This window comes from Hevea brasiliensis, chromosome 8 (genome assembly GCF_030052815.1).
Source record: "Hevea brasiliensis isolate MT/VB/25A 57/8 chromosome 8, ASM3005281v1, whole genome shotgun sequence".
Taxonomy (NCBI): Eukaryota; Viridiplantae; Streptophyta; class Magnoliopsida; order Malpighiales; family Euphorbiaceae; genus Hevea; species Hevea brasiliensis.
In genome coordinates, this window is record NC_079500.1 from 15,731,327 (window position 1) to 15,875,505 (window position 144,179).

Below are 144,179 nucleotides of genomic sequence, written 5' to 3' on the forward strand. Positions count from 1 at the left end.
TAAAGGATAAGAATAGAGATCATACAATAAAAGTATGATCAGTAATTTCTTTGAGTTCCTTTCTAATTTCAAATTATTCAAAACAATAGTATAATCTAATTATAATAGTGTTAAGAGTAATAAATTAGCGAAGATAAATCACAGAAGGCCAATGGATAAAGAAAGTGCAGAATGAAAGTTTGGGCAATTGATTGCAGATGCAATATAATCTAAATGCTAGTGGAAGTACTAGCTAGAGTGGTCAAAGGACCAAATCTGAGTAGCACAGACATATGATAACGCGATAGAGACTCTGAAAGATATAGTTAGCAAGTACAGCTATTATGTTAGGAAGAAGAATGGAACCAGGGATAGAATAGTCAAGTTCTATTTTGGGTAAGACAAAGGAAATAAATGAAAGGACAACCTAAAGAGCGCATAATAAAAGGAACAAAGTTAAGATATAGGATAGGCTAAGTGTTATTCTTGGCAAGGAGAATGACAAGGATTGGAAAACCCAAAATGGGACCACATTAGTGAGAAAAGTGATGGAGGTATGGAATACAATAATAATGAGTAAATGTTAGAAGGTGTGCGATGGTATTGCGGACTACCTAAATAGGTAGAGAAAGAGAAGTTAGTAAGCAGTAAGTTGAATAAAAGTCAGTCTAAGGGATCAAATAGGTATGATGAGAGGAAAAGAATGATAGATAATGACACATAGGTTTTAGGTTAGACTTTTGAGATAGTGAGAAGGTAGTTAGAGGTTCGTTATGAATGTCAGGCAAACATTTTTAGTGTGATCAACAGAATCACTTTGTAGTGAAGCAATAACGACAGGACAATAGTAGGGGTAGAACGAAAAGTGACAAGTCTGGATGGTTATAAATCACTAGAAAGTTCAAGGATCAAATTAATGACCCTAGATAAGGGTGGAATTAGTGTTGGAAGAATTTATTAGTGAGAGAAATCTTTCAGGAATCAACAAAAGTTAAGGGCACAATAAAAACGATGATAGATATGAATCATAGGTCGAGTATAAGTAAAGTTAATAAATTATAAAATATTATGTCAGGAAGGACAATGGTTCGGTAAAGGGTTCATGCAGATGATACCTTATAGGTAGAGCATAATTGTGCTAGGAGATGATGAAATTTGGAGAGAAAGACCAAGAAACTTAGGTGAAACGTTATAATATGACAATCGGGTGTAGTTGAATATAAGAGGATATTTTCTTTCTTTTCAAGTTTAGCTTGTGCTTTTGGTTCTAGAAGGTTATATAAGGAACAGAAACTGAGTCAAGGAGACCTAGTTATTGAGAGTTTAGTAGGCACAAATTCATACATAATTTCCTGATATGAGAATGACAGTAAGTGCATACCTAGTATTAAGTATGAAAGGACGAACAGAGTAATGACAGAAGTTAAATTGAGTTAGCTACTAAGGCTTGCAACTGTTTTAAACTATGAGCTGGAGGAAGTACTATTTATGGTTGAGATTCAATAGATGAAATTGTTGCTGATGGGTAATTTGAGGTTGAAGTTTAGAAAGCTATGGGCAGTATATATGATTATATTAAGGAGAATGAACACGTGAAGTATCTTGTTTGGAATTAAGGCATGACACATATTTCCTAAAGCCGTGTTAGTTCAGATGGAACTTATAGTTTATGGGGCTCATATTCATCCAGGATAAGCAATTTCCTACTAAGGCTGATAGGGAATGATAATGTTCTGATAGTTAAGTTAGAAAAAAGGAGATACAAGAAAAAAAAATTTTTCTATGGGTAATTATAAGTGTTACATAAGGTGAAGAATGTGCTGGTAGGAGTAAATCATAGGGTTAGAATTCTTGAAGTAATGAAACTAGTATTCAAGATAAGACTAAGAAATAAAAAGAAAGTTAAAGTTGATGATGGGATAGACATCTTTGAAGGAAAAGGTGTAAGGATGAGATAGGACTAAAATTAAGGAATAAGTACAGCAGGTTGAAATGATACCAACAATACCAAAAATAGGAAAAGGGAAGTGGATAAGATGCAAAGGACAGGAAGAGAGCTCGATAGAGTTAGTTATAATGATGAGGATAAGGAGTGTCTAACCACTGCCCCTGTGTTAACACTACCTATGAGGGGTGATGGTTACACTGGTGTCTTGTGACGCCCAGAGTTGGCCTAGGGTGTGTTTTGATGCGGAATGGAAAAGTAGTGGCTTATGCTTCAAGGCAGCTGAAGAGGCATGAGCAGAACTATCCCACCCATGATTTGGAAATGGCGGCTGTAGTCTTTGCACTAAAAATCTGGAGACACTACCTGTATGGTGAAGTGTGCGAGATATACACCGACCATAAGAGTTTGAAGTACATCTTCCAACAGAGGGATTTAAACTTGAGACAGAGGAGATGGATGGAGCTTCTGGAAGACTATGATTGCCCCATCCAGTACCACCCTGGGAAGGCCAATGTAGTAGCAGATGCTTTAAGCAGAAAATCTTCTGGCAGTTTGGCGCACATTTCAGCAGAGAAGAGACTGTTGATTCAGGAGGTACATGAGTTGATGGATCAAGGTTTAATCCTAGATCTTTCAGATGAGGGGGTATTGTTGGCTCACTTTTCAGTGAGGCCAGACTTGAGGGACAGAGTTAGAGTTTCCCAGCACAGAGACCAACAATTGATGAAGATTATAGAAAGAGTACAACAAGGTGAAGGTGGTGAGTTCGGATTTGTCAATGATGGCGCCCTAGTGCAAGGCTCTAGGATATGTGTGTCCGATGTGGACAACCTCAGGAATGAAATCATGCGAGAGGCACACTACACACTGTACAGTGTCTACCCAAGTTCCACCAAGATGTACCATGATGTGAAAGATAGCTATTGGTGGAATGGCATGAAGAGAGACATAGCAGACTTTGTGTCCAAGTGCTTGACTTGTCAGAAGGTGAAGTTTGAACACTAGAGACCGTCAGGGAAGCTGCAAGAGCTCCCTATCCCAGAATGGAAGTGGGAAATGATCACTATGGATTTTGTGACTGGGTTGCCTCGTACCATGCGAGGATATGATTCGATATGGGTAATTGTAGACCGCTTGACCAAATCAGCTCACTTCTTACCTGTAAAGACTACATACTCTGTGGCACAGTATGCCCGGCTCTACATTCGAGAAATAGTCAGATTGCATGGAGTTTCGGCTTCCATAATATCTGACAGAGGGCCGATTCACTTCTCGGTTTTGGAGAAAGTTGCAGAGGCACTTGGCACACAGATTGAACTTTAGTACGGCTTTCCACCCTCGCAGACGGACAAATTGAAGGACAATCCAAACATCGGAAGACATGCTTCGCATGAGTGTTTTGGATTTTGGAGGTCAATGGGATGATCACTAGCTTTGGTGGAGTTTGCCTACAATAGATTATCACTCCAAAGATAGGAATGGCACCCTATGAGGCACTATATGGAAAAAAGTGTAGGTCTCCTCTGTGGTGGACAGAAATGGGGGAAGCGAAGGTGCAGGAGGTACACCTAGTGCAGTACACTTCAGAGATAGTTCCTTTAATCGAGGAAAACGACTTTCAAGATGGCGAGAAGAGTTATGCGGACCCAGACGGAGGATGTGGAGTTTGCGATGGCGACTATGTATTCTGAAGGTTTCTCCAATGAAGGGAGTCATGAGATTTGAAAAGAAGGGCAAGTTGGCACCTCGGTATATTGGACCTTTTGAGGTTACTGATAGAGTTGGAGCAGTTGCCTACCGGTTGGAGCTATCACCCAACCTCTCTCACGTTCATCCCGTGTTTCACATCTCCATGCTCAGGAAATACATTCCCGATCCTTCTCATGTATCGCAAAGGATGTGATAGAGCTAAAAGAGAACTTGACATTTGAGGAGCAGCCTGTAGCCATAGTGGACTACTAAGTGAGACAGCTGAGATCAAAACAGATCCCTATGGTTAAGGTTTTGTGGAGGAGTTAGTCAGTGGAAGAGTGCACCTGGGAGTTAGAACGGGACATGCGTAGCAAGTACCCTTATCTGTTCAATGTATAATCATGTGCTTTTATTCTGCCTTGTGTAAAATTCGAGGACGAATTTTCTGTAAGGGGGGAAGAATGTAACACCCCTGATTTTTTATATATTATTATTGGGCTTCGTGTAGGTATCTTCAATTCGCGAAAATTCGACAGTTGTCCGGATCTGTGAATTTCCGGCCAGATAGACCAGCTACCGGAAAAGTCTCCGAATTGGATCGAGGTTTTGGCTACCCCACCATTGTCAGGCATCCCGAGCGCGTTCCCGAAGTCGAAATCGGCAAAGGTATACCCGAACCTTGCTTTTTCGTAATTTTCTAGTGCTTAAATAGGATTAAAAATTCATAAAATATTCGTGGTAGCTTAGAAAATTACGATTCTTTTTGCAATAGCTTAGTAATATTTCTAAGGACCATGCAAGGTAGTTTTATAATTTTTAGAGCTTATTTGAGCAGTTTTTGCAAAAATGATCAATTATAAGGACTAAATTGAAATTTTACATATTGTGATGAATGATTGATTTGATGGGCCCAGGAGGGGCTGTGTGATGTGATTGAGTTGTGGATATATGGATTGTGGATATAGAAGTGTGTTTTGAGCCCTTTTGCAGGTTGGGTAGGTCCTAGGTATAGGGGAGACTCTGCCGGATTTTCGGTACGACTTAGGACGTATTGGGTCTTTTCTTGATTTGTATTGAGTCATTTGTATTAAATAATTGTAATATAATTGTCAGGTGAACCGATGCCTTTCTTCCTCCGCCCAGCCGCCACAGTGATTGCCGTCAAATCTGTGAGTAAAATATTAATTTTAATTGTAATTTCGATATTATTATATGTCAGCATGCCCATGCATCACTTATATGCATATAATTATGTAGTTAAACTCTAGGCACGATTTATGTTGCATTGATAACTGTTAAAGTGCCATGAATGTTGTTGCGGTAATTTGGAGCAGTGTGCGTGCGTTGGCGTGAGTATGATGTGGTGTGGACTATGGATAGGGCGTAGTCACGCTTGAGTTCTTCATTGGGACCCGATCCTTCGAGGGGTAGTCACGCTTGAGTTCTTATGGACCCTCGATTTGGTTATTAAGTGGAAGTCCGAATTTGAGTTCTTCGCTGGCACCAGATTGGATTTAAGAGAGCTGTATAGGGGATCAGCTCCCATATATTATGATTGATGTTACAGGGTGCGTGAGTGCTCCAAATTTACCTTTTTGATGTTATGATGTGAAAATGTTGTTGATGTAGCATTTCACTCTACAGGTTGCATTAGTTTTATATAGTTATAGAGATTATGGTTAAAATTGATATTTTACTCTCTGAGTCGAACGCTCACTCCTGTTCAAAAATTTTTACAGGCCACAGGAGGATATTTTATTCTGGGTTAACCTGCTTTTCTACTTCGCAGGTTGTTTATTAATATTTGTGTAATTTTATTTACTCCTAGAATTTCCGCATGTGTTAGAAGTATTTATTGATTATGGTCTGTAATATTATTATCATGTTGGACCTGTAAACGTATAATGATATGCATGTTTGATGGATTGGATGAGGGAGCTGAGCTCCCATTTATTATTATGAGGATATGAGTATGTGGAGGGTGAGCTGAGCTCCCCAATTGAGTATTTATTGTGTTTACAGGTCGGGTGAGTCAAAAACTCCCCGTTGGAAAGTCCATTTTATGGTTGGACTCTGTCCGTTTGTTTTCTTGAAATTGGGCCCAAACGGGCCTTAGAGTTGGGTTAATGAACAGTTAGGCTTACTACGGGCCTCGGGGGCTTTAGGCTGGCCCAGGTCCTAATGCCGGTCCGGCCCATAGGTTGGGTCGTGACATTAAATCTCCATGAGCTTGAACCCTTCAGATCTTTAACTTTTCAATCTTCATCTTGGATATAACTTGCTTATTTTTTAAAAAAATCTCATGCCATCAACTTTCTTGATTTTGCATGATCAAGAGCTCCACCTTAATTTATCTTTCCGGTACCTTGAGCTTGCATCACCATTGTTGCATGTGCGACTTCTACATGTCACAGCAGCTCCACCTTCAACCAAGTCTCCAAGTTCATCCTTAAGCTCTGATACCAAATATTATGCACCGAAAGTGTGTAAACTATAAAGAAATAAAGTAAACACGCAAAATAATAATATTTATGTGGTTTACCCTTTCAACATAGGGCTACTCTGTGGGCATGCCATCTTCCACTATCATTAATAAAATAATCATCAATTGCAAGCTCAAAACTAACTACCTATTATCCCAATTACACCCATCTGAACCCCTTCAATAACTGCTCATAATAAATATATTAATTAGTTCCTCTTAGTCTCCTATAGATATAACCCAAAAGAACCCTCACAAAACTAACAATTCAAATAATCATGATAAGGTTCACATAAACTATTTTTTATGTGCCATAAGGAATGGCAAGGTTAAAAAAAACTTAATTCAAAATAGCAATGTCATAGTGCCCAATGGAATTCCATCCTCCTCCAATTTGATTGTTGCCCAAATTTCATCAAGAATTACAAGAATTTTCTCTTTCTCTTTAACAAACCTAGCCAAATCCCCAATCATCAACCCATAATCAAAGGCCAAAATCTAGATCCCTTAATTGCTCTGGTATGAGTCCCAGAAAAGATAGTAACCTTAGTTTTACTCGCAAGAGCGTCTACATCATCCTCCGTATCCTTTACTACAAGCGACTTAGGAAGAACCACAAGTTTCAGCTCTTTGGTTTAATCCAACAATATCTTGCACAAGAAGACCAATAACCCTACTGTCAAAGCAAATGATATCGTTGCAATCAAAAGCACATAGTCAAACATAGAGCCCCTGATTGAGACACTGAACACCAAACTCAACAAACCTAACCAAATATGAACTCATCTTGATCTATAAAGCCCAAATAATTCAATAATATATATATATAATTCAAGCCTTGAAAATAATTGCTTCACTTATATATATATATATAATTCAAGCCTTGAAAATAATTGCTTCACTTATGGTTTGGTTAGGTATTGTTTCGTTTCTATCAATTTTCCGACCTTTCTCTCTCCCTGTGTCTTTTGAGAATGGGCCCTAACAGATAGGGGTGGGTAAGCAAGGATAGGGAGAAAAAGAGAAAGAGCATAGGGTGGGGGATGGAAATGGTGGAGACAAGGAGAAACATGTGTTGCTTATAATAAATTCATGTTTGGAATTTCTGCTTGGTAGTTGCCTAGTTGGTACCATTCTCAAGCTCTCCTCCACTTAATCCTTGAAGTTATAGAAATCTTCAAAAGAAGAATGAGAAAATAGGAGAAATAAGACACATACAGAGTGAGAGGGAGAGAAATGTTGGTGAGAGAGATAAAATTAAGGGAAAGAAGGGGAGGGTGACAAAGTGTACGGGCAATTTAGGGAAAAAAAAATTATCTTTCAATATACCAACTTTTTTTTTAACATTGACCAACAGTAATAGGCCTTAAAAATGGTTGTAGACTTTTTAATAGACAGAATTAAAATCTAGGAACCTTTTAATGTAAATGTCAAAATATAGGGATGAAATGGCAAATAATGGCAAACCTTAGGGACCTCAGGTTAATTCACCCTAAGGGAAATTACAAAAAATTGCCATGTGTTTTTGCGTCTTTTTCAACTCAAGGCCTAAGATTAACTTTGTAACAAAAAGAACGGAGTGTTTTTGCAAAATGCAACTTTTCTGTTAATACTGTTAAATTTTGAAAATATGATATTAAATATTTAATTTAAAATAATTTTAATTACAAATATGGGTCCCACTTGAAATAATTTTTTTTTCTTAAAAAAAAAAAAGAAAAACTAATTCAGTTCAAGTCACCCTCAAATCACCACCGATGCACAAGCTGCTAATGCCAATGAACTCATCTAAAGTTGAAGAGGCTATGTGCGGTGAGTCTTAGGGCTTCCGGTAATTGGCGGCGATTAAAAGAAAAGTATGTAAGGTTCACAAGTCTAGTTTGGGTCACCTTCAAATCGACACCAATTCACAAGCTGCTGAAGTTGGTGAACTCGTCTGAAGGTTAGGATGCGATGTGTAATGGGTCCTAGGGCTTCCGGTGGCTACTAGTGGTAGTTCTTAATTTCACCTTGCTGATGGTCAATGGTCATTGCCTAGAGGGCTTGGAAGTCATCAGTGCTAGCGAAGGAAGGGTTACTGGCCAACGGCTGATTTCAATTCTAAATTCGTCATTCATCTCAAAATCGACTTAGATTTTCTCGATTCGAAACGGTTTCAATCTGATTCTTATTTGAAACCTTAGTATTATCAAACAATAATAGAATTTTAAACATTATTTACTTAATTTCTAACGTAAAAAATATTGGAAGGAACTAAATATAAACCCAATATATTTTTTTTAGAAAAAAAAAAGAAAACAAATTTTGAATAGGGCTGATTTTGGTTCAGAATTTCTAGTTTGAACTGACCGATTCTAGTTATGAATCAAGGATGGGGCCCCATAACTGGCCCCCTATATTGTTGTTATGGACCAATTCAAGGTCTCGAACCGTTGACTCGGTCCCAAGTCCTGATCAGGATCAAGCTTGATCCAGTTCACAGATCGAACCAGTTTGTGGCTAGATCTGTACGTTCAAGTCACATTCGCGAGTTCACCGATGGAAGGGCACATTATCTCTTTTTTCATTGAGTTTTGACACCTTTCAAAAAAAAATTGTATTAATTTAATTTATACCCGATCTGTTATCATTTAAGTAATATTTTAGCCAAATGAATATATCATAATAATTTTAAATACATTTAAATATATCATTCAATCTACAAAATTGCATATATGTTTGAAAAAACACATTTTAAAACAAATTATATATGGTGCTTATAAACATCATTCAGGTAATCCAAAACATGCTGAATTTGATCACAGGAGTGATCAACAGAGAAATTTTTATTACAAAAGAAGACAAAGTACAAGCCTTGATTAAGATCACTAATTAAAAACATGCTTAGGTTGATCACAGAAGAGTGATCAACATTCAAATCTTTATTGAAGAACTAAGATAGTGCAAGCCTTCGAACTAAGAACAAGAATTAAGACACATAAAGATGTTTTATGGGGCTCGAGAAGATAATCCAGAACCAATCAACTTCTGCTCAGTTATTTGGTCAAGTTGAGCTCCCATTTCAGCTGTCAAATATTTCTTCCAGTCACCAACTTTACCTTTCCTAAAAAATGCATTGTTTTCAACTTTGAAAGGTCCTGTTCCAGAGTTCAACACTTTACCCTTATTCACCTCTAAATTGCGGAGAGTCTCAAAGCTGCACATGTCGACAACTTTCTTCACAAATCCTTGCCTCTCTTCTTCTGCGGAGAAAGGGCAACCCATGAATTCAGCTATTCTCTTGACATAGAGGAAGGTGTCATTCATTAGATCTTCATATTTGATAAATAGCATTCTCTCTGGAAATTCAAGGCTTGCTTTCCAGTACCCTAAAGCATGTTCCCAACAAGGTCCGTAAAGATTTATTCCTTCGCAAAATTTCTGATATGCCAACTCCAGTGGAATGGCCTCCCCACGTAACTTGCCAATAAAGTGCCAATATGAAATAAACAAATCCTTGGGATCCCTGCAGAGGTAAATAATTTGACACTTGGACTCTGCAATGGACTCGGGCAAGGAAGTGTAGGGAATGTGTGTGGCCCAAAGTGGAAGTTCAGGGTCTCTAGTACCGCCGAAACAATAAAACATTTCAAGCCAAGGCACAATATCATGTGGCGACTTAGTAAATAATGGATTTGTGGAGGAATCGTTGAATCGTGCCCTTGTCAGAATGGCAAAACACAGGGCTTTAAGCCAAGTAGTGCCGCTTTTTGGATGGGTGCAAATGATAATATCAGTAGGTTGAGCTGTGAAGTGTTCCTGCACTGACATGATGCCTTCTAGCAAAGTTGGAGTGCACCAAAAACCTTGGTATTCATGGATGTATGAATCGCGCTGTGCTCCAAGGACATTTTCTTTGCGAGGAAGGGTTGCAATGATCTCCTTATATTTTGTATGGTTTCTTGGAGACTGGTTGGGTCCTGGAATAGAAACATCACTCTTCATGAAGAAAATTGAAGATGGTTCCATTTCCATGAAGGAAAAAAATAGCCTTCAGAACCAATTATTTGAAGAACTCAAATGGGTTATAATCTATTATATAAAAAAACAACTTTTTTTTAATTCAAGACACAAGATATATAAGCGACAAAAATCATATATTTGTATAATTATATTAAGTTAGGACAAAAATTTCTCGAAAAGGATAAGGTTTAGCACAAAATGAAAAAGGCTTGAGTGATCCAGATGGATAACAAATTTAAGCCACAAACTTGGTAGCTGGTAAGGAAAAAAAAATATGAGGGAGCAGAGACAAGCCCTTATTGTCATTTCACTCCCCACTTTTAAATGCCGCAAATTTAAAAGATTTAAATGAAATATTTCTTGTCCCAATATAAATAACAAATTTCTTTATCATTTTAAAATGTAAAATAAAATTTGTATTTCAAAATTTTCTCTCATTATAATTTTTTTTTCAACTAGCAATATTACCATAAAACTTGATTTTTTAACGTATTATATCTGACATTTTGTTGCAGTTTTTGTTGGATTGATGATGTTGTATTAATTGAGTTTTATTTTGTTCATTTCTTTCTTATTAGTAAGAGAAATATTTGCATGAACCTCACCACTGGGCTTCTGCTCCATTACTTGAGTAAAGTTGAGCTGCCATTTCTGTTGTCAAATATTTCTTTCTCTTCAGGCTCAATTATTAAAAATAAAATAAAATAAAATTTGTAACACATTTTATAATTAGTATTTTTTTTTAATGTACATTGCACATTTTCTGTATTCGTTGTATGTACTTATAATTTAATATTTTTACATATTATTTTTTATATGATATAATATTATTATAATATATTAATTATTATTATTATTATGATAATATAATAATTTTCATCTTTCATGATATTTATGTTGTATATGCACTTATCATTTTCAGATTAAGTTAATGAAAATGAAAGTATATTAATGTGTCATGACCCGATTCTATAGATCAGATCAGTACTAGGACCTGGGTTGGCATAAATTCCCGAGGCCCATAGTAAGCCTTACTATTTACAAACCCATAACTAGCTCAAATTCAAGGCCCACTATACAACCCAAAATAATAAAAAAATAAAAAAAACCTATAACTTGCGAAGAAAAATATAAGTCAAACTCAAAAATAAACTTATTTCTCCTGCAACCTAGAAAAATATTTGAACAGGAATGAGCATTAAATTCAAAAAGTTTAGATATTGATTATAGATGTAATTTTTATAACTACCTAAACCTAATACAATTCTACTATGAAATGTACATCCATCACATATAACAAATAAGTCATCCAATATTCGCACGAGAAAATAATTTGGAGCCATGTATACACCATGTGTATCATATCAATACATAAATATGGGAGCTGATTCCCTATAGAGCTTCCTTAGTCCAAATCCTGTCAACGAGCTCAACTCAAGCCAGACTTTCACTTAAATCTATGCGCGGGGGCCAGCGAAATCAAAGTCGTGCCTCACTCTGACTTTTCATAATCATAAGAATTGGGTTTCAGTGAGACTAACTTAAGCTGTGAATACCCGTCCAATCCACACACACACATATATATAATACACACAGCTCCAAACACAAATAATTAAAAATAATTAAATACGCAACAATAAGAATACTCCTAATTTATTTAATTAAGAATGTAAGTATATTTATAAAATGCATGAGCATGTCAAAATATAAATAATATTGAAATTACAAAAAAAAATCAATATCCAAGTCACAGACTGGTTGACTCGACTACAGCTGATCTGACTAGAAGGAGAAGATGGTCGGCCTGATCACATATACAGACACACTGATCTCTATTAAAATATTGACAAAATTAACCAATCAATTTAATTTACAAAAGTAAGAATAAATCTTAAGTTCTTGCTGAAATTTTAGCAGAGTCTTCTCTATAATTGGACTTAACCCCTTACAAGAAAACTCAGCAAAAAGTAACGCACAGGACCTCAAGCCTACAACAATAACATCACATACCCATATGGGGCCTACAAGAACCTAATCTAAGTCCAATCATTCAAACTTCAGCTCGGGTCCCTAACTCCTCTACAGTCCAAACAATTATTTTCAGCACTTCAAAAAAATTATAAAAATATTCTTGGAGGCCTTTTACCTCATCCTTGTATTAATTAAATTTAGTTTACTTAATTTTATTCAACCAAGAATATTCAACCCAGAATACTTAACAAATTTAAGTAGCTAGCTTAATCAAGGCAAAAATTACATAACTTGAGGACTATATTTGCAAATTCTGCTACCTGAAATGCGTTCGGAATGTCTAAAAATGCTAGAAATGATTGTAAACACAACCACCTTCTGGACAGCCTGCCGGGCATTTGGATTGGCCTGAAAACTCAGTCTAGAGTATCAGTGAGCTATCGCCGATCCGATCACACCTAAATGAATCTCATAAGTTATTAATAATTATCATATAATTATTTTTAATTTATAGGAATCGCAAAGGTTGGAAAACTCACCAAGCGATTTAGACCGTCCGATGATCACCTTTTTCAAATGGTGTCCGATCGGAGCAAGGTTAGTCCCATCTCGAAGGTTTCATCGTGCTGAGTTCAACAGTAATCCCGAATCGTCGATCTGACAATCAGATTGTCTAAGATCTGATAGAAAAGCTTAAAAAACCTAAAACTTCTCTCCTTTATAACTTTTTCCTCCGACCACCATTTTATGCAAAATTGGTTTCAAAAGAAAGCTCGTGAAACGAGGATTCCAACACCACAAGAATCGCATCCATCCGACGTCAGACGGAACTAGAATCACGCCGAAAATATCTTACCTTCGTGCACACATCTTTCTCTCTCATCCCTCATTTGCCGCCACTTCTAGTGGTCTTGGCCACCATTCACAGCCTCATGGTGGTCACCGAAAGAAGTGCCATTACTGGAGGGTGTCGCAGGTGATAGGTGGTGGCTCATCGGAGAAGTAAGAAAGAGAGAGGGAGAAGTGAGAGATAGGAGAGAGAAAGAAGGTTTAGGGGGGGGGGGGTGAAGGAACATGTCACCTTTTTTTTTCATTTTCAATTTTTTTTTAATTCTGAAACAAGTCCCATCTCCCATCATGTTTCTTGTTTTACATCACTTTTCTTGTCTTTTCTTTTCTTATTAACTACTATTATAATTAAAATCATATCTATTAAACTAACATCACAATATAGTTAAATTAGTGATAATAATATAAATATATATTAATAAAATGATAAAGCTAATAATAATAATAATAATAATAATAATAATAATAACAACTTAATTTGGAGAACACTATGGTTAAATAAACATTTAAAATAATATACAAATAAAAATATTATTAAATTATAAATTAATTAGACAATATTAAAATATTATTAAAATTTATACTTAAAAAAAAATCAAGTTATTACTATCTTCCCTCCTTAAGAAAATTCGCCCCCGAATTTTTAACATATAGATGCCAACTTTGGTCCCTTTCCTCACTTTCACTATGCACTAATGTGATATGTCATAATTCTTATTCCATTTCTTCTATTTCATAAATATGTGCTTCCCAAAGACGTGATTTATGTCCTTTGCCACATAGTGTTCTATGAGATGTTTCCAACCTAGTTTGTGTCACAATTTGGGTCCTTGTACCAACTCCTATCCATATTAGGCAATCCTCTGTGCAAAGCCCATCCAAGTGCAGAACATTTCACACACCATTTATCTGTATTTGAAAGTGAATTAGGTCTCTTCTCTAACATGACAATCTCCAATAGCCTAGTCAAAGCGACCACTCCTTCTTTGGAATGGGAGTTTCTTAACATAACTTTTGACACATTGACACTTAGATCGAGGCCCCACTTCCACGGCTCTCTTGACCTATCATTTCACTATGACATGCCCTAAACATCTCTTAGTGTATCCCTTGCACATCTCCTTTCAAGATATCCATCCCTTCATTATCAACCTTAACCTTTTTTTTTTCTTAGTCCTTGCTTGATTGCTAGTTCCATTCTAATTCTATGATTTGCTTCCAGTAGCTCATTCTTTGTATAACATCACATTATGGTACTAACCTGTTATTGACATCATGCAACACCTACATTCCACCATGAAATATTCTTCCTGTATCTCATTTTCCCAACTTGACCATTAAAACATTATTATTCTTTACTACCATTTTTACAAAATTGCTCATCATGGTTAGATAGGGGCTCTCAAATCTACAAGTTCAACCTGAACCAACATGGTAGTGGGAAATGTGTGTTGTGCCACAATCCTAAACACGATACTTTTCGTGTTCATTCTCCTTGATATGGCCACATCTACTACTCACAGCATGCCAAACTTCAGCCTCAAATTTACCCATTAGCAAATGTTCCATCCGTTAAAACTCATCTATAGATAGCACTTCCTCCAGCTTATAGTTCTGAAGGGCTGCAACCATGGTAGTTAACTTAGTCTAACTCCTATCGCTACTATGATCGTATTTTCATCCTTGACCTTAGGCACGAATTGGTGCTTAGCAAATTCTTAGATAACTAGGTCACTTTACCTAATCTCCCTTCCTTATATATCCTTTTAGAGTCAAAAGCACAAGTTAGACTTAAAGAGAAGGAGAAATCTGCTCTTATAGGTTGCTGATGAATAATGTTTAACCCATATCTCTTGGTCTTCCTATAGGATATTAGTTGTACCTACCCTTGTTGTACCATTGTCTTGCCTAACATAACATCTTATACTTTACAATCTCTTATTATTCTCTAATTATTCTCCACGCCTATCATCATTTGTCTAGTGCCCCTGTACTATGCTGTATTCTGGAAGACACCTCTTACCAATAAATTCTACCAAAACCAACTCCAAACATACCTATTGTCATCACTCTGATCCTTGTACTCCCTAATGACTTATAAACATCTATACCTATCTCTTCTTGTTCTGACCCCTGTCGTTATGTTGTCATTAATTCTTTATTTTAAAGTGACTGTAACGCCCTCACCGTAGGTAGTCCGTATATTTTACTGTTCCGACGACTAATGTCTGTTCGGACAGTCAGGATGTCTGGAACTACACTTAAACTATAGTGAGGAGACATAAATTAATGAAATAAATATTAAAAAAATATAGGAAAAATTTTGAGAAAAATAAATTAAAGTTTAGAGAATTTATAAATTGGTATAAAATAATAAAAATAACCCAATGAGCACCATGAAAGGCATTTTGGTCATTTTACCCCTAGAGGTGAATTTTGACTTAAATGTCAAATTAAAATTAGGAAATAAAATAATTAACATAAATTAAATTTATGAATTTGAATTTGGAAAATGAGAAGAGAAAGAAGAAGAACAGAAAAGAAAAGAAAAGGAAAGAAAAGAAAAGAAAGGAAATAGACTTATGGCATTTAAAAAAAAATAAATAAATAAAGTACAATAATTATAGAATATATATATATATAAGACACAAGAGACAAAAATTCACCAACCACAAGTCTTCTTCATTTCCTCTTCTCTCTCTCCTTGCCGTCTCCATGTTCTCTCCCCTTCACCATTTTTGCTCAAGCTTTGAGCTTGAGTTTCTCTTCATTTATCCACCAAAACCCATGGTCCCCTTCATTAAAAATTTAGCCCACATCATAAGGAAGCTCTAGGTACCCATAGGGAGAAGGAAAGTTGAAGTTTTGGGAAAATTTTCAAGTTGGGTCACAAGAGGTTAGTGCTTTTCTCCCTTCCTTCTTCTTTTAATACTTGAAAGTGACTTAAGATAAGTGGAAATTTCAAGAAATTAACAAGAAATTCATGAACCCATGATGTCCCCAAATTTTGGCAGCCATGAAATGTGTTGGGCTTTATTGTGTTCAAATAATGTAAATGAGTTTAGAGATGATGATTGATATGATTATATGTATGAGAAGTGAAAAGGGATTGAATTGATAGAGTTTGAAACTTGGAAATTAGGGTTTGTGTACATGACTTGGAGATTTTGTGTAAATGCTTGAAATTTGACCTAATTGGGATGAGATTGTTGCTTATAGAAGTGTATTGCATGCAAATTGAAGTAAGGAAGTTGGAGGAGATTGAGTTTTGGAAGTGTCAATTTTCTGCAGGTTTGGACTCAATGAGTCCAGTGGGTTTATTGACCCATAACTGAAAATGTGTGACTCCAATTGGTATGAGGTCAATTGGAGGTGAAATTAGACTCAACATAGCCCATTTTCCATGAAGAAACCATGCCCAAATTCTGTCCAAAACTTGACCTAAATACTGCCCAAATCTGGATTACCCTGCACCAAACCCAGAAAATTACCAAATGAACAGTACGTGTTCATTTGGTCATAACTCTCTCTATACTGGTCCAAATGACCTAAAATTTCACCCATGGAAAGTTTAGACATAGGGCTACACTTTTCATGAAGACTACTTAACCCAGTTTTGCCTTTAACCAATTCAAATTGTTAGCACAAGTTGAGTCACTAAAACTGCCAACCCAGAAATTGTCCAAAAATACTGTTCCTTTGGTATGCTTGACCAGTTTTGGCAAAAATGCCATAACTTGGTCTCCAAAGCTGCAAATTGAGTGAAACTAGTGCCAAAAGTTTTATAAGACATAGCACAACAATTTCTATGTTTTGACCAAGCTCTAGAAACCATTGCATCCTAGGGAAATTATTAGCCAAAGTTAGGAATTGAAATCTAGAAAATGTTAAGTTGAACCCAGAATGCCATTTGATACCCGTGTGTTCATTTGGCCATAACTCCCACTAGGAAATTCCATTTGAGATGTGCTAATATGATCTAGAAACATGATACTTAGGGCTATAACATTGATTCAAACACCTTTGCCAAATTCTAAGTGTAAAGACCCTAAAAAGAGGGTCAAACATACTGCCCTGAAGTTGGTTATTGCTCTTATAGGACTGAGAGTCTAGGTTAATACACTGACTATAACTCACTATACCAAGCTTGAAAAATTATGAAATTGTACCTGGGAGTCCCTAAGACATAGAGGAACATATCTTGTGAAGGAACCTAAGTCTAAAAATGACAATAAAATGATCAAATGACTGGTCAAAGTTTATTGATCAGAAATTGTAAATTCTGGACAGCTTAGAGGCAAACGGACTAGTTATGGTATTTTGACCATAAGTTGAGTTCTATAACCCCAAATTCAGTGATTCAAAAACTGAAATTCAAGTTTAAACATAGAGGAGCAATTGTTATGAAGGAAGTGTGACTAAATACACATCCTAACCTAGTCAAATTCCTAGATAAAGATAACACATCAACATGAACCTAAAGAAAGGTTCATGGGAAAAATGCGATATATGATAATTAAAATACTCATAAGGATAATTAAATATTAAAAATGATATGAATATGTAAATTGGGACTAATGTTCCATTAATATGAAATTAATGGTACCAATGAACAGTACCAGAAAATAGTAACAGTAAATAGTGCTAAAATAATTAAAAATGTTTAATTGCCCATAGTATACCTAGACTTATTTATTTAGTTGGATAAATTGGTATACCAATTGGGGACTACAGATAGCAGTACTGCCTACCGAGAAAATCATGAACTGACAATATATGTCTGGTATGATTGTTCTACAGGCTATATGCCTACTTACTGGCCATTGTGCCTACTTTATTTCTGGCTTTACAAGCTCGACAATGGTCTCATGCCCGATACCGGCCTCGTGTCGATGATGTATCTGGGGTAGACATATGGCTGTCTAACCCGTATACTCCCGTGTATCCAGCTTTTATAATTTGTTATAGGTTTCTTGGGCATTGATAATAATTAATTAATACTGAATATACAATAAGTAAACAGGAAAGATCCCAATAATTTTAATTGTTTCCAAAGTGTAATAAAAAAATGTAAAAGACCCAGAATTTATGATTTGTAAATATTAATTCAATTGTTTAATTATTGTTATTATAAATTATGCACCACTAAGCGTTATGCTTAGCGCGTTGGTTTTCCATCACGTAGGTACTGAAGATCAGCAGTCGCCACAGTAGTATTTAGACAGAGTTTCGACCAGATCTGCCACCGATCAGAGTCACCTCACCAGTCTTTTGTATTTTGGTAGGGCCCATGTTTAGACTAATATTTTGGTTCATTATGTCTAGTCATGATGTAATTACTAGTTTATGATGTATTTTATTTTGGACTTGAAATGAAAACTTATAATTTATTATCTATGAATTTCCATATGAATGCAATAGATGACACTTCATTTTGAGATCTCATAAATAGTTGTGAATGATATGATAAAAGAGAATATGATATGGAAATATGTGAGATGACTATAAATATGTTAACTGGTGATAGTGGAACCCGCCAGATGCTAATAAAATAGAGGAGGATCTATTCGGGTCTCCACAAAAATAAGATATAAAAAAAAAAAATTTCTACACATAAATTACCTGATTTAAATGACATTAAAATTTACAATAGATATGACAAGACAAGATAGGGTGCTCGGGCACCGAATGTGGCACTTCTTGCTCGGCTATACAATAGACGGATAAGGGGCGTCACAGTGACACTATTGGTCACATTGTACACCTCAACCTAATACTCATGACAGACCTCTGGCCATCTTCTCACCATCTTTGCAGCCTAACCAGAAACCTCTGTGTCATTATCTGTCATTCTTTTCTCTCATCACGCTATATGAACCATTAAGTTAACCTTTATTTGACTTACTACTTATGAACTTCACTTTTTGGGCTGATAAGATAGTTTTGGATACAAGTATATACCCTTTAACTACTGCTTGGTACAGCTGCGTTCCTAGCCTAACCTTCCTCATACTGTCAATAGGTAAAAGGAATCATGTCCATTACTACCTATTCCACCTTGGAAATGGGAAAAAAATAAAGTATGATCTTAATCCTAATCCTATAACTCTAAACTCAAAGTGCAGGCTCCTAACATCGTGCCAACTATAACTCGCTCTGAGTTCTACACTTCTAGGTTCTCTACCCCGATTCCTATTTTAGGCTCTCTTACCTCACTTTTCAGCTCATCTCGTTTATCTTTCCTAGAATAACACTTTGCCTTCTATGTATCTTAACTCTTTTCTTCCTAATCTTATCTTATTTTGGGCCTTTTAGTTTACTCTCTAACTCAACTCCTTTTATCTTACCTAGAATCGAACTTTAACTACTCTATTCTTCTTCCTGACCTGATAGCCATGTCAGAAACTTGTACTTTTTTTTTCACTGTTCCTACCAAGTTATCTACACCTTTATGTTACTTAGAATTGGTCCTCAGACCATTATGACCAGCACTTCTATGGGTATCTGGGTTATCTCTCTTGTTGCATTTGAACCAACTGTCTTAATTTTCATTTGTGCACTTTTTATATATATTAGTATTCTGTGATTTGTCTATGCTAACTTACTGTCCTCATCCTTTTCTTTGCTTAGAATTTACTCTTGCTTGGGCAGCAAGAAACTAAGAAGAAACTCAAAAGACAGTAACCATGCATTCATTGCGTAATCTTTATTGCTCTTTGCTAGACTACAAACTACCCTTTACTACCTCAAGGAGGGGATCTGCATGAATCCTCTTTTCCATTTTCACTCAATTAGCCAAAACTTAAGGTACTGGTTACCCAATCCCATCACTAAACTTAAAAAACCCACACCTATAAGATTTAATCACTTATGACTCCTACAGTGGAACTCATACCCTCCCTAGGGTACCTAAGCCAAAACCTCTCTATCACATTACAGTCCCATCTAGAACATCATTTTGTAGGTCACCACACTAGTGGCAACCCTTTGTCCCAATTTAGAGAGCAGAGTCATACTTTACACTCCACTGTCATCCAAGGAGTACTATCTTTAACAGACTTTAGGTAAAACATCCACTATAATGTCAAAACTGCCACAAATTTTACATTAGGGACTAGATCGTCTTACTTGGTAGTGCCATCATTACACTGTAACCATACTAAAACTCTCATCCCATGGCAACTCATGTTATAACTCTATGCGCATGTTAGAATAACCCAATCACTCATTCTAATTATTAGCTAACTATGATCTTTAGCACTCTATGCTAAAGGCTTAAAACTCTAATTAGGAGTTTTGTAACTCCTTGTAAAAATAAAATTTTGTTATGGCACAAATGTACTAAAACAAAAGCCGTTTATAAACATCCTTGTCATAGAACACCATTGGGATGCACACAGCTCAATACAATAATCCCATGTTGATACTGTAATCTACAGCTTACAATACAATCAATGAGAGTATTGCATAGGTTACTATGATACGTCCCAACAGACTATGTTTCTTAACCTTTTTTCTCTCTTTCAACCACTGAAGCATGTCCTGATGAACAATCCACTAGCAATCTACCAATAATCCACTAGCAATCTACCAATAGTGGTACTCTTACCCTTACTAGGGTGGCTATGCTGTCAAAACTTACCTTGATTACACTAATTAGGGAAACCACATTACCCCACACTAGATGATCACATCATATCTTGGGATACATATGTCTAGGGCAGACCTCAACATGTCTACTAACTCCATATCACATCACTTGGTACTCCATGAGAACCGAGACACTGAACAAACACCATAACACGCCACCCAAAGAGTAATGCTAATACAAAAAGTAAGGAATTATAGAACAGAAGAAATAAGATCCTATACTCCACATGGGACAAACCCAAGACCACATTTCCTATGAATCTAGAGCCTAAGCTTTGAGACTAACTTTGTCATGACCCGATTCTATGGGTCAGACCGGCACAACGACCTAGGCCAACATAAAGCCCCCGAGGCCCATAGTAAGCCTCACTATTCCTAAACCCATAACCAACCTAAATTCAAAGCCCAATATACAGCCTAAACTAAAAAGAAGATAAAAAAAAAACCTACAACCTATGGAGAAAAATATAGGTCAGGCTCAAAAATATATTTGCTCCTTCTGCAACCTGAAAAAATATTTGAATAGAAATGAGCGTTCAACTCAGAGAATTTAGATATCGATTATAAATGTAATTTCTATAACTACCTAAAACTAATGCAATTCTACCATTAAATTCACAGCCATCACATATAACAAATAGTTCATCCAATATTTGCACAAGAAAATAATTTGGTGCCATGCACACACCATGCGTATCACATCAATACATAAATATGGGAACTAATCCCCTATACAGCTTTCTTAGTACAAATTCCACTAGCGAGCTCAACTCAACCTGAACTTTCGCATAAATTAATGTGCGGGGGCTAGTGAGATCAACTCAGAGCCGTGACTCACCCCGACTTTCCATAACTATAAGGATCGGGTTCCAGCGAAACTAGCTCAAGTATATATATATATATATCTCTACACATACACACACAGAAAGCACCAAATTATACTCAGGGCAGCAAACACAAATAATTAACAGTAATTAAATATGCAATAATAAGAATGCTCCTAATTCATTTAACTAAGTATGTAAGTATATTTATAAAATGCATGAGCATGCCAAAATATAAACAATATTGAAATTACAAAAAAAAAAAAAATCAATATCTAATTGACAGACTGGTTGACTCGACTATAGCTGGTCTAGCTAAAAGGAGAAGATGGCTGGCCCGATCACCTATACAGATACACTGACCTCTATCAAAATACTGACAGAATTAACTAATTAATTTAATTTATAGAAATAAGAATAAATCCTAAGGTCTCACCGAAATTTCGGCAGAGTCTCCTCTATAACTGGATCTAAGCCCCTGCAAGAAAACTCATAGAAAGCAACACACAAGGCCTCATGCTCACAACAACAACAACATCACATGCCCATCCAAAGCCTATAAGAATCTAATCTAAGTCCAATTATCCAAGCTCAAACTCGGGTCCCTAACTCCTCTATAGTATGAATAATTATTTCTAGCACTTTAAAAGAATTATAAAAATATTCTTGGAGGTCCACTACCTCATCCTTGTATTAATTAAATTTAGTTTACTTAATTTTATTCAACCAAGAATATTTAATAGATTTAACCAGTTAGCTTAATCAAGGCAAAAACTATGCAACTTAAGTTAGGGACTACATTTCCAAATTTTGCTACCTAAAACGCATTCAGAACGTCTAAAAACATTGGAAATAACTGTAAACATGACCACCTTCTGGGACAGCCCGTCGGGTGTTCAAACTGGCTAAAAAACTCAGTCTTGAGTGTCGGTGAGCTATTGTCGATTCAATCGCACCAAAACGAAACCCATAAGTTGTTAATAATTGTCATATAATTATTTTTTATTTACGGAAATCGAAAAGGTTCAAAAACTCACTGAGCGATCCAGACTGTTTGATAATCGCCTTTTTCAAATGATGTTTGATCGGAACAGGGTTGTCCTATATGATGTCCTATCGAAGCGAGGTTGGTGCTATCTCAAATGTTTCGCCACACTGAGTTCAACGATGGTCCTGAATCGTCGATCCAACAGTCAGATCGTCCGAGATCTGATCGAAAAGCTTAAAAAACCCAACTTTTTCCTTCGACCACCATTTAATACAAAATTGGTCCCAAAATAAAGCTCGTGGAGTGAGGATTCCAATGCCACCAAAATCAAGTCCATCCGATATCGTACGACATCGAAATCACGTCAAAAAGATCTTGCCTTCACACTTGTGTCTTTCTCTCTCATCCTTTGTTTGCTGCCGCCGCTTGTAGTGGTCCTAGCCGCTGTTCACGGCCTCATGGTGGTCACTGAAAGAGGTGTCATTGCTGAAGGGTATCGCCATTGGTTGGTGGTGGCTCACTAGAGAAGAAAGAAAGAGAGAGGGAGAAGTGAGAGATAGGAGAGGGAAAGAAGGTTGGGGGGCTGGGGGGTGGGAGAAGGAACCCGTGACCTTTTTTTTCATTTTCAATTTTTTTTTAAATTCTGAAACAAGTCCCATCTCCCATCATTTTTCTTGTCTTACATCACTTTTCTTGTCTTTTCTTTTCTTATTAACTACTATTATAATTATCATCATATTTATTAAACTAACATCACAATATAGTTAAATTAGTGATAATAATATAAATATATATTAATCAAATGATAAAGCTTATAATAATAATAATAATAATAATAATAATAATAACTTAATTAGGAGAACACTATGATTAAATAAAAATTTAAAATAATATATAAATAAAAATATTATAAAATTATAAATTAATTAGACAATTTTAAAATACTATTAAGATTTATATTTTAAAAAAATCAGGTTATTACACAACAGAAATAAGAAATTATAAAGGTGAAATTTGTAATGAAAATTTTATTATTATAATATAATTTTGTAATTGTAAGTGTTTTATAAATATATAAATTTAACTATTTGTTATTTTGTTAATTCATAAGTGTTAAGTTTATCAAGACTAATTTATTTTTACCATTTTATAATTTTTATAAGACATATACAATTAACGTGAAAAATTTAAATTTTTTCCAATATTATTTAAAAGTTTATACACATAATAGTAAAATAAATTCAATTTGGTATAATTTCATATAATATTAATTTTTTTATTTCTCGTTATTTTCAATTTATTTTTTAATTTTGTTTGGCAAAATTAATTGTGTACATCCATATCAATGAGTATCAATATTATTAATTTTTATTTGATATATAATATTTTTCATAGTTTTATATTTTTTTTATGATGGGAAAAACTTTAAAATAAGATTGAAAAATATATTAATACTAATAAATTATTTATAAATAATAAATTAATAAATAAAATGTTCTTTTGTGTAAAAATAAAAAAGAAAATAGATGCTAATAGAATAAAAAATGCAGATGTTAATATATTATTATTTTTAATTGAAATGATTATAGTAAAAACACATAGAAAATTATTTGATTTACAATAAAATATTTTGTCAAACTAATTTATAACGTATTTTTAAATTAAAATTTTTTTAATTATTTTTTTAGGAATAAACCTCAAACTTCGATAAAAGAAGTTGTTGAATCTAAATAAATAAAAATTCTATTAAATAATGTAATGCTTGTATTCATATGAAAATTATGACTTTTTTTAATCAAATTATCAATTTATGTTTATATTTAAATATAAATTTACTAAATTGAAATAACGATTTTATTTTCAAAGTATGATTTCTAATTCTTTTTATGTGTGTTTACTATTTACTAAGTTAAGATAACATTATAGTATTAAAAAATTAAAAAATATTATGGAAGCGATCTTTCTTATTAGAAGCTTGATGGAGAAATATAGAGATGTGAAGAAAGATCTACACATGGTTTTTATTGATTTGGAGAAGGCTTCTGATAGTGTTCCAAGAGATGTCTTATGGAATATGTTAGAACAAAAGAGGGTATCTATTAGGTAAATACAAGTATTGAAAGATATATATGAAGGAGCAACTACTATTGTGCGCATAGTGAGAGGGGACACAAGAGATTTTCCGATCTCAATTGAATTACACTAAGGATCAGCCATAAGCCCTTACCTTTTTACATTAGTTTTAGATGAATTGACGAAACATATATAAGAGAGTATTCCTTGGTGCATGTTATTTGCAGATGATATTGTTCTGATAGATGAGACACGAGAAGGAGTCAATAGAAAGCTAGAGCTTTGGAGAAGTACTCTAGAGTCAAAGGGTTTTAAGTTAAGTAGAACGAAGATAGAATACATGCATTGCAAGTTCAATGAAGGCCAAACTGGTGATAGGGAAGGAGTTAGTTTGAATGGAGTGGTACTGTCCCAAAGTAATTACTTTAAATATCTAGGCTCAGTCCTTCAAATAGATGGGGGATGTGAGGAGGATGTTAGTCATAGGATTAAAGCTGGATGGTTGAAGTGGAGATGTGCCACGGGAGTTTTATGTGATCGTAAAATTCCCAATAAGTTGAAAGGAAAATTTTACCGTACAGCCATACGACCGGCTATGTTATATGGTAGTGAGTGTTGGGCACTGAAAGAGGCGTATGCGTCTAAGATAAGAGTTGCAGAGATGAGAATGTTAAGGTGGATGAGTGACCATACTAGACTAGATAAAGTCCGTAATGAGAGTATTAGAAAAAAGGTAGGAGTAGTGTCAATTGAAAATAAGTTGAGAGAATGAAGATTGAGATGGTTTGGTCATATGAAGCGTAGACATACGAAGGCTCCAGTTAGACAAGTAGAGCATATTATGTTAGAGGATAAAAAGAAAAAAAGGGGTAGACCTAAATTGACTTGGAGGAGAGTAGTACAACATGACCTAGAAGCAATACACATTTCTGAGGATTTAACCCAAAATCGTTTAGAGTGGAGAAAGCGAATCCATATAGCCGACCCCAAATCTTTGGGATGAAGGCTTAATTGAGTTGAGTTGAGTTGAGTTGTATAGATATTAACTTTTTTAAACTTTTAATAATATATCATTTTAAAATAAAAAAATTAGTATTATAAATTATAATCATCCTATTAATTATATTGATTTTATAATTAAATTCAAACTTAACATATTTTGTTAATTATTAATTTTTTAAATAATATATATTTATTTATTTGAATGTTTTTTTCTCATATATATAATTTGTTTTTTCATTCTTTGTACATAATTATATATTATTAAAAACTTTCATATTCATATAATTTTAATATGTATTACATTTTAATTAAATATTTTTCTATAAATCCACGAATATGAATTTTTTTTATCCGTTGTTGAATATATATATATATATATATATCTTATCAATTAGTAATATTTATATTAGATTTATATATTCAATTTTAATAGGAACTAATTTATATTAATATAATAATTAAGAATTTTAAAAATATATCTATAATTAAGAAAAATATAAATTTATTTTATATGAAATATTTTTTTAATAAACTTATAAAAAATTAAATTAAATAAAAATTAAAATAATGATTTTATGTTCAAAGTATGATTTCTAATTTTTTTATGCGTATTTACTATTTACTAAGTTAGGATAACATTATAATACTAAAAAATTAAAAAATATTATTTTTTTTATATATATGACATTAACTTTTTTAAACTTTTAATAATATATCATTTTAAAGTAAAAAAATTAGTATTATAAATTATAATCATCTTATTAATTATATTAATTTTATAATTAAATTCAAACTTAATATATTTTATTAATTATTAATTTTTTAAATAATATATATTCATTTATTTAAATGTTTTTCTTATATATATAATTTGTTTTTTTTTATGCTTTGTACGTAATTATATATTATTAAAAACTTTCATATTCGTGTAATTTTAATATGTATTACATATTAATTAAATATTTTTTTATAAATCCAAAATATGAATTTTTGTATCCGTTGTTGAATATATCTTATCAATAAGTAATATTTACATAAGATTTATATATTTAATTTTAATTAAAACTAATTTATATTAATTTAATAATTAAGAATTTTAAAAATATATCTATAATTAAGAAAAATATAAATTTATTTTATATGAAATATTTTATTAATCAACTTATAAAAAATTAAATTAAATATAAATTTTAAAAATATTAATAAAAGAATTCATATATTCGATTGATAAAAATTAATTTTTTTTATTTTTTTACATAAATTTAAATATAATTGTATTAAAATAACTTTATATAAATTTTTATAAGATAAAAATAAAAATTTATTAGGATTTATTAAAAAATTATTTATATAAATAAAATACTTTTCTATTTTTGTAAATAATATAAATCATAAAAGTATTTTTTTTAATTTTATTTAAAATTATATTATAATAAAAATTTAATTAAATAAATTTTAAATACAAGTAAGACTAATAATTTTAAATTTATATAAACTCTAAAATTATATAAATAATTAAATTTTAAGTTTTAAAAATTTTAAATTTATATAAACTCTAAAATTAAATTAAATATTATAAAATATAATTATAAATATTATAAATTATGAAGGACAATTTGATTAAAATCAATATTCCTTCATTTACGCATTTATATATTATATAGACATATAAGTTTTGGATAATTATAATTCAATTTCAAAAAGTTTATTGCAGTTATAGTACATAGTTAAAAATTGAATTTAACAATAATGACGTAAGGTCCAATTTAGAAAAAAAAAATATTATTTTATTAATGAATCTCATATTTATTGTGACTTAACGATAAAAAACGAATTCAAATGTTTTCAATTTTTTTATTTTAATTTAATTTAAGATTTATATTAATTATAACCAATGATTCAAATTAAAAAATATAAAATTAAAACTTAATATTTTATTTCTTAAGATAATAAAAATTTACATATAAATCCTATATCATATGTATAGCTATATTTAAGCGCAAAGATAATTTTTTTTATTTATTTAAATATTAATAATTACATTTAAAAAATTCTTCTTAAAAATTAAAATTTTTCCTCTCTCATCTTCCTTTCTTTTTTATTTTTACTTTTCTTTTTTTAAATTTCTTTCTAGAGTGGCCAGCACCATGGCTTTTCAATTTGTTTTTTTTTTTTGTTTTTTATTTTTTTAATAAACTTTTCTATCTATGTCTATTAAAAATAAATCTAAAATTTTACCGGCTGACTCTTATTTTTTCCTCTTAGTGAGATTTTATTTATTTCTTATTATATTTAATGAATTTTTTAGTAATTTAAAATATAATATAGATTGTTGGTTTTTTTTAATTAAAAATTTCGGATCTTTTATTTATACTCTGAAAAATTTATTTAATTTATTTAATATTATTAATTTATTTATTTTATTTTATTTTATTTTTAAATTGTAAATTAAATTGATAAAATTTTGAAAATAATTATTAAAAAGTTTAATTGGAATATTATTTTTTATTGTTCATTTGATTCAATTTCCTTTTTTTATCAATTAATTAATAATTTAAAAATAAAATAAATATAATCAATTAAATTATTTTTTAAAATATTTGAAATTATTTTTTAATGATCAATAGACGTTAAAAACACTAAGTCATTTTATTATTTTTATTGCTTCTTCTTTTGTACCTTTTCTTCCATTGCCGTTTGTTTCCTAAGAAACCCCTTATCAAAGTGAGAGAATGCATTGACCATGACAAAACCACAGTATAGTATTGATGCCAAGCAGAATACGTTGGATTAGTAGCCGCTGGAACCAGTATGGCTTGTTATGTCTTGGTTCATTTTCTCCGTGATCTGCTCAACTATGGTCAGGCGATTGATTTCGGGGCTCAAAAGATGGATCAAAGGGAGGCAATTGTTCACTGTGGATCTTCTATGGAGGTATGCGGCGAGGGGAAAAGGTGTAATTACTTGCATGACAGCTAGAAATGATGTAACTGTGATAGGAACTAACAAAGGACGGGTGATTAGACATGCTTTGCGCATCGGTGATTCTTATGGTAAGTAACGATTCTTTTAGATATTTCATTGAATTTAATTAAATTAAACTGTATAATCTGTTATTGGTGATTTGAATTGTAGATGTTGATCGGAGCAATCTATTCATAGAGTGTTTGTTGATCTTACGGGTTATGCTGCCATTAGTTTTACAGAAAAAGAATGATCGTTTGAGTAGAACAAAATTGAGGAAAAAGAAGGTGAAGAAAATTGAAGAAATGGGGTAGAAATTATTTTTTTTTAAAGATTTTTAAACATTATTTTTTTATTATTTAATGTGAAAAAAAGCTTATTTTGTTTTTTTAATGTCATTTTTAAAATTTTGAAAAACAGTTTAATTTCCGACGAAATAAATTAAAAACATTTCATAAAGAATCAATTATTTCTTGAATTTAATAATGTGAATTTCAATGCACGTGCAAATGCGCATTCAATGATCTGCCCTTTCGTGGACTCTGACCAAGACGATGAGGATTCTTGCTATGTACCAGTGTGGACTACTCCACATCCACCCTCCACCCTTCCCCGTGCGCAGACTCCGACCAAGACGATGAGGTCTCACTCTCTGCCTCTATCCAAACCCACCGATTCCCAACTGGATGACGCCACCGACCCATTAAACCGACAAGCAGCCGCAGCCGTCCTCCCCACTGTCCGCAAGAAAGGAATCGGTGTTCGGGCCTGGCTTCTCCTTGACCACACAGGCCAGGCCCAGGTTGTGGAGGTGAGTAAGCATGCAATTATGCGCCGCACCGGATTGCCTGCTCGTGACCTCCGGATCCTCGACCCGCTACTCTCGTACCCATCTACAATTTTGGGTCGAGATAGAGCTATCGTCATCAATTTGGAGCATATCAAGGCAATAATTACAGCCCAGGAGATTCTTTTGCTGAATTCCAGGGACCCCTCTGTTACACCGTTTGTTGAGGAATTGCAGAGGAGGCTTTTATGTCATTATAACGCGACAAAAGTTCAGGTATAATCCCCTTTTTTATTGTTGACAGAAAAATTTTGGGTTCTTTTTCTTTTTTGGTTTCTTTTGTGACGTTCCATAATTTGGTACCTGCGCATTGATGAAGGGTGATTCTATTTTACTTCTTTGAATTTTCATATGGGTTTCTGTTGGTTTCCTGAGAAATAACTATATCCTGGGACTTGCCGATTTGGTGTAATTAATATGTTGTTGTTGCAAGTTCTATTGATTCTCCGTTACCTAATTCAGGGTTGTCGATTCCTTTTATGCTTTGGAAGAACGCCATAAAAGGAACGCTTAGTTATTTTTCTCTTTCTCTGTGTGTGTGCGTGCGGGGGTTTTTATTAAGTTTGCGGCACATAAATGTGTTTAGGTGTCAATAGAGTTCTTTTATTTGCTGAGCACATGAGGAATTTAGGATAGTGAAACTTTAAATTTGTTGGGGAAATATTTCATGTCTTGCATAATCAAGTTGACAAGTAGTTGGTAATTGAATTGGAAATTGGCTTTTTAACACAACTTGTGAGTGAAAATGACTCATGAAATGCATTGGACTGTTTACATTGACTGATAACGAATTAAAAACTCGGAATAAATGAAATCTCCCCAAGTAAAAACCTGAACTTGATGTACTTTTCGTACTAATTGATAAGGTCACATATTTCCATTGTTGTTTTTTTTTTGCTAGTCAGAAAAGCAGTCAACTACACACTCCTTGTTTATATATATATATATATATATTCCGTCAATCTTCAATATTGTATATTTTTGCTTTTTTTTTTTGGTTGTCATTACTCGGACAAAATTTGGATGTTGAAGTATTATTTTATTCCATGTGTTAATATCACATCAGGTGCCCTTTGAATCATGAGCCTTTTTTTCTCCCTTTCTGTACAGGAGGGAAATGGTGATTTTTCAAACTGGAAAAATTTGTATGACCCTGAAGAGCCTCAATCAAGGGAAAATCATAAAAATTTTCCAGGAGGCTTTCGACACTCTCAGGATCAAGATGAGGGATGTAAGGTAGATGGGAAACCAGGGCTTGAAAATCGAGATGGATCTAATGTTCTTCCATTTGAATTTGTTGCATTGGAGGCATGTCTTGAGGCTGCTTGCGGTTGCTTAGAAAATGAAGTGAGCATTTATATGTTCTAGTTTGACAGCTTTTTGGTATCTTTATAGCTTCTTTCACAAGGGGTTTTTTCGTTTTCCATAACCTAACCAGGCAAAAACACTGGAGCAAGAGGCTCATCCAGCACTGGACAAGCTGACTTCAAAAATCAGCACCCTCAATTTAGAGGGAGTCCGGCAAATTAAGAGTCGTTTGGTTGCAATAACTGGCCGTGTTCAAAAGGTTTGCTAGTTTTTTTATTGTTCATTTATAGTGTTCTGTGATAGGCTGTTATGAATAATAACCTTATTATTGCAAAAGTTATGTATGCGCATTCATCTCTAGGTTAGGGATGAATTGGAACACTTGTTGGATGATGATGAAGATATGGCTGAGATGTATCTAACTGAAAAGTTGGTTCAGCACCTAGAAAATTCTTCCACTACCTCTTTAAATGAGAGAGATGACATGGATGATGAATATCTTCCAGCAGACTTCGATGACAGGTACCTATTAATTTCATCGTCACTTTGATCACACAATCATTTTTCTCCAAGTTACTGTTTTTTCACTTGGATTTCTCATTTTGTTGAGTCAGGATGCCTGCTGAAGTTTCGTTGGATGCTCATGGGGCTTCCACTAGTGGTGACGGTGATATTCACAATGCTGACAACCCACAGGATCATCTGTTTAGTGCTCCTCATTTGCTTAGTAGGGGCAGCCATGGGACCCATAACAGTACCACTCGAAGTGCTATAAGCAAGCACCTTAATGTAGAGGAGCTGGAAATGCTATTAGAGGCATACTTTGTACAAATTGATGGTACACTGAACAAACTGTCTACAGTAAGCAGCTTAGTCTTTCCACTCAATTCTCCTTATGCTTATTTATTTTTCATATATGCTTAAACTTTATTATGGATGTCATCTATAACCATGCAGTAGTTGTAATTACTAAATTGTTATGCTTGCATGCACTTCCTTGCCACTATTTTCCCTTCTAATGAAACTAGAAAAGAAATGATGCATATAACTTCAATGATGTTGGTTAAAAAAAAAAAAAAATACAACTTCGATGATGTTGTAACCATTTCCCTTTGTTTCAAAACCTAATAGTTAATGGCGGAATTTTAGAGCAGAAATACCTGGGTTTAAGTGTAGGAATACATTTGGCCATACATCATAACTAAAAGCATGTTCATACTCTTTGGCTTTTCATGCATTCAGTTGCATGACTGCCTGTGCGCAATATAGAATAATGCTTAAATTCATTTCTGATACTGTAATCAATTTCTCTTTGTGGATGCAAGTCATTGTATTTATAATTGTTTTATGTCTTCTGGTTGCATCTTTGAAGCTGAGGGAGTACGTTGATGATACAGAGGACTACATCAATATAATGCTGGATGACAAGCAGAATCACCTCCTGCAAATGGGGGTCATGTTAACAACAGCAACTCTAGTGAGCAGCCTTTTTGTTGTCGTTGCTGGTATTTTTGGCATGAATATCCGCATTGAATTGTTCAAAGAGGAGACGGAAATAGGGATGCAAAAATTTCTATGGACTGTTGGGGGAAGTTGTACTGCGAGTGTATTCTTGTATGTAATTGCTATTGCCTGGTGCAAGCACAAGCGATTGCTAGAATAAATTGAAGTGTAACACCCCCCTAAATTTTTTAAAATACTTATTTTATGTGAAAATATTAATATTTTATTTTATTAAAATTTTTTGAATTTATTTAAAATTTTTTAAATTTTAGAAATCGGGTTTGATTTTTCAAAGTCAATAAATTTTGTTAATTTTTAAAAATTAATTTAAAGATCACATGACAAAACTAAAAGTATATTTGGACTTTAAAATTTTTTTTGAGTTTTCTGAAATTTTTTTGAAATTTTTGGGTTCGTTTTTTGTCTCAGAGCAGAGTAAAAATTTAATTTTGAATTTTTTGAATCGAATCGACGAATCGAATTGGATAAGATCGGACCGATCAAATCGGATCAGTCTTCTTTTTCTTTCCTCCTTTCTACTGCGCAACTCCTCCTCCTCCCCTTGGTTTCTCTCTCCTCCCTTGGTCTGCCAACCACCTACCCCTTCACCCCAGCTTATCGACGCCCCAACTGGGAGTTTTCCCCTCACCGATTGCTGCTCAAATCGTCGGAAAATAGCTCATTTTTTTCCCTTTTCGCGAGCGCAGCGCCTCTCTCTATTCCCGCTAAAATTTGGCCGATCCGACTATGAATCGGATTGGTCTTGTTTCGAATACCTTTTACTCGTTGAGAGCTTTACATAAACACTAAGATCACTTATTTTCATCGAGTATTTTGATCAATTTTTGCTTGGAAAATTTTAGCTTATTTTGACTTTTGAGCTAAATTTCTCCCGAACTGGAAACCCCACGGGAAATCCAAGAGTACCAACGTGCTATATACGATGAGAGCTTCGCGAGAATATAAATTTCAAATTTTTCCGATACCGAAATTTCGGTGGATCCCATGAACTTCGTAGTGTTTTTCTAAGCTTCAATTGAGCTTAATTAATTCCATAGATAATTTTTTCTAACTCTTGGTGATGTGGGCTTCACGTAAGTACCCTCATTTCACTGAAATTCAACAGTTGCTCAGCTTTACAATTTCGAGTCCGACAGAGAGGCTGCCGGAAATACTTCAGAACCAAGTCGAGGATATAGGCTATCCCACCATTTTCAGATGCCGCAGATGCGTTTCAAGTGCCAGAATTGGCATAGGTAAACTCGAAACCTAAGTTTTTTTAATTATCGAGTGCCTAAATTCGATTAAAAATCTATAAAATATTCGTGGTAGGTTAGAAAATTATAATTCTTTTTGCATTAGCTTAGTAATATTGCTAAGGGCTGCGGAGTGAAATTTTTTAATTTTTAAAGCTCATTTAGGTGGTTTTTGCTAAAAAGTTAATTTTAGGGATTAAAATATAAATTTTTCAGACTGTGAGTTTTGATTGATTTGGAGGGCCCTGGACGGGCCATATGTTATTGATGTGTTGTGGTTGTGAGAAATTGAGAATTAGAAGTGTTATTTGAACCTTTTACAAGATGGGCAAGTCCTAGGTATGGGGAGAACTCTGCCAGATTTTCAGCAAAACCTTACGACTGTCTTTTGATTCTCTACAGTTTTGTTCTAAGTTGTTTATTGATAAATTTTGATATATTGTTTAGGTGAGCCGAGACAGTCTTCTTCCTTCGTCCAGCCACCGTAGTAACCTTTAAAGTGTTATGAGTAGATATTTATTTTATTTAAAATTTCAATATTATTATATTTTGGTATGCTCATGCATCACTTATACTTATATTTATATAGTTAAATAATAAGCATGCACTGCTTTGCATTTATACTTGACGATATTACTTTGATTGCTGTGTTTTGATAATCTGGAGTTGTGTGTGTGTGAGTGGGTGTGTATATGGATATGGGTAGGACGGGCAAATCGGCTTGAGCTAGTCTCACTTGGAGCTCGGTCCTTTTTTTTTATTTTTAGGAAGTCGGAGTGAGTGCGGCTTTGAGTTGATCTCGCTGACCCCCGCATGTGGATTATTAAGCAAAAGTCTGGCTTGAGTCGATCTCGCTGGCAGGCCTTGGATAACAGAGCTGGGTAAGGGGATCAGCTCCCCACATATGTATGTGAGAGTATGGATTTGACACGGGTGTGTGAGTGCTTCAGATTATCTTTGATGTGACTTAATATGATTTGCATGAAGATGATGCATTTCATTTCTAATGATGCATTAGAATTAGATAGTTATAGAGATTGTATGTAAAATAAATATTTACTCTCTGAGTCAAATGCTCACTCATGTTCACTATTTTTCTATATTACAGGAGAGTTCTTTCCTTGAGTTTAACCTGCTTTCTTTCTTCATAGGTTTACTTGCTATTAATTTTATGTTTTGTACTGTTAAATATAAATTCTAGTCCTCCGCATGTATAGAAACATATTATTTAGTTTGGGATTATAATATTTATTAATATTTGGGATTGTAACTTATTAAACTTTATGTATGTGTAATTGGGTGCTTGGATACCTATGATGGATGAGGAAGCAGAGCTCACATTGATTTTATTTTGGATTGTGGATGATTGATGGGTGAACTGAGCTCCCCAAATGTATTTTTATTGAGATTAAGGTCGAGTGAGTTAATAACTCGTTGGATAGTCTATTTTATTGTCGAACTCTGTCCGGTTGATTTCTTAAAATTGGGCCCAATATGGGCCTGCTGATAAGTTAGAGTTTAGTTGGGCTTACTACGGGCTTCGGGGGCCTTATGCTGACCTAAGTCCTAGTGCCGATTTGGCCCATAATTTGGGTCGTGACAAAGATTGGTATCAGAACTTAGGCTCCAGATTCATGGGGAATATATGTCTAAGGTTTTGAGAAGAGTCTAGTTAGGAGTCACATGTAGAGAATAGGGTCCACATTCGTCCTTACATTGTCATTCTTGCTTCTAGTTTCTGCTTCATATACATGTGTGTAATTATGAGTCTATAGAGCTGTGTAATATGCTGTTTTGAATTTTTTGGGCTAACACTGCTAAATTTCAGAAAAATTCGTAGAAGTAGAAAAGCTGTCACTGCACCAGAATGGGATATGCCAGACGAGGTGTCGACACAGGATGAGGTGCCTGCCCCAAGGAGGCGGGGCAAGAGACATAAAGTTGCTCAAGTAAAAAAGCAGCAGCCACTAGTTCAGGAACAGTCTTTTGTGGCTCAGAGTTCCATGGATCCAATGACAGCTACCCTAGTCGAATTGTAGAGGACATCGATATAATGGCACAATATATGGTCCACCCTCTACAACAGCAGCAGCTCACCACACCGAGAGCAGAACCTTACAAACAAATAATCAATTTTAAAAAGTTGGTGCCTAGTATCTATGATGTAATTGATGATGCCTACCGGTTTTTAAACTCATGCAGACAGGCAGGGACGGAACTACAATTAACTGATAGGAGGTTAATTGAATGTGTGCAGCATGTATTGGGACTCGTGCCTAGATAGTGGATGACTAATTATGCGCTTCCTCGCATTGAGGGATTATCTTAGGCTCAGTTTGTAGAACTGTTCATCAACAGATTTGTACCAGAAAGCTTCAGAGACCAAAAGCAGTGGGCTTTTAAAGCCTTAAGGCAGAATGACAGATCCGTAGATGAGTATGTTTCAGAATTTTTGAAACTGAGTAGGTATGCCCCTACAGCCGTGGCCACAGAGAGCATGAAAGTATAAAGATTCTTAAAGGGGCTAGACAGAAAGTATGCAAACCTCGCCATATTATTTGATCAATCTTTTAATGTAGTGGTGGATAGAGCCAGACAAATTGAAATTAGTTACATGGGAGATGAAAGAAGTAGAGCAAAGAAAAACAGAGCTGAAAGGTTATCCGGTATGCCACAAATGAGCAGCATGGGTGGCAGTCAAAGTCACCACAGTGGAAAGGCCAGAGGCAGTAGGAAGGCAGGCCTAAAACATAAAGCTAGAGGATTCAGGCCGGGCTATGGCTCCAGCAGTGGTCAGAGTTCAGAATACAGCAGCTCAGGTTCTGGTTCAGGGTCTTCTTTAGCGCCATGTACATAATGTGGCAGAATTCACTCAGGGACTTATTTAATGAGCTCTAGTGGATGCTTTAGATGTGGCCAGCAGGGTCACTTTGCTACGGAATGCCCCATGTTCAGTAAGCACTTGATGGGGTCACAGGGTTTCGTACCAAATATTCCCTGACAGTCACACCTTGGCACATCCAACATGGCAGGCAACCAATACAGTAGCCAACAAGGCCGTAGAGAAAGAGGGCATAGATTTGGAGGAAGATTAGGAGGTAGGAGTCAGTATCAGGGTTTCGCAGTTCAGGGCAGAGGTCAAGCTTGGGTTTTCACACTAACACACCAAGATGCCCAAGCTTCAAATACAGTTGTGGCAGGTATTCTTTTGGTCTATTCTTTTGAGGAATGTGTTTTAATAGATCTGGGTGCTAAGCACTCGTTTGTTTCCCCTGTATTTGCCCTAAGGTTGGGTAGAAATTCTGCAATATTAGAGTGTCCCTTATCTGTAGCTACCCCTCTTAGTGATAACATAAATGTAGACATAGTGTTACTGGGTAGCTCAGTGGTTGTAGATGGGAAGATCCTCCCAGCAGATTTGGTTCCTCTACTAGTGACGGACTTTGATGTAATCTTAGGAATGGATTAGCTGTCAACTCATTATGCCACCCTAGATAACAGAAATAAAAAGGTGTATTTTCACATATCGGGGATACAAGAATTTAGTTTTGATGGTGATCGAAGTGAGGGTCCATACAATCTAGTGTCAGTAATTAGTGCTAGAAAGATGTTAAGGCGTGGATGTCAGGGCTATTTGGCACTAGTAAGGGATACATCTGCTGAATATATAAACATGAAAGATGTTCCTGTTATCCGAGAGTTCATGGATGTTTTTCTTGATGAGCTTCCAGGGTTGCCCCCACAAAGGGAAATAGAATTCTGCATAGATATTGTGTCGGGTATAAACTCCATTTCTATGCCACCTTCTAGGATGGCACTGGCAGAATTGAATGAGCTAAAGGAGCAGCTACAAGAGCTTCTGGACAAGGGTTTCATACGTCCAAGCACTTCACTTTAGGGTGCTCCTGTTCTGTTTGTGAGGAAGAAGGATGGGTCCCTAAGATTGTGCATTGATTACAGGCAGCTGAATACGGTGACCATTAAGAATAATTATCCACTTTCTCATATTGATGACCTGTTTGACCAGCTACAAGAAGCGAGGTACTTCTCCAAAATAAACCTTAGGTCAGGTTATCATTAGCTGAGAATCTGGAGTGACGATGTGCCGAAGACAGCGTTTAGGACAAGATATGGTCATTATGAGTTCTTAGTAATGTCTTTTAGACTCACTAACGCACCAGCGGCCTTCATAGACTTAATGAACAAGGTGTTCAGTCCATTCCTGGACCATTTTGTCATTGTATTCATAGATGAAATTCTAGTATATTCTCGGACCGAAGAAGAACATGTGTGGCATTTGAGGATGGTGTTGCAGACTTTAAGGGAGCATAGCTGTATGCAAAATTTTCAAAATGTGAGTTTTAGCTGGAAAGCATCTTATTCTTGGGACACGTGATTTCTAGTGAAGGTATTCAAGTAGATCCTAAGAAAATTGAGGCAGTAGTTGATTGGCTTAGGCCTATAATCATCATTAAAGTGTAGAGTTTTCTAGGCCTGGCAAGTTATTATAGACGTTTTGTGCAGAATTTCTCCAGGATAGCAACTCCCCTAATTAAACTAACTCAGAAGAATGTACCGGTCATTTGGACCGATGAGTGTGAGGAGAGTTTCCAGAAACTTAAGGAATGTCTAACTACAGCCCCTATGTTGACATTACCAGTGAGTGGTGAAGGGTATATCGTGTATTGTGATGCCTCCAGAGTTGGTTTAGGATGTGTTTTGATGCAGCATGGGAAAGTGGTGGCTTATGCTTCGAGGCAGCTAAAGAGGCATGAGTAGAACTATCCCACCCATGATTTGGAAATGGCAGTTGTAGTCTTTGCATTAAAGATCTAGAGACACTATCTATATGGCGAGGTGTGTGAGATATACACTGACCATAAGAGCTTGAAGTATATTTTCCAGCAAAGGGACTTAAATCTGAGACAAAGGAGATAGAAGGAGCTACTGAAGGATTATGACTACACCATTCAATACCATCTTGGGAAGGCAAATGTGGTGGCAGATGCTTTGAACAGGAAGTCTTCAGGCAACTTGACACACATATCTACTGAAAGGAGACCATTGATCTAGGAGTTGCATGGATTGATGAATCAGGGGCTAATCTTGGATATATTTGATGAGGGTGCACTGCTGGCACATTTCAGAGTGAGGCTAGACCTGTGGGACAGAATTAGAGTTTCCCAACACCGAGATCTGCAACTAATGAAAATTGTAGAAATGGTACAGCAAGGAGAGGATTGTGAATTTGGGTTTGGTACAGATGGCGCTCTTATGCAAGACTCCAGGATATGTGTGCCAAATGTGGATTACCTTAGAGCGAAAATCATGCAGGAGGTGCACTACACACCTTATAATGTCCATCCAGGCTCCACTAAGATATACCATAATGTGAAGGATAGGTACTGGTGGAATGGCATGGAGAAAGACACAGCAGACTTTGTGTCTAATTGCTTAACTTATTAGAAGGTAAAGTTTGAACATCAGAGGCCATCAAGGAAGTTGCAGGAGATCCCTATTCTGGAATGGAAGTAGGAAATTATTACAATGGATTTCGTAACTAGGTTGCCTGGTACCTCATGTGGATTTGATTCAATATGGGTAATAGTGGATCGTTTGACCAAGTCAGCTCATTTCTATTCGTGAGATAGATTACTCTATTGCCCAGTATGTCAGGCTGTATATTCGTGAGATAGATTACATGGAGTTCCTATTTCCATAATATTTGAGAGAGGGCCCTAGTTCACTTCTTGATTTTGGAGAAAGCTGCAGGAGGCACTTGACACAGTTAAACTTTAGTACCTTCTTTTGCCCTCAGACAGACGGGCAGTCCAAAGGGACAATTCAGACACTGGAAGATATGCTTCGTATGTGTGTCCTAGATTTTGGAGGTCAATGGGATGACTAGCTACCTTTGGTGGAATTTGCCTACAATAACAGCTATTATTCCAGTATTGGGATAGCACCCCATAAGGCACTGTCTGGCAGAAGGTTTAGATTTCCTTTATGTTGGATAGAAGTGGGTGAGCCGAAGGTGCATGACCTAGATCTAGTGCAACACACCTCAGAGATGGTTCCTAGGATCAAGGAACATTTGAAAACTACCTTTAGCAGGCAGAAGAGTTATGCAAATCCTAGGCGAAGGGATGTGGAGTTTGTAGTAGGTGATTATGTATTCCTGAAGGTCTCTCCGATGAAAGGAGTTATGAGATTCGAGAAGAATGGCAAGTTAGCACCTTGATACATAGGGCCTTTTGAGATTATTGATAGAGTTGGAGCAGTGGCCTATCAGTTGGAGTTACCGCCCAGTCTTTCTCATGTCCACCCTGTGTTTCACATTTCTATGCTCAGGAAATACATACCTGATCCTACCTATGTGCTGCAACCGAATACAGTGGAGTTGAATAAAGACTTGACTTTCGAGGAGCAACCAGTAGCCATAGTGGACTACCAGGTGAGACAGCTAAGGTCAAAACAGATCCCTATAGTTAAGGTTTTGTGAAGGAGCCAATCAGTGAAAGAATGCACCTAGGAGTCAGAGCGGGACATGCGTAGCAAGTACTCTTATCTGTTCAATGTGTAATTCTGTTCTTTTATTCTGTCTTGTATAAATTCAAGGACGAATTTTCTGTAAAGGGGGAAGAATGTAACACCCCTGATTTTTTTAAAATACTTATTTTATGTGTAAATATTAATATTTTATTTTATTAAAATTTTGGAAATTTATTTGGAATTTTAGAAATCGAGTTTGATTTTTCAAAATCAATAAACATTTTTTAATTTTTAAAAATTAATTTAAAGACCACATGGTAAAACTAAAAATATATTTGGACTCTAAAAATTTTTTTGAGTTTTCTAAAATTTTTTTAGAATTTTTGAACCTCGTTTTGTCTCAAGACAGAGTAAAAATTCAATTTTGAGTTTTCTGAATCGAACCGGCCAAATCGAACAGGTCAAATCGGACCGGTCTTCTTTTTCTTTCCTTCTTTCTCCCGCGTGACTCCTCCTCCTTTTCCCCTTCGTTTCTCTCTCCTCCCTCCTCCCACTTTACCCCAGCTCGCCGGTGCCCCACCTAGGAATTTTTCCCTCACCAACTGTCGCTCAGATCGCCGGAAAATAACCCATTTTTTTCCCTTTTCGCGTGCACAGTGCCTCCCTCTTTTTTAGCCAAAATTCAGCCGATCCAACTACCAATCGGATCGGGTCTTGTCTCGAACACCTTTTACTCATTGAGAGCTTTCCATGAACACCAAGATTACCCATTTTCACCGAGTATTTTGATTAATTTTTGCTCGAAAAATTTTAGCTTATTTTGACTTTTGAGCTAAATTTCTCTCGAACCGGAAACCCCACGAGAAATCTAAGAGTACCGGCGTGCTCTATACGATGAGAGCTTCGCGAGAATATAAATTTTAAAATTTTCCGATACTGAAATTTCGGTAGATCCCACGAACTTCGTAATGTTTTTTCGAGCTTCAATTGACTTAATTAATTCCATACATAATTTTTTCTAACTCCTGGTGATGTGAGCTTCGCGTAGGTACCCTCATTTCGCGGAAATTCAACAGTTGCTCAGCTCTACAATTTCGAGCCAGGCAGAAAGGCTGCCAGAAATACTTCAGAACCGAGTGAAGGATATAGGCTACCCCACCATTTTTAGACGCCCCAAATGCGTTCCAAGCGTCAGAATTGGCATAGGTAAACCCAAAACCAAAGTTTTCTTAATTATCGAGTGCCTAAATTCGATTAAAAATCTATAAAATATCCGTGGTAGGTTAAAAAATTATAATTCCTTTTGCATTAGCTTAGTAATATTGCTAAGGGCTGCGGGGCAAAATTTTAGAATTTTTAAAGCTCGTTTAGATGGTTTTTGCTAAAAAGTTAGTTCTGTGGACTAAAATATAATTTTCGCAAATTGTGAGTTTTGATTAATTTGAAGGGCCCTGGAGGGGCCATATGTTATTGATGTGTTGTGGTTGTGAGAAATTGAGAATTAGAAGTGTTATTTGAACTTTTTGCGAGATTGGCAGGTTCTAGGTATGGGAGAAACTTTGTCGGATTTTCGGCAAAATCTTACGACTGTCTTTTGATTCTCTACAGCTTTGTTCTAAGTTGTTTATTGATAATTTTGATATATTATTTAGGTGAGCTGAGACAGCTTTGTTCCTCCGCCTAGCCGCCGTAGTAACTTTTAAAGTATTATGAGTAGATATTTATTTTATTTATAATTTTAATATTATTATATTTCTGGCATGCCCATGCATCACTTATACTAATATTTATGTAGTTAAATATTAGGGGCCTTGCTTTGCATTTATACTTGATGATATTACTTTAGTTGTTGTGTTTTGATAATCTAGAACTCTGTGTGTGTGAGTGGGTGTGTGTGTGGTGTATATGGATATGGGTTGGATGGGCAAATCGACTTGAGCTAGTCTCGCTTGGGGCTCGGTCCTCTGTTTTTTGAGGAAGTCGGGGTGAGTACAGTTTTAAATTGATCTCGCTGACCCCCGCATGTGGATTATTAAGCGAAAGTTTAGCTCGAGTTGATCTCACTGGCAAGCCTTAGATTAAGAGAGTTGGGTAGGGGGATCAGCTCTCCACATATGTATGTGTGAGTATGAATTTGACACGGGTGCATGAGTGCTTCAGATTATCTTTGATGTGACTTAATATGATTTGTATGAAGATGATGCATTTTATTTCCAATGATACATTAGAATTAAATAGTTATAGAGATTGTATATAAAATAAATATTTACTCTCTAAGTCAAACGCTCTCTCCTATTTACTATTTTTCTAGGTTATAGGAGAGCTCTTGAGTTTAACCTGCTTTCTTTCTTCGCAGGTTTACTTGCTATTTATTTTATGTTTTGTACTGTTAAATATAAATTCTAGTCCTCCGCATGTGTAGAAACATATTATTTAGTTTGGGACTGTAATATTTATTAATATTTGGAATTGTAACTTATTAAACTTTATGTATGTGTAATTGGGTGGTTGGATACCTATGATGGATGAGGGAGTGGAGCTCCCATTGATTTTATTCTGGATTGTGGATGATTGATGGATGAGCTGAGCTCCCCAAATGTATTTTATTGAGATTAGAGGTCGCGTGAGTTAATAACTCCCCATTGGATAGTCCATTTTATGGTCGAACTCTGTCCGGTTGATTTCTTGAAATTGGGCCCAATATGGGCCCGCTAATAGGTTAGAATTTAGTTGGACTTACGACTAGCTTTGGGAACCTTATGTTGACCCAAATCCTAGTGCCGGTTTGACCCATAATTTGAGTCGTGACATGAAGGGGCTAGTGTAAATGAGCCAAGTTGTTCACATGCTACTTGATAAAAGCTAGGTTCAACTCTTTTTTTTTAATGAGCAGAGCTCAAGATTAATTTTTAAACTCATTTAATAAACGAGCTGAGCTTGAACTTACAAATACTTAGCTCATTTAGGCTTATCGATCTAACTCATTTATGAATTTAATATTTGGCTTGCTTACAAACTTCTTAAGTAGCTAGTTTACAAAGTTCATTTGGTATGATCCTTTTATAATGTTGAAATTTAGCTCATTTAGACTATTATTACATGGAAAATAATTTGTGTATGAAAAAAATTTTTTATGAAAATTTTTTTTAAGAAACTATTTTTCATGAAAATATTCTTTCACTATTTAATTGCAATGTTGAACAAAAAGTATGTATTTATATTATATATATACGAGTGATTTCACATTTTAGTAAGATTGTCAAAGTTTAAAAAATGATTTTTTTTCTTTTGGAAAATAGTTTTACCTTTGATTAGAAAAGAAAAAAGTTTTATTTTGATTAGAAAAATATTTTATGTTAATTTATTTTTTTGAGTATCCTAAACACCAGAAAATGTAAAAAAATATTTTCTAAAAAAATATTTTTCACAAAACAAATATAGTAAATATTTTATAATGTTGTAAATATATTAATTTTGTTTATAATTATGCTATGAAATAATATATTAAAAATTATTATTTAAAATTATGTTATATAATCAATATGAAATTAAAAATATAATTAACTTCTAGCTTTAAGACATTAATATGGTCATAAATGGTATTTATGTGCTGTTCTAATGGGTTGAAATAATTTTGTTTTTGTGCTGTACCACCCTATGTGGTTATTTTTGCAAAGAATTGTAATATTTGGGTTATATTTGTTTAGCGGAAAATAAGAATGTTTTTCATTATTTTGTCACGATGCTAAATTAATAATATGTGTATATGTATAAATGTTTATAATTTAATAAGATTGTCAAATTTCAAAAAATCACTTAAGTCATTTTATCTAAAAATGGCTTAATTTTTTCATTAACTAAGAAAATATTTTCTGTTAAATCCATTTCTTGAGTGTTGCAAATACTATAAAATATAAAAATTATTTTTTAAGAAAATATTTTCTGCAAAACAAACAAATTAGTTCTAAGTTTTATTACCTGGTTTGGTTTTGTTTAATTATTGAAGGCATATAATTCACCTGGAAAATTCAAATTTAAGATTCCACTTTTCAATCCCTTATTCAAAAGAAAAAAAAAATCTAAATTGTATTTGGATATATTATATTTAATAATACCTTGAGGTATTATTAGATAGAATTGTGTTAAGTTGTTAAACAACTAATGATCATTAACAACATATATATTAAAGGGGAAATTGCAGAAAAGTATCTTATGGTTTCACTCATTTTCACTTCAGAGTTTGTGATTCACTTTATAATTAAGTGATATTTTGAGGTTTGCACTATTAGTAAAGAACGACTTTTCGTCTTTTCTCTGTTAAAAGATGCTAATATGGAACAGAAAGGTATTGATGTGAAACATAAATCTGCTACCGTGAAATAAAAAAAAAAGTAGAAATTATAAAAAAAAACACCATGTGATTTCACTCATTTTCATTTAAGGGTCCAAGATTCATTTTTGTAACAAAGTGGTATCTTGAGGTTTGAATCATTAGCAAACCAAATAAATTATTTAACTCCTATAAATAGTTGGAATCTGAGATCCTTCATTTTTGGAATACTATAAAAAATTTCATCCATGTTCTCTTTGAAAAGCTCAATTTTCCAGTTTTAGTATTCTATAATGGCCAAGTCTCTAATCCAGAAGAATTTGAAACAACGTCTAGAAATGCTAGAGAGTTCAAGGGCAGCTTCAATCATGAAGTCCTCAAAGCAATGCTGATGGAAGTTGTGCCTATGCCCAAAGTGAAGAAAGATATTGGCCACCTTATAAAAGGGAGGAACTAGTAGCTAACCAGCCAAGAGCACCGGTTCAATTTAGCCACTCGAAAAACAAAATTATTACTCCTATCTAAAGTTTCAATAATACTATTTTAATAACTCACCCGAGATTTTATGCTACATCAGACATTCTTGATAGTGATTCTGAAAGTGAAGTGCAAACTCTAGGTTCAAAAATTTATTGATAGTGATTTCGAAAATCAAGGTTTTCATTCAAAACTCCGCATAAGCATACCTTACTTTCAAAGTTATCATGTCTAATGTGAAAAAAACTCTTTCTTACATGAAATATCTTAGCAGTGTATGAATCATTATTAAAAATCATTATTTTTTATTTTTAAAAATATTATTTTAATATCACATCAGTGAAAATTGAGAGCATCATACAAAATGTTGTGTTTGCTAATAGAGCATTACCACAGGATACCGCTTTGTCACGAAATAAATCTTAGAACCTGAAGTGAAAATGAGCGAAATCACATAATATTTTTTGTAATTTTTATTTTTTTTATTCCACATCAACAAATTTCTCTTCCAACTCAACACCTTTCTATTTCACGTCAGAATCTTTTAATGAAAAAAAGACAGAAAGTCATTCTTTGCAGACCATGCAAACCTCATGTATCATTTTGTGACAAAGTGAACCACAAATCTTAAAGTGAAAAATAGGTAAAATAAGAGGATTTTTTTTTTAATATTTTTCCCCATATTTAAAACAAAATATACTTTTAAGGAACTATAATCAAAATACTAACCATCTCTAACAACTGACAATAACAAACAAGGGTTCATGCTAAACTTTAAAAAAAATAATAAAAAAGCAGGTAATATATTATCTTATTCAGGAACAGTCTTGTCTTCACTTAGATTACGAGAAAGAGCGTTTACCCTTCATAATTCGGTTAATTAAATCATCGAGTGATTTTAAATTAAATTATTAAGAACGGTTAAATTTTATATCCATTTTTCAATTATTTTAATGAATAAATTTCAATTTATGATATTTAATTTAAATTTAAATTTTATTTGTTAAATTAAGTCCTAATGGTAAAAATAAAAAAATAAAAAAAAACCCTAAACTTTACAGGCTTTGTCAAGTTTGGTCTAATATAAAACTTTTGTGTTAATTGTAGCTTCAGTCCCAAATTGGGTAAAGTGATATAGCAATTGATGTGATAAAATTACTATTTTTTATATGTTACTGCTAATGTGGTAGATGATGTGGCATGATCATTAAAATTTTATTAGGTTATTGCTAATGTGGCAGGTGACATAGCAAAAATATTATTATTTTATATGTTGTTATTAATATAACGTAAATTTAATAATTAAAAAGTCAAAACTTTTTAACTTTTATCAATTATAGCCAATTGTATAATTTTGTTTCATTTATAATCAATTTACTAATTTTAATTTAATTTAGTCAAAAACTAATATTTTGTTGCATAATACAAAAATTGAATATTTATATTACTTAGTATAATAAAAAATGATTTCCCCCTCTCTTCTCATATTTTTTGTTAATATTTACAAAACTTATTTATGAAAATAAATAATTTTTTATCTAAAATTAAAAGTATCCCTCTTCCTACATTTCTCTCTAAAAAATATCTATGCACCTACTACTCTCTCTCTCTATCTCCCTTTTTCTCTCACCCACTCCCATCTAATAATATATATACAATCCTCCACTGCCTCTCTCTCTCTCTCTCTCTCTCTCTCTCTCTCTCTCTCTCTCTCTCTCTCTCTCTCTCTGTCATCTAATAATATATATAAACATCCACCCTTATATTGATTATTATTGTATATGTACTAAAATGATGATGATTATTATTAATGACATTTTTTATATGATTTTTTAATTTTAAAATATATAAAAAAATTTATATATTTTCACAAATAAGTTTCACAAATACCGCAAATTAAATATGAGGGGATAGAAAGGGAAATTTTATTTTTTATTACACTAAGTAACATAAATATTTGTTTTTTACAATTGTATTAAATAATAATATATTAGTGTTTTACTAAATTAGATCAAAATTAGTCGAACATATAAAATAAGCTATAATCATAAAAGTGAAAAAGTTTTATCTTTTTTTATTATTAGAGTTATGCTACGTTCGTAATAATGTATAAAATAATAATATTTTTATCACGTCAGCCGCTATGTCAGTGACAACATAATAAAAAATTAAAATTTATATCATATCAACTGTCATGCCGATAATAACATATTAAAAATATATTGGTACCACGTCAATCGCCATGTCAACGTTCAACATATAAATTGTTAATCATAAATTTATAATAATTTACAGTTAAAAATTGAAAAACAATGTAAAATATTAGTTTTATTAACAATATTTGCATATAATAAAATATGAATTATATATAAATAAGTATTTTAATTTTAATTTTTCCAATTTGGTCAATCATCGTTTATTTAAAATTAAAAGCCATAATTAAATCTATAAATTTAATTAGTCAATTTTTTTAATTTAATTATAAGCAGTTTTTTTTTTCTCAATCCCTGCTATTATGACAAGAAATCAGCTTTTCTAAGTTAATTATTTACATTAAAATTAAATAAAAACAAAATCATACATACTTTTCTATATATGTAAAAGAACTCAAAAAAAAAAAAAGAAAAGAATATAGCGAATAGGAGTGCATTTTAAGGTGAATATGAAAGTGGGAAGCATTTTTCTTAATTAAATTGTTTAATTGATATTTGCATGTGATAAAGGTGAATACTACAGTTCGAGGAAATTTTTCTTAAGCATTTTTCTTAATTAAATTGTTTAATTGATATTTGCATGTGATAAAGGTGAATACTACGGTTGGAGGAAATTTTTCTTACCTAAATTCAGTGTATAATGGAATTAAAAACGTAAATATGTGGAATCTCCAATTATAGATCTTTTGTCTTAGATTTTATGATTGTAACACCCCAAGAATTTTAAATTTTTATTATTTTATGAGTATTATTGATATTGAGGTGGTTTGGTCATGTGAAGCGTAGACATACGGAGGCTCCAGTTAGACAAGTAGAGCACATTAGGCTAGAGGATAGAAAGAAAAAAAGCGGTAGACCTAAATTGACTTGGAGGAGAGTAGCACAGCATGACTTAGAAGCATTACACATTTCTGAGGATTTAACCCAAAATCGTTCAGAGTGGAAAAAGCGAATCCATATAGCCGACCCCAAATTTTTGGGATAAAGGCTTAGTTGAGTTGAGTTGAGTATTGAGATTTTTCGGATTTTAAAAATCGGGTTCGATTTTTCGAAAATATAAACTTTGATGATTTTTAAAAATTAATTTAAAGACCACATGGCAAAACTAAAAATATATTTGGAGTCCACAAATTTTTCTGAGTTTTCTAGAATTTTTTCGAAATTTTTGGACCTCGTTTTCGATCCCGAGACAAAGTAAAAATTCAAAATTTTGTATTCCGAATCGAACCGACCGAATCAAACCGGACCGGATCGGACCGATCGAATCGGACCTGCTCCCTCCCCTTCTTCTTTTTCTCCCGCGCGCGTCCCCTCCTCCTTCTCTCTTTCTCCCGTTTTCTCTCTCCTCCAGCCCCAGCCCGCCGGCAAGCCACCTCCCCCGCCAACCCAGCTCATCGGCGCGCTGCCCCACCTCTTTCCCCCTGCCGGCCGCCGCCCCAAACGGCCGAAAAACGTGCGCGAACGCCCCTCTCTTGCACGGGCGACCGTTCGACTTCCCAGCCAAAATCTGGCCCATCCGACCACCAATTGGACTGGGTCTTGTGTCTAAACTCATCTACTCGTCGAGAGCTTTCCATAGACACCAAGAACACCGAAATCCATCCAGCGGTTTGTCCAATTTTTGCCCGGAAAGTTTTAGCCCATTTTGACTTTCGGGCTAGATTTCTCGCAAACCGTGAATCCCACGAGAAAACCGAGAGTACCAGAGCGCTCCACTCGTCGAGAGCTTCGCGGAGACAAAAATTTTGAATTTTTCCGACATCGTTTTTCGGTGGGTCCCACAGAACTTCGCAGTGTCTTTCCGAGCATTAAATGAGCTTAGAAAATTCTGAAAAATTTATGTACTAACCCCCATGTTTTGGGCTTCGTGTAGGTATCCTCAATTTGCGGAAATTCGACAGTTGTCCAGGTCTGTGAATTTCCCGCCAGACAGACCCGTTACGGGAAAAGTCTCCGAATTGGACCGAGGTTTTGGCTACCCCCCCATTGTCAGACATCCCGAGCGCGTTCCCGAAGTCGGAATCGGCAAAGGTAAACCTGAACCTTATTTTTTTCATAATTTTCTAGTGCTTAAATAGGATTAAAAATCCATAAAATATTCTTGGTACTCGGAAAATTATGATTCTTTTTGCAATAGCTTAGTAATATTGTTAAGGACCGCGGGGCAAAGTTTTAGAATTTTTAAAGCTTATTTGGGTAGTTTTTGTAAAAATGATCAATTATAAAGACTAAATTGAAATTTTATATATTGTGATGGATGACTGATTTGATGGGTCTAGGAGGGGCTGTGTGATGTGATTGAGTTGCGAATATATGGGTTGTGAATATAGAAGTGTGTTTTGAGCCCTTTTGCAGGTTGGGTAGGTCCTAGGTATAGGGGAGACTCTGCCGGATTTTCGGCACGACTTAGGACGTATTTGGTCTTTTCTTGATTTGTATTGAGTCATTTGTATTAAATAATTGTAATGTAATTGTTAGGTGAGCCGGGACAGTCTTCTTCCTCCGCCCAACCGCCCCAGTGACCGTTGTCAAGTCTGTGAGTAAAATATTAATTTTAATTGTAATTTCACTATTATTATATGTTCAAGCATGTCCATGCATCACTTATATGTATGTATCTATGTAGGTAAACTCTAGGCACGTTTTATGTTGCATTTATAACTGTTAAAATGCCATGGATGTTGTTGTGGTAATTTGGAGCAGTGTGCGTGCGTTGGTGTGCGTGTGATGTGGTGTGGACTATGGATAGGACGGGTAGACACGGCTTGAGATCTTCGCTAGGACCCGGTCTTTCGGGGTAGTCACGGCTTGAGTTTTTCGCTGGGACCCCGATTTGGTTTATTAAGCGAAAGTCTAGCTTGAGTTCTTCCCTGGCACCAGGTTGGATTTAAGAGAGCTGTATAGGGGATCAGCTCCCATATATTATGATTGATATTACTGGGTGTGTGAATGCTCCAAATTACCTTTTTACTGTTATAATGTGAATTTATTGCTGATGTTGTATTTCACTCTACAGGTGCATTAGTTTTAGATAGTTATAGAGATTATGGTTAAAATTGATATTTTACTCTCTGAGTCGAACGCTCACTCCTGTTCAATATTTTTCCAGGCCACAGGAGGATATTTTTGAGGTTAACCTGCTTTCTCCCTCGCAGGTCGATTATTAATGTTTGTATAAACTTGTTAAATCTTAGAGTTTCCGCATGTGTTAGAAATGTTTATTTGATATGGGTCTGTAAACTAAATTATTATTTTGGACCTGTAAACTTAATATTCTGTGCATGTTTGATGGATTGGATGAGGGAGCTGAGCTCCCATTTATTTTTATGCTGATAAGTATGTGGAGGGTGAGCTGAGCTCCCCAATTGAGTATTTATTGTGTTTACAGGTCGGGTGAGTCAAAAACTCCCCGTTGAAAGGTCCATTTTATGGCCGGACTCTGTCCGGTTGATTTCTTGAAATTGGGCCCAAATGGGCCTTAGAGTTGCGTTAAGTGAATAGTTAGGCTTACTACGGGCCTCGGGGGCTTTAGGCTGGCCCAGGTCCTAGTGCCGGTCAGGCCCATAGGTTGGGTCGTAACAAATGTGGTATCAGAACTTAGGCTCCAGATTCATAGGGAAAAATTGTCTAAGTGTTGGGAAGAGTCTACTAGAAGTCACATGCGGAAAATAGGGTCCACATTCGTCTTGCATTGTCATCTTTGCTTCTAGTTTCTGCTTTATATATTGTGTGTAAACATGAGTCTATAGAGCTATGTAATGTGCAGTTTTGAATTTTGTGGGCTAATGCTACTGAATTTCAGGAAAATGCGTAGAAGCAGGAGAGCTGCCACTGCACCAGAACTAGATGTGCCGACGAGGTGTCGACAGGTGAGGCACTGTCACACCCAGGCTCAGTTTTCTATGGGTGGCCTTCTTGCAGTGCCCTTAGAGGCCCGCAACTCACAAGATCGCCCGCTTTGGTGGAGTTAATCCCTTAGTCTTAGATTCGAACCCATATCACCTCACGGTTTTACTCGCCTCTTACCAATTGAGCTGCAGCTCAATTGGTGAGAGGCGAAGCAAAACCGTGAGTGATAAGGGTTCGAATCCTAGCTCTGCAGAAGCGAAGGGATTTAATTTCCACAAAGCGGACAGTACCTTGTGAGTCGCAGGTCCGGCCTCTAGAAGGGTACGCTGGCAAGAAGGCCACCCATAGAGGGGCTTGAGCTGGGGCCCCCTAAGCCGGGGTGTGACACCTGCCCCGAGGAGGCGGGGTAGGAGGCCTAGAGCTGCTCAAGTAAAAGAGCAGCTGCCAACAGTTCATGATCAATCTTTTATGGCACAGGGTCCCATGGACCCCATGGTAGCTACTCTAGCTGGATTGCAGAGAACAATCGACATGATGGTGCAGTATATGGTCCACCCTCCATAGCAGCAGCAGTCCACCGCACCAAGAGGGGAACCTTACAAACAGATAATCAATTTTAAAAAGTTGGTGTCTGGAACTTATGATGTGTCAGATGATGCATATCGGTTTTTGGATTCCTGCAGACAGGCAGGAACAGAATTGCAGTTGACTGACAGAAGACTTATAAAGTGTATGTAGCATGTCATGGGGCCTATGCCTAGACAATGGATGAATGACTACATATTACCTCGGATGGAGGGTTTGTCGTGGACTCAGTTTGTGGAACTGTTCATCAATCAGTTTGTGCCAGAAAGCTTCAGGGATCAAAAGCAGTGGGCCTTTGAGGCCTTAAGACAGAATGGTAGGTCTGTAGATGAGTATGCTCTGCACTTCGGAATTGAGCGATTATGCCCCTACGAGTATTTACGTAAAACTATGAAGGTGAAGAGATTCCTAAAGGGACTTGACAGAGGTATGCAAACCTGCCATGATGTCCGATCACCGTCGATGTGGTAGTTCATCGAGCCAGACAGATAGAGATTAGCTATGCTGCGGATGACAGCGGAAGAGCAAAGAAAAACAGAGCAGAGGGTTCTTCAGGTGTTCCCCATATGGGTACTACGGATAGTGGTGGCCAAACTAATTACAGAGGAAGAAGCACAAATAAGAGGAGTGGTTTTAGACACAAATCCCGAGGGTTCAGACCAGGGTACGGATCCAACAGTGGTCACATTTCGGGGTACAGCAGTTCTGGGTCTGGTTCAGGATCCTCCTTGGCACCTTGTGCACAGTGTGGAAGAGGACATTCAGGACCTTGTATGATGGGTTCAGGAGTATGCTTCAGGTGTGGCCAACCAGGTCACTTTGCTAAGGAATGCCCCATGTTCAGTGAGCCACAGATGGGGTCACAGGGTTCTGTTGCAAATGTTCCTCGTCAGTTGTATCTGGGTGCTTCCAGTATGGCAGGTAGTCAGTTCAGTGGCCAACAGGGCCGAGGACAAGGGGGACGTGGATTTAGAGGCAGATCAGGAGGTAAAAGTCAGTATCAGGGTTCTGCCACTCAGGGTAGGGGTCAAGCTAGGGTTTTCACCCTGACCCACCAGGATGCTCAGGCTTCCAATGCAGTTGTGGCAAGTATTTTACTAGTCTGTTCTTATGAGGCTCGTGTTTTGATAGATCCGGGTGCTACACACTCATTTGTCTCCCCTGTGTTTGCCATGAGATTGGGTAGAAACCCTACAACCTTAGAATGTCCTTTGTCGGTAGCTACCCCACTTAGTGACAACATAGATGTAGATATGGTTTTTCTGGGTAGCCCAGTAGTAGTGGATGGAAAGATCCTCCCAGCAGACTTGGTTCCTCTACCAGTGATGGATTTCAATGTAATCTTGGGGATGGATTGGTTGGCAAATCATTATGCCACTTTAGACTGTAGGAACAAAAAGGTGCATTTCCACATACCTGGTGTGGAAGAGTTTAGCTTTGATGGTGACAGGAGCGTGGCTCCATATAACTTGGTGTCAGCAATTAGTGCTAGAAAAATGTTAAGGCGTGGATGCCAAGGGTATTTGGCATTGGTGAGAGATACATCTGTAGAAGGTGTCAACATGGAAAATGTTCCTGTTGTCAGAGAATTCATGGATGTCTTTCCTGAAGAGCTTCCAGGGTTGCCACCAGAAAGGGGAATAGAATTTTGCATTGATGTTGTGCCGGGTACGAACCCCATATCAATGCCGCCTTACAGGATGGCACCAGCAGAATTGAAAGAGTTAAAGGAGCAACTACAGGAGCTTTTGGATAAGGGTTTCATACGTCCGAGCACTTCACCCTGGGGTGCTCCTGTGCAATTTGTAAGAAAGAAAGATGCGTCATTGAGGTTGTGTATTGACTACAGACAGCTGAACAAGGTGACTGTGAAGAACAATTATCCACTTCCTCGGATCGATGATTTGTTTGATCAGCTCCAATGGGCTAGATTCTTTTCCAAGATAGACCTGCGATCAGGCTACCATCAGTTGAGAATCAGGAATGAGGACATGTCCAAAACGGCATTCAGGACAAGATATGGTCATTATGAGTTCTTGGTGATGTCTTTTGGACTCACTAATGCACCAGCAGCCTTCATGGATTTGATGAACCGGGTGTTCAAGCCATTTTTGGACCGTTTTGTCATCGTATTCATAGATGACATTTTGGTATACTCTCAGACCGAGGAAGAACACGTGTGGCACTTGAGAATGGTGTTGCAGACTTTGAGGGAGCACCAGCTATATGCCAAATTTTCAAAATGTGAATTTTGGCTAGAAAGCATCTCATTCTTGGGACACGTGGTTTCTAGTGACGGCATTCAAGTGGATCCCAAGAAAATTGAAGCTGTAACTGATTGGCTTAGGCCTACAACAGTCACTGAGGTGCGAAGTTTTCTGGGTTTAGCTGGCTACTATAGGCGTTTTGTGCAAGATTTTTCCAGGATAGCGGCTCCCCTAACTAAGTTAACTCGGAAGAATGTTCCATTCATTTGGACAGATGACTGTGAGAGGAGTTTCCAGAAGCTTAAGGAGTGTCTAACCACCGCCCCTGTGTTGACACTACCTATGAGTGGTGAAGGATACACCGTGTACTGTAACGCCTCTAGAGTTGGCCTAGGGTGTGTTTTGATGCAGAATGGAAAAGTAGTGGCTTATGCTTCAAGACAGCTGAAGAGGCATGAGCAGAACTACCCCACCCATGATTTGGAAATGGCGGCTGTAATCTTTGCACTAAAAATCTGGAGACACTACCTGTATGGTGAAGTGTGCGAGATATACACCGACCACAAGAGTTTGAAGTACATCTTCCAACAGAGGGATTTAAACTTGAGACAGAGGAGATGGATGGAGCTTCTGAAAGACTATGATTGCACTATCCAGTACCACCCTGGGAAGGCCAATGTAGTAGCAGATGCTTTGAGCAGAAAATCTTCTGGCAGTTTGGCGCACATTTCAGTGGAGAAGAGACCGTTGATTCGGGAAGTACATGAGTTAATAGATCAAGGTTTAATCCTAGATCTTTCAGATGAGGGGGTATTATTGACTCATTTTTCAGTGAGGCCAGACTTGCGGGACAGAGTTAGAGTTTCCCAGCACAGAGACCAACAATTGATGAAGATCATAGAAAGAGTATAGCAAGGTGAAGGTGGTGAGTTCGGGTTTGCCAATGATGGCGCCCTTATGCAAGGTTCTAGGATATGTGTGCCCGATGTGGACAATCTCAGAGATGAAATCATACGAGAGGCACACTATAAACTGTACAGTGTCCGCCCAGGCTCCACCAAGATGTACCATGATGTGAAGGATAGCTATTGGTGGGATGGCATGAAGAGAGACATAGCAGACTTTGTGTCCAAGTGCTTGACTTGTCATAAGGTGAAGTTTGAACATCAGAGACCGTCAGGGAAGCTGCAAGAGCTCCCTATCCTAGAATGGAAGTAGGAAATGATTACTATGGATTTTGTGACTGGGTTGCCTCGTACCACGCGAGGATATGATTCGATATGGGTAATTGTGGACCGTCTAACCAAATCAGCTCACTTTTTGCCTGTGAAGACTACGTATTCTGTGGCACAGTACACCCGACTCTACATTTGAGAAATAGTCAGATTGCATGGAGTTCCAGCTTCCATAATATCTGATAGAGGGCCCCAGTTCACTTCTCGATTTTGGAGAAAGTTGCAGGAGGCACTTGGCACCTGATTGAACTTGATGCGGCCTTCAACCCTCAAACAGACGGACAGTCCGAAAGGACAATCTAAACACTGGAAGACATGCTTCGCATGAGTGTTTTGGATTTTAGAGGTCAATGGGATGATCAGCTAGCTTTGGTGGAGTTTGCCTACAACAACAGTTACCATTCCAGCATAGGGATGGCACCCTATGAGGCATTATATGGAAGGAAGTGTAGGTCTCCTCTGTGTTGGATGAAAATGGGAGAAGCGAAGGTGCATGATGTAGATCTAGTGCAGTACACTGCAGAAGTAGTTCCTTTAATCAGGGAACGATTGAAAACAGCTTTCAGTAGGCAGAAGAGTTATGCAGACCCCAGACGGAAGGATGTGGAGTTTGCAGTAGGCGACTATGTATTCCTGAAGGTTTCTCCGATGAAGGAAGTGATGAGATTTGGAAAGAAGGGCAAGTTGGCACCTCGGTATATTGGACCTTTTGAGGTTACTGATAGAGTTGGAGCAGTTGCCTACCGGTTGGAGCTACCACCTAACCTTTCTCACGTTCATCCCGTATTTCACATCTCCATGCTCAGGAAATACATTCCAGATCCTTCTCATGTACTACAGCCAGAAGTAATAGAGCTAAAGGAGAATTTGACATTTGAGGAGCAACCTGTAGCCATAGTGGACTATCAAGTGAGACAGCTAAGATCAAAACAGATTCCTATGGTTAAGGTTTTGTGGAGGAGTCAGTCAGTGGAAGAGTGCACCTGGGAGTCAGAACGGGACATGCGTAGCAAGTACCCTTAACTGTTCGATGTATATTCATGTACTTTATTCTGCCTTGTGTAAAATTCGAGGACGAATTTTCTATAAGGGGGGAAGAATGTAACACCCCAAGAATTTTAAATTTTTATTATTTTATGAGTATTATTGATATTTTAATTTTATTTAAATTTTAAGAAATTATTGAGATTTTTCTGATTTTAAAAATCGGGTTCGATTTTTTGAAAATATAAACTTTGATGATTTTTAAAAATTAATTTAAAGACCACATGATAAAACTAAAAATATATTTGGAGTCCACAAATTTTTCTGAGTATTCTAGAATTTTTTTGAAATTTTTGGACCTCATTTTCGGTCCCGAGGCAGAGTAAAAATTCAAAATTTTGTATTTCAAATCGAACCGATCGAATCGAACTGGACCGGATCGGACCGGCTCCCTCCCCTTCTTCTTTTTCTCCCGCGCGCGTCCCCTCCTCCTTCTCTCTTTCTCCCGTTTTCTCTCTCCTCCCGCCCCAGCCCGCCGGCCAGCCACCTCCCCCGCCACCCCAGCTCACCGGCGCGCCGCCCCACCTCTTTCCCCCGGCCGGCCGCCGCCCCAAACAGCTGAAAAACGCGCGCGAACGCCCCTCCCTTGCGCGCGCGACAGTTCGACTTCCCAGCCAAAATCCGACCGATTCGGCCACCAATCGGACCGGGTCTTGTGTCTAAACTCATCTACTCGTCGAGAGCTTTCCATAGACACCAAGAACACCGAAATCCATTGAGTGGTTTGTCCAATTTTTGCCCGGGAAGTTTTAGCCCATTTTGACTTTCGGGCTAGATTTCTCGCAAACCATGAATCCCACGAGAAAACCGAGAGTACCAGAGCGCTCCACTCGTCGAGAGCTTCGGGCGACATAAATTTCAAATTTTTTCGATACCGTTTTTCGGTGGGTCTCAAGAAACTTCGCAGTGTCTTTCCGAGAATTAAATGAGCTTAGAAAATTCTGAAAAATTTATGTACTAACCCCCGTGTTGTGGGCTTCGTTTAGGTATCCTCAATTTATGGAAATTCGATAGTTGTCCGGGTCTGTGAATTTCTAGCCAGACAGACCCATTACCGGAAAAGTCTCCGAATTGGACCGAGGTTTTGGCTACCCCCCCATTGTCAGACATCCCGAGCGCGTTCCGGAAGTCGTAATCAGTAAAGGTAAACCCGAACTTTGTTTTTTTCATAATTTTCTAGTGCTTAAATAGGATTAAAAATCCATAAAATATTCTTGGTAGCTCGGAAAATTATGATTCTTTTTGCAATAGCCTAGTAATATTGTTAAGGACCGCAAGGCAAAGTTTTAGAATTTTTAGAGCTTATTTGGGTAGTTTTTGAAAAAATGATCAATTATAAGGACTAAATTGAAATTTTACATACTGTGATGGATGACTGATTTGATGGGCCCAGGAGGGGCTGTGTGATGTGATTGAGTTGCGAATATATGGGTTGTAAATATAGAAGTGTGTTTTGAGCCCTTTTGCAGGTTGGGTAGGTCCTAGGTATAGGGGAGACTCTGCCGGATTTTCGGCACGACTTAGGACGTATTTGGTCTTTTCTTGATTTGTATTGAGTCATTTGTATTAAATAATTGTAATGTAATTATCAGGTGAGCCGGGACAGCCTTCTTCCTCTGCCCAGCCGCCCTAGTGACCGTTGTCAAGTCTGTGAGTAAAATATTAATTTTAATTGTAATTTCACTATTATTATATGTTCAAGCATGTCCATGCATCACTTATATGTATGTATCTATGTAGGTAAACTCTAAGCACGTTTTATGTTGCATTTATAACTGTTAAAATGCCATGGATGTTGTTGTGGTAATTTGGAGCAGTGTGCGTGCGTTGGTGTGCGTGTGATGTGGTGTGGACTATGGATAGGACGGGTAGACACGGCTTGAGATCTTCCCTGGGACCCGATCCTTCGGGGTAGTCACAGCTTGAGTTCTTCGCTGGGACTCCGATTTGGTTTATTAAGCGAAAGTCCGGCTTGAGTTCTTCGCTGGCACCAGGTTGGATTTAAGAGAGCTGTATAGGGGATCAGCTCCCATATATTATGATTGATATTACTGGGTGTGTGAGTGCTCCAAATTACCTTTTTGCTGTTATGATGTGAATTTATTGCTGATGTTGTATTTCACTCTACAGGGTGTATTAGTTTTAGATAGTTATAGAGATTATGGTTAAAATTGATATTTTACTCTCTGAGTCGAACGCTCACTCCTGTTCAATATTTTTCCAGGCCACAGGAGGATATTTTTGAGGTTAACCTGCTTTCTCCCTCGCAGGTCGATTATTAATGTTTGTATAAACTTGTTAAATCTTAGAGTTTTTGCATGTGTTAGAAATGTTTATTTGATATGGGTCTGTAAACTAAATTATTATTTTGGACCTGTAAACTTAATATTCTATGCATGTTTGATGGATTGGATGAGGGAGTTGAGCTCCCATTTATTTTTATGCTGATAAGTATGTGGAGGGTGAGCTGAGCTCCCCAATTGAGTATTTATTGTGTTTACAGGTCGGGTGAGTCAAAAACTCCCCGTTGAAAGGTCCATTTTATGGCCGGACTCTGTCCGGTTGATTTCTTGAAATTGGGCCTAAATGGGCCTTAGAGTTGGGTTAAGTGAATAGTTAGGCTTACTACGGGCCTCGGGGGCTTTAGGCTGGCCCAGGTCCTAGTGTCGGTCCGGCCTATAGGTTGGGTCGTGACAATGATAGACCTAATAAATATTATTTTTTTCTCAAAATTTCCTAGAGACCTTACGGGAGGAATTTCTTGTTTGTGCTTGAAAACAAACATGAAGCAAGCACCTTCACTAGTAAATCACATCCCCCCGCCCCTCTCCTCTCTTAGTTCTTCTTAAATTATTTTGGTTGTAGCAAAAGCAAAAACAACACGAACTACAATCTCTATTACTTTGATCGATTCAGTCACATAATTAAGCAGTCAATAACCCACCATGAGAGATGCAGAACTCGCAGGTGTCTCCTTATCCATAGCTTCAATGCTTCACAAAAAGGGTGTAGGCATTCAGACCTAGGTTATGGTGGACTCGATTGTGGAGAAAATATATTGGACTTAATTTTACCTTAAAAGCTAGTTCAAGGGGAAGAGATTTATCCAAATCTTATATATAGCTCAAACACCTTGTCCCAAACTAATCTGGGACAACATCTACTAACCAACGTGGGACAACATTGATTGGCCAAAACCGGGTGGTGAGGCTGGGAAATATTCTACAATGTGGATAATTGGACTACTAGCACACGATCTGCAGGTTCTTGATACTTTATTGTCACACCCATCAATGGTTTTAGGTCGAGAGAAAGCAATAGTTATCAATTTAGAGCATATAAAGGTAATAATAATGGCCAAGGAGGTGCTAGTGTTGAACTCTGAAGATCCTTTTGTTAAGACATTTGTTCATGAGCTGGAGAGAAGAATTATGTGTTATCACAGAACCAGGGTAAATTTCAATAACTATCCCTGAACTTATATGGTTGTAACACTACAGTCCTTAAACTTTAAAACGTAACATAAAACCCCCTAAAATTTTAAATTTTACAGAGTAAAATCCCTATAACTTTCAATTACTGATTTTTCAGTTGAAAACTGATATGAACAGCTCCCTCATGGCTCTTAGTCAATATTTTTCTCTCCTCTCTTATTTAAATTGTAAAATTATTCTCTCTGCACTTGAAAAATCATTCTGTTTATAGTGAGAAAAATTATTCAATTTACACATAACTTGAGAGAGAAAAGAGAAATATTGACTAAGCTCTACGCTAGAACTATTCAGGTCAGTGTCTAATTGAAAAACTGACAATTAGAGGTTAGAGGGATTTTACTATACAAAATTTGAAAGTTGAAGGGGTTTTATGTTACATTTTTAAGTTGAGAGACTATAATGTTATACTGGATAAGTTCAAGGACGATTGTCAAAATTTATCCCACAAAACCACTAAAACCTAGGTGGGTAAGTGTAAATATTATTAGTTGCTCAATTCCACACAAGAATTTCTCTATTAAGACATGGTAATATAATAAACTTTTAGTTCTTTTTTCTTTTTCCAATTTTGATTTGGAAATATTGTTTTCAAAATAAAAATGTTGGACAAAAATTTACTTATTCCATAATAAGAGATCTGTTGTTTGAATTCTCATAGAGTAGCTTCAATCTCTTTTAAAAATCTCCTACGTAGAAGAAAGAGAAGGAGAAGAATGTCGAGGTAGTGAGTGTAGAATAGGTTTTGAGACATGATGAATCATTATCTTTAAGGTATTAATTACCCCCACTAGAATGCTGTAAGATTATGGCAATATACCTTCAGGATACAACAAAACCTAAAATTTACAGACAGTAACTTCTGAAGATTTCCTTTAAGAACTTTTTGTACGAATAGATTTTAGGGAGATTAAAAGAGAAGAAGAAGAAAAAAGTAGAAGTAGTATATTTGAATTGAAAAAATTATCTATATTTATAGAGAATGAAAAGTTATGGCACCTTTTCTAGACAGACACATCTATCTATTTCTAACAGATATAACTGTTTAGTTTAAATTGATACATCTTCTAATATATGTAACTATATTCGTCTATTAACAGACACATATATTATGACACCCCTTCTAACAGTTATAACTATTTAGGTGTAATAAATATGTTTATTTATTAATAGGCACATCTATTTGTTAATAAACATATATTCGTAATTTATTTATGAAAATTAAAATAAGATAATTATTTTATTTCACACACATACGCGTCAAGGGCCATCATTGAATAATATATATATATATATATATATATATATTTTATTTCACACACATACGCGTCAAGGGCCATCATTGAATAATATATATATATATATATATATATATATATATATATATATATATATATATATATATATATATATATTTATTTATTTATTTATTTATTTATTTATTTTCTTTTCACTTCTTCCCTTTCTTGTATTTTAACAATGTGGGAATTATTTCTCTCTCTTTATTGTCTAATATACAAGCTATTTATAAAATCTCATATTTAGCTTATAATGTTAGATCTCATTGTTTCATGCATAATGAAAAGTATCTTTCAATTTAAATTTTTCCCTAGCGTAAGCAATTTTAAGTCGGATAAATTTTAATAACTGTCCTTGAACTTATATAGTTGTAACACTACCGTCCTTTAGCTTTAAAATGTAACATAAAACCCCCTAAACTTTTAAATTTTGCAAAAAAAAATCCCTCTGACTTTCAATTACTGATTTTTTAATTAGAAATTGATGTGAACAACTCCCGCATTGCGCTTAGTCAATATTTCTCTCTCCTCTCTTATGCAAAGTATAAAATGATTCACTCTACAAGTGAAAAATTAGTCTGTCTACAGAGAAAAGAAATATTCAATTTACACATGGCTTGAGAGAGAAAAGAGAACTACTGACTAAGCTCTATACTGGAACTATTCAGGTCAATTTCTAACTAAAAAACTGATAATTGAAGGGTAGAGGAATTTTACTGTGTAAAATTTAAAAGTTGATGGGTTTTATGTTACATTTTGAAGTTAAGGGACTGTAATATTACAATTAGATAAGTTCAGGGACAGTTGTCAAAATTTATCCATCTAAAGTCCTAAAGAAATCATGGTGACCTTAACTTAAATCTAGATTTCTATTAAATAAAACCAAAAATATTATACACATGAACTAATTAGTTCAAATTAAAAGTTTACCAAAATTTTAGCACGAATATAGCTTTGTGCTACCTCCTGTTTTCATGAATATTTATAAAAGTTATTCTTTTTTTTTTGTTGAAGCAACATCACTTCTCATATTCATATCAGTGAAGTTTCATTTGTAACAATATTAAACTTCATTAAGAGTATAAATATTGATCCTCATTCCATTAATTTAGTACACTAAGTACTTAATTATAAAATTTACTAATGACTTGTTGTTGCCCTTTAAACTTTATTTAGTAATAATATTATAAAGTAGGGTCCATTATTAGTAAATTTAATGAAATATTCTTAATTCTAATTCAGTACATGTACTTTTGATCATAACTCTCGAGAACCCTTTTTGTTAAAGGATCTGCTACTAGATTATTACAAGATTTAATATAAACAATGATAATAACATCATCAGAGGATCATTGTCTCACATATTCATGTCTATCATAATGTAAAGAAATAAAGGGCATTGGTTGTGGCTACAACTTAATATCCAGTAATAAGTTGCTTAGCCATTCTGCTTCTTTATATGCAGCTGCCAAAGCTATAAATTCATATTCCATTATAGAATGAGTTGTATAAGTTTATTTTTTTAATGCCTAAGAAAGAGCACCTCCACCCAAGGTGAACACGTAATCGAAGATTGACTTATTATCCTTAGCACTAGTTATCCAACTAACATTTGTGTAACCCTAGGATCTCTACCATATTTTTTTCACTAGTCTACCATATATTCATATGTTTATAACATGAATTACATGAATAATTCATAGTCTATATATGTATCTTATTTGGAGAAACAAATTGCTTCACAACTTGTTTAAAATGAGAGCCTCCAAAAAATAAGAACCAAGCTAAACTTTCACATACACAAATGTACACTCATTTGTCCTTTTATCACTCTTTACAAATGACTTGTAAGACTCTTATATTTACTACTCAAAGTGTACCAAACTTTTGGCCAATAAATTCATCTCTTCATGCATGTATCTATTAATAAGAATTATATCTCTTCATTCAGTTATATCTTTTGGTCAATGGATACAACTCTTTGCATGAATACAACTCTTTATATGGTTTTAACACAATTGAAAATTTATCATAGAATAATCCATAGTTTATAGTTCCTTTTAAATATGCAAAAACCCTTGAAATTTCTTTCTAAGGTTCAATACTAGGATTGCAAGTATATCTTGATAATTTACACACTACAAAAGCAATATTAGGTCTGCTGCAATGCATAGCATACATTAAGTTACCAATAGCACTAGCATGTTTAATTTAAGCAATTATTTTACCAAAAGTTTCAGTTAATTTACAATAAATATCATATAAATTATTGGCTTCCCTCAATATAATGAGATTTGATAAAAAGTAACGCGCCCACTATGTTTTTGCTGGATAGTTTAGGCAGATCCCTCAAAGATAACAACCAAAATAGAATTCTAGACAAAAATTTTAGAATTCTCTCAAGAATGAATCAAAGAATAATAATGTTAATTACAGGTAGAAATGAAGAGAAAGATAAAAGAGAAAAGTTAATAGATTTCTATTCTAAGTTGCTATTTATAAATCATTTGCACATCTTCAAACATATACAATAGTTCACTTTATATCTATTAGAATAATTACATATGTTCACTTATATCTTTTAGAATAGATACAACAATTCACTACGTATTTCTTAGAATAATTACATTTATTCACTTATACCTTTTATAACAGTTATAACCATTCACTTTGTATCTCTTAGAACAATTATATCTATTCACTTATACCTCCTAGAATAAATATAACTATTGGTAATAAGCAGTTTATTTTGATACCTTTTAATGAACAAAAATAACTCTTTCAATATGAAACAACTTTTCCTATCACTAATTATTTCTAACAATATCTCCCACTTTCTTAGTGATATATAAAATCAACATGAATTATGATTTATGCATATAAAATGTGTCCTTTGACTTATACACATAAATCTTATTAATTTCTTTAACACATTCACTGTGAATTTTACCATATTATAGCCTTGTATTTGTTTCAATTATAAGCATATCATCAACATAAAGATAAATTTACAAAAATCTTTTTCAATGCACAAGTATTTCTAAATTTGTTCAAGGAAAAAAGAATCTTTTGTGGTATGTTGTAATTTCTTTCTATAATTATTCTAATTATTATCCCTCCTACTTGCAATAATCTAAAAACTACCACTTTCAAATCCTTAAGCTGTGCAACAAGGATATGTAACACATGGAATTGATCCATAACAGACAAATTATAAACCATTTGGAATTCAAATGTTTTATGATGAGAAATTATCCACGCCTTGGTTTTTCTGTATTGTATTTGAACTCCAACGAATTTCAGATTTCCTTTGGAGACTTGACAAAGATAAACAGATCATGCAGCCTATCTAACAAGTTGTTGAGAATATAACTTTTGCATAGCAATTCATCTTCTTCACACTTTTTTTTATCTGCTTTCACTTGTTCAGAATCTTTCGATGTTGGTGACAAAATGGCAGGCAGACTTGGATCAAGTATATAAGAAATTAGTATGAATAGCATCTTGTCTTCCCAACGAGCATAATTTTTTCCATCAAAATGATCCAATTTTATGAACTCTTGACGCATCACAAAAACAACCTTCAAACTCCATTGCAATTAATACCTTAAAATTGTTGAGGTAGTGGGTGTAGAATAAGCTTAGAGGCATGATGAATTATTATCTTTAAGGTATTAATTGTCCCTATTAGATTACTACAAGGTTATAGCAATATACTTTTAGGATACAATAAAACTTGAAATCTACAAACAATAACTTCTAAAGATTTCCCTTAAAAACTTTTTATACAAACAGATTTTAGGCAGATTAAAAGAAGAAGAATAGAAAATAGAAGTAATACATTTAAATTGAAAAACTCATCCATATTTATAGAGAATAAAAAGTCATGAAACCTTTTCGATAGACACATTTGTCTATTTCTAACAGATACAACTGTTTATTTTAAATTAGTGCATATTCTAACAAATATGACTATATTCGTTTATTAACAGACATATCTGTTATGACACATCTCCTAACAGTCATAATTGTTTATGTATAATAGATATATTTGTTTATTAACAAATACATCTACTTGTTAACAAACACATATGTTTGTAATTTATTTATGAAAATTAAAAAAAAATAATTATTTTATTTCACATACATATGTGCCAAGTGCCACCATAGAATAATATATATATATATATATATATATATATATATATATATATATATATATATATATATATATATATATATATATATATATATTGCATTTTCATTCCACTTCTTTCCTTTCTTGTATTGTAATAATATGGTAAATATTTCTATCTTTATTATTTAACATACAAGCTATTTATAACAATTAATACTTTGAAATATGTAATCATTTATATTTTTGAGAAATGTCTTTCAAACAAAAATATGTGCAGTTTGATTAATCAAATTGGGAAATTCCATTTTCAAGCAAACCAAATATATATATTAATTAATTATGGATAAATTTTGACAACCATCCCTAAACTTATCTAGTATAACATTATAGTCCCTTAACTTAAAAATTGTAATATAAAACTCCTTCAACTTTTAAATTTTGCACAGTAAAATCTCTCTAACTTCTAATTATCGATTTTTAAGTTAGACATTGACCTGAACAGTTCTAGCGTAGAGCTTAGTCAATATTTCTCTTCTCTCTCAAGTTATGTGTAAATTGAATCATTTTTCTCACTATAAACAGAATGATTTTTCAGGTGCAGGGAGAATAATTTTACAATTTGAATAAGAGAGGAGAGAGAAATGTTGACTAAGAGTCATGCGGGAGCTATTCACATCAGTTTTCAACTAAAAAATCAATAATTGAAAGTTAGAGGGATTTTACCGTGCAGAATTTGAAAGTTAGGGGGTTTTATGTTACGTTTTAAAGTTTAAGCACTATAGTATTATAACCATATAAGTTCAGGGATAGTTATTGAAATTTACCCGTTAATTACTTATTAACTTGTTTTATATTTCTAACAAATTAATCTATTGATTTTTTTTATGCTTCTAAATGCTTTTTGTTAATTTTGTAGTAATTAATATGAATTCAAATCACTTCATTTTCTTGTATATTTAATTTGTATATCTTTTTATAGCGAGGAAGATTCAATACAATCCCAGCTTCTAAGGCCTGAAAAGCTTTTGGAAGGCTTTCTTGAAGTTGAAGACAAGGGAAGTAAGGCAGAGAGGAAACATGGTTTCAAGAATCAAGATGGTTCCAAGGTTCTTCCCTTCGAGTTTATATCTTTGGAAGCTTGCCTTGAAACCGCTTGCAGAAGCTTGGAAAATGAAGTAAAACAATCTTATTTTATAGCATGAGCTTTTCAAAAAAAAAGGAAAATAAAGCCTGAACTTTTATATAATTTGAACATTATCAACAACAGCTTATGATAAATTATTTAATGGCCATTGAATTTCCCCTGAATTTTATTCTGACCATAAAATTTCAATTTATTTTATTTTAGTCAATGAACTTTAATTTTGTTAAACAGGAAAATACACTGGAGCTAGGGGCTCGTCCAGCCTTAGACAAGCTTACTTCTTAGATCACTACTCTTAACCTGGAAAGAGTCTGCCAAATCAAGAGCCGCATGGTTGCAATAACTGGATGCGTTCAAAGAGTTTAGTAGTCTAATCAGTTACTTGCTCAACATATTTTGTAATATTAATTGCAATTAATTATATTAATTTGTAATTTATTAGGTTAGGGTTGAATTGAAGCACTTGCTAGATGATGATGGAGATATGGCTGAAATGTATCTAACCAACAAATTGTTTCAACAATACCTCGATTATTCTCCACTTCCTCTGCAAGTGAGGGAGATGACTCTCAGTATGAAGATGCTGATATACATGACAGGTTCCAAATAAACTCACTGCACCCTCTTTTTATTTCAGAAAAAGACGTTCAGAATAAACATCAATGAGTTTTAGTTCAATGGTACTGTGATCGTTCAGAGGAGTAGTTTATTTAATTCGAGTTCCAAACTGAGCTAATTATTTAATTTTGCATACATCAATGTTAGTTGATTTTATAAGTTTTGGGATTAAAATTTTAAATCAATATTAGTTGTTGAAGAAGTTAACTTTGGAATCACGTCAAAACTAACTTTGTAAGTTGTATTGAGAAATTAGTGTATATATACATATATATATATATATATATATATATATATATATATAAGTACATCATGGTAAGCAGTGGTACAATATACAATAACTACTTTAGCTATTGGGTACATGATATAGAGTTTGAGCTGACATATGATGCCGTAGGATAATCCTCATCACACCCCCTCAATTCAAACTGGAAATTGTTCGAATTGTTAATTTTGGACATGGAATCTTATGGCGTGATTGAGAGACAGCTTTTGTAAGAAGATCAGTAATTTGATCCTTACATGAAATGTATCGTACCTGTAATTGTTTCTTGGTGACCATGTCACGAACAAAGTGGAAGTCGACCTCTATGTGTTTGGTGCAAGCATGGAACACAGGATTGGCAGACAAATAAGTGGCCTAATATTGTCACACCATAGGTTTGGCATGGGCGATGATATAAAATGAATATCATCCAATAAAGATTATAACCAAGTGATTTCAGTGGTAGCAGCTCCAACAGCGTGGTACTCAGCTTCTATAGAAGATTTGGCTACCGTATTCTACTTCTTAGTGTTCCATGCAACTAAGTTTGTACCTATAGAAATAGTGTACCCAGTAGTTGATTTTTTGTCATCTAGATTGCTTACCTAATCGGCATCTACAAGACTACATAGGCATTGATATTTTGATGAGGAGACTTTGAAATAAAGAGACCATGATTTTGGGTACCTTTAAGATAGCGTAAAATATGCTTGACTGCTGCCCAATGTGATTCCCTTGGTGAGTGAAGATATTAAGAGACTTTATTAATAGCAAAAGAGAGATCCAGACGAGTCAAAGACAAGTATTGGAGGCCACCCACAATACTTCTGTACAATTGGGCATCATCAAATTGAGGACCATCATTAGCATAAAGTTTGGCATTGGTACACAGAGGCCTGGAAATTGGCTTGCACGCATCCATGTTAGCTCTTGTCAACAAATCAGTTATATATTTGGTTTGAGTGAGAAGTAGGTCACTATTAGTAAAAGTGGCTACTATGCCAAGAAAATAGTCAAGTGATCCCAAGTCCTTCAATTTGAAATCTTATTGCAACAAGGAAATAATACGAAGAAGGAAGTTCATGTCATTACCTGTTAGGAGTATGTCGTCCACATATACTGGACAACATGCTTAAGTTGGGCCATCTTTAAATTGGAAAAGAGCGGAATTAGCATTGGAAGGTCGAAAGTTGTGCTTCGTCAAAGCCTGCATGAGCTTGTGATACCGTTAGCGAAGGGCCTGTTTGAGTCCATAAAGGAACCATTTCAACTTACATTAATTAGTCTGCCTATCTTTGTTAATGAAACCTGGCGGTTGTTCCATGAAGACTGTAGCATCAATATCTCCATGTAAGAATGCATTTGATACATCAAGTTGCTTAATTGTCCAACCCCAGGACACAGCTAAAGAAAGAATCACTCAAATAGTAATGGGTTTAATAACTGGTGAGAATGTCTCATAAAAATCCAGGCCAGGGCAGTGATGGAAGCCCTTTACTACTAAACGAGCTATATATCAATTAATAGTGCCATCAGATTTTTGTTTGAATTGATATACCCACTTGCACCCAATTATATTGTGAGCATCACTTCTAGGAACAAGTTCCCATGTTCTATTTTGAACTAATGCTGTTACTTCATCGTCCATGGCCTCACGCCATTTAGGATCTGCTGCTGCCTTTGTAAAGCAAATTGGTGCCAAGGGCAAATCATGAATAGCCAAGAAGGTTTTGGGTTTGAGATGTCCAGTTTGAGCACGCATTATCATTGGGTGAATTTTGGGGGTTGTGGTTATGGGAAGAGGGACGAGATGGTTACTGGTTGGTTGTGTTTAAAGAGGGAAATTCGGTACAATCAATTACGAGTTGTAGCCCTTTGAATGTGGATAAAAGTGTGGTTGTAGGTGGACTTCTTGTGATAAGATTGAGTCGGTGAGGTGATGGAGAAATGGGACTGTTTGGGATAGCATGGTTAATTGGATGAGTGTCGTGTTGGCTTGGGATAAAGAAAGTTTATCATCAGATGAAGTGTTGGGTGAGGAAGGTGAGTTACAAACTAGTCTTGGTGTTTGAGGAAGACTTTGGGTGGACATGTGGCTTGAACTTTGGGTGGTTAGGTGGCATGGAGATTGGGTGGCTAGATGGCATGGACTTTGGGTGGAAAGTTGACGTGGTGTAGTAGGCAAGGGATTTTGGCTAGGAGTTGACAAATGTGTAGGTAAAGGGCCCAAAATACTTTTTTGGTTCTGATTGGGTAAGACATGAGTTGAAACATCTTGCATGGTTTTCATGGCTTCAATGGAAGGTGGTGATAATTGAGGAAATGGTGGTAAAGCCATAGGGCCATCACCAGCAACTGAGAACATTGATCCAAGGAAGAATTCACATCACTGCCATGAAAGGGAAAAACCTGCTCAAAAAACACAACATGACATGAGACATAAATTTTTCCAATAAAAGAATCCAAGCAAAAATAACCCTTGTGTAATTTGCTATATCCCAAAAAAATACATGGTGTTGATTTGGGTTCCAATTTATGCTTAGTGTACGATTTCAACCATGGATAACAAAGTGAACCAAATACCTTTAAAACCTCATAATTCAGTTTCTGATGAAATAAAATTTCAAAGGGTGTAGAATTAGTGTGATGTATGGAGGGTAATATATTGATGGTGTAAACAGCTATATCGAAGGCATAGGTCCAATACTTTAATGGGACAGAGGCATGGTGAAGTAAAGCTCGTCCTGTTTCAACAACATGATGATGTTTTCGTTTTGCACAACCATTTTGTTCTGTGGTATGTGGACAAAAAATTCTTTGTATGATTCCATTTTCTTTTAAATGTTTAGTGAGAGTCTAAAATTCACCACGCCAGTTTGCTTGGAAACTTTTTATTGGCAAATCAAAGTATTTTTCTATAATGTGACGAAATTGGATAAAAATGTTCAAAACATCAGCTTATATTTTAAAAAATATATCCAACTATACTTGCTGAAATGATCATAAAAGATGACATAATACTGAAAACCATCTACAGACTCAACAGGAGAAGGACCGAGCAGATTAATTCTAATGGTTGAGATACAGTAGACTGAGAGTCAGGAAATGGAAGCATATGAATTTTGCTAACATCGCAAGCATTGCATGGAATTGAAAAAGTCTTATTACTATTATTGAATGACAACTTATCATGAGAAAGAACTCGATGAACTGTTCTATTATTGGCATGTCCTAAGCGAGCATGCCAAGTAGAGAATTCAGCAAGATTGGCAGAAGGCAAAACAGCAGTTGTTGGTCGAAGAGGTATGGTGTAGAGACCATCTTTACTTTAGCCTTGGAAGAGAATCTTGTTCGTGCAGATATCCTTGATGACAAATTTATCAGGGAAAAATTAAACATGATTTTGGTTAGTAAGTGCATGAATAGATAAAAGATTAGGAGAAATTGACGGAAAACATAAAATATCAGTAAAAGAAAGAGACAAAGTATCTGTAGTCATGGAAGAGGAGCCTTTATGACTAATTGGAATAGAATTACCATTGCCAAGGATTATTGAACTAGGACCATGATAAGACTGAGGAATTTGAATGTTGCGATGGTCTGTAGTGATGTGATAATTCACTTCAGAATCTATTGTCCAAGGTTGCATTGGATTGTTAGCTGCAGAGGCATAATTGGAGATCGGTTAGTTGGTAGCGTTGGATGAAGTTTTTGGTGATGGACATTGTTTAGCTATATGACCGTGACCTTGACAATTGTAGCAGATGATATTGGAATAGGGAGATCCAGACGTAAGAGATGAATTGAAGGGTGGACGTCCATCGCAACCACAACGATTGGATCAAGAACCTCGATTGCCACTAAACTGTGTGGCAACTTGAGCGGTGGGCCGAATGGCCCTATTAATTGATAGTGATTCCATCGTTTCTTCACTCAACAATAGAGCATATAGGTCATCATACAGAATGGAGCTGTTGCGAGCTTCAATAGCTCGTGTGAAAGGTCTATACTCAGATCCAAGTGTTTCAAGAACATCACCAACAAGAGCTTCTTCAGAAATTGGACATTGTAAGGCTGTTAATTAATCAAAAATAGACTTGGCTCTTTTCATATAGACATCAATGGAGTCAGATCCCTTTGTTAAATGTTTCAACTGCTTGTGTAATCGCTGAACTTGAGTGCGAGAACCGGCAGAGAAAATAGTAGTTAGTTTATTCCATACATCTTTAACTGTTGTAAGACCTATGAGTTGAGGGAGAAGATTTTCAGATATGGAGCAAAAGAACCAGCTCATAATAAGTTGGTGTTGCCGAAACCATGTTTCATACTGTGGATTGGGATCACCACTATCGAGAGTCTTTGGAGGACAAACTGAATCAATAACGTGATCAGCTAAATTGTAGCTGTACAGGAGGGGCATAAGTTGAGCCATCCACAAAGAAAATTGCTGGAAATAAGCTTAATGGAGAGAAACTGGGTAGCATTTGGGAGGTACATATTGACGTTTTGAGAAGAAGAAGAGTTAGAAGGATGAGAAATTAAAGCTTGCGAGGTAGACATGCGTGAGCTGCTAGGCTACAGCTCTAACACCATGAAGAAGCTAACTTTGGAATCACGTCAAAACTAACTAAATAAGTTGTATTGAAAAATTAGTATATATATATATATATACAAGTACATGGTAAGCAGTGGTACAATGTACAACAACTACTTTAGCTATTGGGCACATGATATAGATAGAGTTTGATATAGATAGAGTTTGAGCTGACATATGATACCGGAGGATAATCCTTATCAGTTGTTTGCCAATTTGATGCAGTTGAATTTTTCTGATTGGATTGTATTAGAATGGTTCCTTCTGAAATCTTATTGGAAACCCATGGGGCTTCAACTAGCTACAAAGGAGATATCCAGAACAATGGCAGCCATGGAACTGATGCTAATTCTAAGATCAGGGACTTCAATGTGGGAGAGCTGGAAATGCTCTTGGAGGCATACTTTGAAGGAGCGAAAGCATAAAAATTACTAGAATAGAACATTGAATTCAAAAATTTTCTTCTAGGGTCTCATGTATCATATAATATTCATTATTTGCCTAATTGATTTAAATGTCCAATTGCATATTAAAACATCTTTTAATATGTATTAAGTTTAATATGCATTAAGATTTACATTTACCATTTAAGATTTTTGAATTAACAAATTAATTCATTAGAACCCTAGATTAATACAAGAATATGTGCACTAACATTTTGATGCACTGTAGATGTGATTGGTACTTTTGAGAAGCACTTAGGATCCCAAATGTTGTCTCTCTAGTTGTCCACACCAAAATCACCAATGGCAGCCCCTTGAATAGCTTCTCAAGTCTTGCTAACGAATTAGAAATTAGGGATTTACCTTTAGAGAGGTTGTGGATGTATATAGGATACTAGAAACAATTTCTAACAATTTTAATTCAAGAGAATACGGACAATTCTCTTTGAATTAATAGGAGATGAAGAAGAAGAGAGGAGAGGAGCTTTATGGGTGGCGACACACAATGAGAAAAATCAGAATATATTATTTTAGTTTTTATTCTTTCCCTTTTATAATTAGGTCATCACTCAAAACCCTTGCCACATGTCATTTTCTGATTGCATTTTAGTTTAATTGACCTAATCACATTAAGCCAAGTGTCAAAGCTATATTTAATCTTGACTTTGATCATCATGCATGATTGGAAGACAAAAGGCAAGCTTATATGGTGTCATGTGTAACCATCTCATGGTGCCATGTGTTACTATCTCACCCTGTGAAATGATCAAATTACCCTTGTGTTGTAATTTTAAGTTTTCAACCCAAAATAATTATTTCTCCTCTTTTAATCAATTTATATCAAATATAAATTAATTAATTAATATCTATTAATTAATTTCTCATAATTAAATTCATATTTAAACACTTTAAATATAAATTTAACTTATGCTATACATCCAATAACCTAGATTTAGTTTCAAGTTATGCTACAGGCTTTGCAATCTAATTACAAACTAAACATATTTAATTAATCAATTAAACTCTTTAATTAATTAATTAAATCACATTTAACTTGATGATTACTTGTGTATGTGTGTGACTCACTAGGCTCATCACTAATTGACAATGAGATATGATATCAACTCTTAATATTATCAGAACTTTTCCTTACCATAAATGATTTCTCTAAATCATTTTAGGCATCTCATAGACCATGATTAACACCTAGCATAGTATGCCATTGCCACCCAATCAGTAATAAGGAATCCCTTAAATGAACCTATAATCATATGTTATCATGCACTAGAATCTTTCTGTTACAAAATTTCAATTCGAGCTGAAGTCATGGTTTATGTCAAACCCTATTTGCTATGAATATTATATTCTCTTTTAATTCTAATTCTTGATTAAAAAGATTTTCTCATCAGAAACTTTTTTCTGATTAAATCTGTCTATCTTGACCAAGAACTTGAAACATCAAAAATAATTAAATGAACATAGGATTTTATCCCTATTTTACTTAGGGTAACAGATTCCATCTTAATCAACACCTACCTCCATATATAACTAGTAGGAGCCAACATATGCCTATATACCCATACACAATATAAGTATGAAAGCAGTATCAAACTCATACCACCTATATACAAGATAATTGTGCTATCTCAGGTCTAAAGATTATATGCACAGATATAATTTATGACAATGCATTGACAAGAGTAAACTCCACGTGATTGTCACAAGTGTCACTGGTTCGGCCTACTTATCATGCATAAGTGCCTATTATGTTTGTTATATGGCATGAGACTCACCATTCCATCTTATTTACATCTCACATAAATACATTGGGAACAAACATGAATACAATCTTTCTGGAAAAGTCATATCCTGTGTGAAGTATCCTCGATTGTGAATCAATTTATGATACTTTGTACTAGAAATACTGTAACTCGTATTCTTAACAACTTAAGAATAGAATTTCTAACAAAATATCAATGGACCTTTTCTATTACACATAAATATATTATGTAAACGGAAAAGTGAAATTGTCTTTTTATTAATAAAACATGTACAAGATACATACTAAATGATATGCTCTAAACAAACTTCAAACTGATGGCATACTAAAAGATACATACTACTAACATACTTTGTGCAAACTGATGGCACACTAAACAAACTATCCACAGTACGTCCTTGAGCATCAAACCTATATATAATATATATTTTTATATAAAAGAAAGGCATGTGGGACTGGGAACTATAGGGCTAAACTACCCTTAGGATTACCAACAGGCTTCATTTTAATGTTACTAGAGTCATCTCCAGAATTGGGGTCTCAATTTCGAATACTATTAGAGCCAATTGTACCCAAAAAAGAAAAAAAAAACTTACCCTAAAAGGTTTCCATCTGGAGTTTGTTTTTCTTTAATTCTAAATCAATTTTACTTTAGGATTCTCTAATAACGTGATTATGTGCTAATGGTGATTATTGATGTTGTTTTTGGAAGCTGAGGGAATATGTGGATGACACAGAGGACTACATAAATATAATGTTGGATGAGAAACAGAACCAGCTGCTGCAAATGGGGTGATGTTGACAACCGCAACATTTGCGTTGACAGTGTTTGTTGTTGTGACTGGTATTCTTGGGATGAATGTAAGAATCCATTTGTTCAAAATCGATGTGCAGGAACGGATGCCAAAATGGCTTTAGACTACTGGCAGCACCACTGCAGGGGTTATAGCATTGTCTGTGATGGCTATTGGCTGGTACAAGGTATATATAGACTAATTTAAGTCTCTATACTCTCCCTCAGGTCCAATTGAAAATTAATGTATACACTGAAAATATTGAAAAATAGTATTCAGGTATAAAAATTTAATTTTTTTAATTTTAAAAAAATAAAACTCATATATTTAGAACAAATGTATATGTGTACAGGGTGTATGGAATAATTTCTTAGGTCCTAGTAGCTAACTTTTGCTGCAAGAGAGATTATCCGATCCACACATATTTACTTCTCAGTACGTATGAGAAATAATCACCTTCAATTTCTTTTTTTTTTTGTAATTCACGAAGTTTATGAGCAAAACTATATATTAAGCTTATAAAATGATGTTTAAATCAACTAGTGAATGGCACAGCCTGCCTTGGTGCAGTAATATTATTCAGTTGATAGGTGTCAAATTTGAGTCTCACTTTTTTAATTTCACTATAAAAAAAAATCGATTAGTGAATGGCATGGACCGGGCTTGGTTTTATAAGCCCATAAAGCTATCCACATGCTGTTTTCTTGCAGATGTGACAGACCATTTTCGATAGAGTAAAAAGAATGCTTGGACTGAAGTGAAAAGAAGATGAGCCCATGGAAATCTCATCATCTATAAGCTCAGAAGAAAAACCAGTGGCTGTGGTTTGAGAGAGAGAAAGAAAGGGAGGGAAAGAAGAGGGTGTGTGTGTGTAATGGTTACAAATGAGTTCAATATCCCAAAGTGTATTGATGGCACTTGCTGTTACAGTGAACAAATTTGCTTCATCAAATGTTCATGCAGTTCAAAGAAAAGAAGCTAAAAGATCCTCTGCAACATCTCCTGCCTTTTCAAGAAGAGGAATCCTCTCATCTACTTTGGTTGCTGCTTATCCTGTCACCACTGACTCTAAAACTGAGCTTCTTAACAGTATGTGCGTCTACTATATATATTCTTTGTTCTTCATTTTATCTTTTCTCTACTGGTCACATTGGAGTTTGAATTCATAACCTCATAATCTTGAAAATGAATCAATATTATGCTTCTGCTATTTATTTTTTCTTGCTTTCACCATGTGTCTTTTTTGGGTTCTATAAGAGTTCAAACTTATCAGACCTTCTTTCAAGTGTTGGATGATTGAAGTTTTCTTTAAACTTGCCAGAATATTTAAAGAAATCAGAAGAAAACAAGGCCAAAAATGACAAGGAGGTAAAAGTTTAGTGATTGCTGCTAAATTTCTTGTATTTCATTTGCTTGATATGTCCCATTGAATATATGTTTTGTTTGTCAAAGAGATTGGATAGCTATTACAAGCGCAACTACAAGGATTACTTTGACTTTGTAGAAGGATCTTTAAGAGCAAAGAAAGAGCAAGACCTAACTGAATCAGAGAAGGGTATTCTTGGTTGGCTAAAGCGTAACAAATAACAAATATATATGTATAAATCTTTTGTACAAAAGCTTTTGGAATTTTGGTCTTTTTTAAGCCGCTTCCCTCATTCTATTAAATAAAAACTGCACTAAATGCACTATAAAGTTGTTGTGTTTTTTATGTTCCACGTTAGTTTGAAATAAAATGTTTGTATGGCACATAATACTTAGGCAAATTTTCTCTCTTTAAACTAACTTTTATAACAAAATTAAATTCGATATATGTTTTCTACAGAAATTTGTTTTAATGGCATTTGTAGGGCTTGTTTGGCACTGCTGTTGAGAAAATCATTTTTTTAAATATATTAGTTAGAGAGTGTTAAAATATAATTAAAAATTAAATTTGATCAGTTTAATCATAAGAATACTAAAATAATAAAACAGTTTTTTTCAAACAGTTTTTCTCAACAGCATCTAAAATGATACTTTTATTTAAAAAAACATTTTCAAGTTCTGAAATTCAATGCCAAAACAGGACTGTAATATAAAAATCTAAAATTTTTAACTAATTGGATGCTGATGAAATGCATGGACTAACTGCATCATGAACAGATAATCTAGCGAAACAAGCATTTGTCCGTATGAATAAAATAAGTTATTGTTATGAGACTAAAGAGTAATTAATCTAACCAATGAATTTTAATTGAAGCTGTCTTTAAAATCTTTGAGTCTTGAATTTGAGTTTTAATTAGAGTAAAATTATAAAAGTTTAGGCATGAAAGTGTGAAATATATATATATATATATTATTTCGACTGATATTCAAATACGAAACTTTATGATTTTAGAGATGACTTAATAGTAATAGATTTAGGGCTGAGCATTCGCTTCAAACCGAATTGAATCAAATAATCAAAACTGAATTAATCGAATTATTATATTTTAGAAATCAAACCGAACAAAATCAAATTATCGAAACTGAATTAATATAATTATTATATTTTAGAAATCAAATCAAATTGAACCACTTTATTTTGGTTTGATTCGATTCAAATAGATCGCTTATTTAGTTTTAATGAGTTTTTTTAATTTAGACTTAATTTTCAAATTATTTAATATGATTTTGACCTTGGTTTGAACCTAATAACAATTAATCAATGAAATTAAATAATTTATATATAAAAAATTATATATAATTCATAAATTTCCTCTAAAAATAAATCAATTTAAAAATAAATAAAGTAATTCGGTTCTGTTCAACTAATTTTTTCTCTTCAAAATCGAACTAAACTGAAATAATCAAAATTCTTAAAATACAAAATCAAACCAAATCCAATTACTGAATTAAGATGATTCAATTTAATTTATTTGATTCAAACTAAATAACGCTCACTCTAAATAGGCTAATGTTTATTATTATTTTTCTTTTTATCATTAGCTGCAAAAAGATTCATTGAAATGTACATAGGTGCATGAAGAATAATACAATAATATGAAATCGTTTATCCGTCTTTGGTTTAATTAAAACAAAAATATATAATCTTCATTAAAAATTTCTAATGAGCATCATTTGTTTTGGATTTTTCTTTATATATCTGATTCAAATTCAAAAGCTGCAATATCATTCGTTGGATATATTAAACTTTCATTTAGGCAATAATTTTAATTATTATTTTTTTTAACTCAAAAAGAAAAAAAATGGTGGGGAAGAGCAAAAATGGGCTCGTTTTGGTCCATTTATCAGTCCATGCTTAGTGGGAAAAGGTTTTTAGGCTTGTACTACACCACAGGCCCAACAAAAAAGCAGCGCAGATCCAAGAGCCCTTTTTTCCTTACACCAGAACAAAATATTATTTAATTCAATTCATGCATAATATAAATATATATTATTAATTTTAATATTATAATTAAATATAAAAATATATTTCATACATAAATTATTTTTTATAAAATAAACAAGCTTAAATTAAAGAGTTAATTTAATATTTTTAATATATTATAAAAATTATATATCATAAAATAAATATAAAAATTGTAAAAATACCCTTTACTGAATAGAAGGGATAAAGAAAGGTTTGGAAAAATTAAAAAAAAAAGATAATATAATTAAAATTTTATAAATTGTATAAGAATAAAAATAAAATGAGGATATAAAATCTTTAAACTATCGTAAAATGAGAATATAAAATCTTTAAACTATCCTAACTCATCAAAGTGATTATCTGAAAAGCTATGATAAAATAATAATTAAGAAAAGGTACTATGAGTCCTAGGATTCCTATATATTCCAATTTCTTCACACGTCTTTGAAAAATTATTTCATCTCTAAGCCTTGAGAAGAGAAATACCATAGGGAAAATCAGGCTCTATTTTTGTTTTTTGGTTAATGGGTAAATTATTTTTCAAATTTTTGGATTTTGTTAAAATTAACATACACTTTCTTGATTTAATGCTTTAATTTTAATATTTTAACTTCATCAAACTAAAGGTCCATTGATTATAACAAATGTTAGAATTAATAGTAAAAATTTTATAATAACATTAATTTTTTTATCTATAATATTAATATACAAGAGTAACATAAACAATTACAACTAATAATATATAAAAAAAAAGATATGGCAATAATTATTGTTATCATTTAAAAATAATTCACTAAATTTTTTGTTAATTTTTTAATAAATAATCAAAATACTCTTTAAAATAAATTATTTTTTATTATATTAAAATTAATATATATCTCTCAATTTTTAAAAATTAATAATTTAATCTTTATATTATAATTTCATTAAACTGAAAAGAAAATATAATATTTTAAATATGTTCAGTCTGGAGTCTTCCTTTAGCTCTTATGGACTGAAGCGTTATTCACCTCAAGATATCATGTTTCTAAAAATTAATCATATAATTATAAATAAAGAAATAGCACATTAAAATAATTTTAAAAGTAAAATAAATTTTTAAATATATTTTATAATACTGTTTTTAGTTATGAAAGGTATTTATATTTTTTTTTTAATTTTGAATTGTAAAAACAACTTCTATTATGGACAGATAAATGCATTTTTCATAATTTTTTTCTTATTTTTTTATTTTTTTATTAAAGATGAAAACTTAGTTTTCTTAGAAAATGAAAAATAAATAATAAAGAATTTTTTTTTCCATAAGTGAACAGCTTATATATTGTGAAAAATACACTCTCACAAAATAAAGAATATAAAATTTATAGTTCGGCATAAATCTAATCTACCAAACAAATTTACTATAAAAGGAAAAATAATTATAATCACTAATTATTTTTCTCACTCTTATAAGTCATTCAAACAAAACTCACAGAATTTAATAAATCTTTCCACTTTGTGAGCTCTCTATAATATAATATAATAACCAATCAACTATTTATTATATGTCACTAAAATCTAGTTTTTTTTAGAATTTTAATTATAAATTTCATAATTTAAATTCTACTAAATTTTCTATTTGATCTAATTTCCTAATTCTAATTTAATTTAGATTCTAATACTACAAATCTCTATGTAATTAATAAAGGTAAATTGAGAGATTAACTGAATCGAATTAAAAATGTTTATTTACTGATGAAAATGTAAAGTATAATGATTAGAAAAATTAAATACATTGAAAGCTAAATCAAACTACTGAAAAGCTTGCTAAAAATAAAGTTGTTTGTGATTATTGTTGGATTACAAGGGGCTTCATATTGCATCTTCTAGTCCTTTTATAATTGCTTTTGATGAATTCTTTATCACTAGCACCATTATTTCTGTTAAGTAGCTCAACGTAACTATCTAACATGATCATCACTCTTAAATTATAGAGAATGAATATGAATCTTGTTACGTAAAACTAAAATGTACATGCAAATATATAATATAAAAAAATATATATATATCTTGTTAAAATAAGGACGTAAATCTAAAAAGTACATGCAAATATATAATATAAAAAATATATATAAATCTTATTAAAATAAGGACCTAAATCTAAAATGTACATGCAAATACACAATATAAAAAAGAAAAATAATAAGAATTTGTGTTATTCGATCATAAAGTCTATTTTTATTGATGGAATGAGAAAAAAAATTCATTGTGATAGAAAAAAAGTAAAATACAATTACTCAAAACTCATAAATCTTAACCTAGTATGTTTCTCGAATATGTTACAATTTTACTGTAAATGGCAGAAAATACAATAATTATATTAGTCCATTTCGTGGAGGGTGTTGCTCGCACACTCCCTAATGAACCTAAGTCTATCAGTTTATGCTCTTCACTACTATAATATATCTCACTTTTTATTTCAATTAAATTATAAATATAAAAACTTTCAGATTGAGTTATAATTTGAGTTCACGGTGATATATCTAAAATTTATGCCACATTAAATAATAAATCTAAATTATAGATAACGAGTATGAATTTAGATTTTCAATCACTCATCACATGACCTTTTTTTTTATAAACTTAATGAAATTTAATACTCAAATCTATTGAACTCAAACTAAAATTCAAATATGGTGTAAACACTCAACTAGGCAGCTCTATGCATGGCAGAAATGATAAGAGAAGACAAGGAGAGTAATGTCATGAGAAATGGAAACACTGGCAGTTGCAGGTACAAAAAACGACAGTGGAAACCGGAATGGAACTTTGCTAATGTGTATTGAGACAAAGCCAATCCCTTCTCCGCTGTACGTTACAGGCAGAGTATTCCACTTCTTGTTTTGGAGGTGGTTGGCTTGGCATTCATTGTTTTTCCCATGCTTAATTACTTCCTTCCTTATCTATTTTCATTCATTTCTCTCAAACCACAATCTAAGGACTTGTTTGGTTTAAAATATTATACTTCCTGAAAAATTACTCCTCAAAAAATACATTTCCAAAAAAATTACTTCACGAGAAATATGATACAAATGGTTTGGTAAACAAATTAACTTTCTAAAAAATAATTTACTTTTAAACTAAAAAAATAATAATACTCATAATATAGTTTAAATTGGCAAATTACTTTCCTTATATAAGAAAAATAAAATAATATATTTTTTTAAAAAAATTTAATTGATAATGTAAATTAAATAAAATTATTTTTTATATTTTTTTAAAAAATTCTACTTATTTATACTTAGGTAATCAAAAAAAGACCCTAATTTTTTTTATATATTTTATGGGTATCTTAACTTAATAGATCAAAATTAATTTTATTCACAATAAATTAACTCATTAAAAAATAAAATATTTTTAATAAATATTTTTTATCTATAAAAATTAAATATTTAATCTCATTTAAATAATAAAAATATTAAAATATTTACACCAAACACTCATTATTACCCTATTTTTTTTATTTCCATCTTCTTTACTTTTGTAATTTTCTGAGGACATGGAAGGCTCTAGTTACTGATAACTCAGAATATATATATATATATATATATATATATTTTTTTTTTTTTTTTTTTCTTACGTACGAATATGAAATTATATTCACTTAATGTGTTGGTGGAGATTCGTGCACGTGTGATAATTTAAAACTCAGATCGTACGCATTGAATCATTTCTGAAATATGAAAAGAGGAACATGTGGGTTTAGGTCAGAAATCTGACATCCTAAATTCTCTAGTGATTTCTTCTTCCTTATATATATTATTATTAATAAACTTATTGATACACTCCAAAAATAATATTTTATATAATGTCACTGGGAACTGCTTCAGAATAGTACACATAATAAAGAAAGATAAAATACAATTTAGTTTTAAAATTTGAAAAAATTTATAATTTAATTTTTATATTTTTAAAATTAAACAATTTAATATATAAAATTTATAAAACTTATAATTTAATGCTTCATTCAATTTATTGATAATTATAATAAAATTATTTATTATAGCAGCACATAAATTTAAAACTTTATAATTACACAATCATAAAATATAAAAAAAATAACATAAAATTAAAATAAAAAAAAATTTCACTTTGACGAAAAGAGTAAGATATAATTATTCAAGACTCTCAAACCTTAATCCTAATATATTTTCTAAATATTTCACAATTCTATCATAAAATGGTAAAGTATTACAATATTTATACAGACCTCATTTTATATTGTCTCAACGTAAAATTTTTAAATCAAGTCACAATTTAAATCTATGAAGACATATCTAAAATTTAAGCTACATAAAAATAACAATATCAAAATGCCCTTAATTTTATATATTTTTTAACTTAAATAATTTAATTCTTGAAATTTTGTGATAAAAATAAAATAATTTAAATCAAAGGAGTGTTTTATTTATAAAGTTTAAATTCAGAGAGCATAATACATAATCTTAAAGTTCAAATTATTTCAATTAAAAAATATATAGAGTTAATAGTGTTTTGATCATTTTTGCTTAATAGTTAATTGAAAAAAAAATTAAACAGAGTGATTAAATCGTAGATTTAACAAATAGTAGGGATTAAATTGTAATTATCCAATAAAGAAATATCAAAGGAAAGGACATATAATTGTGCATGTCACCAAGTCCAATGACAGCTGCAAAGCAGACAGGCTTGGAGAGAGCAATTTTATTTATTGTTTTTGACATAGAAAAATATAAAAGCAATGTTTTGGAGAAATTGTTTTAAAATGAGATCCTTCCAAATGAGATAAAGAGCACACAAAATAAAAAAATTGAGGCATGTTCTTTTGGGTCAGGAAGATCTCAGGCAGGATCTCCTGGACTTCAAAAAAGGGTCATGGAGATGCATATGAAATATTCCAACATTGTGTTTGTCTTTACCTTTCCTCATCTCTGAACTCATACTGACTACCACCCATCATCTATACTACACTTCCCATCATCCTGTCTCATTTTCATGTCTATGTTAAGCCAAAATTTTGAGTTTAAGCCTCAGTAGCACTGTGATCATTATTGGTGGTGAAGGGCTTCACTACATTAGTCCTCAAACCAAGTCATTAGCAACAGGTGGATTTTTCTTTATAGATTTGGAAAAATTCTCACCTAATCAGACCTTACTTGATCTTTTGTTTGGATGGTGCAATTTTCCTTGTAGGATAGCCACCAAAGTTAGGTTTGTGTAGTACTTTTTTGTCCTATTTTGTATAAAAGTACTAGAACCAATTGCATAAATATATAAATAATTCTTTGAATTACAATATGGAATCCATGATTCAGTAGTCAATGATGGGCATATTTTTCTCCCTAAAATACTGGGTTTTGGTTAAAATCTTGATTTTCTTGATATTCTTCCTTGGGTGCAATTGGCAATTTAGCCTCAATTCTTGAAATTTTCATTTGGGGTAGTTGGAAAGTTTGAGAATTTATTACACATGATTTTCCATGTATTGAGGAGGAAGCAGGGCATGGGAGATCATGAAATGGGTATATTGGAATTGGCGATTTTGTTATTGGCATAATTGATTATATATATGGCAAGCATGATACAGGATTTGAGTTGGAACACAGCTGAGACTGAGAAAGATATGGCCAAAGGAAAAAGAAATCATAATTAATTATTTATATAAAAATTAATAAATGTCAAAATAAATAGTAGTAGAAGAGTTGGAATTTGGAAAACATAGAAGGGACCACAGTGTTTCTTTTCATATCATAAAAGCATCCATGTCCTATAAAGCAAAGTTTCTGAACCTTTCACAAAGGTTTACCATAAATATCCAAAGCAGAAAACAAAAATGTACCTCTATATATATATGCTTAGAGTGAGGACTGCTTGTTTGAGTCTTATAATTTATTTATTTATTTGTTTTATCTTTTTGTACCAATTGACTTTATTAATTCTATGAGATGGCAATTTGTAAGTGATATATAAGAGAGAGAGAGAGAGAGAGAGAGAGAGAGAGAGAGAGAGAGCATGGGGCTCCATCAACATAAAGATTGAGCAAAACCTGCACAGAGGCTGCCAGGCTGCCAGCCCATTTGTACCCACTGTTCATTAACAAGAGAAAATTAAATAAAATTTTGAGAAGAAGAAATTTATTTCCAGTTTTTTCTCTTTCAGGCTGCTTCCCACAGCATTGACAGGAAAAAAAAGAAAAACTAGAAACGAAAAAAAAAAAAAAGAAAGAACAAGATCTTTATGAGATCTTTTTTTTCAAAAAAAAAAAAAAAACTTTAATTAACAGCCTTGCCTCTTCTCCAGCACCATTTTCGTTTTACAGAACCTTCACTAGCAACAATCTGCAATGGCAGAAACTTGATGCCAGTCAGGTCTATCTCAGCATCCCCTTCGCATTAGAACCACCTGAGAATATTGAATCTTTCACTCAGCTTGTATGTTTTCCAGAAGAAGAGAGATGAAGAAATATTAATTAAATAATTAATAAAATGAAACAATACTTAACTGGTTATGTTGAAGTTGGTTTCCAGATAGAGAAGAAGGCTGTATATAGTTAGCAAAGTGGTCTTGGTATGCAGATCTCCCCTGCAAAAATTATGAACTATTTTTAATTTCTGTTTAGATTTTACAATCAGAACTAACAAATAATAATCTTAAAATTGTTAAGAAGTGTACCTCAAAATGTGTAGCTGAAAAACCAGCCGCTTGTGAATAATCCAATGTGGTTTCCATTGAAGCTTGATTTTTATCCATGAAAGCAAAATCGCTATTCTGGCATTTACAGTAAAAAACAAGGTTAATTCCATCAACAATTAATGGACAATGTAATGAACAAATTAAAGAGATAAAAATGTGAAGCGCAGAATTTTTATAGAGAAAAAACCTTGGAGAAGTTGAAGGCAGGAGAGCTAGCAGTATCATCAAGAAAAGAGGGGAGTTCTTGCTCCTTTTTCCTTTTCCCACCATTATTATTCATCAATGTAGTATCCTTAAATGCAGGATAGAAGCAACCATTATTACCGTAATTAAAGTAATTACTTTCATCTTCATGAAAATGATGAGGAGGCCCAGAAGATGCATCAGAGACCATAGACAAATCCTCCTCATCATGTTCTTGATCTTCATCACTTTCTGCTTTATTACCATGCTCCTTTTTATTCCAAAAGCCAGAACTCTTTCTAACATCAACTAGCTTGGAACCTCTATGTGCAGTAGCAGCAGTAGTTGGAGACAGAAAAGATTGTTCCAAGTAAAGAGTCCAACCAGACTCACAACCACTAGTGCATTCTGAGGCAGACGCGTTCATCTTCCTCGTAGCTAGCTATAGCTATCTTTCTTTCACTCTCTCAAAGAAACAAGAAATGAAGTTGGCTTCTTTTTATGAAGGAGGAGAGTGAAAACATATAAGAGAAGCTAATTAAGCAAAGGTAGGATAGTGTGGAGAAGATTGTGGGAAAAAACCAAGAGAATCAGGTTCGAATCCGAGACTAAATTTGTCCTGACTCTCCTCATTCAGTTTCTCTGTGCGAATGTATAAAAAATGCCAGTTGGGTTTGGGCTATTCAGTGGGTACATGTAGATGGAGAGAGAGAGAGAGAGAGCGGTGAAAGCCACAACCCGTTCACATGCTAGACAGCGAGGCACTGTGTACCCTCTTAACAAAATAAGGTTCAAGTCCATTTTCCCTTCCACAGTACATGGACACCTATCCCTTGTACAGTAATATAATCTCTCTCACACTCACTCTCTCTGCCTCTCACTTATTGCTTTTTTCTTTGTTTGGATTTTTCCATTTTCATTTTTCTTTTTTGGGTTTTAATTTTAATGCTTCATAATGTGGGATTTGTTTGCTTTTTATTAATATGATGTTGGGCAGTATCTGTTTACGTGGTTGGTTATATTCTATGTGGTCCTTTTGTAAGGATGATTATATGCAAATAATGTCATTGCTTTCTAATGTATATCAATGAATTTCAGACATTTCTTGAGAGAAATTGTACCTTTGTCGACGTTGCCATGTGTTGTGTTTGGTCAATTATAGATAGGAAATTGAGGTTGCTTATCCCCAAATTCATTAGCCTCTAAAGCTCCCATTACAAAGATATATTTACTAAGTTATTGAATTAATAGTCTATTTTCTTTTTTAAATTGCAAAAAGTAAAACTCTTTGACTATAACGGTCATCAGATCATCTTAGGCTCAAGGCTTAAAGTTAGTAATTAACATATTTAATTTAATTCAACTCTATAAGAAAGGTTTCATTATCAAATTCGAGATGAGTCTCAAGATATCGAGATTGTGGACTACTCTTAATCAATTAACTTACATAATAAATGGACACAATATTTAGAAAGTATTTAGCTTGACTACTTATTTTTAATTTCTAATTTAAAATATATTTTCTTAATTTATAAGTTAATTTAAACATAAGTAATTAATTATTTGATAAAAATATTTAAAGTTAATTTTTAAATAATTTAAATATTTAATTAAAATGTACTAAAAAATAATTTAATTTATTAAAATAATTAAAAATAATATATCATTGAGTAGTTAATGAGAATAATATTAATATTTTAAAATATTTTTGATATGATATAATATTTTATTTAATCAAAACATAATTTTAAAATAAATAAATAAATTATAAATAAAGTAACTTATAATTTTTTATTTATAAATAAATTTAAATAATTTATAAATCAAATTAAATACGCTGAACACTCGATGATAAATTAATAGCCGAAATTTCTTCCTTTAGCATTTTCAAACAGTATTGTCTAATAATTAAGCAACCAGAAGTCAACTTTTGAATTTCTTATCATGTTTTAGTAAATATTCTATGTCAAGAATTTTTTTTCAAAAGTTAACAATTAATTATTTAAAATTATCACAGTAATATTATAAATAGTTAAATTTTTTTAATTTTCTTGTAAATAATCATGTAATTATTATAATTTAAAATTTTATATTATATAATATTTATAAACGATGGATACTGAGCATTATATATATTGATTCGTATAGTGCTATAGTTAACACATTAAATAATTCACCTGAAAATTACGTTAGTAAGAATATCTAATTTAAAAATTAGATCCGATTCATTATATAAATCTAAAACACAAACATAAGACTAGATTTTTACCTTTCCCTTTTCATGTTTTCAATACTAATATATAGTCTATCTCTATATATATTTATTTAAAAAAATTAAATCACACATTCAAGTGGGCACGTGTGCATATATGTGTACGTATGCGAGCTTCCAAATATTCACACACATGTATGCACGTGCACACGCACTTCAACTTATAATTCTCTGTAAAACTAAAACCCCTTTTCTTCATTTATAATTGTCACTCGTGATCTTTGGTACTACTTCCAAGCTAACTTCTTGATTTCCCTATTTTCTCTTCTTTAATTTTCACTACTTGTGTTTGCATGTGCTCTTTCTTTTTTTTTTTTTTTTTTTTTTAATCTCAATCCCATAAAAAATTTTTGATCATAAGATAAGATTTCAAGGGCTATTTAAAATTGAAATGTTAATGAATATAGATATGAAATCATTAAAACTAAAAATAAGGGCTAAAATTAAAAAGAAAAATATGAGATTAAATTGATAGTTAAATTTTAAAATATGTGTTTCTCACTTGTATATTAAGAGAAATTATAAATGAATAATTTTGGTTATAATGTTTTGCTAAATAATTAAGGTGCTTCTTGATGAGATTTAATTTATTTAAAATTTTAATAAAAATATTAAAAAAATTAAAGTTACTCATCAAATTATAATAAATTAAAACCACATAGAAAAAGAAGTGTCCGTAAAAATTTAAATATAATGGTCCTATTCAGCAATAGTTTTTAATACAACATTTAATATTTTGATCAGAGTTAAAATATTACTTTTCTTATTTATAATGTTCGGTGACATAGTGTTTATACTAGTGTTAAGAGGTTGATGAAATGGTTTATGAAAAACTATCCCTCATAAATTAAGAGATTGATGGAATGATTCATGAAAAGTTATCCCTCATAAATTTTAGAGGTTTAGAGCGTGTTTTGATTAGGGTTAATAAGATTTTATCATTATTTTTATATTTTATAATTAATCTAATAGTTATTTTTACTGAATAGTTTTATTTTAATAGTTATATAAACAGCTAACTACTAACAGCTAATAGTTAATAAAAACAGTTGACGGTTATTAAAACAGTTGACAATTATTAAAATAGCTAATAGTTACTAAAACAACTAATATTACCGAATAGAACCAAGATCTTAATTCTACCTAGCTAACTTGTGATGGGTCAATTCTCCATAGAAAAGTTTCTTCTCCTTTTTCTTCTTCTTTCGACTTTTGTAAATTTTTTGAATGATTATTGGTGGATATTTTTACTAGTAGTTACTCTTATAATTTTCCTTTATTACATTTTTTTTTTATTTTTCAATATTTTATATTATATTTTTTATAATAATCTTCATAGCTATATCCTTTTGAAACGAAATAGTATTTGTACTCAAATTAGTTTTTATTGATAAATTTTGAGTTTTTATTATTTTTTTTCTTTATGAGGATATTGTCTCTTTCTCTAAGAGGATTTATTGTCTCTATTGTGAAGATATATTATTTCCTCTTTTATGGATCTATTATCTTTTCATACCATAGAGTTATTGGATGTTGTGCTTTATTATTTAGATATGAGTGCAATAATACAAGACACAAATGGCTACCAAGGTGGGCATACTTTTCGTCAAATGACTAATTCAAATGGTCTGTTATTACAATTGAATTTTTCAAACAAAAATAATTACTATTATTTTTTTATAAATAATTTATTTTAAATTTTTTTATACAATTTGTAATAGTATCTTCATTTATTAAAATCCTCTTATGCTATTTTTGAATACTCATATTTGAAATTAGAGATTTAAATTAATTTTTAATATAAATTATCGATAAATTGTAAATTTTGAATAACATTATTTTTCTTATTAAAATTTTTTTAGGGTAAATTTAAAATAATACCATTTTATAAATCATTTCAAATTTACATTCAAATAAGATACTCTCCTTTTATATGAACATAATATATATTCATGATTATAATCAATTGAATAAAGCATATACTTTTATTAAATTCAAATCTTATATTTTAAATTTCTGCATTCAAACACAAATTTATTTTTATTTTTATTTATAAAAAAAAAAAAAAGCTGTGGTGGATCAATCATGGATGAGCTTTCCCAATCGAAAATGATTGTGGTCAATCACACCACATGATGGCATTAAATTTGGATGGCGATATGTGTTTTGTTTTCCCTTTGAAATGTACGAATCAACCAAAACGATTAGCTTATAATTCATACTAGTCTACTAGATATGATGGAGATCGTTCATCTTGTTTCAAATCGTAATCGTGGAACCTTCAATGCCACTAGCTTCTTCATTCTCTTAGCGCAATTTTCGGAATTACGGGAATACCCACCTTTTTTTCTTTTTAAGCAAAACAATAACTTTATTTATTTCATGTTAAATTAGTATTAAAGTAATTTTTAACGAATATTTTAGTTTAATGATAAATTTATTTAAAAATATGTGAGCTCCAAAATTCTAATCTCACCAACTTTTATAATCTTTAATTCATTAACATTTAGTTGCTCAAAATTTATGTGAATCTCATATATATATATATATATATAAGAATGAAAAATATTTCATTAATTAGAAATGGGATAAAAAAAAAGTATAAATCAATATATTATATTTTTATATAAATCAAAATAACCACTCATATAAAAAAAGAATATAAATAAAGAATTTAGAAGATTTGATAGTGTTGACAGAGCATATAGATTAACTAATGATATGATACACTCTCACTTTGACTTTATAGTCTTTTTATGAGATTCATAAAATAACCTCAAAATTGAGATCATCTATTGAATGAAATATTATTCTTTTAATAAAACAAAATATCCTAATATCAAACATGCAAAATAATTTTATTAGAGGAAAGAAAACACTATAAAAACTCAAATATATCAATAAAAATAGATTTAAAGATTTATTCGTTCAAAGTTATCAATAATGATAGATTTTAGGATAAATGCCTAAAATCTATTTCAAATGGATGTAAATTTATCAATTATTAACGTATAATTACTTTTCATATTGTTAAAAAAAATCACTTTCTTTAAAAATATTTGATTTCAATGCTAAAAGATATAAAAAAAAATATTTTTAACAAAATATTTTCAGTCAAACAAACGGGGCACATTTAGCTAAAAAGCGCAGACTATCATCCATTGGTCTTTTGAAAAGTTTAAAGAGTAGGGACCAAATTATTGACAATTAATTAATGTTTTTAAAATTGAATTAATTAAATTTTTTTTAAAAAAATAATCAATTAATGGTGCAGTATATTAATTGGAATAGACGGAGTTAACATATAAAAAATAATAAAAAAATTTTAAAATTTTTATTTTTGTATTATCAAACACATATTCAAAAAAGACAAAAAACATGTGTTGACTTGTGTAAAATAAGCTGGTGCATAATAATTTAAGCTAAAAGAAAAAAAGTAAAGTAAAATTTCCTCTCCTCCAATGATGACATTGTTCCTCCCATCACATTGACACCTAACATAAAGTCAAACTTAAAGTAGGTAAACACATGGTGAGCAACATCGGCTGTTAGAGATCATGCTAAATCTTGAGCAACGATAATGAAGACATCTCGGTTAATTTCAAGGCAAACAAACTAGATTTTGGTCAATGACAACATCAAGGAAAGTAAAGGAAACCATTTTGCTACCTTGTCAAGGCTCGTGATGAGAAGGATTTAGTCTCGCTAAGTTCTAGGCATTGGGTTTTAAGAAGTACTAGGAGGTGGCCAACAGGACACTTAATAAAGCATTTAGCTAGCTACACACTTGATGAAGGGTGAAGCGGCTGATTGGGATGCCATAAGAGTCCTTTGGACTTAAAGGTTCAGAGATTCAAATTTCAAAGCAATTAGAAGATGTGACATGGTGCCATGAAGACATAAGAAACCTTAAAGGAACCTTTAAGTGATTGATGAGTCCACAATGAAGCATGCAGTCAATTGCCACATAGACATATCCATTAGTGGCTAATTTTCTTGAAAATATCATCCTCTAAGCATGCTAAAGCCATCTTTAAAAGCTTAGAATGATTGAAGCCCAATATAAGGAAGCATCAAGCCTTAGAACCCTCAATAATACCGAAGGGTGACCATGGAAGCTTGATTAAGGGGGGAGTGTTTATTGGCATGGTGAAGGCCTGAAAGTGGGTTATTGGGGTTCCTTAAGGTCTTAAAGGTATGGTGCAATGCCATACAAAATTTAGGAGCAATTAGAGTCCAACACAAAGTTTTAAACTCTAAGGCATCCAACACAAAGTTTCAAACTCTAAGGCACCCGGGAGTGTTAAAAAGAAACCATAAAGACTCAAGAGGAAGATAGTGGCTGACTAAGGAAGCTCTAAAAGCAAGAGATTAGTATTCCTTTAGCTCTCCAAGGACCTTTTTGATAGCATATCAAGTTTGAGATCAATAAGAGATTAACAATATAAGATTCCAAAAATCATAGCCACCAAACGATCTAATGGCCAACCCTTAATCCTTAGGAAGAGGTAACAGCTGAGTGACAACCTTGGAGGACTATGAATGGACGATTAGCATTCCCTACAATAAGGAATGACCTTGAATTAAAGATGGATAATATTTCTTAGCCATGGATAAAGTTGTTATTAAGTTAGTCTCTGCAATGAAAGCATTTCACGGAGACACTTTTCTTAAGAAAAAATGGTTTTAAGGCACTTAAGTTATGCATGACTTGAGAAAGACTAAACAAGCCTTAGATGCCTTAAAACATGTATGCATAACCACAAACCACGTGAACTAACCTATGAAGGGTGAATAATTCCATAGAGCAATCCTAAGAAGGGGAGTACCTAAGTTATGCATGAATCTAAAAAGACTAACCAAGCATCAGAAGCCTTAAAATGTGTATATGTAACCACAAACCACCTGGGCTAACCTATGAAGGGTGAATAATACCTAAGAGCAATCCTAAGAAGGGGAATAAGTTGCATTTTTTGCAACCAATTGGCCTTATTTAGGTGTTCTAGGTGTCCAACCTTCCACCTAGTAATGCAACAACACTAATGGGATGCAACTCAAAGGAACTTGCATCATGGGAGAAACCTAAAGCTACAAGAGTTCTATTGAAGGCTAATTATTTCATCGAGCGTCAATGACTAAACACTTCACAAAATGGGGGTCTATTTAAGCGACAAAGTGACTGACTAAGACAGAACTATACTATGAATAGACACCATTATAAGTAATCATCATCATGTAGATAATCATTGTATAGAATCACTAACATTTGTTGTTGTAGAGATAAGAGAGAGTTATACTTGCATGATCAACAATCTATAAAAGGATTATACTTACATTAATGAAATCATCTTGGAATTCTCCAAATTTCTAAGTTTTTTTTTTTCTTTTGTTCCTTTCGATCCTAGCACAATGACCCCGTTCCTAACTTCTAAAGTTTAATGAAGTCCTTTTAATGCTTCCAAAAATGCTATAAGGTCATATGGCTTCCAAAGGTCAATGGAGATCCTTGCCACACTTTTAAAGGTCATCGTTCTTCTAAAGCTATTACATTCTCTTAGGTTAGAAAGACCCTCATGGAGCTTTTTAAGATTTTGCAGGACTCATTAACCTTCCCTTAAGTTGGCAAGTATACTCATGAATAATTGCAAACCGCTTCACTTCAGCTTTTGACTACTCCACGCTGAAGTGAAATTGTTAGTAATAGTTAGTGATAGTGATGGAAGTGGTACTTGTCTCACATTGGAAGATGATGAGAAGAAAAAGGTGTTTATAAACTTTAATTTGATTGGTGGGAAAAATTGGAGAGAAACTCCCATTGGACCTTGGTTTAAAATACTATTTAAAAGGTCAAAGATAAGGCATTGAGCCTTAATTTAAAATAATATTTAAAAGGTCAAAGATAAGGCATTTGGGTATTTAGTTCTTGAGCTCTAACCCAAAAGTAATTAATAATTGTTATTTTAACACTTATATGCAATTATACCCATATGATTAATTTTCAGTGCTAAAGATTGTGTTTTCCTGAATAAGTATCAATGTCAAAGTTTTTAATGTTTTGAAGTGTGACTTTTAACATTATAAATACTTCTACTCCTTTCTGAATTTAACTACCATTTTTTTTAACTCATGTTTGGAAGAAATTCTATATTTTGTTGCCTGGAATTTTTATTGGACCTAATATGTCCTAAAGGAAATTGATATTAACCCAATAGAAATGTAGTGAAGGAATAATTTCCTTAAGGATAATAAATACATGTTTAAAAGGCTATTTTATTCTATTTGCGCACTTCTTTAATTGAGCATATCATTGGCTCCCTTGCAATCACCTGCTGAACATCAACACCACTTGCAAGTTGAAACAATTCCCTTGTCATTCTCTTCATCAGTATTTTCCTTGCTTCACCATTGTCATTACCTTAAGTTAATGCTTAAGCCTTCTCTCACCCTATACCAACATGTACCCACAAAAATCCATTCTCAATTTCTATAAGTCTTTGGTCAAATCTTTACCTAATTTCATCTTAAATCAAGTTTATCTCCACAAATCAGTCATACCCATTTGCCGATCAACTCCAAAAATGATTTACTTGTTAAAAAATTTAATGCAAATAAGCTCATCTTGCTACCTGTACTCTTTAGAAATATTCAATTTAGCTCATTTTCAACTTTTAGTCTAATTTAGCCATTTTACTTTTGGTTTAACTTCAAATTGGCCTAATTTGTAACTCACTCACCACTTCTTGATGCCTAAGTTACATTTTTTTTTTGAAACTAAACTTAATTTGTCCTTTGTACCTTTTAGGAATGTCTAATTTAATCCATTTTTAATGTTTGGTCTAATTTAGCACTTCTAGTTTTGGTTTAAGCTCAAAATAGCTCAAAGTAACTCACTCACCACTTGGTGTGTGAGTTGCTTTTTTTTTTTAATATTTAATGTTAATTACTTAGTTAATTATTTTTAATGTTAATTAAATAATTATAATTGGTTAATTTTTTATATTTAACTTTTTAATATTAATTAATAATATGGAAAAAATAATATTTTATATTTTTAATTTTATTTGATTATAATGTTCTAATTTTAATTAAGAAAATGAAAATATAAAATAATATTTTTTATTTTAAATAAGTAAAATTAATTATAGTCATAATTTTTAATTTTAATTTATAATATCAAATTTTTTTAATTATTTTTCAATTTAATTAATATATTTTTAATTAATTAATGAAAATATAAAAATAATATTTTTTCATACTTTCATTTTAATTACTGATATTAAATAATATTATTTTTATTATTTAATTTAATTAATTATAAAAAAATAAAAATAACATTTAATATTAAGCTTTCAACTTAATTTAGCTTCTGTACTTATTGGAAACGTTTAATTTAGCACATGTTCAACTTTTTATCCAGTTTAATCTTTTCAATATTTAAGATCAATTTAGCTCAAAACTTAAAATTTATGAGCTAAATTTCTTCATTTTTTGATTTAAATTAAAAAATTAAGAAATTCAATTTTTTATTTTTGGGACTAAATATTTTAATTTTTTTTATTTAAGTCCAAAAATTAAGAAGATTAATTTTTTTATTTTTTTTTATTTTGAGGCTAAATTGAACTTAAATTAAAATTTCTGAGATAAATTGGACAAAAATAAAAAAGAACTAAATTAAACTCTCCTAATAAGTACAAGGATGGAATTGAGCTTTAATCCATTAAAAATAGTGCGTATATATCAATCGGGCTAATTTAAACTTAAACAAAAAATATAATGATTAAATTAAATTAAAAATTAAAAATAAATTAAATTAAATATTTCTAAAAAATACATGGGACAAATTAAGCTTATTTCCATTAAAAACTCAAATGTCTTCCACATCCTCAAGCTAAGGGAACAACGAACAAGAAGTAGAAGGGAAGAATTTTTACTTTATTGTATGAAAAAAATAAAATAAAAATTATATAAAGGAGGAAAATGAAAAAAATATTTTTATTTTATTTATTATTTTTTATTATATTTTTAGCCAGAATTACCTATGCAACCAAATTAATTATTAATTAAAGTAATAAAAATTAACTATTTCAACAGCAAAATATAAAATACAAAAATCATATTCTTAATTATTAATAAATTTTACTATAAATTTAATGTCAGAATTATTAAATACATAATATTTATATTTAATATTTATACGGCACTTCAAGCAAGCCCAAGTTGACAGTTGGGCCGGACTGAAACAGATCCGAATGAATTTTCCATGGCCCGACATTCAGACCTAATTGAAAAATTTTTCCAACTTCGAGGCTTTCAAACAACGCCACCATTCGCTCCCATTTTCAGTTTTCTCAGATTGCGGCTCAACTCATGCATTGAATTCTCCAAATTATCCTCTCTTTCTCCATAAATTTACCACTTATAATCGCTTAAATCCACCATTCTTCGCTTCCCTATTTTGTAATTTCGTACGATATATAACCACTCGAGCAGTCGCTTACTCAATCTTCTGTTACTCTTATTTAATGCTAAGGTCTTTGTCTATTAGCCGTTCTCAGTCTTGGCTGGGAAAAATTGAGTTTCGGATTCACATTTCCAGGTAAATTGATTTTTATCTGGAAATTTATTTCTTTCTATCTTGATTTTGATTTTTGTTTTCAGATTTTGATTGAATTTGAAGGATTTTTTTTTTAATTTTCTGTTTGTGTTCTTTTATTGGGATTTGATTGTCAATAAGCTTGTTGAAATCGGAAATGGCACCTCCAATCTTGTCGCTGGTTCTTCCTTCGGAAACTGGTCGGGTTCTCAGCATTCAGTCTCACACAGTTCAGGTATTTGCTCTTTCTATCTAATTCAAGCTTTGATTTTTGGTGTCTTTCAATTTCTTTCCCATCCTGTTTGGTCCTGGAGATAAATGAACTGAGAGTTGACTTTTTATTTTTTATTTTTTTTTTGAAATTATTAGTTTTGCTTGGTAAGTTAATTATTTGTGAAAGTTTCTATTGAATCAAATGGAATTAAATGGATTATTTGGCTGTTTGCATTGATTGTGCATGATAATAAATTGCATATAACTATGTGTTATGTTTGGCTGTATTTTGTTGTGATTTAATGTAAAACAGTACCAGTTTAAGAAAATCAGTGAATGAAAATTTTCGTATTTGAGTGATGATAGAAAGTTTTAATTCAAGTACTTTTTACAGGAAAATGAGACAAGGGATTAAAATGGAAAAGGAAAAAAAATTAAGGGTGTAAATGTGGATTTATATTTCAGAATTGTCTTAACAATCTGTGCTTCAAATTGACAGTTGTGTTTAACCGATTTTATTAGATTTTCCTTTTGCAATAACTTTTGGTGGAGGCAAAAGCAACAAAGTTAAGTATTCCTCAGAGCAGTAAAGGCAGAATTATGCCACAATTTTTAATATTCTGTGCAGAGTGCGTAGTTGCGGATGTGATATTCTTTTGTATAGTCCCTTTCTGTCGTGTTTTTAAACTATGTCCGGTTTCCTGTTTTTGGCTTGGTGGTGGCTTAACCATTCTTCTTGCTTCCTATATAAGTGAAGTTGTAGTTCTTTTGTCCTTATTATGTTGGTGTGTTGTGCCGCAAATTCTGACCAAATTATTGTAAACCATAAATTGAAGAGAATAAAAATTAAATAAAGAAATGTCTCTCTCCAATGTCACTTTATATTTTCCTTGCTTTCACTCATCCTATTTTTGTGGATAATCGTGAGTTCTTAAATAAAAAATATATGGAGTTTCTCATCTGGATATGCACTCTGCAAAAGTAAACAATCTTAGAGAGTGGAAAAACCTCAGTGGGAGGATTGTGAACATAATGGTTAAGCTGGGGATTGGTTGCAATGATTTTGTTTCTTTCTAATTTATCCAAGTTCAAAAGTTGTGTTGATCTAGATATGTTATCAAGCAAAACCTACCTTGTGGAACCATTTGTACATTGTTCTTAATGGTTATAGTTTAATGGCTGGCATAATATTCACCCATTAGGGATGTTCCATCATTTATCTTAGCTGGTACATGTTATTTCGCTTTCCATAGTTAAAGGTGAATGACTGATTGAAATTAATTAAACGGCCTCCTCAATCCAATCCCAGTATCTTGATTTTAATATTGTATAGGTTGGTTAAGGTATCAAAATATGCTCAAAATTTAGTTTGTTTGGATTTAGATTATTTTGAAATGTTTAATTCAAACCTAATCAAAACCATGGCATATTTTTGTTCTATGAGGATGATACCCTATAGTCTCTTCCTTTTTGTAACCGGTCATTTCCTTGTTCTTTGTAGTTAATTCTTCTTTGATCAAACACTAAGTAAATAAATAACTAAAAATATTAGGAAGAAAGCATAAATGTTTCTTTTTTCAATGTTGAAGCTAGGCTAAATATGGATATATATTTTAAACTTTTGTGATTTAAAAAGGGAGATGCCGTAAATGCTTTAAAAAGTGACTGAAATTAGACTTAAAGTTTCATTTTTCTCCATAAGTAACCCCAATGCCTAACTGAAATTCTGATTTCATAATGCAAAAACCTTTTTTTTCAAATGCATTATTAGTCAATATAACTAACTTAGTGAAGATTTAGTCAATATAGCTAAGTGAATATGAATTCTTTATGAAAAAAATACATTCCTGGAATGCAAAACAAATAGGCTCTTATTAACTACAACATGAGATTTTAAATATGTTTTCTTTAAGGTCATTTACATCTTGGGCCTACATTAACTTTATATTAGCGTTTTGAAATTTCTCCTTCAGAGCAGACATAAGAGAAACTGTTTCTCTCATATTCTACATGTCATTGGTTCTCCATTCAAAGTAGTATTTTTAATTTTGTATAGTCCAGGCTATCTCAGTCAGCTCCATTAATATGATTCTAGATTGTCCATATAATCAATTTTTCTTTCAGGGATATGTTGGAAATAAATCAGCTGTCTTTCCCCTTCAAATACTGGGCTTTGATGTTGATCCAATCAATTCAGTACAATTCTCAAACCATACAGGCAAGCAGCTTATACTTCACTCAAACAGTCTCAGAACTCTGAAGCCTGATATATGGTGCGATGCCATCTGTCAATCTGTATAAGTTCAGGCATGCTTTCATGGCTAAAACATAACTTGGTTTATGTTTGATCAATCTGTAAATTGGGCAGGGTACCCGTCCTTTAAAGGCCAAGTTTTGAATGGACAACAACTATGGGATTTAATAGAAGGACTTGAAGCAAATGATTTGCTGTATTATACTCATTTGTTAACAGGTATACTGCCGCAATTGATCTATTTGTTTTTAGTTTATTAGGAGAATTCTCCTGTGCCATGATGTTTCTATGTCTCTCTCAGTGGGGTGCTTTTAATGTGAATTTGGGAAGAAAAAAGAGTTCATGACATTATAAATTTTAAAAGAAATGGATTTTTTTTAATGGCCATTTTGGCCAGCCATACACCTGTGATTTTGGATTTTACACCATATTTTGGAAAATCCTGGATCAACTTACCAACATCCTTTTATGTGTTGGCTGATTTATTATGTATCAGCCAATATTTGAAGCCGTTCAGTGGTAGGAGTATTTCTTGGTCTTTCAAGTATTCAAACATTTATTGAAACAACTAGTATAAAAATTTCTCTACAAAAAAAAAAAAAAAAACTAGTCTAAAAACGATGATTTTTTCACCTTTTGAAATTTACCTTACAAAGTTGATATACAAATAACTCTTTTTCTAAATAATTTTAGTGTTCTATGCATCCTGCATATTGTAAATATATTGTTTTCAGCCAATAGAGGTGAAAATATTCTATGGTTTGTCAAACATGGATTATATTTTCTTATTTCTTCTTTAATGGATCCATTTCTCTCACTCGTAATATAACATTCTTTTCATTTATATTCCAATATTGTGGTACTTTTCTGATATGAAGTCTGTTAGCTGATAGAAATATGGCAAACTTCATAAATAAATAGTAAACTGATTAGAATCTGATTGTTTCCTAAACAATAAAACAAAAAATTTGTAAATGAGATTGCTTGTTTTTTCCCTTTCCTTTTTCTATAAACAAATTCAAGACTCTTAGTTTGAGATGCAAATGCAAAGAATGTTGTTAGGCTCTTTTATTTATTGGTTTGATTTTGGCTGGCATTGTTGGCAAAAATGGGTATTTGAATTGTTGAAGTATGAGGATAATAACATGATTTATGTGGTACTGGGTTTGAGGAATGGGTTTCAGTCAATGTTATTGGCATTTTGGTATTGATTGATCATAGTTCGAGTAAACATGTTTTAGTTGTTATTGCTTTAAAAAATGATGATTGGATGTATGGAATGGTGTATTTATTTATTTATTTATTTTTTATTTCTTTTTGGTGAATATAAGTTCGTGATTTTAGATGAGTTGGAATTTGACTGTTTATTCATTTTAGTTTGATGTTGTTGACCATTGTTTCTGAAGCTGTAAATGAACTGATATTGATATTTTATATTTTGGGGCTTCAGACTGATGGCATTTATGGGTTAGCTAAGAAAGAAGGAGGCAGTGCTAGGTGGTGATGAGTTCAGATGTGGTAACAGTGCGGTTGGGATTTGTGGTTGATCATTATGATGTTGGTATAATGGAGTGGCGGTAGTGTGCAGTGTGAAAGAAGAAAATTGGAATGGGTGATGGTGGAGGGGGAGGAAGATGGCTGAATTAAGGTGTTGACTGTTGAGGCAGTGTAAGCAAGGAAGGAGATAGTTGTCAGGTGGAGGGAGGTTGTTGTTCATGGCTCTTAGAGAGAGAGAGAGAGAGAGAGAGAGAGAGAGAGAGAGAGAGAGAGAGTTTCTTTATATAGAGAAAATACTGTCAAGGATTGGTTATCTAGAAGTGGCTGGGCACAAAATCTCATAATAGTGACCAGCTAATCTTTTGATGTAAGCTCATACTGTGCAGGATTACAATTAACAGGTTGGGCAAAATTATTACAAACAATAAAGTTTAACATCACAATTGATAAAATTAATAGCAGTTGTCAAAATGGCAAATTTGGTTTAAGTTTTAATGGGTGAAATATAATGAAAGAACAAGGGGTACTACTCAATTACATAAGGAAATTATTTGCATTATAGAGATTCAGCAATACCTTAGAATTTACATCCTTCAAAAGCGTTCTCAAAATACTGTCCATTATACTTAAAATTCAGTTGACTTGCCTTTTAATAGTTATTATCAAGTTGACTTAAAAAAAATGTTAACAAGTTGTGATTTATTCAGTTTTTTGGTGAATAGCAGTTATTCAAGCTGCCCCCAAAAGACATGGTGGGATTGGGGTCTGAATATGGAAAAGTAGATTCAAGTTTTATTTTAGCTTTCATCCAATTTGGCTTCCTTTGCTGTTGGCACTTTCTGTATTGTTTAGTTGGGAACTTCCTAGTTCCATGTCAATGTGGCTTAGTTCTTGCTGTTGTATTTGCCAGGTTATATTGGTTCAGTTTCATTTTTGAATGCTGTATTGGAAGTTGTCAATAAGCTTCGCTCCATAAATCCAAAACTTACATATGGTAAGTAAATCATTGATGTTGGAAAAGTCTTTGCAATTTTACTTTTGCTTCTATCCCAGGAGGGGTAAAATGAAAATTTAGATTTTTTTGCTACCTGAATGTATTCGCAACTTAAATAAATCTTTTTTTTTAATCAATTGATGGACAGCTTGCTTATTTTATTTTTTGATAGTTTCCTGCTCTCCCTTGTATGTTGCAAAGATTTGAGTTTATAAACAAATGTCAAAGTATTAGTGTAAGAGAAATAATTATGATACAGAAAATGGAGAACTGATCAAAACAGAACTAGTTTTGTTCTTGGAACAATTTAAATTGTATGCAAGGTTCATGTTTTTGCTGATGCTGTTGATTGTTAGACTTGACATTGGATGCTGTCTTGAAGACTTGAATAGCTCAATCAGTAGAGCATAATTGTTGTTTTTAAGGATTGATCAAGGAATCATGGTTTCAGAGATGACGATTATTAAGTTTGTCCTGTCAAACATTGTAAGAGGAGTAAGGTGTCCTCAGTTTGCTTTTTACTTGTTCAAATTTCTTGATGTCTATTAAAATTAATGAACTCATTGTTTCCCAGAAATCAGTTCTAAAGTCAACTTTGAGGAGTTAAAGCTCTTAATTGCAGTGAAATTAAGGCCATAAGAATGACATTTGTTGTTTTATAACTATTATCTTTGTTGTACATGTAGAAACAGACTGTTGTTGCTTCACTAAGAAGTGCCTCTTTATCTTGTCTATTCATGAAAATTTTGCTACACTTGTCTAGTTTGTGATCCAGTAATGGGCGATGAGGGGAAACTTTATGTTCCACCGGAGCTAGTAGCTGTATATCGCGAGAAGGTGAGCTGGTCCAATTGTTAGATTTCTATTTTTGGTTGATTGGGCTCTGACTGAAATTCAAACACATAATCCAATTGTTAAATTTGGATATCAATGTTTATCATTTGCTTTGAAATTGATGTAAAAAATTTTAAACTCCTTTTACAACGTAATTTGACTCTCAAGGCATAACTTCATCAGTGATCAACATCAAAAACCAGGTTTGGTATTTGGATTGGACTTCTTGTTTGGATGCAAGTCATTTCATTTGATCTACATGTAAATCTGATTCATTACAAAACTACTTGATTCAAAGGTAAAATACCTTAATTTTAACTTGATGTCCTGACACAAGACGGAATTTATATTTTTAGGTTGTTCCAGCGGCTTCAATGTTGACTCCTAACCAGTTTGAAGCTGAACAGTTGACTGAGTTCAGGTATTTGCTGATATAACGGAAGTGAAGTGCTAAAACTTATCTCGTTAAGTATATGATCTTCATTTTTGTTATTTTTATTAATCTATATCTTTTTTCCTAATAAGTAGCTTTATTAATTAACTCAATCGTTAAGCAAAATCTGATTGCTTTTTCTTTTCCTTTTCTGATATTGTATTGAAGAAATTTGTGGAGCTGACAACAATGAATATAAAGTCCAATGGTTCAATAGGCAATAAATATTGAATGTGAAATGAAGTGATGTATGTATGCTTAGAAGTCATTTTAGAAGGTTGGCCCTGATCTTTTGCCTTTTCAAGGGAGTGAGAGGGGGAAACAGTGTTTGATTGCTTGTTGCCTGCACTATGAGGCAGTTATTGGACTACTAGTCTGGTTGCTCAATGGCATACGTTATTATCTATGAAATTATTGATGTGGCAAACATCAGTATTTTTGAAGGAGTTACATCATCTTTCTCCCTTCAAATCATCTCGGAAATTAGAACCAAGCTCAACAATTATGTTGCATTCAGTCCTGAATGAAAAGCTTTACTGCATATAATTTTTAGACACTGCATTTGATAAATTCAGAAGTAGTGCACAATACACATATTGAAGATTCTGCAGATTGAACTCTCTACTGCTGATATATATACTATGAGGCTGAAGCAAGATGCATAAGTTCATGTTAGTGATGTCTTCTTGCCAAGGATTTTGTCCTACTAGTTCATTCTCTCTCTTTCTCTCTCTCTCGCTTTTGTACAATATATAGTTAATTATTCTTTCCTTTCCCTTCTATAGGAGTTTCATCCCTTTCTCTTGTTCTCTTTGCTGTTTACCTACATTTTGTTATAAATGGGTGTGAGCTGATAAATATTTACTAACTCTTCATTTTGCCCAAGTTTCATTTTAATATCGCTATGAAACTTATAGCCATGATCATTTCAATTTCAAATATGTGTAATACAATAACAACAACTAAGCCTTAATTCCAAATTAGTTAGATTGGCTATATGGATTTCCTTTTTTCTATTTGAAACAAAATTCACATCAATATCCAATAATTGTAAATCTTTTGATATTTCTTCCCTCTACATCATTTTAGTTCTTCTTATTCTTTTCACCACCAACTTATCACACTTCCATATTGGTGCATTCAATGCTCTATATTGGACATGACCAAACCATCTTAATTGACCCTCTTTCTCATTTTATCTGTAATGTGTGCTATATACACTCTGTAGTGGATATATTCATCCCTTATCTTATTCATTATCATGTTACTAAACATTCATTCATGACATTTGAATCTCTGCTACATTCATCTTGTGGATATGATGTACACTTGTAGTTTATAAGCAAAATATTCAATTTCGCCTCTGTACTTATTGGAGAAGTTCAATTTAGCACATTTTCAACTCTTTATCCAAATTAACCTAGAAGTTTGAATTTAATCTCAATTTAGCCTGAATTTAATCTCAATTTAGCCTAAATTATAGGCTAAATTTCTTAATTTAAATAAAAAAAATTAAGTAATTCAATTGCTAAATTTTTGGGGGCTAAATTTCTTGATTGAAACCCAAAAATCAAGAATCTTAATTTCTTGATTTGGGCTAAATTCAGTTTAAATTGAAACTTCTTGGCTAATTTGGACAAAATGTTGAAATTGGACTAAATTGAATTTCTCAATAAGTACAGAGGTGAAATTGAGCTTTAAGTCATACTTTAAATGCCCAATATTCACTCACATACAATATATTTAGCTTGACCATATTTCTATCCTACAGAAGCATAGCACACGCATTGCACTCCCATGAGTTACATTTTCATATTTTATTCCATTCTTATGGATGATAAAACCTATCATATGCCTTCTTTAGGTCAATGGATACCATGTAGAGATCCCTTTTCCTCTCTCTATAAATTTTCATTAATCTTCTTAATGGAAAGATAGGCTCTATTGTAGGCTATGGCCAATAGATCTATGTCAAAGTAAGTAAAAACTATTAGGTGCTATATTTTGTTCTATTTTTTGCTTTTCATTCTAATAAATCTTCTTCCTTCTGACAATATTCTTATTATAGGATTGTGACCGAAAGAGATGGCCGTGAAGCTTGTAACATTCTTCATGCCGCTGGACCTTCAAAGGTTTTTGTGATATATTTTTATCTTGAACCTACTTTAAAGTTCTAGCATCTACCACATTTCAAAATTGCAGGCTTCTTATTTTGGGCTTGTTTTCTTGCTTGTGATTTCTTTATTGTTACTATTGGTTGTCTGGGTAACATGAAGCTTATAATTTGTCTCCTTGGATGTTTTTTGCATATTCATGGCATTGTGCAATGCTTAATTAGTTGATACTTACCTCATTGAAGATCACTTATTTTGTGGCCTCTCCATACTTTTTTTTCCCTGAAGGCAACAAGAAAATTCATTTATAAATTGCTTCTCGCTTTACAAAATTGAATTTTATAGCAAACCTCTACCTTAATCTGTATCCACTTCTCTTAATTATTTTGATGAGAAACTTGCCTATGAACAACATTTTCTAATCTCAAAGCAAGAAGAATAACCTTTGATGAATTTCAGGTTGTAATTACAAGCATCAATATAGATGGCAATCTTCTACTTATTGGCAGTCATCAAAAGGAAAAGGTAGGCTAACTGTATTTCCTCTTTGGGGTTCAATTTCATTACTTCAGAGTCTAAGCTGGTGCCACCATCACTGCATCTGACACCAACATATGCTGTTTTGTGGATGCTATTTGTTGGTGTTATTTTATGCAAAATTTCATTAGCTTGTTTTTGAATTTGACTTTTGTTCGCCAAAGTGCTTGATTGGGTGTATCCATGCCCTGTTTAGCTGATAGACTGAAAAAAAAAAGTAATGTAAATATTTTTATAAATATCATATCTAATTACAGTCTAATTTTAAGAATCTGAAAGGAAAAGCAGTTCTATCCTTGACCCTCGTTGCCTCTGCCTTCTTGAATAAAATTTCAAGGCATCCCTAATGATAGCCTAGGAGTGTTCAAGAAGCTTTTGATACATTCTCAGATGTGAAATTACTTCTGCTCAGTGATTTTCTTAATAATCACACTTCTTTCTATGAGTTGAATGCTTAATCAATTATTCAGTTTGCTACCTTGTATTTGACATCAATCCATGTGTGCACAAGGTTACCTTGATTCTTGGACATTTCAGTGCTTAGCTTCTATCCAATGCGCTAATTTGTATCACTAAGTTAGATAATAGATAGTGTATTATGTTTGTCTAACAGCCATTATCTCGTTCAATGGCAAGAGTTTTGGGTTTGCAGGTTCCAGACCAAACTGTCATTTCATGCAAAAATTTTGAGTGTTTAATTTTTTGATATGTTGACTAGTTAATATCCTTTATGCCTGTGCGCCGCCGCCCCCCCTCTCTTTAAGCTTTTTTTCTTCTTTTTTTTTTTCTAAAAAAAAACTTTGTTTGCATAATTTTTAGATTTATTTATTGATGTCATTATTTCTTCTGAATAGTATAGTTGTTCAAAAGGCAGATACGGTTTCTGTTTATTTATATTCTTCATGTCCATTTTTATGATAGGGCCAATCTGCTGAGCAATTCAAGATTGTGATACCCAAAATCCCCGCATATTTTACGGTATGCAAATTTTCCTTTTGGATCCATTAATTGGTGGAATTTGTTTTGCTTTTTGGTGTGGTTGGAAAAGAAATCTAAATAGTTTTGCGTAGCATGAAGGTTCTGATTGTCATTTTCTTTATCTTGCCCTCTCTTTGAATATGGTTGTTTCCAATCATTCATTTTTCTATTATCATTATATTTTGGAGTATCAATCATCGTGAAGTAGGCTTTTAAAATTTTTATTGCTCTTCAGCATAGATATGTAGGAATACCAATGAGATCAAGATGCGTTATTGCTTTCTTGTTTGCTAGTTTCATGAAGGCTGACATTCCATGAGGTGTATATTTGTTTCCCACATTATACTGATGGAACGTACGGGTATTCAAAAGAGCATCATACAAAGTTAAGTATTCTATTCATGCTTACTAGAACATTTGTATCAGTTCAAAGATGATGAAATGGAGGACTCTGTTCCATTCCTTGAAACATAATAAATGCAGAGGATTTCATTATGGAACCTTAGTATCTCATTGAAGTTAAATATGCGAGGTAATTCATTTGGAGAATATGACCTTGAACAATGGAAATGCTAAGAAGAGGTAATAGACTGTCCAGCTGTGGGTCAGTTCAGATTGGATTGTTTTAATTCATATTTCAACCTCCCTTGACTTTTGAGGTAACTAAATGCAAGGAAAAAACAAAGAAGAGTAGTCAGATCAGATGTGGATCTGGGGTCACAAAAAAAGAAAAAAAAATGTGGCCAGTAAGATCAAAGTGCAGAACTACTATTCTGAGTCTTATGGGCTGGCATGAGTTCTGCCACTCAAACCATGTACTATTCAGGCCTTCTCTGTGTTCAAGCGTTATATGATAGACTCTCAAGCAACATACTTAACAGCCCCTGCTGTTGAATGCTCTAAATTACCAAGTTTATCTTCTTTATTTTGACCACTTCTTGATGGCTCCATAGCAAAATTCAAAGCTTTTTATTCAATTAAGGCTCTGTTCGGCAATAACTTTTAAGGTAGTATTTAGTGTTTTGAATATTTCTTATTTATACTATTTGATGACATAGTGTTTATACTAGCGTTTAGAGATTGAGGGAGTGGTTCATGAAATGTTACCTTTCTTAGCTTTTAGAGGTTGAGGGAGTGTTTTGATTAGGATTAAAAAGATTATATCACTATTTTTACATTTAACAGCTATTTTTATCGAATATTTCTGCTTTAAATTACTCTATAAATAACTAATATCTAATAGCTACTAGAATAGCTTGCAGTTATTAGAACAGCTAATATTGCCAAACAGACCCTAAGTTTAAAGATGAAGAAAAGCCAACGGCTGCAATTCCTATGTCTAAACACATGGTAAAAACAGCCTCAATTTTATAGTGGCTTTTTTGTAACTCCTTATTTAAGGATATCATTTTTTTTTTCATAGTTGTTCTAATAGTTGTTTTACTTGCATTCTTATGTTGTCAGAATTATTAAAATTTTGAGATATTTTGGGTTAACTTCAACATCCTCCTAAGATATGGTGTAATATGAACTCTTATCCTCCCATTTCTTAAAATAGGCTTCTTTCTATGTCCAGCAAAAAAATTGACACTTTTGTTTTTTCCAAGGACACTGTATTGGATTCATTTTTGGGCTATTTGGCATAAAATGTTCAATTTTTGAACACCTTAGGGACTTGAGTCAGTGTCTTTCCTTGAAAAATGCACGACAATAATGCATTATACATAAATACAAGGGGATTTCTGTATTTAGGGAGAAATTTGTCTACACTAGGTGTATGCATAAGTGATAGGTCATAGGACATTGTTGTGTTTAATCCTATTATTTTTAATCATAGGAATTTCTGATACGATGTAAGAATTCCGTATTTTGTCAGGATACTGTTTCTGTTCGCTCTCTGATTCTAAAACATCTTATTTCCTATTGGAAGAATGCCATTTTTCTTATTTTTAGCTCTTAGCATGACAAAGTTTACTTGACATGACTTTAAAGAAAAATTCTTGTGTATTCCATTTTTGTCAACTCAACTCAACTCAACTAAGCCTTTATCCCAAAAATTTGGGGTCGGCTATATGGATTCGCTTTTTCCACTCTGAACGATTTTGGGTTAAATCCTCAGAAATGTGTAATGCTTCTAAGTCATGTTGTACTACTCTCCTCCAAGTCAATTTAGGTCTACCCCTTTTTTTCTTTCTATCCTCTAGCCTAATGTGCTCTACTTGTCTAACTGGAGCCTCCGTATGTCTACGCTTCACATGACCAAACCACCTCAATCTCCCTTCTCTCAACTTATCTTCAATTGGCACCACTCCTACCTTTTCTCTAATACTTTCATTACGGACTTTATCTAGTCTAGTATGGCCACTCATCCACCTTAACATTCTCATCTCTGCAACTCTTATCTTAGATGCATACGACTCTTTGCCCAACACTCACTACCATATAGCATAGCCATCGTATGGTCAGACGGTAAAATTTTCCTTTTAATTTATTGGGAATCTTACGATCACATAAAACTCCCGTGGCACGTCTCCACTTCAACCATCCGGCTTTAATCCTATGACTAACATCCTCCTCACATCCCCATCTACTTGAAGGATCGAGCCTAGATATTTAAAGTGATTACTTTGGGACAGTGCCACTCCATTCAAACTAACTCCTTCCCTATCACCGCTTGGCCTTCACTGAACTTGCAATGCATGTATTCTGTCTTCGTTCTACTTAACTTAAAACCCTTTGACTCTAGAGTACTTCTCCAAAGTTCTAGCTTCCTATTGACTCCTTCTCGTGTCTCATCTATCAGAACAATATCATCGGCAAACATCATGCACCAAGGAATACTCTCTTGTATATGTTTCTTCATCTAAAACTAATGTAAAAGGTAAGGGCTTATGGCTGATCCTTGGTGTAATCCAATTGAGATCGGAAAATCTCTTGTGTCCCCTCCCACAATAGTAGTTGCTCCTTCATACATATCTTTCAATACTTGTATGTACCTAATAGATACCCTCTTTTGTTCTAATGCATTCCATAAGATCTCTCTTGGAACACTATCATAAGCCTTCTCCAAAACAATAAAAACCATGTGTAGATCTTTCTTCCCATCTCTATATTTCTTCATCAAGCTTCTAATGAGAAAGATCGCTTCCATAGTTGAACGACCAGGCATGAAACCAAATTGATTGAGAGAGATAGAAGTATCATGACGTAGTCGATGCTCCACAACTCTCTCCCACAACTTCATAGTATGGCTCATGAGTTTAATTCCTATAATTTGAGCAACTCAGTATGTCTCCTTATTTTTAAAAATAGGTACTAAAATACTCTTCCTCCATTCATCAGGCATTTTCTTTGAGCTTAGAATCTTATTAAATAATTTAGTTAACCATGCCACTCCCATATCTCCCAAATACTTCCACACTTCAATTGGTATTTCATCGGGTCCACAGGCTTTACCTACTTTCATTCTCTTAAGTGCTTCCTTTACTTCTAAAGATCTAATCCTTCTAGTATAATTTACATTCTTTTCTATTGTTCTATAATCTATATTCACGCTATTTCCATTTTGACTATTATTAAAGAGATCATTAAAATAATTTCTCCATCTTTCTTTAATGTCCTCATCTTTCACCAACACTTTTCCTTCTTTATCCTTAATGCACCTAACTTGATTGAGATCTTGACATTTCCTTTCTCTACTCCTTGCTAATCTATAAATATCTTTCTCCCTTCTTTAGTTCCAAGTTTCTCATATAACTGCTCAAAGGCTCTTGCTTGGCTAATCGCCTTTTTGCCTCTTTCTTTGCTATCTTGTACTGTTCATATGCCTCATTATTATCACATTTAGGTAATTTCTTATACCATTCCCTTTTTCTCTTCACCGCCTTTTGTACTTCCTCGTTCCACCACCATCTCTCTTTTGAGGGTGGTCCATGTCCCTTAGACTCTCCAAGTACTTTTCTAGCTACTTCTCTAATCTTTGATGCCATCTGTATCCACATATCATTGGCCTTCATATCTAACTTCCATACTTCGGACTCAAGAAGATCATTTTGAACTTCACTTGCTTTACTCCTTTGAACTCCCACCACTTTGTTCGAGCTACACTATTTCTTCTGACCTTACTTGAATTGTTCCTAAACTTGACATCCAAGACCACCAACCTATGTTGACTTGTTAAAGCCTCTCCTGGAATGACCTTGCAATCCTTGCATAGAGCTCTATTTGTCTTTCTGGTTAAGAGGAAGTCGATTTGGCTTCTATGTTGCCCACTTTTGAAAGTCACTAAATGTGACTCTCTTTTTATAAAGTAGGTATTTGCTAGTATTAGGTCATATGCCATAGCAAAATCCAGGATGCTTTTTTCCTCCTCATTACTGCCAAAACCAAAACCTCCATGAACATTCTCATAACCTTGCCTATCACTTCCTACATGTCCATTCAAATCTCCACCAATGAAAACATTCTCTTCATTCGGTATGCTTTGCATTAAATCATCCATATCTTCCCAAAACCTTTGTTTACTCTCACTGTCTAGTCCTATTTGTGGGGCATAAGCACTAACTATATTTATTGTTTCTCCATCTAGTACTAGCTTTACTAGTATAATTCTATCTCCTAGTCTTTTCACAGCTACTACTGCGTCTTTCAATGTCCTGTCTATGATTATACCCACTCCGTTTTTGTTTCTCTCCTTTCCGGTAAACCACAATTTGTACCTTGAATTACCCACTTCCTTACTTTTCTCTCCTACCCATTTAGTCTCCTGAATGCAAGCAATATTCACCCTTCTCCTTTCCAAGGTATCCACAAGCTCCATTAATTTTCCTGTAAGTGATCCAACATTCCAAGTACCAACCCTGATCCTCTTCCTATCCTGCTCCTTCCTAATTGGTCTCCTTCTATAATATCTTCTATTATTTTCTATGTCTATCTTGTGTTCTGTTCCACTATTTGTTCTATTATCTGTCCTATGGACTAACTTCTTTACCCACACCCATCCATGATGTGGGAACCCTTGCTCACTTAACACCACACCCGGCGCCGCATGGCGTCGCTGTGAACGCCCTACACCCTTGCATATTTATCACTACACCCGGGCTCCGATGTAGCGCGTCGTTAGTAGAGGACGCCCCAACGTTTATATCATTTGAATCCATATCATAGGGTGTGACGAAATTTTTACGCTGGTTGTCACCTACCGCAAGTATTCCATTTTTGTCATGTAATTTAATTCTCACACTCAAAATCAAATAGTGAAAAGAAAAAAAAAAAAAAAAAAAGAAAAGTAGAAGAGCATTTTCCTTCCTAACATTAACTTATCATGATATAAGTGATTCATTGAGGACATGCATATACCGTTTTTGTATGTTGGATTGGACCATAAGCCATTTTTTTGCTTTTATTGAAAATAACTTCTTTTTCCCCTTCTCATGAGAATAACAAATTAGTGTTTTTGTAAAAAATACTCCCTCCATCTCATTTTAAGTGTTTTTAAGGTTTTTGCATAAGAATTGAGGAAATGATCGGATCATTTTTATAAAAAAAAAAAATACTAATAATTGACTTAAGTACTTATATTTAATTAAGATAGAGAAAAGTGATAAGGAAGAGATAAATGCATTGGAGGTAACAATAGATAAGAGTAAAGTTGGAAAAAAAATAATTAATGTTTCCTTAATTTTCTAAAAAAGCAAATAAAGTGGGACAATTTTTTTTTTTTTTTTTAAACATCACTTGAAATGAGACGGAGGGAGTATGTATAATTTCAATCAAGGTGTACCAGCCAAAAGAGCCCAAGCAAACGAGGAGAAGAAAGAAGGGGAAGGAGAGAAAGGGGTGGGGATGTACTTGGACAGAGAAGAGTGACAGATGTTTGATATTTTTTCAAAAAAAAGAAAAAAATTGAAAGACAAATGGGGAAGGGATGGCACAAGATGGAGAGGGAATATAGATCAACTGCTTGATTTTGCATCATAATTGTGAATTTGTGATTAATATGAATAATACTCTTGATGTTCCAAGTCTTAAACTCTATGGATTTCATTATTAGTGGTACCATGCATTGTCTAAGATGCCTATTGATGTACATCACATAACATGCTTGTAGGGAACTGGAGATCTGATGACTGCACTTCTGCTTGGATGGAGTAATGTATTGTATCAACACTGTATTTCAATTTAAGTTTATTCTGAGACATTCATCTCTGTAATATTTATTTCTTATAACATATTCTTTTCCTACCATCCAGAAACATCCTGACAACCTTGACAGGGCAGCAGAACTTGCCGTATCAAGTTTACAGGTATTTCTTTTTCTGAGTTTCTCTAAAATTTATAGAAGAATAGTTACAAAGATAAAAAGTCTTCCATTGTCTGTTGCATATTACAAAATTGCTGTAAGAAAATAATAGGATCTTTTGACCAGGAAATGCTGACCAATTTTCCTATGCAATGCAAGCCAAATAGCAAAACACGTCGAAAATATTTTTTAGGAAAATGTGTTCTCGAACAAAATGGAGCCTATATTGCTAGTTTTATATTGTGATATATATATATATATTCAAAAATGGTCATCATTGTTAGATGTCTACCGATATTTGCAGGCTCTTCTGCAGAGCACGGTGAATGACTACAGAAGAGCTGGTTATGATCCCCAATCAAGTAGTTTGGAGATCAGGTTAATCCAAAGTCAGGATGACATTCGCAATCCTCAAGTTAGATACAAAGCTGAGCAATATCAATAAATGGGTATAGTGTATTAGGTTTATCAACTGTTGAATGTTTGCAAACTGTAGCTTTTTATTTTTGGCTAAAATGGTACATTGCTCATGTAATTCCTGACCGATTTGTTTGCAAACAATTTTGCAATTCCTTTTGCTGTTACGTTTTCTTCTCAATCTCATTCTAGACAGGAATTCCTCAAAGGCCTATAATGTTTCAATGTTTTTGTCAATTTCTGACGCTTATTTCTAATCACCATTTTTTGACATAGTTTAAGCAGACATACTTGTAGTCTTACAATATGAGACTTTAAAGCAAGAAATATTCTACTGAAGTTTCTTTCCTTCGTGAAACTTAGTAAATGACATGTAGCCTTCTTTTTTAAGTTATTTAAATATGGGCTCATACACAAGACTTTACCTTTACCATCTTAGAGATAACTCTAATTAAATATTAATAGATAAATTTATTTAATGGATATTAATGAATTTATGAATAATGTTGGACCTTATAATTCCATTCCAAAAATCAAAATCTAAACATATTGATTTGATTAGTAGTTTTAATAAGCAAATAATCATTTTTATAGTACAAGTAGTTAAAATTTAAGAGAATCCCCAAATGCCCAACATTTCAAATACTTGATTCAACGAATTGGTAAAATTCTTCAACATAAAGAAGCAATTGTAGCTTAACGTAAATGTTATTTATTCTGTTCAAACTGTTGGCATAGGACATTGGTAAAAATGGTTTGAATTGTACCCTTCCTTCTCTTGTTATAGGTAACTAAACATTAGAGGGTTGTCTCTGACTGGCCTCACTACAAAAATATCCATTTTCAAATTCTAAATATTGGGTAATGGGTTCGTATCCCTGCCCAGTGTTTTGAAATCTTAGATTGGTTAACAAATGAATTAGCTTATTGATTCATTGATCTTATCAGTTGAATGAAATTAGTGACGATGTTGGTTCATTAATATGATTGCTTCTATCAATTTGATTGAAACTTGAAAAGTGCTTTATTGAATAAAATTAATACATTTTTTTTTGAATAAATTGATTATAATCATTTGGAAAGTAAAAATTTTAAATATTAAAACTATTTTTTTTAGAAATCACAATTATTAAGTCAAAAAAACCAATTTTTTTATAATTGAGCTCTAATTTAATTTTATTTTATTTTATTTTTAATTATTAATAGTTAGTCCTATTTATTAGTCAACCCTTATAAATTCGTTAATCCAATTTTCAAATTTGTAATTGCCTAATTTTATGGGAACGGAGAGAATATAATTTCACTAGATTTATAAAAAGTGTTCAAGGAATAAAGGAAAATGCATAATTCAAGAAAGCAACTCATTGAAACAATGTTTTGGAAAATGCATCCTTATAAGCAGCTTGGATGCTCATGAAAATTTCAATTTTTAGTTTTGTAGCTCATACTTCTGCTGTAAATAAATATTTAGTTTTGTAGTTTTTTTTGGAATTTTTTAATTTAAATTATCAATAATAATGGAATATTAATTCGGATTTAGTATCCAATAAAATTGAATGGCAAAAAATAATCTATATAATAATCGATGGAGACTGAGGGAGTATTTGGTTTGATTTATAAGTCAATTAAATCTATTTATAAGTAAAAAATTATAAGTAATTTATTGTTCAATTTGACTCGTAAGTTAAAAAAAAATAACTACTTAAAATAAGTTAGAAATTATAAGTAAAGTATCATTATTTATAACTTATTTACTTATTTTAAAATTACTCTTTAACTAAGTAAAAGATTATATTATTTTAATAATTTTTAAAATATCAACATTATCATCATTTTAATAATCACAATATTCAATTACATGTCTTTCTTAAATTTTTGACAAATTAAATTACTTTTAAATATCTTTTAATTAAATACTTAAACTATTTTAAAATTATTTTCAAATAATTTTATTAAATAATTAATTAATTATTTTTAAATTAATTTATAAATTAAAATATATATTTTAATTCAAAAGTTAAATAGTAAGTAATTAAACTAAACACTCTTATTCTTATATCTGTTTGGATGTCTTTATTTCACTAGTTGTTTATTTTATTTATTTCTTTCATTTTTGAAATTTTCTTCGCTCTCATTTATTCATTATTTATTTGATTAATTTAAAGGTAATCAGCATTAATGATTGTGCTAATGTGCTTTATGATCTGATATCAACTGTAAAACACAATTAAGAGGATAATCCTCTCACCAAATTAAGCTAAGATTTCCTACTATGTTACAAATTGGATTTTGCCCTTTAAGTGGGATTATGACTAAACAAATCACATTTGCTAATGCTTCATTATTTTTAATTCAATAAAAGTTTAATGAGTTGGAATAACAATTATAGATTATATAATAAAAGATAATTATCTAATTATACTCCTAATTAATTTTCTTTAATATTTGTGAAATCCATAAATTCATTAAAATACAAGTAAAGTTGATAAGGGCACAACTTGATTATAAAATATTTAAAAAAATCAACACAAAATAAAGTAAGATCTTACTTGCTTTGCACTCTAAGATATTAAATTTGTGTATTTCCATGGAGCAATATTAGAGAGGTTAACCATCGACTATATTAACCTCGTGATTAAATATTATCAACTTTAGTTGAACTACTCACACCAGTATAATAATTAAATATTATTTACTTAGAAGTGCATTGAGAGGAGGTAGTAGGTCATCCAATGGTTTATCTCATTAGGTACCATCTAGGATTCCGTTGTAGGTCCCTTTCTATAAGAGTTATATTAAATCGAGAACATCAACTAGTGATCTGGACGTCAGATCAAAGGGGATTATGATCGTTATATCTAAAGAGCTCTTATTTATTTTTTTTCAAAAAAAACATAATAGAGATGTTAAACCCTATGAAATGGATGAAACCAAGGCATTAGCAGAACATAAAACCGCCATCAACAGAAACCATGTGTTTGATAAGAAGACAGAGAGGCCAATGAGTAATGGCCAACTGAGATGGAGATGGCTGGTTGTTGGTGTTTGAGCTGGCGGGTTAATGCTGCTTTGTCTCTTGCATTGGCTTCTTTCCTCTAAAAGCTGGAAGGGGACTTTGCCGCCATAACTGCAGGCTGTGTTTTTGGCCCATTCTCACTGCTCTACCTTTCTTGGGCCCTTGTTGTAGGGCCCAATTTCTACCCCCGGCCAGGTTTCACATGTACACAATCTTTAATATGCTGCTCCTGCAGTGCAGGAAATTTGGTGAAGATGCTGGGTCCCATTTCAACCCTTTTGCTTACAACCTGGAGTTGGGCTCCACCTTGACCAATTTTTAATTTTTATACAAAAATCATCCATCCCAGCCACAAAAATTTCGTGGGCTCCATTTTAGCCACAATTGTATAAAGGTAAATAAATTTTAAGAGTCATGCTTAAATTTTAGAGATTATAATAAAATTATATTTAAATTTAATATAATAATTTTTTTTTAATTTTTAATAATTTATTTATAAGTAATAAAATTTAGAGTAACAATAATATAGATAATTAGTATTATTTTTTAGAGATAAAGTTCTTTTTAATAAGGTGTTGTATATTTAATGTGTTATTATCTCATATGGTTGATATTTTTTCATTATTGATTTGTGAAGAAAATTATAACTAATTCTATTACTGTCATATAGAAGCGAAATAATTATTCACGTCATTATCACTCTAAATTATATAAATTAACTATTGATAATTAAAAATATTTTACTATATAAAATTTTAAAATTTAAAAAATTTTATGTAATATTTTTAAATTTTAAAGATAATTTTATTATAACTTATAAAATTGAGAACTACCATTAAAATTTATCTAGAAGAGACGTGACAATGATGTATATTGTAGCTGAAAATAATTGAGCATGATTGTTGGGCTAAGTTGAATTATAAGAAGAAGCCAAAAAATAATGATCAAAGTTTTAATAATGAAAAATGTGGGATGTAACCATACACAAAGAAAAAGGTGCTTGAGAGAAAAGCACCTCATCGGCTGTGATTGGCCATTAAATATTTGATTCATTTTCTTTTATAAATTATTTCATTTAGCCCTGCAAATAGGCCCTTTCCCCAGCCCCTACTCTCATCTCATGCGACCACAACTGAACGACGTGTTGTTTCCGTACAGTCTCATAGGTTATTACTGATGTGACGTGTCTGTGGGCCCGCACCACCCAATCCAATACATGCTCCCCATAGATCCTCCTTTACAGCTGGACAGCTCTGATTCCTTTCTCCTCTCTGTCTCCCACCACTTATCATTTCCTTACGTGTCATCGACCCGTCATGCCCACCTCATCACTTTTATTTTCCATTTCTATCCCTCACCCAGTTGCCCTACCCCTTCCCCTTTTCTCATTTTTCCTAAGGATATTTTCGGTAACTCAAATTATTTCTACGGATTTCATTCACGAGTACCAACACGGACAACACACACGTAAAGTAGCCAACTGACCCTAGTTCTTGTCGGAAACGTGGCCTCGTATCACTGGTTCCATGTTAGGGACACCAACAACGTCCACCAGTAAGTAACTAACAGATAATAAATGGAATTTGACAAGGGCATTTTCAACAGAGAAACACTAAAAAAAAGATGAATTGCCTTAGATCTCCTGTGTGGCCCATTCATTTTCCTTCATGGATGATTGATGAGAATAATTGAAACATCATAATGGTCTTTTACACTTTGATCCAAAAGTCTATTAATAACAATAATAATAATAATAATAATAATAATAATAATTAATCTTATACTAATTTTAATTACCGACAAAATCCCTCTTCACTAGGACTATCCAAAACCATCTGTTCATATTATAATCAACGCATAAAAAATAAAAAGATTGGGCTCTACTGCTCTCTCTAACCCGATATAAAATTAGAGAGACCTTGTGGTGGTTCTTATCTACTGTCGCTGTACATCTGCCGCAGAGGATCGGGACCGCTTGGCTAGCGGCTCAGCTTCGGCTTGGCTAATGGAGTTGGGAAGCTCCGAACGCGTGTCACAACTCCCGCAAGCAGCTGCATCAAGGACGCCAACTGGGCTCGGAGGAGCTGTTGGTGGCACAACTGATGGGTACTTTGGCCGAGCTGATGGACACGTGTCTATCAGATACTCCAGCATTAGTTGGTGACAGCTTCTCACCGTTTCCTTTTCCCAAAAAATAAAAAGGGCCAAAAGCAAAGGCATTTTACTACACAGATTTCAATACTTCTCAAATCTTTGAAACTCTTGTAAAAATTAAATATTTATAATAAAATCCAACAAAAAAAAAAATTATGGGTCCCACAACAGAATTTAAAAAGATACATACTTTGCTTATTCTCTCGTGAAATAACTGTACATCAGTCGTTGGCGTTTCAAAACTCTCGCCGACGGCACCTAACACAGCCGCTGCTGCTATTGTCGACGGTGTGAAACCTAAGAAATCAATCACTGAAAAAAAAAAAAACCCAAAAATAATTAGCTCCATATAAATTGAAAACCTGAAACGAGCATAGGTCTGAGTTTTGAAGGAGAATCCGAATTACCACGGATAGTGCTTAGAATGAGATCCGAAGAAGCCATGAAGACTCGATTGAAGCTGTCGAGTTTTGTGGAGGAACAAGGAAGCTTGGAGATGAAATAATGGAGATAGTCAAAAGCAGTAACGGAGCGTAGCCTCCAATTAAGACTGGCCATGACATACAGCTCCATTCTTTGGATGGTTTTGGGTTCAAAAATGAATCCGGGTTCAAGTATCTCAAGGTCCAATAATGGTGGCACATGGACCTCCTCCATTTTGGCAGCTAAAGACAAGCACGCCACTGAGAGAAGTTGAAACGGCCATCCATTTGCCTGTTCGTCATGAAAAAAGGCTTCAAAAAGTTAAAAATAAAATAAAAAAATAATGTGGGGTAACAGGGACAGTTGCACTTTCTCGAAAAATCTAACATTTTACTGTAAAAGTTGAAATATTTAATGACATTTTCTAGGAAGTGGAGTTTTCCAGGAAAATCTAGAAATTTCTAGGGAAAATTAAATTCTGTAAAGAAAACAAAGAAGGAATTGGCAGTGTTTATTTACCGGAAGAGAATGAGAAGAAAGAAAGCGGTCGAAATAGTTGACGGAGAGTAGCACCGTTATTGGCCTGAATTGATAATATGCATGCACCTGCATTATACCTTCATTAACATCACTACCCCAATCCAAAATCAAATGTACATATACTCATATCTGTGTAGATAAAGACCTTAAGGATCCAATTGATGGAGTCTTGGCGAGCGGTGGTGTCAATGGAGCAGTCACGGCAGCGATGGAGATAATCACTTAAAGGCATGAAGTGGGGCTCAGAGTCAATGAGTCGGTTGACGATATTTTCATCGTAAGGCGGAGAATAACCAGAGAATGAAGGAGATTGAAGGCAATCAGAGATCCAGGAGTCAGCATCGAATTGAACAACCTCATTGGCGTCCTCGTCGCAGTACAAGCTATTAACCGCAGAGGAAGAATCGTCCAGTGACATGGTTGAAATGAGAGTAGCAAGCATTCAGTGACAGGTTTATGGAGAGGACTGCATTGATGATGGCAGCGGTGGTTGTGTAACGGCGGATGAAATTGTATGGTTCGGTCATGGCTTGGCTATGCATAAATAAGCAACCTGAACAAATAAATAAAATAATCAAAACCACTCATGTCGAAATGGGTTGCACACAATAGCATAGCAACATTTGATAGTGCAATCTCAACATTTACATTGTAACAGAACTTTGCAGCTAGCTCAAAGGCTTTTGCTCCACCTGGAACAGCATGTATATTGATCTTTGAAACTTTTGAATCTTTTCCTTCCAACAACAGTTTTCAAATTCTTCAACTCCAAGATACAAGAGGGAACTGCAAAGTAATTTGAAACTTTATAAAGTTCCCAGTAATTATTTTCTGTACAGGAGATCAAAACTCAATCATGAGAAGATTCAATTGATTTCTTTAAGTTACAGAGTCTCTCATGACAAATGGTGAAGCTATTTGTTTGGAATCCTAATCCAGCTAGCATGCAGAGATACATGAACTAGATTTTCCTCACCTTGTGAAGTGCAAAGCTTGATGCTCCAATTTCAACTGTAAGATCACTAGAAACGTCAAAGATCAACCTGCAAGACGTAGAATGATTGAAGCGGAACTGCAAAGGGATAAGAAAATTCCAAAATAAAATAGAAATAATTCAAAACAAAGTCAAGGACACTGGTGAAGCAATATTACAAAGAATGTCAATAAACAAAGTCGATGAATTATATACTTTCAGAATTTTGACCATCACAATCAGTTTCGCCAAATAAAGATACAGCAGCAGGAAGATAAAATTCAAGATATACAAAACTGAATTACTTTAGCTAGCAATGTGCATGCAAGAATACCTTGACAATATCAGAAGTTGTTGCATTTGCATTGTTTTATCGTGAAAGAAATTGAAGAATATTACATCTTTCCCATTATAACGTAGAAACAATTGAAAAAAAAAAATATCAATACTGCAGCCATCAATTGAATGCCAATAATACTCTGGAGAATTAAAAACATTAATCCAAGCAAATCTTGCTCTCATAAAGCAATTCGTTTCATCCTGCCACTACTAAAATTTTGTTCACAACTCGTATAACATGAATATGCTTTTTGGAGTTCTGGCCTCCACAATAATGACTTTAGTTCATCATGGAAGCAAGGTTCATCTGTTGGGTATCATTAAAAATCTGGATCTCTTATTACCTTATTTTCTTCCTGTTTCTTTTTGTGTTTCTCTAGCATTACACTTTCTTTTAATAGATATTTATATCTTTCATAGTTTATTAAAAACTTTATTTTAAAATCAATTAACCCTATAGCTATAATTGTTAATTGCTAATAAACTTAAAAGTGCAAACCATTGAGAAAGTGAAAATCCTTAACAGTCCATGTGAGACTAAGCATCAATCTAAGTACAAAAACAACCAGGATATTCATCAATTCTCCAGTGAGCAAGACAAAATGGAATAAAGAAACTAAGGAAACATAGTCAAATAAAAGCACCAGAGCAAAATAAAAAAAATCATTGAATTCAAAACTAAGAGCAGAGCAAAATAAAATAAAACAGAACATTAAAAGCTTTCTTACATTAAAGAAAACAACTTGATTACACAGATCCACAAAGCACAACAAGCAAAAGAAAATTGAGGGAAAGGAACTAACCTCGTGATTGAATGAAGGAGAATGGCTTTTCACTATAAATTTGAGGGATTTGCTCACTGTAAATCTCTAGTTTGTGCACAAATTTTTTCCTGATTCAACAACTTGAAAAGAGAGTGAGAGAGAGAAAGAAAGGAGAAATGCAAGGCAGAGGAATAACAAAAACAAAGAGAGAGAAAATTATAGGAAACCTGAGAGAGGAAAAGGATACAGAACCCATACCAGTAGGAACGCTTTTGGGTTAAATTTCTTGCAGTGATGGGTGCTCTGGGTATAACATGTTTAAGCTCTTCTCTTTCTCTCTCTTTGATTATTTTATTATTAATATTAATTTTCTCTATCTAGCTTAGCCCTGGTTGTCTTTTTTAGAGGAGGGTGAGGTGGGGTGAGGGCCGATTGAGGGCTGTTGATTGTCCACGCGGGCATATTAGGGGTGCAATTTTGTTTTGACCAATAGTAAAAGAGGAATCTTTTGAATAATGCAGTTTACTTTTAACTTGCTTGTTCAAGTACAAGTTGAGACATGAAAATCTCTCCTAAGCTCCAATAAATCTTCATTTTCATCAATTTTTGTCTATTCATTTTTTGTATGTATAATAAATTAATTAATTAATAAATTTTAACATAATATAACTTTTAAATAATTAAATTTAATGATCTCAATTTTTAATAATTTAAAGATTATTTTTTTATTTACCTAATTTAGTTAAAAAATTGATTATCGATATTTTTAAATTTATTTTTATATAATAAAAAATAAATTAAAAGGAATTAAATTATAATTGAGATAAATAAAATATTAAAATTTATTTATTATATCTATCATTGACTCTATATATTTAAATATTATAATAGTAATTAATTTAAAATTTTTTATTAGCCCACTAAGCAAAAAATTTAGTGAGCTAATATTTTAGTAATTTAAAAATTTTTTTATTAGCCCAATTGAGCAAAAAAAATTAACGAGATATATTTTAATTTTTAAAAAATAAATTTTTATTGACTTAACAATATTAAAAAATTAATGGCTCACATTTTTAAAATATTCCTTTGAGTAATAAAATAATATTTTAAAAAGATTCAAATTGTGAGTTAAATATACAAAACACTTAGGTCCAAATATTGCATCCGTCTAATATCAAACTCGAGAATTAAAACAAAACCACAACTGCTCCAAAATTTTAATTTTTAAATTGAAGTATGTTAAATACATATATATTCTTAAATATCTCTAACGTTTAATTTCAAAAATATCTATAAGGTTAATTTTAATCCGAAAGATAAACTTTCTTTTTTTAATTGATTAAGAATACATGCACACATGCGAGATAGAAAAGACACATACCCTTTGACATTCTAAGTGATAAACATTATCCACCAAGATTACAAAACCAATTAGTACTTCACATTAATCATCTAATTGTTGGATGTATTTTGAGTAATCTATCTAATCAAATTCTCCTTATTAATTTGAATTTGGGTATATGGTGTATTGTCTAATTGTGTTTTAGGGAGTAATTATTGGCCTCATAGACATAGATTATTTAAACGCTAATAATGCAGCATTCCCATTTAGTAGCCCAAAGATAAAGAAAGATTACTAATTGAGTTTACTTGGGTGTATAAAAACCAAAGTCAATAGGATTACTCATACATATATAATTGCTCTTGTTTACTTTTATGAGATAAAAGTGAACATAATCAAGGCACATGCAAGGGTATGACTTTAGAGATTTTGTATGTAACTCAGAATTTGAAAAAACAAAAAAGTGAAGTGGGCAAATTGTACCACCCATTACTTGTAATAATAATAATTATTATTATAATTTTTTCTCTGTACTTGAATAATTAAGATTAATGGGATGTGGGCAGCCTCTCTTCCAAATGAAGAAGGCAAACAATTATCAAGGTGTAGAAGCAAATTGTAGAAATCTTTCTAAAATCATTTAAGTATCAAAGTTTAATACATTATAAGCATATGAAAATTAATAGCATTTGTTTGTTGCTGTTCAATTAAGGGTAAACTTTTGTTGTCTAATAATGCTTCCAAGTCTTGGGACTATGGCATTACTCCCCAGTACCAGTATAGCTGTCATGCACCTTATGAGTATACCATTATGCCATAACATAGACCCTATTTTTATGGGTATGTGTTGGATGTGCAACAATTTATGCATGTGTCTGTTGCTAATGTTGTTTCTTCTATAATATAACTTAAGGAATGACTACTACAATAAATATTATAATTACTAATAAAAATTTTGTAACAATATTAATTTTATTATATATAAAATTAATATATAATAATAATATGAATAATTGCAACAATCACAATTTTGATTTAAAATGCTTTTGACTACAATTTTATAATAGTAATATGCAATAATTCATATATTGCTATCATAAACTTATAGGAATAAAATTTTATGCATTTAATAGTAAAAACTATTACTGTTAAATTTAATATGTCTTGTAATATACCTAATTTTATTTAGTTCAATGATTAAAAGTATATTAATTAAACTCAAGTTTAACCTTTCATTATCTCAATTCCCTATTAAAAAAAAAAAAAAATCAATGAGTAGATGTATTTCATCATTGTTTGGTAACTCAGGTACTGTAATATTTGTCTCATATGTGGGTACTTAGAATAATTTTTTAATGCATTATATTAAGCTTATTTTTCTTAGTCTAGTTAGAGTAATAATTCATATTGCAATTAAAATGTTCATTTAATTGAACGATTAAATATATAAATTTTCAATTTTAAAACTTTTAAAAAATTATTGATATAGAATTTTAATGAATATAATTTTTGAATTAAATTTTAAAAAGAATTTTTAAATAATTGTATTATGCTAAATTGAAATCTTACCCGAATTCATTTTTGTTATTGTTGATAATTCAAAATTAATTCAAAATTTGAATTATCAATGTTGATAATTATTGTTAATTTTTGTTATTGTTGTAAAAAAATAAAATAAATATACAAAATAATAATATTTACGTAGTTCACCCTCTCAACACAGGACTACATCCACGGACATGCCATCTTCTACTATCTTCAAATAAATAATCATTATTACAAACTACCCATCAACCCAATTATATCCGCAGTACTCTGCTCTTAGTAAATAAATTAGTTAATTCTACTATATTGACAAGAGGCCTTTCACTAATGGATAATAATTCATTTCTTTTGAATTTTATGCCATTTCTCTATCTTATACCAAAGTATCTCTCCCTATATGGGACTGCAATGAGTAGGAGTCCCCCATCAATGGACAAATTAAATCCTCAGCAATTGGCAAAACTCCTCTTTGCAATGGGCGAAAACCCCTCTCCATGAGCAAAATCACTCTCGCAAAGCCACTTCCTATGGGTGAAGCCAAATAACTTTTCCATTATTCTCCTATTTATAGTGTTAATTCCCTCAAATCTAATCTAATTAGGAGTCTTATTCAATTTAGAAATAATACTAAAACAAGAGTTCTATTATTTATAGAAAAATATCTCTTTCCAAATTTCACTAGGATTTTGAGCTATAATTCTAATAGTTATATTTATATATATTGATCTATTGTATTATTATTTTTTTAATGGATTACATATATTCTTTCTTTCCACCGAAAAGGAAAAATAAAACATTTTTTTTTCTATCCTCTAAAGTTCTTCCATTATAAAAGTTATTCTCGAAGCTTTCTTACTTTTACAATCTAAAGTTTGAAGTCATTGGAGAATAAACTCAACTTTTAAGGCTTAATTTCTCACATAATATATCTTAAATTAAATTAATAATGGCTAAATTAATCACCAAATTTTATTCTGATTATAAAGATTATTTATTATAATTAAATAAATTTCGATTGGCTATGTTAACATTAATTTTTTTATTATTTTACATATAGAGCTAATATCAAATTTTATTGTAATTAAATTTCTAAAATTTAATTAATTCTAATGGAATAAACTTAAGTTAATGGATGAATGAAAAGTAGACATGCACATTTTTCAAGAGGTCAAATTTTTATTGTGAAGTTCACATCTTAGATTATTTTTTTTAATTAGTTAGAAAAGAGAAAAGCATAATGAGGTTCACATCTTAAGTTTGTGAATAATTTAATAAAATAATAAAAAATTTATCCACTAATAGAAAATTATTGAATTAAATCTAATTATATTAAATTAAAATTTAATGACTCAATCATAATAAATTAATTTTTTTATTATAATAATAAGATATAATGACTACTTTAATGATGGTTGGTTCTAAGGGCGTGCATTATTCGATTATAATCAAATAATTGAATCAAACTAATGAAATTCGATTATTTTGATAAAAGTAAGTTCAGTTCGATTTTTAATTAGTAATAATAAAAAAATATAAATATATTTTTATTAATAATTAATTAATTAATAATATAAATATATGTTTTATTTTTGATTAATTCATTTATAACCGATAATCGATCAAATACTTTTGACTTTGGTTAATTTTAATTTTTTTCTCTCAATTTTAATTCGATTCTATTAATAATTTTAGAATTGATTAATAATTTAATTAGTTAAAATTTCGTTACGATTCGATTCAATTCAATTCGGTTAACTGAATGTTAATCCTAGTTAATGCAAATTTACCAAGAAAATATACCCATCTAGGTATGGGGGACTCAGCCTTGTTAATCCATGCCAAGCTAGCTAAAGGGGTAAAAAAAAAAAAAAAAAATCTAGATTTAAAATTCAGGAGGACTGATTTTTCCTACAATATTAACTCTGTTAGTTGATGTGTGATCTTTTGGCTAGCTGCACTGCACATCAATAATTCATGTGCTATTAATGCACAATTCCATCATATAATTGATTATTGTACATGTGGGAACTGGCCTAGCTAAGCGCAGGCCCATGGAAGTGTAGTTTCCAGGAAACAGCTGAGGCTTTATTTCAATGTAAGGATTTGCTTCTGTGTGTCAAATTTTAATTGGCCTTATTAGCATCGTAATAAGTTTTGGCCAAAATGGCATTACAGCTTTGCTTATTGGCTACCTAAATCTGTCACAACCCCATCTTGTAATTTGGCAACGTTCTTATCAGTGATTGCTTGCTAAAAGCCAGACTATTTTGAGAAGTGATATGACCTTGATTTATAATTTTTGTTTTGCCTTTTGTGCATGATATGACTTTGATTAATTCAATCTTTTATATGATTTATCTTTTCAATTGAGTCCTTGTGGGCTTTTTAGATCATATGATGACCACTCACCGCTCAGGAAAAGGAAAGCTTCTCCTGTTATGATATGTATGGGTCCTATGAAATCCACAATCATCTAAAATCTGATTCCAAAATTCTTCCAGGAGCCATTAGCTGTTCAATTTTAAAAGTAACTTGTTTCTAATGTCAAAATCATAATATCACCGAGGTGATGGTTTAATTGGTAAAAACGTATCTATTTTACCTGTTTGATTCATGTTTAACTCTTTAAATTTGCAACTCTTTACATCTAATGTTTCTATGCAATAGTCTCTCTGCAAAGCGGGGTAAGACTATCTTTTATGCTCAGTTAGATTCAATCAGGTTTACGGGCTATTTATGGTCCAGCGGAGGTTAGCATCATCCACACAGGGACAGGGTGGAGTATTCTATAGTCAAAATGACCAAAAACTATGTGAGATTTGCAGCTTTTATGGGGTGGCGTAGAAACAATTGATCCTGCTGCACCATCAAAGGCACATGCCAAGTCTCAGAAACCTCTCCACAGACACAAGAATATTTAGTGTTAAAAATGATATTTCTGGCAATGCAAATTGAAAGACAAAGAACAATCGATGAAAAGGAAAGACAGCTAGAATTAATCAGAAATGCATGGAGAGTGGACAAACCTAATTTCAATTTTGGATTGTTTGGTCACCAAATTCAACCATTCCTGTTCAAGTGACACTTAAAAGGCCCTTGACTTTGGAATATTTTCCTTTCTAATTCTGTTTCTTTTCCTTATATGTGATCATTGGAGCCAGCAGATATCCAGTTAAAAAAAAAAAGAGTATGGAAATTCTATGGTCACTGCTGATTCCTTGGCATATTCCAGATGATTATGAAAATTTTGCAAGAGACTAAGACACGCCAAGACAAAACGAAGTAGCATTAGCACTAAGGTACGGTTGACTCTGACTAGAATTTGATTTGGAGGCTTTATAGTATTGGAGACAACTCCCACTACCACCGAGCTAAAGTTCACGGGTTGATATGTATTGGTATTCTAGCTAGTATCCGGGCATCTATCTCATAGTACATGACATAGAGATTTAAATCTGACAATTCCAACATTTTCAAAAAAAAAAAAAATGATTAGTTATTAGTTAATAAATATACTACCACTAACAAAGTGGGATAGATTATTCATGTAAAATAGCAAATATATAGGGCTGATCCAAAGCTAAAAATCAACATTTGAACATGTATTATATGTCAATTGCCACAACTTGTCAAAAAGAAAGCAACAAGATAGACTCCTTGGTAAGAGAAAATATGAATAATTGTAACCATTGTTTCATGTATAGTGGACACAGCGTGTTAGAATTAAGAGCACATATCACCAAGTGAAGTAATGAAATCATAGATTTCTTTAGTCTTTTCCGACTCATCTGATTTGTCCTTCAAATACCTGCCACTGTCTTTCCAGGTCGAGCAGGCCCCAGGAGTATGAGTCCGATCCAAAAAGAAAGCAACTATAAGCGCAACAGTTGGCGGGGATGAGAAAATCACTTGCATTACGTCATTGAACTGGAAGCAAAGAAATCACAAGAGCTTCATCATTGAATTATGAATCTGAAATTGTTTAATGAGCTATATTTTACACAATTAACAGAAAGCTACATTTGAAACACACGTACCCAGGTGGTTCCTGTGTTAACAGGTCCATGACCAGAAAGAAAAACGTATTCCTTGAAGTATTGAGGCACAGAGAGGCCCATGAAGAGAGAAAAGCCTAGAATGAGCATTGATCTGAAGCTATTCACGTTACAGAACTCGAGATATTGAAGCCCAGCTGAAGCTGCAATAAGTGCTCATTACGTTGATTTTCAGCAATATTCAGTGTTCTAAATGATCAAGTTGAAAGAGATTGTTAGGAAATTCATCATCACTTTCACTTGTTTCTATTCTCTTGTAAAAATCCATCTGATTATCACAGTAAACATTACTTTGCAACTATTTAATTAATGAAAATGCAAAATTCATCTATATCTTTGACTGAGAAATAGAAAGGAGAGACATACCCACATAGGGGAAGAGGACAGTGTGGAGGGCTCCCACAATTGGCAGTGGTATTGAAGCGAAAAAAGCCCCAACTTTTCCTGTTAGAGACAGATTATGAACCCATCAGATATTACATCGAGTGAGCAAAATTTTATAGTAGCATGGACCCTATTTGCAACATTGTTTCAGCAGAAATGAGATTAAAAAAAGAAACTTAAAGCTCAATAGAAGTACAAATGTAAGTAGATTGATCCAGACTAGATAAAGCTGAAAAAATGTAAAATATTGCAGTATGAGGAATACTACACCTAAAACGGAAAGGAAAACCATAAAGATTGCTGATACTATAACGACCCTCCGACTTCCTACTTGTGTTAATCCCAAAAGACCTGCATCTTCCCTATAAGTACCAAAAAATAATAATAATAATAATAATAATAATAATAATAATAATAATAATAATAAGCTCATAGCAGTAGTAGAAGAAAGACTGCTATAAGTGTAGGACATTCACCAACTCAATACTCCCTGCAATTTTTATGTCAGCAATTGTGGATGGACAGCCATATATAGCACCAAATCCAAATCAATCTAGATGTTATAAAAACTCGTATGTAAAAAGTAAAAACACTTTTCTCCAACAAAAACAAAAACATAATACATAAGATTTTTTGAAAGTTTAAAGTCATTACACTGAAGCAGTGGAGCCATTTCCTGCGCCAAATACTGCATCTATCATAGTTCCAATTCCCTGGATGTTGAGAAAAGTTGAATCAAGAGATGCAGAATTACAGAATGTTAAAGGTCTTAAGAGAAAATAATACAGCATCACAGGATCACTTCCACCTGAATGCCAATACCACGAGTCAGGGCATAGGGAGGTATAGGAGGAGCACCGCTTAATTTTGATGATGCATAAAATGTACCAGAAGACTGGAAAAACATAAAATAAAATCAAATCAAGAAGATAAAGCGGTGGCCTCATGGATAGAGGATCTTTTTCAACGAACTATTGAAAAGGATCAATGAATTTCGAAGAAATACTTATATAAAAAAAAAAAACCTCAATAACAGCTACAAGAGAAGCAGCCATCATTGAAAGAGCATCGCCAGCTTCAAAAATGGGAGTTCCCCATTGAAATGGACGTGGAGTCTTTATCCTGCATATAGCGAAGCAAAAATATAACTGATACTTTTACTGAATCTGGAGCTCCCCACTTGACTGAAGCATAACTTTCAAACAAGTACTAAACCAGCAAAATCACAGTAGAGATGAATTCAAATTAGTTGGTGGAATTTAAGCTTTACCAAGGAGCAGCACCAATGAGCCCAGAACTATCAGTACGACAATTCATTTGTGTTTCTTGAGTTGTATTATCATATGCACCAGCCACAGTCAAAATCTCTGCATAGGTCCATACAATTGCAACAGAAAATATGATTGCTACTTGACCAGCTATCTCTTTTTTCGCTTTCCATATACGGGGAAGAAACTGTAATAAGCGTTGATTACCAACAAGATAGAACACCAAGAGCATTAGGTAAAACCATTCTGAAAATTAAACATAAATTTCAATATGTGTTATATGCTCTCAAGCCAACTTCTTGTAATTTTTCCCTTCTCAAATATGATATATCTCATCCAACTAGGTAACAAACCACATCAGGCTTTCACCCAAAGTCACTTAATTTATATTGGATTTCAAGGTAATCGCTGAACTTTAATTTGCATCGTTTGTGAACTTGAATTCATATTTTAAGTGAAACATAATGTCAAATTCCTATACCTCATTACTTGAAATCCATATCTACCTAATTAATCTAATATATACTTTTTTTTTATATTACCAATTAGAGTGTAATAACCTTAATTTAAAATTATAAATTTTATAATTTTTAATTGGATTATTTATTTTTCATTTCTGTTTTTGATTGTTGATTTCGGGGTGTGTTTAATTTAGATGTTCATTTCAAAAAATTTTTAATTTTATATTCTATTGAAAGTAATTCAATATATTTATTTAAATTCTAAATTAGAAATAAATTAAAATGTATTATAATCTTATTTGTGTCAATACTTTGAGTACATTGGTAAATTAATTTAAAGGATTATTATTTGAAATTGAATTTTAAATGTATTAGATTAGAATTGTACTAATTGAAAAGATTTTGGATTTAATTCAAAATTGGGAAATTAAAAGTAAAAAAGGGAAAATTTTTAATTTTTCGAAACAGCAGGAGTAGCCCCATTCCCTCAAAGTTCCTTTCGCCCTTTACCCTCCCAGTAATAACTTGAAAATTTTTTAAAAATAAATAATTTATAAATTAGACTATTAAAATATTATTTTATTAAATAAATATATTTCATAAGATTATTTTTTTTAAGTTTTAAATTTAATTTTCAAACTTTTAATTAAAATTTCTATGATTGTGAAATTCTACAATTTTATGTTTTAGATATTTCAAATTTTATTATTATTATTATTATTATTATTTAATTTTAAATATATTAAATTAAAATTGGACCTAGTTGAAAAGAATTTTTAGACTTGTTTGAAAAGATCTAAAAAGTTTATGGATCAATTTATAATTTTATTTTTAAATTAAAAGAAACAAAAGTTTAAAATGACCAGCACCCCCATTCTCTCTCTCTCTCTCTCTCTCTCTCTCTCTCTCTCTCTTCCAGCCATAACTTCCTTTTCCGGTTATCGTTTCTGACGTTCTTAGTATCAAAATGCTCCTTTCTTTATGGGCATCGTGTAGATATTAAGTTTGCATGGTATTATTTTCCAGTTTGTGCAAATCAAGTTTCAAAAATTTTAGCTCATTTTGTCTTCTGGGCCAGATTCCTCCCAAACCATAAATTCCATCAAAAATCAGAGGCCACCAGCGCGTCCTACTCGTCGAGAGCTTTATAATGACACTAATTTTGAATTTTTCTGATATCGAAAATTTGTTGGGTCCCACAAGCTTGCCAATGATTTTTTAGATCTTTAATGACTCTTTTTAATTAAATAAAAATTATATTTTAACTCCTGATGTTGTGAGCTTTGCATGTGTACTTTTGTTTCAAATAAATTTCACCGGTGACTAAGACTGTAATTTTAGGCCAGACACACGGGTTGCCGGATCCACTTCAAAAGTATGTCAATATTACAATGCTTCTCACCATTTTTAAATGCCTCGAATGAGTTCCAAGTGTCAGAATTATTGTAGGTAAATCCCAACTCCAAATTCTCCTTTTTACCTAATATTGAGTTTAAAATAAAAATTCATAAAATATTCGTGGGCAGCTAGAAAATTATATTTCCAATTGCAATAGTAGAATGGCCTTGTTAAGAACTGTAAGAAATAATTATAGAATTTTAGGGGGTTAATTTGGATAGTTTTTGTAAAATATTAGTTTTAAGCTAAATAGCTAAAATGTGTAATTATGTGAGAATTGTTTGATTTAGTGGGCCCAGGAGGGGCATTGTGTAGGGGCATTGTGTTGTTGTTGTGTTGTAAGCTTGAGGCTTTTGGATTAAGAAGTATTAGTTGGATTGTTTTACCGGTTGAGTAGGTCCTAGGTACAGAGGAAACTTTGTTGGATTTCTAGCATAAATTTAAGATGTATTTGACTCTTTAGTTCTTTGCTTTGATTCATTATTGATAAATTCTTGAAAATAAATGTTTAGGTGATCCGAGTCAATTCTCCTCTTTTTTTCAGCCGCCCCAGTAATACTTAGATAGTATATAAGTTTGATATTTATTTTATTTGTAATTTTAATATTATTAATTTATATTCAATGCATACTCATGCATTCACTTATATGTATGTATATATTAGTTAAATGCTAGGCACGCTCCTTTGCTGAATATGTTATTGAATTTGTTTGTGGATGTTGCCTTAAGATAACTTGAAGCTATGTTTGTGTGTTGGTGTGAGTATGGTATGGATATGGATATGGGTAGGACGGATAGTCACGACTGGAGCTTGACTCGCTAGGACCCGATCCTTATATATGGATAAGTCGGAAAAAGCATGACTTTGAGTTAATCTCGCTAGCCCTCGCACTTGGATTATTAAGTAAAAGTTCGGCTTGAGTTAACCTCACTAGTAGGCATTGAATTAAGAGAGCTGTATAAGGGATTCACTCTCATATATATATTGATGTGACACATGGGTGCATACATGCTCTAAATTATCTTTTGTGTGAATATTGGTTGAATTGTTTAAACTACGTGAACGTGTTGTATTTCATGCATATGAATACATTAAATTAGATAGTTATAGAAATTATATTTAAAATCAATATCTTACTCTATGAGTCGAACGCTCACCCCTGTTCAACTATTTTTCCTCAAGTAATGGGTGGCTTATTTTATGATTAACCTGCTTTATTTTTCCGCAGGTTTAAGCAGATATATTTTGATTTACTGTTATTGTCCTTTAATTAAATCTAGAACTCCTCATAGATCAATAGTTGTATTTTTCTATTTAGGGTTGTAATAAATTAAATTCTAGAGTTGTAAGATTAATTATGTGAGATTGCATAGATGTATATAATGTTTATTATTATTGATGGAGGCAGCTAAGCTCCTAAATGTTGATTTATTTGTTCTGAAGGATGGTGAGGGTGAGTTGAGCTTTCCATATTATTGATTATATTTTGTTTACAGGTTAGGTGAGTTAATACTCCCTGTTGAATAGTCTAGTTTATGACTGGACTCTGCCAGTTTATTTTTTTGAAATTGGGCTACCTAAACGGGCTTTATGAATAGATTAAAAATAGTTAAGGCTTACCATAGACTTCGAAGGCCTTAAGCTGACCTAAGTCTTAATGTCGATCTAGCCTAAAAATTGAGTCACGACACCCTAATTGTCACACCGTTCTTCCCTTTCTTGGCATGACCCATTGGATGATGAGGCTTTTGGCACCTCCATCAATCTCCAACAACTTCCCTTAGGCCATGAATGATGGCTAAAAGCAGCAATAACTGCGACAAGAATTAGGGAGAGAAGAGAGAGAGAGAGAGAGAAAGAGAGAGAGATGCGCACGTGAGACAACAACTTCATGACGTGATTTCATTGTCATTCGATGATCTTTTCTGGTGATTCCAAGTGCTATGAACTCCTAGGATCACAAGCTTTCAAATGAGACCAGTGGTGCTTGATTTGGTTGCTGGAGGAGGGAGAAAATGAGTATTTTGTGGCTTTCCAACTAAATTACGGCCAACCGGCAGTGAGTTTGGACGATTGGACCTAGGAAATATGATCTAAACTTTGAAAGCTTCGATTTGACGCAACCATGCCTTGATCGGAGATCAAATTGAGAAGATGCTTAACAGATAGTCTAAATTAAATTGATCGATGTCGGGTGATCAGAGCAAAGTTTCGATGAATAGTCTGCAAATCAGTCACCAATAGCTCATTAGCATTCCAAATGTATACTCAGATTGGCAATAGCTCACTAGTGCCCAGGACTAAGTTTTTGGTCTGATATGCCAGCCTATCTTAGGATATAGTCAATATTACGGTCGATTCTAGGATTTTCAAATGTTTCAAAGCATTCCAAGTAACATAATTTACAAAAGTAAACCTAAACTAGACTTGTGTGATTTTTACCTAATTTTAGGCTAGTTGATTAATTTATAAAATATTTATAGCTTAGTAAAATTAAGTAAAATAAATTTAATTAATACAATAATGATGTAGATGACTTCCAAGAATATTTTTATAATTTTTGATGTACTGGAATATTTAATTAAACTATAAAGTAATTAGGGACTCAAACTAGATATTGGAAAATCGGATGTAGAATTAGGATTCTTGTCAGCCCTAGATGGGCATTGTGAATTTGTTGTGGGCCTAAAGTCAATTTTTTTGGTTGTTGTTGCTACTTTTCTTGTATTTGCTTCATAGGGGGTTAAATCTAGTTACAGAGGAAATTCTACCGAAATATCGACAAACCCTAGGATTTATTATTATTGCTTTGGATGTATTTAATTACTTTTAATTGATAGATGTTAGTCTCTTTGTATAGGTGATCAAAACTGTCTGTCTTTTTTTTTTTTCTAGCCAGACTATCTGCAATCAAATTGACCAGTCAGTGAGTTGGATATTAACTATTTTTATAATTTCAATATTATTTATATTTTTTATATTTTACATTTTTTAACATGGTCACGCATTCACTTATACATATGTAATTAGTTATTATATCAGGAGCATCGCCTATTTGTTGCATTATAATTTTCTATGTTGTGCCGCATTGGGAATAAGTTGGAGCTTATATATGTATTATGGATGTGGAATCCTAGGGTAGGTATGGCTTGAATAATTCGCTAACTCTTGTGAATATGGATAGGTGGGGTAGGTATTCACTGACTCTTGTCACTACGAGGTAGGTACAATACTATATTTCACTGACTCTTGAAGAATGGAATAAGAGAACATGTTGAATTTCAGAGAGTCAGGATATGGGGTCAGCCCTTAAAATGTATTATGATATGTAGCTCCAACTTATCCTAACATATGAGGATTGAGTTATTTGTTTGTTTAGTGCATTTACATTCATATGACTGCATTAACAATATATTATAACTATAATTCACATCTTAACTTTCTTAGTCAAATACTCATTACTGTTTAATATTGTTTCTTAGGTTGCAAGATAAGCATTGTTCTTTTATCATCTAACTTGCATTTTTCTCCATATATAGGTTGTGGTGATGCTTGGTAGTTTTTATTGTGTTTATTTATTTAATTAATTATTTATCCGTACTAATCTTAGTACTCTTTTGTGATACTAGTGCATAATATTATCTCATATTAATTAATTGAAATTAATTATATTAAATGGATTATATATGTTGGGTATCAGGATTGAATTGAGCTTTTGTAGTTGTGCATGTATAATAGTTATTGGGTTGAGTTGGCCCAAATTGATTTATATTGTTCTTTATGTTGCCCCTTGAATGGAAGCTTGGTTATGAGTTTGGGAATAATGAGATTTACTATAAATTTCAAATATTTTATGCTAGTCTAAATCCTGATACCAATTCAACACATAGAGTTGGATCGTGACAATAGAGTATTTTATAACTCTATAAATAAAACAACCTAATAAAATGTTTATTTTACATAACTAGCATACAAAAAAAAAATTTAGCTAAATCTTTATAATAGATTAGATGTAAGTGAAATCCTTATCTCCTATTTGAAATTTAGAATTTTATATGAATTTAATTTAATTTAATTATTTTTTTTATTAATTTTAAAATGAAAATTTTTTAATTTATTTAACTTAAAAAATTATTTTTAAAGAAAAGAAATAAAAATCAAACATAATTTTGTAAAAATTTAATTATATTATCTTCTTACAAATGATTTAATTCAAACGGAACCTATATAAAAGAAAATTAGTCTTTATATGTTGATTGAAGTTCACTAACCATATTGAAATTCACTGATAAGTTCAATTAGGTTTGATGCCATTGAATCCTTCTAATGAAGTTGCTACTTGGAACAAAAATGATGAAGCATGTTAGTCACCTGAGTTGAGAAAACCAGAATAGCTAAAGCTGGGAGTCCAATTTGAGGACACTTGGCCACCTGCAAGCAATAAACCAACCAGTGGAAGATCACAATAATAATAATAATAATAATAATAATAATAATAATAATAATAATAATAATAATAATAATAATAATAATAATAAAAAAATGAAAGAGTAGTTGAATTGGGCTTTTTAGATGTGTTCACCAATGGAAATCCACGAAAGTAGAGCCCAAGTCCCGTGAGAGTTACTAGAGGAACAGAAGCGAGAGGGCTAAGGTGCCTGCCATAAAAAAAAAACATATAGAAACCAAAGCCAGTTGAGGAAGTAAACAATGAATGAACATCCCAAATCTAGTAATTAATTTATACCTTGCAAAATATTTCGCCAAACCAGAGAAACCAATCACCATTTGAAAGATAGACGAAATGAGACTCGCTCCTTGTACACGTCTCATGAATTGTTCTAACCTCTAATCATACCATATCAACTCAATAAAAGGTGATCAAAATATATTCAATCGTAGGAGGACAAGCACTCGATTATTGTTTGGCCAATAATAAAAATACAAGTATTGCAATACAAAAGGGCAAAATAAATATCCATTAATTGTCTAAGTATGAAATTTTGATTTTTTTATTTTGACTTTGCCCATATTTTATAAAAAAAATATTAAAAATTCAATAAAAGTAATGGTGATATTCCGTCAAATTCAAACTCCTTGTCATATTTTTTTTAACAAATTGAAAACTCACGAGATTTTATTTAATTTAAATTGATTTATAATTTATTTTAATTCACATAAAGCTTAAATATTAATGATTCATAAAATTGAAATCAATATGATAATTTAACTTGAAGTGGATATCAATATGAATTTTGAATAAAATAAAATAAAATAAAATAAAATAAAATAAATAAAATTATCTTTTGTAAAAAAAAAAAGGACAAATTTGGATGTGTTATGTTTGTAATTTGCAACATAAAACACTTTACCGCAGTAAAACAAGGAGAATTTGATTCAATTTTTATTTTTTAAATATCTCCTTTCATTAATTTTAAAATTTTATATATATATATATATATATATATATATATATATATATATATATATATATATATATATTAAAAAATATGTGAGATTTTGAACTTTTTATGACATTAATTCATTTGTTGTGCTGTTGGTGATGGCAACAGGTGATGCATTTTGAATCGGTTGCATTTAATATAGGCTAAGAAGTGAGTTATTTATCAACTAAACATTCTTTTTACAGCTAGATTCAATCTCTTGATCTCTGCGAAAAGGAAAAAGAAATTTACTTTGATTACAGCTTTCTCTAGACCTCCAGCAAAAACATGAAGAAAGGCTCAAATGCTGTGATCTCTCTATCGCCCCAGAATGAAAGTGGAGATCTCGTAATTCTTGGGTTAGAATTTATATAAAAATGAGTTTAAAAATTATTAAATTAAATATTTGTATTGAAATTTGCACAATATTAATGAATTGTCCCTTCTAGTAATGTCTTTTCCTTACAATCTCTCCATAATCTTTAGTTCAATGGTACCAAAGTTGTTAAAGATTGTGATTTCTTAATTTTAAATTTCAAATTGAAATTAAATTAAAAAAAAAAGCCAACCAACCTGATAGGGATCTAGTGAGTTATTCCGATTGTTGTAAGTTGATAAAGCAATGGAAATTATAGGGATAATGTAAGCTTGGGATGTTTCCATCGACACAGAAAGCCGAGTACCAAAGCAAATCTGCAAAAATGTATTTATCGCCATTACAAACAGCGACGCCTGTATCGCCCTTGCTTTCTCTACCTGATAGATACATAGATACCCAATCAGTTCAATTCAATTCCATCATATGGGTCAATGCAAATAAAAATATTCAACTATTTAACTATTCTTACATTGCCACCTCCGCCCACACTGACCATCACAGATGGAACGATCACTGTACTCCCTACATTAGCTACAAAGTGCTGGAATCCCCAACCATAAAGTTTTGGATTACCTGATGAATTAATTCAATTCAATTCACCCAAAATTTCCATTAGACCATCTTATTTGTGTACTCCATATTAAATCTTTGTCACAATTAAAATAATTAGATGAAGTTTAGGCAACTTAATGCAAATAATGTGAATGGTGTTAACTATATTTTTTATTATAAAAAAAAAATGCATGTATAGGTGATTCCACGGAAATATATTTTGCACTTGAAGAGAAAAAGGGAGAGTGAGAGAGATTACTCCAGGAAGGATTTGCCGGAATGGGAAATTGGATAATGTCTTCCGTTCCAGTTATTCTAGTTGTTGTTTCGCTGCTGTCTGGTTCGGTTGTTCCGTCTTGTTCAGTTGTTGGAACTGGGCAAGTAGAACAGGAAGGGACGCAGTAACCAAATGCAAGTTTATTTTGTTGGCAAAAATGGCAGCTAGGGACGCACTGGCAACAATGGAATGGATGGGAAGAAGGACACGTTGGGAAGTAGTCCAAAGGAGGTATATGTTGGCAACAACTGCAGTTACTGACCAACATTTCCACCTCCTAATCTCTTCCCTATTGTAACCCATCTCCCTCTCACTCTCCCTATATATCCATAAAAAATGTTAGATAAAATCTTTTGCTTTTTATGTTCTTATGATGAGACTAATTATAATTAATATTAGTAATAAAATTGAAGTGAATTTAATATATGCGTAGACTATATATATAAAATATTAAATTTACATATATATTTTACAAATTACAATTATTATTTATAATGAGTGATATTTTCAATTGAATAGGCCTGATCCGTGAATTAAAAATAAATATTATTAATTTCCATGCATTACATGCACGTTGAAAGCTTATATTATTTTAGAATGCATTAATATTTAATATTTTTAGACACCTTATTCTCCTACTATAAAGTTTGGTGAAGGGTATGGTCTTGGAGAGCTGCTAAATTTTTAATAAATTTCCTTTTCACATGCTTGCATGTAATCCTTTCCACCTTAAATTTTATAATTTTCCTTCTTCACGCCTAAGGTTTCCCTGAAAATATTTTTCATATGTTTTATTATTTGGGTTAGAGCCTAAGTAATGAGTTGAGTCAACATTTTATATATATATATATATATATATATATATATATAATTACTTAACAGTTGACTATAAAATGAGCCCAATGAAGTTGTGGTGATTCCTTAGGGAACATTAATTTTGTTGGTTGTGGTATAATTTGAAGCATGTGCTTAAGTACTTTGCATTATTGATATAAGATAATACTTAGTTGTTAATGTACAATGGTAGATGAGTTGGCCAACTACTTTCTTAATTGGACTTCAACCACACTCATCATTCAATCAACCAATGTCTGCTATATTTACAGAGTTAATTGTTACTTCACTCAAATCTGTTTAGTTTAAAGTATTTATAATTCATTTTATTTTTATAGTCCAAAATTTTAAATAATTTAAATTTAAATAACTCATTAAATTGAAATTTTTATTGATATTATTAAATTGAAAATTTCAGTTAGAAAAGATTAAACGTTTTCGCTAATTCATTCTAATTTTAAACTACATATTATAATTTTTAAAATTGTGAGCAATTACAACCAAATTGTTTGAATATAATTTTAAAGGTTTAAATATAATTACTCTCAAATTTAAAAATTAAAATACATAATTCAAAATTAGAACATTTAAATATAATTACCAATTAATAATAAATGTTTCACTGTTCTGTTCAATAGCATGTGTTGAAGTCAATTAATAGATTTGTTTTCTCACCTAACAAGTTAGGCCTATTATATTAAATTGAGTGTTTCTCGTACATTTACAATTAGTTGCGAGTTCGTAAAGTCTATAACTTTCCTTTATTATTAGTCACCATCATTCTTGGCCATTCCAATCTTAAGTTTGGTATACATGCACTATTGGAATATAAAAATAATGGATTATAATATATTTAGGGCTTATTGAATTGTCTAGGGTTGTTGTCCTGCTCCTGCTACTCTTCGGCCAGTGGTTCATTCTATTTTCCATCTTCTTCGATTTAATTGAAATGCTAGTGTTATTCATATTTATCAAGAGGCCAATATTTATGCTGACTAGCTTGCTGGTTCGATTTCGTCTCTACCTGTTGGTGTCCATATTTTGGATGATCCTCCGCCAAAAATCTGCTCATTGTTATTGCATGATGTTGTGGGTGTTGCCCACGAGAGGGCTGTTTAACTTGTTTTGTTCCTGAGCTGTGCTCTTATTTTCAATAAAAAAAAAAAAAAATCAAATTATTCCTCCAATGGATCAATTTATGAAAAAGAGGATGACCTTGCTAACACTATTCACAAGCTAATGAGCACCAATTTAATTGAAGCACACACAACATCGATGCCCTCTAGTTTCTGCTTGTATTGCCATCAAAAGATTCTTCTCCCCAAATGCTAAAAACTCACAAGTTATGGCTTAGTCACTAGCAATATTGCCTATAATGCAGCCTAGACAAGATGAAGTTATCCCCATATGTTCAACCATGCATTTGGGGAGCCAACATCTAAGCATCCAACTTCCCTTTTTTTTTCACTAAAAAAAAAAAAAAAACCAATATAAATTATATGGTCTGAGTTGACACATCATAGATGATCTAGACCCTTTTTTCTCGATTTTTTACTTATATATGATGGGATTAACACGCTCTTCTCCATAATTGTAATATTCATAATAATAAAAGATAATAAATACTTAGAAAAAGATAATTAATATTCAATAAAAGATGATAAATACTTAAGCAAAAATAATAAATATATACTTAGGCTCAATTTATTTATAGAAATATTTTTTATTTTTTACGAAAACTAAGACTAACATGAAAAATACACTCACATGTTAATAGCCAAAAAATTTTTAATTAAAAAATTGAAAATTATTCATATTTTTCATAATAGAAAATATAATTATTATTAAATATATTTAAAAACTTATTTTAGTTTTAATTCTTTTAATATATATTGTTCATTTATTTATAATAATACAATTAATTTTTTTTATCATTAAAGTTAAATAGTTTTTAAATAGTTATTTAATTTTAATTAAGAAATTATAATTTAATTTTATTATAAATAAAAATTATTATTTTTCGTTTTAAAGAGTTGGAAAGCTAACTTTTTATTTTAATGGAAAAAGTGAAGTTGCTTTTTAAATTTTAGTTAAATTTTAAAAATTGAAAATTAATTATTTTTCGATTCATTAAAAAACTGATACATGTGAACATCAAACTTAATAAAATGCATAAATTTTTAAAGTGCTTCAAAATGGGTTTTTTCATGTCTTACACTTACATTGAAGAAATTATATAATATCGTCGTAATTTTATGTCAGCATCTGACATGAAATTATAAATAAATAATAATTAGATAAAATATTCAGTTATTATAAATTTTTGAGATCTATCCATGTATATGGATATATTCACTTATTAAAATCTACCCACATACATGTTCACTCATTGATATATATATATATATATATATATATATATATATATATATATATATATCCACCCACTATTATATTACTGTTTTATGTAATATATGCTACATGAAATCCTTACACCGTAAGGAGTTGGCAAATAATTTGCTTATAATTTGGGTTGCAACAACATCACAGAGTCTTCGTGTTGGTCAACTGAAAAAAAGCTGAAATAGAAAAATATTTTTTTTGAAATTAAAATAGAAATATATTAGGAATATTCTTCGCATGACGTTGCATTATTGGATTTCAGTATTTTCAAAATGGAATAAGAGCAGCTGGCTTAATGGATTAAATTGAACCAACTTGCAATTTAATTAATCTACTTTTTCAATTAAAAATGACCAAATTGAATTAATATTTTTATTTTTTTAGGCAAATTATTGGTCTGATAATGATAATAATAATAATATTTTATTATTTCCTTTTAAATATATTCATTTTTATTATGTCTTTCTTAGATCGTTAGTTAAAAAGAGAAAATTTTTAAATGTGTGAATTAATTTCTCTAAATATTAAAATTAATTAAATTAAATTAAATATAAAATTTGAATGAGTTGTCGATAACGTACCTGATTATAGAAAATAAATAAAGTATGATTATAAAATTTAAATAATTAAAAGTAATAATCAATAACAAAAGAACGAACAATATAAAAGTTTTACAATTTAATACGATATTGTACACAATATTTAAAGGGCTATTATATTTTAGATTTTGACAGTGTTCAATAATTTTGGATGTGACTGTTCTCCCACCATTCTCCCAAGGTGGCTATTTATTACTATTTTATCTAAAAAAATTTAAATTTTGGTAAAATAAATTAATTAAAGTATTTGTTTAAAAAATATTAAGGACAAAAATTTCTTTGTTTTTTTTTTCATTTGTCTCCCTCAAAATGCCCTTGTACTCTCTCCATACACTCTTTTTTTTCTCCTCTCCTCTACAATAACCATATATATATATATATATATATATTTGATTGATTTTTTTTAATATGTTTTAAAATTTATTATTATGTATCTAATTAATTATAATTTTTAATTTTAATACTTATTAATTCATTAATTAACAATAATATAATCTAATAAACACAAATAGGCCATAGCATTTAAAATACAATGTGAATCATTAACTCCTTTTAGTTGGAGACTTTGGATATTCAAATATGAGTGATGATCTTCTATCAATAGAGTTTGGTAAGCATATTCGTTTTTTGAAATTTGATGATTTAAACTCTTTTGCGGGATATAGAGATAACAAATTCCCGAAATAAAAGTAGTATAGATGGTTTCTTTTGTCATCTAAAATGAAAAAGGACCAGTTACTTCCTGGCAAATTATTCTTTTTGTAACACCCGTCATTTCCTGACGTCAGAATTTTTATCGTTGATGGAATATTCTGACGAATTCGAAGATTCCACAGGCAAGGGAATAGTGGTAAGAAGTGCATGTATTTGTATGTATGATGTTTTCAAAATGTATTTAAAAATAAAAATGTTTCAATAGTTTTGCTCAAAGAAAAGTTTTGAGCAACTTCTGGGCAGAAGAAACTTAGACAGTTGAAATATAGACTTTTAGCAGTTGAAATCTTTTTTATTGTTCAAATTCATTTTTTTGGGTAGAATGAACTTCGACAGCTAAAATTATTACTTCTAGCAGCTGAAAATCCCTTAAAAGTAAGGGCATAAATAACCAGCAAATTGTTTTCTGATACAAAAGTAACTTGAACTCTCACTTCTCTTTCTCTCTCAATTTGGTAGACATGCAAAAGACTTTTCAAGGAGATTTTATTATAGATTGCACATGGTAAAGCTTGATTTCTTCTTTAGGAAAGCTTGATGAACATGGATTGAAGTTAGAATCATCAATTCACTTCTTTCTCCATTTCAAGGGAAGAGATAATTTCTCTTTCTTTTCGGTTTTAAGAAGAATTCACCTAGTGTATGAGATTGTTTTGATTTTGAATTTCATGTGATTTTTACATCGTTTTAAGTCTTCGATTTTGGAAAAAGTGTTGCATGTTGAGTGTTTGAATGAAATTATGTTTTCTTTAATGTATTTTGGATGTGGAATGAAGTATTGTTTTTGTTTATGTCAAGTCCAAGTGTTTTTGGACCTAGAATGGTTAATTCCTTAGTTAAGCCTAAGAATTTTGTGTTTTTATGTTGATGGAAGTTTGTTTTAACCTTGAATTCAAACTCCAAATGGTTGTATGTGAGATTTGAGCAAGAATTCAAGTTGTTCTAGGCCTTAGGAAGGTATTTATATATTTGGATTGTGCTTTGGAGCTTTGGGGTATGTTTTGGATGTTTTGAAAGAGGATTTTGCTAGTTTTCAGCTTGGGAGTGCTAGAAATTCCTAGGTTCTGCTACCGAAAGCCATTATTTCGGTAGCCAAAGCATGTAATTTCTCAAGAAAATTTGGAGAAATTCTAAGTTTGGCAGCTGAAGTCTAAGCCTTTGGTAGCCGCAATGGTTACTACCCAAAAAGGGCACCCGATGATCAAAGGTTTAGCAGCCGAAGTCCAAGACCCCAGCAGCCGAACTTGGTTTTGTCAGCTTTATTTCTCATTCGATTCCAAGGTTCCAAAACATGATTTTATGGTTCATAAGGGCCTAGAATAAGACGTTTGTTTTGTGTATAGAGTTTTAGAGCTTTGAATAACTCATTAGGTTTTGATGGTTATACGATCGGACTTGAGGGATTCAGGAAACTAAGGATCCGAGGTTAGCTATCGTTCGTATTAAGTGGTTGATAGGCTATAAGATATGACTAATTCTAACCTTAATAAATGTAAATACTTTAAATTTAAATTATGATCATCCTCAAGCATCATTTCATTTTTATTTAGGGTGTGTATATCTAGAATATGAATATGTTGCATAATTGCATAATTATTATTGGTGCATGATGGATTATGAATGACCCACTGACTCCTCCCATGTTTATGACTATATTATGTTATATATGTTATGGATCTATAAAATCCAAGAGGAGATCTTAAGATGCCTCTTGGTGCATGACACATGTAATGTTATAAATGAAAGTCCTGAGGAGCTTCTGTATGAGCCAAGTACATTAGATATATGTTAAGCAGAAGTCCTAAAGAACCTCTGTATAAGCCGGGCACATTGAATTTGGGAAGTCACTAGTGACAAGTCTATCTTATGTGAAATGTTTATGATGTGAAACCCATATAGATGATGTATTGCATATGTATGAAATGAAGATTGTAATTAAATATTTTTGGTTAGTTTACTCACTGAGTTTGTATAAGCTCACCCCTTTTCCCTAACCCTAGGTGTAGGAGTGTAGGAATAGAAACATCCTTTGGAGCTTGAGCAATAGGAATAGCTATGGAGTGTTTGTATGTATGTTGTATAATTAGTGGACATGTAATATATAAAAGAATAGTTATTGTGCTGGTATTCAAGTTTGATGGATGTTTTATCTTAACACAAATGATGTCATTATGAATGCTTTAAATCTAAGCTAACTCCTTATTTGAGAATGTGTGCATGCATTATTTACACTCTAGTGATTTTTATATATGTAACC

General features: G+C 32.5%; 7 protein-coding genes, 2 long non-coding RNA genes and 1 pseudogene across 13 annotated transcripts; 5 read left to right on the forward strand and 5 right to left on the reverse strand.

The window, feature by feature from the left end:
• Window positions 1-8,893: 8,893 nt before the first annotated feature.
• LOC110645378 (flavonol sulfotransferase-like) lies at window positions 8,894-10,182 on the reverse strand. The gene has a single exon (XM_021798517.2). It carries the CDS (start codon window positions 10,113-10,115, stop codon window positions 9,090-9,092), a length of 1,026 nt encoding a protein of 341 aa, XP_021654209.2. The 5' UTR covers window positions 10,116-10,182; the 3' UTR covers window positions 8,894-9,089.
• Window positions 10,183-28,773: 18,591 nt separating this feature from the next.
• Window positions 28,774-32,276, forward strand: LOC110645386 (magnesium transporter MRS2-3). The gene is made up of 6 exons (XM_021798532.2): window positions 28,774-29,487; window positions 30,382-30,618; window positions 30,710-30,838; window positions 30,941-31,101; window positions 31,194-31,440; window positions 31,952-32,276. The coding sequence occupies exons 1-6, from the start codon at window positions 28,945-28,947 to the stop codon at window positions 32,240-32,242; spliced, it is 1,608 nt and encodes a 535-aa protein (XP_021654224.2). The 5' UTR covers window positions 28,774-28,944; the 3' UTR covers window positions 32,243-32,276.
• Window positions 32,277-36,945: 4,669 nt separating this feature from the next.
• On the forward strand, window positions 36,946-75,051 carry LOC110645384 (magnesium transporter MRS2-3-like; annotated as a pseudogene).
• LOC131182310 (uncharacterized) lies at window positions 67,464-71,354 on the reverse strand. Its single transcript, XR_009150610.1, has 2 exons — window positions 70,262-71,354; window positions 67,464-70,088 (listed from the first exon to the last, which is right to left on the reverse strand). It is a non-coding gene; the product is annotated as an uncharacterized LOC131182310 (long non-coding RNA).
• A 36-nt stretch (window positions 75,052-75,087) lies between the features above and the next one.
• On the forward strand, window positions 75,088-76,030 carry LOC110645377 (uncharacterized). Its single transcript, XM_021798515.2, has 3 exons — window positions 75,088-75,424; window positions 75,657-75,703; window positions 75,788-76,030. The coding sequence occupies exons 1-3, from the start codon at window positions 75,220-75,222 to the stop codon at window positions 75,920-75,922; spliced, it is 387 nt and encodes a 128-aa protein (XP_021654207.1). The 5' UTR covers window positions 75,088-75,219; the 3' UTR covers window positions 75,923-76,030.
• A 7,821-nt stretch (window positions 76,031-83,851) lies between these two features.
• On the reverse strand, window positions 83,852-85,433 carry LOC110645376 (protein SOB FIVE-LIKE 5). Its single transcript, XM_021798514.2, has 4 exons — window positions 84,625-85,433; window positions 84,417-84,512; window positions 84,247-84,326; window positions 83,852-84,146 (listed from the first exon to the last, which is right to left on the reverse strand). The coding sequence occupies exons 1-4, from the start codon at window positions 85,045-85,047 to the stop codon at window positions 84,137-84,139; spliced, it is 609 nt and encodes a 202-aa protein (XP_021654206.1). The 5' UTR covers window positions 85,048-85,433; the 3' UTR covers window positions 83,852-84,136.
• A 9,794-nt stretch (window positions 85,434-95,227) lies between these two features.
• On the forward strand, window positions 95,228-112,294 carry LOC110645380 (pyridoxal kinase). 3 transcript variants are annotated; one of them, XM_058151387.1, is made up of 13 exons: window positions 95,228-95,488; window positions 95,627-95,720; window positions 97,823-97,916; window positions 98,067-98,171; window positions 100,360-100,443; window positions 101,219-101,280; window positions 101,634-101,698; window positions 103,779-103,842; window positions 104,284-104,349; window positions 105,283-105,339; window positions 111,449-111,493; window positions 111,591-111,644; window positions 111,945-112,294. In XM_058151387.1, exons 1-13 carry the CDS (start codon window positions 95,415-95,417, stop codon window positions 112,083-112,085), a joined length of 1,005 nt encoding a protein of 334 aa, XP_058007370.1. In that variant the 5' UTR covers window positions 95,228-95,414; the 3' UTR covers window positions 112,086-112,294. The 3 variants fall into 3 exon arrangements, with proteins under 3 accessions (XP_058007370.1, XP_021654212.2, XP_021654211.2); XM_021798519.2 differs by having other exon boundaries at window positions 95,231-95,488; window positions 101,207-101,280; XM_021798520.2 differs by lacking the exon at window positions 100,360-100,443 and having other exon boundaries at window positions 101,207-101,280.
• A 4,394-nt stretch (window positions 112,295-116,688) lies between these two features.
• Window positions 116,689-120,518, reverse strand: LOC110645383 (cyclin-D1-1). The gene is made up of 8 exons (XM_058151389.1): window positions 120,306-120,518; window positions 119,167-119,262; window positions 118,839-118,976; window positions 118,336-118,743; window positions 118,170-118,256; window positions 117,635-117,941; window positions 117,418-117,539; window positions 116,689-117,254 (listed from the first exon to the last, which is right to left on the reverse strand). Exons 4-8 carry the CDS (start codon window positions 118,630-118,632, stop codon window positions 117,009-117,011), a joined length of 1,059 nt encoding a protein of 352 aa, XP_058007372.1. The 5' UTR covers window positions 118,633-118,743; window positions 118,839-118,976; window positions 119,167-119,262; window positions 120,306-120,518; the 3' UTR covers window positions 116,689-117,008.
• Window positions 120,519-125,579: 5,061 nt separating this feature from the next.
• On the forward strand, window positions 125,580-127,539 carry LOC131182311 (uncharacterized). The gene is made up of 2 exons (XR_009150613.1): window positions 125,580-126,452; window positions 126,980-127,539. It is a non-coding gene; the product is annotated as an uncharacterized LOC131182311 (long non-coding RNA).
• Window positions 126,735-137,683, reverse strand: LOC110645381 (nucleobase-ascorbate transporter 4). Of its 3 annotated transcripts, none has more exons than XM_058151388.1 (14): window positions 137,355-137,678; window positions 137,013-137,116; window positions 136,738-136,920; window positions 135,468-135,568; window positions 135,303-135,378; window positions 135,092-135,151; window positions 128,863-129,047; window positions 128,618-128,714; window positions 128,401-128,487; window positions 128,247-128,305; window positions 127,863-127,954; window positions 127,575-127,652; window positions 127,191-127,351; window positions 126,735-127,080 (listed from the first exon to the last, which is right to left on the reverse strand). In XM_058151388.1, exons 1-14 carry the CDS (start codon window positions 137,638-137,640, stop codon window positions 126,877-126,879), a joined length of 1,773 nt encoding a protein of 590 aa, XP_058007371.1. In that variant the 5' UTR covers window positions 137,641-137,678; the 3' UTR covers window positions 126,735-126,876. The 3 variants fall into 3 exon arrangements, 1 of the variants encoding a protein (XP_058007371.1); XR_009150611.1 differs by having other exon boundaries at window positions 126,918-127,080; window positions 127,191-127,397; window positions 127,863-127,943; window positions 137,355-137,683; XR_009150612.1 differs by having other exon boundaries at window positions 126,918-127,080; window positions 127,863-127,943; window positions 137,355-137,681.
• Window positions 137,684-144,179: the final 6,496 nt, after the last annotated feature.

Excerpts from the sequence above, each read along its gene's own strand:
- LOC110645378 (XM_021798517.2), bottom strand. The coding sequence starts at position 10,115 with ATGGAAATGGAACCATCTTCAATTTTCTTCATGAAGAGTGATGTTTCT.
- LOC110645386 (XM_021798532.2), top strand. The coding sequence starts at position 28,945 with ATGATCTGCCCTTTCGTGGACTCTGACCAAGACGATGAGGATTCTTGC. Across the intron at positions 31,102-31,193 it reads CCAGCAGACTTCGATGACAG|GATGCCTGCTGAAGTTTCGT; the intron begins GTACCTATTAAT and ends TTGTTGAGTCAG. Across the intron at positions 31,441-31,951 it reads CACTGAACAAACTGTCTACA|CTGAGGGAGTACGTTGATGA; the intron begins GTAAGCAGCTTA and ends GCATCTTTGAAG.
- LOC110645377 (XM_021798515.2), top strand. The coding sequence starts at position 75,220 with ATGAGTTCAATATCCCAAAGTGTATTGATGGCACTTGCTGTTACAGTG. Across the intron at positions 75,425-75,656 it reads TAAAACTGAGCTTCTTAACA|AATATTTAAAGAAATCAGAA; the intron begins GTATGTGCGTCT and ends TAAACTTGCCAG. Across the intron at positions 75,704-75,787 it reads AGGCCAAAAATGACAAGGAG|AGATTGGATAGCTATTACAA; the intron begins GTAAAAGTTTAG and ends TGTTTGTCAAAG.
- LOC110645376 (XM_021798514.2), bottom strand. The coding sequence starts at position 85,047 with ATGAACGCGTCTGCCTCAGAATGCACTAGTGGTTGTGAGTCTGGTTGG. Across the intron at positions 84,513-84,624 it reads CTGCCTTCAACTTCTCCAAG|AATAGCGATTTTGCTTTCAT; the intron begins GTTTTTTCTCTA and ends TGTAAATGCCAG. Across the intron at positions 84,327-84,416 it reads TTTCAGCTACACATTTTGAG|GGGAGATCTGCATACCAAGA; the intron begins GTACACTTCTTA and ends TAATTTTTGCAG.
- LOC110645380 (XM_021798519.2), top strand. The coding sequence starts at position 95,415 with ATGCTAAGGTCTTTGTCTATTAGCCGTTCTCAGTCTTGGCTGGGAAAA. Across the intron at positions 95,489-95,626 it reads TTTCGGATTCACATTTCCAG|CTTGTTGAAATCGGAAATGG; the intron begins GTAAATTGATTT and ends ATTGTCAATAAG. Across the intron at positions 101,281-101,633 it reads TAGCTGTATATCGCGAGAAG|GTTGTTCCAGCGGCTTCAAT; the intron begins GTGAGCTGGTCC and ends TTATATTTTTAG.
- LOC110645383 (XM_058151389.1), bottom strand. The coding sequence starts at position 118,632 with ATGCTTGCTACTCTCATTTCAACCATGTCACTGGACGATTCTTCCTCT. Across the intron at positions 117,942-118,169 it reads TTTCTTCTCATTCTCTTCCG|GCAAATGGATGGCCGTTTCA; the intron begins GTAAATAAACAC and ends CATGACGAACAG. Across the intron at positions 117,255-117,417 it reads TTCACGAGAGAATAAGCAAA|GAAACGGTGAGAAGCTGTCA; the intron begins GTATGTATCTTT and ends TTTTGGGAAAAG.
- LOC110645381 (XM_058151388.1), bottom strand. The coding sequence starts at position 137,640 with ATGTTGGTCAGTAACTGCAGTTGTTGCCAACATATACCTCCTTTGGAC. Across the intron at positions 128,488-128,617 it reads CTCTTGTAGCTGTTATTGAG|TCTTCTGGTACATTTTATGC; the intron begins GTTTTTTTTTTT and ends ATGTTTTTCCAG. Across the intron at positions 127,081-127,190 it reads TTAACACAGGAACCACCTGG|TTCAATGACGTAATGCAAGT; the intron begins GTACGTGTGTTT and ends CTTTGCTTCCAG.